Source organism: Chelon labrosus (assembly GCF_963514085.1).
Source record: "Chelon labrosus genome assembly, chromosome: 23".
NCBI classification, from domain to species: Eukaryota; Metazoa; Chordata; class Actinopteri; order Mugiliformes; family Mugilidae; genus Chelon; species Chelon labrosus.
The window spans coordinates 16,678,389-16,822,567 of NC_140356.1; the positions used below are offsets into that span (position 1 = coordinate 16,678,389).

General features: G+C 44.1%; 1 protein-coding gene across 1 annotated transcript; it reads left to right on the forward strand.

Moving 5' to 3' along the window:
- The first annotated feature begins 4,123 nt into the window (after window positions 1-4,123).
- On the forward strand, window positions 4,124-64,794 carry pawr (PRKC, apoptosis, WT1, regulator). Its single transcript, XM_084573214.1, has 7 exons — window positions 4,124-4,376; window positions 4,614-5,419; window positions 43,300-43,425; window positions 50,244-50,278; window positions 54,881-54,998; window positions 57,700-57,804; window positions 62,810-64,794. Exons 2-7 carry the CDS (start codon window positions 4,730-4,732, stop codon window positions 62,894-62,896), a joined length of 1,161 nt encoding a protein of 386 aa, XP_084429340.1. The 5' UTR covers window positions 4,124-4,376; window positions 4,614-4,729; the 3' UTR covers window positions 62,897-64,794.
- The last annotated feature ends 79,385 nt before the right edge of the window (window positions 64,795-144,179 follow it).

Genomic DNA, 144,179 nt, shown 5'->3' on the forward strand with positions numbered 1-144,179 from the left:
CTTGCTCCCAAGGGTACTCTGACTTTCGGGGAAGTTTATCACCCAAATACATCTGAAAAGAAGCTGTTTATATGTTAATGGGAATTTTTTTTTTGTCCTCTAGAAAGAGCTAAACATCCGAGACACACCGTTGAGTGTGAGGGAGGCCAGGCCATTACCTCTGCATGTGTCAGCCCTGTTACCGATAATGAGAAAACCAGGGTGGAGCGCAGGAGTGAGTGAGTGAGTGAGGCGCCTTTCCTAAAAATAAACAGTGATCTGTTTTGGGTCACGCGGCTGCATATTTCGCTTTCCTTCTTTAACAGCACGACACATTTATTTATTTATTTATTTATTTTGCTTTTATAGATGGAATCATGCTCAGTGTATTTGGGCTCTTTTGAAGCATGGAGGTGGCAGCATCATGCTGAGGAGGCGCTTCTCGGCGGCAGGCCCTGGGAGCATGTAAAGGTTAAAACGAATGCAGCAAAATAGAGGGAAATCCTGCGGGACAGTCTGATTTAGTCTGCAGGAGAACTAAGATTTGGGAGAAAATACGGCGAAATCTGTACAAGGCGAATGCAGAGTGGCCGACTCAAATACCAGACCTCAATCTCGTAGAAAATTTGTGCCTGGACTTGAAAATTTGGCGTTCGTCCTCCATTCATGTTCTACCCAGTGTGCAAAGAAGAATAGATGTGTCCAGATGTGCAAGCCTGATTGAGACCCATCCACACGGACTCAGTGCTGTGATTGCAACCAAATGTGCATCTGCTAAATACTGATTTGAAAGTAATGCATATCACTTATTTTACGTTATATATTTCTAATTATTGCTTTCCATAAATCTGTCTTCCACTCTCATAGTAAAGAGTTTTCCCTATAGCATGATGCTACCACCGCCATGCTTCACAAATTATATCGACTATAATTCCGCTCATAAAAGCAATAAAAGGGGAAATCCTCCAAAGTATAGTATGAATAGTATTTATAGGCTCTGTAGTTTAATGGACAAGCCCTGTTGTACCAAACAGAGCATGAGCAGTTTTGCAAAGATTAAAGTTGGTTGTTGTTGTTGCGTTTGTTTTCTTTTATCACTGTGTACTTGTTTGTCTTCTACGTTGTTGTTAGAAAACGTCAATAATAATAATAAAAAAAAGATTAAAGTTGCGGTGTCCAGATGTGCAAGCATGATTGAGACCCATCCGCACAGACTCAGTGCAACCAAATGTGCATCTACTAAATACTGTTTTGAAGGGAGTGAATATTTATTCAGTCACTTATTTTACATTATATGTTTGCAATGAATTGACATTGCTTTGTAGAAATCTGTCTGCCACTGTCACAGGAAAGAGTTTTCCCTACAGCATGATGCTATCACCACCGTGCTTCACTGTTTGTTTGTTTTTTTTTTACAATTGTTTTTTTTTTAAAATCTGTTGTTTTAAATCTTAAATTTGTCTATAATTCCATTCATTCATAAAAGAAATAAAAGGGGTATTTATAGGCTCTGTAGTTTAACATACAAGCCCCGTCACAGGAAAGAGTTTTCCCTGCAGCATGATGCTACCACCGCCATGCTTCACAGTTTTTCTTTTTTTTTTCAATCTCTTGTTTTAAATTCTAGTCCAAAAAATTATATCAACTATAATTTCATTCATAAAAGCAACAAAAGGGGAAAACATCCAAAGTAGTAAATGGTATTTATATTCTCTGTAGTTTAATGGACGATCCCCATTCTACCAAACATAGCTTTAGCGGTTTTGCAAAGAAGGATGGATGTGTCTTGATGTGAAGCTTGAGTGAGGCTTATCCACAAATGTGCATCTTTTAAATACTGATTTTACATTATATATTCCAAATTAAATGACATTGCTTTGTAGAAATGTATCTTCTGCTTTAATAGTAAAGAGCTATCCCCGCAGCATGATGCTGCCACCACCATGCTTCTCAGTGTTTTTTTTGTTTTGTTTGTTTTAAATTTTTGTTTTAAATTCTTGTCAATTCCATCCATAAGATCAATAAAAGGGGACATGATGTAATAGGGTCAATACTTTGTATAGACACTGTAATTTGAAGTGTTTGCACAGATGGAAAGCGACACTCTTCTGTAATAAAAAGTCATATCAGGTGTTTTATAACCCATAAAGCAGTTGTGGTATGGATGGGAAATGTTCACCGGGCTGGAAAATGAGCAACCTGAAATTTATATTAAACACAACAGTGATGGCCGCTCTAGCGTTCACACGTTTTCATTTATTTGACAGTAATGTTTCAGTCAGAAGCAATTAAGCGGGTAGCTCACTCCCCCATGAAAGCTGTTTAAACAGTGAGCGCTTAAAAGAAATGTCTCTCCCAGATGTTGGGCCTGCATACAGATGTTTGGTGCAGAGGCCGGTAGGTGGAAGGATTTGGCGACTTGTGGGAGAGCCAAATTGGGATTTCACACTGATTGCAGCTCTCGTGGGGTGATCCCTGTTCTTGGCTTTCAAATTCCCCCAGATCTCAATCCAATCGGGCGTCACACTGGGATGTGCTGGACAAATAAGTCAGACTGATAGAGGCCCCCACCTTGCAACTAGTGGAGTCCATGCCTCCATGGGTCAGGGCTGTTTTGGCTGCAAAAGAGATGGGGTCATAAACTACAGTATAATAGAAAGCACTTTTAAATACTGACACTGAATAAGGAGGAATTCTTTTATTAAATCCCCGCTGCCTCGTTGACTCTGCTCGCCGCCCAAGAGGAAGATGTGAGACAAAGTGAGATGAATCCAGGCCCAAGGTCTGTAAACTTAATCTGAAAGCAAACTTTGTTAGGTTTGTGTTGCTTTATTATGAAATAGGAGCTAAAACGACCTCATATCGCAATACTTTTCTACTTTATTGGTATGTCTCATTCACACACTCTCTCCAACGGCAGTAGACGCCAAGGGCACAGGTGTGCGTCATCTATTTAAGAGAATTTCTGAAGGGCCCAAACTCATAATGTTTCTGCATAAAGGCAGTGCCTATATCGTTCAGTATTCAGTGTGCGTTCATGTAAAAACCTGCATCAGATAGTGACAGACTCGTCAGTCCTCTTTCGCTGTCCCCAAGCCAAACTTCAGCTGGAATCAAGTGCACACATCAGCGTCTTTACAGACAAACAGGGTGGTTTCCTCTGATCAGAGTCGGCTGGGTGAGTCATCCTGTGCCTAGGGGAGTCTGTGGGATCTGTGTGGGAGAGAGAGCTCCATCCCAGACAAACGCTCCTCTGCTGAAATGTTGCACTCCGACTGTGCAATTATCAAAGAGCTACCGAAGACGAGATATCAGAGCCGAGGAGGTGCGCAGAGACTTACTGCTGAAGTTCAGCGTTCGCCGTCTTGAACTGTTGAACTTCTGCTCCACTTGTAGAGCAAAACATCCTCGGTCTCATTCGGGACGTTCAAATGATAAAATTTCTACTTCTTTTTAATATAGATAAGAAAGTTCACTGTCAATGCAGCACACTTTACAGAGACATTTATTTGTTAAGATGTTGAGAATAATCTCAAAATGATTCCATACACCCATTTGTGTCAACCCCACATTTAATCCAACTATAAGTACTAATATTTTCTACTTTTAATATATATTTTTCCAAAAGAAAAAACAGAAAATTAATAAAAGGTTTGAAACTAGGCTAATTTTGAATAATGTGAAGAAAAATAAATACTTTAGGGACCAGCAGAGAGAAAAAACAGCAACAAAAAGAAGTCTTGTCACATCTCACTTTTTAAAAAAAATAAAAAAAAATTAAAAATAAATAAATAAAATTATAGATTTTTTATGGGAAAAGCATACAGGACATATTTTTTAATTTGTCTATAATAATAATAAACTAATATATAAAAATAAAATAAACTACAACTAAAAATGTAAAAAAACAAATAAAAATAAAATAAAATAAAACTGAAACTAGCTATCCCTTTTGCAAACTGATACTAACTTGGAATTAAAAATAAAAACAAGAAAATGCACTAATATTATAATACTGTTAATCAGTCGATGATTTCATTGTTTTCTAGACGTAAAAAAAAAAAAAATTAAAAATATATATAAACGCACTAAAATAAAGAAATGTTATGAAAAAAATAATATGTATAAGTAAACGCCTAAATAAATGTGCTGCAAGTCTCTGTGGGTTAATCAAAGCACTATTTCTCCGACTCCATATCCGGAAGCGCTCCGTCTTTGCTTCGGCTCCACTCGGAGATGCTCGTGCCCCTTTCGGACTCGGCCGGTGCGTGCCAGAGGGCAGAACGTACGAGCAGCCACAGCGCGCTCCAGACGAGCACCATTCACCGGAGCGAACTGCAGGCGCACCTGGTCGGACCGAGAGGAGCGACTTCACCGACCTCCACACCTCCGCACAGGTGAGTTTCTTAACCTGAATCCACGTCTCTGCCGCGCTTTCATCAACTTTTACTCACTTTTTTTTTTTTTTGGGGGGGGGGGGGGTTCTTCTTCTGCACCAGAAAAAAAAGTAGCTTAAAAGGTAACCGTTGTAAGCCAACGTTCTTTTTTTTTCTTCTTCTCTCTTTTAAATAACTAAAAGTGAAGTTTAAAGTTAAAATGTCGTGACTTTATATTTTTCTTCTACCTGTCAACAGCTCCCTGGTTAATCACTTGAGGAATGCGGTGCCATTAATTCCCATTAACTTCAACTTTTCACCAGAACAAAACACACAAGAAGAAGAAGAAAAAAAAAAAGAGAGAGGGGGGGATCATGGCAACAGGAGGATTTAAGTCGAACAACACGACAGACTTTTTGGAGGAGTGGAAAGCAAGGCGGGAGAAAATGAGAGCTAAAATGCTGGGGGACATTGTCGCAGCGACTGGTGCTCCCTCGGGTGCCGGTAACACGAACAGCAGCACCGGCAGCACCGGCAGCGGCAGCGGCAGCCGCCACGCTGCTCCCACTCCTGGCACCGACTTCACCAACAGCGGTAACCCGGACCGAAGCGCCTCCGCTGGGAACTGCCACCCATCCTCCTCCTCCTCCTCTTCTCCTCCTCCTCCTCCTACTTCTTCTTCTTCTTCTTACCCAGTGGCTCGGTCTCCCTCGGGCACGGCTCTAAAGAGACCCGAGGAGGAAACGCAGCAGCAGCAGCAGCAGCTCCACCACCACCACCACCCCCCGTACCACCCCCACAACCTACCCGCAGCACCCTCAACCGCCCCGGTGAGCAACCTGAAGAAGGCCCCGCCTCAGACGGAGAAGGCTCAGACGTGCGCCTCCCCGGACTCCAGTCCCATGGCTTGCAACGACAGCGACAAGGAGAGTCCGTCGCCCGGCAAGGGGAAGGAGAAGAAGAGCTCCGGGCCCAGCGCCAGGAAGGGGAAGGGGCAGATCGAGAAGAGGAAGCTGAGGGAAAAGAGGAGATCGACAGGTGTTGTCAACATACCGTCCAATGAGGTGAGTCCCAGCTGATTTTGTGACACTTTTGAGTGGGATCCCCCCCACCACCATGCAGGGACAAGCACCTATTCCTCTTGGCTGGAACATCCACAAGAAAGAGGTCAGAGGTCAGCTTGATTATCATTTTAAGTCAGCGTCTCAAAAAAGCTTGTTTTGCCTCACAAATCATGCAAATTTAAATCTATCTATAGCCCCACGGATAGTTTGTATTCATGTCAAGTTAAGTAATAAATATAAAGCAGCAGAGCCCAACATCTTGTAGAGAGAAGTTAACCAACTTTCTATTAAATATCAGGACGTCCTGATACATGCAGGTCTTAGACGACTGTTGGGATGGTTTCTAGTTTCATTTTACACGTCTTTATTTGTAACTTTTCCCCGTTGACAGCGTGTTCTCGCTTAGGCACGTTTTTATTTCCTGGTTCCCATGTCGCAGCTCCGCAAATAAATTTGTTTTCAGAGGGCGCAAAACGAGCAGCGCTTGTTTTTTCCAGAAGTCCCTGAATTCCTCTCATACATGTGTCTGGTTTAATCGGCCCCTCTGTAGGGAGAGAAATGAAAGCCCTCAGACGGGGAGGGAGGGAGGGAGGGTGGGACGGTGGGAGGGGAGTTGTCAGCTGGAGGTGCGTGTTGGAAGGCGGCGGTGCACATTCATTGTTATTGAATTTTAAATCATGTCACACTCCTGCCTAATTCCCGGTGTTCACACACACACACACACCCACACACACACACACACACACGCAGGAACTCTGATATGAAACTGTGCAAGCCCGACGCTGTGAGAGCCAGCACTGTGATTATGCACACTCGCTCTGAAAGGCACTCAAATTAAACAAAAACGCTGGGAATACGTGTTTTTTTCCCATTAAGGTGATGGTAACCACCCCGTTTCCCCCCGTATCCCTTTCATTCTCTTATTTGACACCCACCCAGGACTCTGCGTTCCCCCTGGGGGGTGGGGGGGGGGGGGGGGGGGTGTGTGTGCTGCGCAACTTGGGAGTTTGACCAGTCCGTGTGTTGGCGCTCCACATCCTGTTATTATGTGCCGAGCAAGCAGAGCCGTTTGAAAAGCTGGTCGCAGCAGGCCAGGCTGTAATGCTGGGCTTTCGGGCCGGCGCTCTGGGCACGTCGAGCCCATAGGCACCTGATTGTGTGGTGAAAGTGGGTGTGCGGTATTGTTGGGGAGGTAATCTGATGAAGCTGGTTTGAAAAAAGAGAGAGGCACAAAGGAAGAAGTGCAGCTTGTGGAGCTGGTCCCTGAAGGTTGACGCAGCGTCCACGTGGTGACGGGAGGCCGTTAAATGTTAATGAAATGCAGAGAGGTGTAGCGATGAGAGATGAAACAAGCTTTGATGCGAAGAAGAGGGCTCCCGATCTTTCCAAGTCGATACTGATCTATTAATATTGAGTATCGGCCGATGTTAAACACACAAAGTTTCCTCCTCTGGAGATTCATAAAGACTTGTCTTCCCTGCATTCTCCTAGATCACGTGTGCACCGTGCGGCTGTGTTTGGAAACATTTGGGGTAGGATTACCTAGGCAACCAGAGCCTGTAACGTCCACTATCAACTAAAAAAGCGATGGGCAACGAGTGAATTCATAAATATATATTAAATAATGTTTAGGTGCTCAATGCTTTTCCCGATGTGATGAGAGTTTTGGAGTATCTTGACAAAGTTTTGGTTATTGGACGAATATATCAGCTATCTGCTTTTAGCTCTTGTGCTTCTCATTTTTATTTTGCTAATTAACTGCTCTACTAACCTGACAATGCAGACCAGCTTGGTGCTTCTCAAAACACGGCTGTCTTTTTCAAATAGTTAATCGGACAGCTGTTCAGCCTGTTTTTGCAGCTCATTGCATAACATTAAAGATCTTTGTGGATGTCGAAGAAGAAGAAAAGAGAGGTGAAGGAAAATTAATCAGAACTGAATCTGACGCACAAAAACGGGCAATCATACCGTCGGCTGTGGCTGAAATAAAAAACTATAAACAGTGACAGTGACAGTTAAAGGAACAGTATGTAAGATTGTGGCCAAAACTGGTTCTGCAATCACTTTCAAAATACTGTAGAACGGTGTATCCCCTCCAACCTCCCCCCTGACTCAAGGTTGCCAGGTTACCGAGGTAACGTTAGGCTGCTCAATACGTCTCAATTACGTTTCACATTGCCATAATCGACGTGCTAATGTTGTTTTCCTCTGCGTTTCAGCATAATGACAGAGAAACGGGCTCATAATGCTAATGTTAGCAATGACGACTCGCCATTTTTATTTCCCAAACAATTCCTTACCTTTTCAATTCGATGACCCACCTCCTCTGTATGCGCTAACGTAACGTTACTTTGCACCAACATGCATAACTTTGTTCGACTGTCGTGAATATTTGAAATGTCCATTTACATTATGTACAAGTAAGTTAGCCAGGAGAAAATTAGCAACGTTGGCGTCTGTCTTCAAATTCTTCTCCGTTTTCAGCCGTCTCCATCTTTCAAAGGCATCTCCTACAAATCCTTGTTTTATTTCGGACTTTGTCACGACGTATTTCGGATTCATAACGAGGTCTTTTAGGTTTCGTAACGTTATACATGTTTTATCCGACACGTTCGTAGCTGCAGCTGCGGTAACTAGAGCAGAGCTGGCAACCCGGAAGACGAAACTCTACTGACTTTGTGATTGGTCGATAGGTGGAGGGTGGCGCCTCAGACCAAAACACAACATGACAACATCAACATCAGTTGAGGGCTGCAACTCTCACTTTTAAATGACAATATCCTGGCCGGACCACTGTTGTCAGTGATATAAGTATTTGAAATGAACATGATTTCTTCATTCTAGTGACATATCAGGGCTATTTTATGATTAATTGAAATACACTTCTTACATACTGTTCCTTTAAGGGTCTGGCACACAAACCGTCACAAATATATCACCTATGTACAGTTTTCAGAAAGCAGGCAGAGGTTTTACTAGGTTTATGATCATGCTCCATGTTTGCAGGTGTCCTTTTTAGCTGGAGGTCCATAGTAGTAATAAAAAAAAATGGTATAGTTTGGCTCAGATGGAGAAGTAACATCAAGCAGCTTGATACCGATGTTTGATAACTCGACTTATTGAACGTTAAGTCAACCCGGCGCCGACCGTTAACCTGGATCTCCATGACTGGGACGTTTCCAATCACCTCTGATGCTTTGACAACGATTATTTGGGTTATTCAATAGTTCACCAAGTTCACACACAGTCACAGGCTAACGTGATCTTCCATTGTTTCATTTGGTAGCCACGTCACAGCCATATGCAAATTCCTAAATGGAAAGCCTTGTTCTTTTTCTATAGCGCTGAGGAATGTCAAGTATTCTGCCTCACGCTCAAACAGCTCTTTGGCAGCGGCATGTGCTTATGTAAGATGGTACGTTTGTTCCTCAACAAAGATACGCAGCTTTACATTTGTAGTACGTCTGGCAGAGACTATATTCTCATCGTGGATTAATCATCATTTAATACGTTTTTGATTGGATTTAATGGGTAATTAGTTATCTGTACTGTATTATTTTGACGATTGAGCTAATTGATTAATATTCTAAGCATTAATCTCTAATTTCCCCTTAGAGAACATTTACCGCTATATTTACACTCCCTCCTATTCCTGTTAATTTGATCTGTGGCGTCTCGAACTCTTGAGATGCTTCATTGTTTTGGCAGCACCATTTAAAAGTTTAGCCGGGTGTAGCGGCTAATCCCAACCCTGATAATGGAGGTTTTATCTCACGGCCCGAATCTCTCGAGTCTCGGAAATCCAACAAAAACACCAGATATAGTATTATTCCCTTTTGTCGAATGTTTCTCCTTCTCCTCCTGTTGCACGCAACGAGGACCAAAACTATGCAAATGAAGATTTTTCTGCACACAAGCTCCCCCTTTGTGATGTGAATATGAGCGGACAGGTGTGAACAGAGATGCCTGGGATTATCTTCCCCACAAGTTCTGTGCGGCATAATAGCTGCCGAGCGGGATTTCAGAGCATCCAGGGAACCCAATCTCCCGCCTGTCGAGGCCGTAATGGCCCCGACAAAAAAGCTCCCAGCTTTACGGGGGAGAATGGACACTTCTGCAGAGCATCAATCAATACCACCTCCCGCGATCCGGGGAAGTGTCTGCCTTTCTCTCGCCGGACTCGCCGCCTCAGACTGGTGGCTGTTGTTGGCGATTTAGACCTTTGACCCCCGCGCGTCAACGCTTATGCAACGCAGGAATGTGGAAACGAGCGTGCCGATTGCCGCGTTGCTCTCGTCTGAAAAATGTTTTGCTAGTGATGTCAGCATGTTTCCTGTCCGGTTTTTACGGCGCTCGCGGCCTCGATGGTGATTCATGTGTCTCATTTATGCTGTTTTTATGAGCCGTGAGTTACGACGTAGCGGTCGGGACGCTCAGAGTGTGAGCTTTGTTTCATTTAGAGGCTACTCCTGCTGAGCGAGGAGTTCGCCGAGCCTCGCCAGCCGGCTGTTCGTCTCTAAAGGGGTCAGCAGGTTTATCATGCGATACTGCGCTGAGTGCTCAGGCAGCTACAGCTCTGGTGATGGGTGGAGATAGACGCATGCAGTTTCTTACACTTACACCGATCAGCCACAACATTAAAACCTCTGATATTTACCATCTTGACACTGCTGGGAACATTTTGGACCTGGCTTCCGACATTTTGACTTTGTACACTCCGAAATAGGGATGTCATTAGAGTCGATGCCAAACCTCAGGACAAGCACTGTTTCTTATTTTTTTCTGTGGTGCCAGATGTGCCACAAAGGGTTGCAGGAGCCTGTCTGCAGTGACTAGTGGCAAAAAACAGACTCGCAGACCTTTGCAGCACCCTCTTCCAAGGTGGTCAAGAACGGCATTCCAGTGAATGTTCAGCTCAGAAACTCTGCTTAAAGTTTGAAGCCACAATAAACTAATAATCTGCATCAGTCTCTTTATATAGCACTCAATTTACAGCATATGTAAAAGAATGCACCAAAGTAAATTTGCATGAGGTGGAGCCAGTTTCGCCCCGCAGTTTAAAACCTTCTCCAAACAAGGTCACATCATCACAGTAAATACCACAGGGATTTTATCATGGGCTTAGGTAAGCAAGGAGCTATTTAGGCTGGGTGTTTTGTTTCCTCCTTTTCACTTGTTGGTTTGAACAACAGGAATGTTAAACTCTTTAATTAAAATTATGTGTTTCTCAAAGTGAAATTCAAAAGCGCCAGTTCCCAAGGAGAGCATTCTGTTTGGTTGACTCGCTGGCGTGACCTCTGAGTTGCTTACGAGGGCCGCCGCCACTGGAACGGCTTCAAAGAAAGCGACTGCAGAGCCGTCGTGTGGAATTGAAGGGGATTCCAAAGGAGGAGGAGGGAAGAAGGAAAAGAAAGAGGAAGTCTTCCCCGTCTGCTCCTAACGATGAAGTCTTTCCATGCAGGCAACCTGGGGGTCTTTCATCGCCTCATAAAACACACGTCACCCCTGTAATGGGTTGCGGCACGTGGGTTTGTTAAGTTTGCAGGGCTTTTACATAAACATTTGTTCCCATTAAGGTGACCCCTGAACCAGGTGAGCACCCATTATACTGTCAGATGGCATCAGATCAGACCAGAAGAGGCTACGAAAGGGGGAACTATCAAAGTCCATCCACCTCAGTGCCTTTCGTGGTGCAGATTAAAGTATGACCAGGGCACTGAACATTAACTTGTCAGGTAATGGAAGTTGACATCTTGGCCTGGTCACGCTCGTAGTCTTGTTTGATTTCTGATTACGTCAGTTTGTAAAGACAAAGTTCATATGCGGGTTCTTATAAGGAAGGAATTTAACACTTTCCAGATAAACGTGTTAACTTTATATTACTAAGTAGGTAGTAAAGTGACTCACTCATCGTCCACCCAAAAACAGCCTTCACTGTATACGTGCAGATTATAAGTGGACGGTATTAATAAAGGGAGGAATGCCTGGAAAAAGATGGAGAAAGGTGCAAACTAATCGTTAACGGCGGCTCAAACTAATAAAGCCCAAACCGTCTTGATCTGAACCTGAATCTAGAGATTACTGAAGATTTGTGGGAAGAGACGTCTCTCCTGGCATCACAGAAGTGTGTTCAGATTTTTTTCAAAAGACTACTTTTCTGTTTGAGTTTGCTTTTATTTGCACAAAAAAAGAAGTTCCAAAGTATCTTGTTGTCCAGGTCACTGCTCTTTAGTTCCGAACTTTGTGGAGCAGGCTGTAGATTATTACTGAACACATCTACACTCCAACGCCTCATCCGCGTATCTGTTTATTCACTCTCTCATAATGAAGCACAAAAATGAAGCGCTCAATGAACTTTTACACAAATCTCTGGTCAACTGAAGGTAATATGATTCAGCATGGATGATTACTGACACTCTTTGGAAAGGCCCTTTGCTAATACAGAAGTTGCTGGACTTGGCTTACTCACCTCGCTGCTACTGCTCGGGTGACGCAGTTGTTGCCTTTCTGGCTAAACTTTAACTCTTAGCTGTGTATGCACATCCAGGGCATAACATTCTGGCATTGACGGACTATCATTGCATTGGTGTCACACGGCAACGCAGTGTTTTTAGTGGGCGTTAGCTGGAGGCAAAACAATCCACAGGTATACGTTGGCTAACTCTGATTAGCAGTTTGTGTAGGCTTGTTTTGGCCAGAATCGGAGGAGTAGTGTTAAAGGGGAACTACTGTTTGTTACAACCTGGACCTTATTTCCGGCATAAAATACGATCATTTACTCACCCATATAACTTTTGTGTAATTTGTAGTCCTTCGGGAGATATTTAGATCTGCGTATATCCATATAGTGGGAGTGAATGGGGCACCGAAACACAGCTGCATAAATCCATATAGTGGAAGTGAATGGGGCACCGAAACGCAGCTGCGTAAATCCATATAGTGGGAGTGAATGGGGCACCGAAACGCAGCTGAGTAAATCCATATAGTGGAAGTGAATGGGGCACCGAAACGCAGCCTCTAAATAACGCATTATCTTCCGCAAAACTCGTTCATTCAGCACCAATATTTTGTTATCGTACGCTAGCGCTATTCCCCTTTGAGTCCGGTGCATTAGATAACTTATAGTTGTGTTTTTGCGTTTACAAAATAGCATTTTCTAGCGCCCACTAGAAAACTAGCTAACATTAGAATTAATACGCCACGTTGACACTTCAATAGGAAGCTTCATCTGCTACCTACATATTTTGCTAAACACAACACAGCTAATAACAAATTGCTATGTCATTAGCCTCTTAGCCGTTAGCCTGTGTAATAGCCTCCGATGGCACGCGACTATCGCACGTATAACGCGGGTCTGTGGAGCAGTAAGTGATTGTTTCTGTGGAATGTGCATTAGTCAAATGTTGAATAAACTGACTAAAGCGAGTGCTCAGCATTACCCATGTAAATATTTAACCAAGTGACCTCTGACTGTTTTCCCTGTAGACACTAAACAATGTCGGGGTGAATAGCTTCGTCCTCATCTGACCCCCAAGTTCAGGCCATTGTTGTACCATGAAACGTCCACTCAGTTTTGACTCTGTAATTTTACACCTTTTTTTTTTTTCATATAAAAAAATTTCACTGCCTCTGTCATAATTCCCTTTCTCTTCATTTTACTCTTCTTCACCAGTATTTGCGCTGAGAACACAAACACGATTGTGTATGTGTGTTGTTCTGCCTTCATTTAATAAAAATGCGCTGCTTTAAACTAATTAATAGTAACTCACAGCAGGAGGTGTTGAGTAACAAAGTCGTAGTTTTTGTGCATCTGCAACTTGTAACCTATTTGTCGGGACATTCCTGTGTGTTTTCTGACGACAGTGGGGAATTTGTGAGTCATCCCTAATCAGGCCACTCTGCATGATTAGGCATTTGGGAGCTCGTCTGTGTATATTCATTAAAGCAGAATTACTTGGAGACCGCCGTCTCCCCCTTTTCTCTTCTATTTTAGAGTCTGGTTCACATTTGGTATGCCTGGTGGTTCTCACTCTTCTGAACGCTGTCGCCTCCGCGTTAGTGGGACAATTAAAATTAGTTTTGACAGAAAAAAATCCTTCAAAACCAGACGTTGTGGATTAAAGAGCAACTTAATTGTTCTCCTGCAGACAAGAAGGGTGATTTCACAAGTAATAAAATTCATGGGCTTTGTTAGTACAGCTTTGTTTTGTAGTTAGCTCATTTATGCTAGTTTAAACAAGTTACTACCCGACATTATTGTCACAGATAATCGCAAAGACGTATTTAAAGCTACGATTGTCTTTTAAGTACCTTTGCGGCTCTTCAGTAGTTTTTTAAACTAAAGCCCGCAGGTGTCTTTGTACCTTGGTGTAGGTTTAAATACAGATTTGAATGGGGCTGCAAGAAAACAATCAAATCAAACAATGATAGACTAATCTTTTGCTTATTTTGACCTCTGATTAATAGCTAAACAATTAACTGGAAATCTATGAATGAAGAACCTGTTTCAAACTTAATGATTCTTCAGTAATTTGTGCTGAGTGTAGCACAAGACGCTGACAGTCGGTGCCGCCGTGCTAGCCTTTAGGATCGTCCAGAAGCTGAAGCTGCTTTCTCGTTTGGAGGTCAGGAAGCTGGCGGATCGTCTTTGTGGTGGTGATCATCAGCTTTACTACTATTAGGTGCATGATTGAAATGATTAATGAGCCAAAGAACCAAAACAATGCTTGATTCCACAGTTATCTAGATTTAATTGAGCACAAGTTGAGTTCAGGATGGATTTCTGACGTTTTAAAGTCTTTTTAGAGAAATATAAGTTCTAAAAATCTGAAATATCGTGTTAAATTTAAATAATTATCTTGTATAGTTTAATCAAAATGTGACCAGCTCCGTTTAAGATCCAGCCTCGATCGCAGTCCTGCTTACTCTGCCGTTTTATTGCATGCGGGACAATAAGCCTCAGTTATGTTTGTATGAGTGAATGCACACCAACAGACTGATTCTGTCTAACAGGTTTCACGCTCTGCCTCTGGCGTTACGTCACCGTGAAACTCTCTCGTGATAAACTTTCCTCTTATCAGACGAGGCGGTGCGACGCGTGTTATCTCACCTGCACTCGAGGCTCGGCGAAGACACTTTGTTTCCTCCTGTGTCAGTTCAGGGGGAAAGTGACTCAGACGGAGGAATGTTGGCAGAGCGGGATGATGTTTTTTTGAACCTCGCCAGTGTTTTGTTTGGCGTTTTCGCTTCTCATTTCTTACCACAGAGAGGACAAACTTAATTTTCACAAATATAAACAGAGGCTAAAAAAAAAAAAAAAACCCCTTCAGTGGGGCTCTTTGCACATGTGTTGAACTTGAATGAAAACAAAGAGGATTTATTAGAACACGACGTACGAAGATTGATGTGGTAATTTGGGCTGAAGTGAAAATATTTTCAGCACCGGTGGATTGATTTCATTTTCTACTCTACACACACTTGCATGGATATTGGAGAGATGTGAAGGGCTTTCCCCCCGTGGCTGTTTGAGAAATTGCACACGAGCCACGGAAAGTTACACTTCAAAAGGAGGCAGGATTGAAAACACAGCTCTGAGAAGCGGCCCAGGAATGCAGCTGAAACCCTTGGAATTGAATAAATATGTGGCTCAAAACTACCGAAGGCACCAAGCCTTGATCTTTAAGCCTTTCTACCCAACAAAAAAACCTGAACCCGGCCTCAGTGAAGACGAGGGCTACCTGCTATCATGCCTTGAAGCTTAAGTGTCTTTGTGCGTTTGCTCTTACATGTGTGTCTTGTGTGTGTGTGTTGAACTCTGTTTGCCATGGCAGTGTGCCACTTTGACACAAAACACTCGAGGGAGTGCTCTTATGCCGTACCACCCACAAAATGCTCTGCTTTCTGCTTTTAGCTCTCCTACTGGACGTGGAAAAATTACTTCTGGCGCTTTGTTTGAGCTCCTGTTGTATAATATAACTGGACCGCACATCAGACCACAAAGAAAAAAAAAATATGTGGCCAAGCCTGCAGGACAGGACCAGTTATTTAATCAGTGTTTGAATGATGAAACATGTGCTACAGGTTTACACAAACACAGCTCTGCTGCCATCAGAAAACATTAATAAACTTCACTAAAAGGAGGGAAAGCCTTACCACATGCGCCGATCTGGAATAACATTATGACCACTGACAGGAGGAGTAAATAACATTGATCTTCTTGTGACGATACAATGTTCTGCTGGGAAACATTTGGACCTGGCATTCATGTGGATGTTACTTAGACATGTAGCACCCACCTGGACCAGACCAGGCACCCCCACCCCATAGCACACAGACACACTGACACAGACACACACACAAAAACACTTCAGGAACAACTAAAAAAAAAAACATGAAGAACAGCACAAGGTGTTGACCTGACCTCCAAATTCAACATTGTTGTCATGTCGCAGCTGTTTTGGAGGCACAAGGGAGACCTACACAATATTAGGCAGCCAGGTGGTCATAATGTTATGCCTGATCGCTGTATCTGACAAGCTGAGCTGTCTGTTTAATTACAAAATGAAATGCAGTCATACCTGTCAGTCTACTGCTTCCAGTTAGAGGTAATCTTGATTTTTACGTCATTCCCCAGCTCTGCTCACCAGTTTATAGTATTTATAATATACAATATTAGTATTTTAAAACCATTACCGACACTTACACGTACTGTGCAGCCCGAAGGAAATATACTCAAGCACTTCCAACGCCTGACGCTGCAACCTGCTGTACTCACTCCTTCCAGTTCTTATCATGATTTTGACCGATGCTTTTAAAACGTCCAAACTAAATGCAGGTAAATCAAGAAAGCAAAGATGCATCATCTGCAGTTGAAGAGAAAAACCTAAGAAGGAAAAATTTTTTAAAGCATCGCTCTTTAATTGTGTATGACACATTGTTGTGTTAATGGAAAAACAACAGGATGAACGTGAATGTGACGTGTGGCGGCTCTGACTTCATCAGAGCTTCTTCTAGTGTTTCGTAAAATAAAAAACTAAAACAGCTTGCAAGAGGTGATTTAGTTCCAGCAGTGGCTGAGTAAATAAGGGTGGAATTTCTAGCTTATCAATGAACCGCAGTTTTTTCATTATGGGTGCCGTGAGAATGACATCTGGTGACTTAACTCGCGTCGAGATATGAGCGTGTAAAGTAAACACCGTTCTTTAGGAGCACGTAGGCGCCAATAACCGCACCCTGCTGAGTGACACTCGTATACAGTAGTTCAGTGCAAATGAAGCAGGAGCCACGCTTCCATAATGGATTACATTTTGCAGTATTGCATTTTGAAGAATTATTATTATTTTAACTGTGATTAAATGCGAGATTTTCTTCAAGTTTTTAACGCTCTGTAAATATACTCCATTATACTGCGGTAGTTTTAAAGCTGAACTTGCCTGTTACCAGAAAGAAACCAGTTTTTACCATTTAAGGTGCTGCTTATTAAAAACTTTGGACAATAATATCAACAAATCTTCTCTGGCTTGAGGATAGTAAATAAAATAAGTGACACCAACATGACTTAAAATGTAAGAAGGCAACTTGTTTCCAGATATCCAGTGAAGTGCAGACAGAGCGTGTAATCTCCTCCATGTTTGTTTCCCGAGGCTACAGTCTGTTCACTCGCCCCTTTAATTTCGCATCATCCACGCTCCTCATTGTAAACTGCCCACTGAGCTGATCACACTGCAGCGGCGTTATTTCAGTCCCCGGGGAGACATTTGATTTGTTATATTCTCTACTACTCACTCCGTCCAGGCCGTTTTATTTCTCATTTCGCGCCGCGGCCTTGATTGAAGAAAAGTTGCATAACTGATTCTTTAGCTAAGTGGTTTCCACCCGCTGCTGTCTGCCCGCATCACCGAGTCTAAACAGGCGAAGGCGTAGACGAATGCATGCGGCGAGAAAGTAAAGCAGAGCAGCCTGGTCCTCTCCTCCTGTGTGGGTATTAACCTTTGCCTGTAGCGCTGGCGTCCTTCTAAAAGATTCATAGCCGGCGAAACGTCTCGGTTCAGCGTGACAGATTGGATTTTCATCACAGGCCGCCCCGGTTGATATTGATGGTATACTTTCTGCCGTGAATCCGTCTTTTCCACCTTGTTTGTGTTGTTGCCTGGCCACCTTCTTTCTTTCTGTATTCTATCTTTGTTCTACGCTTCTAATAAAAACCCTGCTGTCATCTACTCAAGCAGCTCATTAGTGAATCAGTCCTCCAGCCGACATGCGTCCATAGTGATTTGTTTGCTTGCGAAGACCCCAGGCTTCAAGCTCATAAGTAAACATGAGGTGTAGCCGTGCGAGTGGCCCGTGTGCCCTCTCTTCTCCTCTTCATCTCTGTTTTTTTTTTCCCCCCTCCCCCCTCTGCCTATCACTTTTCACCACCGGTCCAGTAGCCAAACGCGGAGCTGTCCGGGGCTTCGATGAATGAACGGGCCGGTGTCAGCGGCTCTATCTGTCCACGGGGCCGGATTTATCTTCGTGTCAGCCCGAAAAGGTCACACAATCAAGTGCGAGCGGTTGTTGCTATAATGTTATCTAGAGGACGGAGAGAGGGGGTGTTGTATGTCACTGTAGGAATACTTTCCTGAATGTGAACTTTAAAGGACATGATGGTTGTCGCAATGTACAGGATGCCCGAGAGTTTAGTTTGACTTTGGAGTCGCAGTAGTTTACATCCGAGTACACCTGCCTTAACACAAAATGGAGCTATAGCTGCATTTACATCAATAATAGCCTAATTCTAAATAATAAGGCATTCAGTTTTCTTCAAACGTTCAGTTGTGGTCTGAATACCTGTCCTTATATACTATATATCTTGTTGCAAATAAAAAAGTAAAACATATTCGTATCAGCTCTGCAGGTGGTAATAAGGGAGTGGCCATTAAACGAGCATTTAACCTTGGTAATCAATAAAGAAACGACTGGTGAAACACCGCGAAGAAAGGTCGGGCCTGTAGCCTATATTATCTGAAAAGAGATGAGTGGAGTGTTGGAACCAGACGGAGAGACCGAGGCCGCTGGAGAGGAAACTCTCGTTCCAAAAAGAGGAGGCACCTCCGTTATTTGGAACTGGTTCGGTTTTAAATCATCCGACACGGAGCAAACTTCAATAATATGCAAGGTTTGCCGCCGTGTTGTGACAGCAAGAGGTGGAAACACAAGCAACCTGTTCCATCATTTAAAAAACACGCACGCCCGTGAATATGAAGAGGCAACCCGGACCAAAACGAGCGCAAGTGGGACCAGCAGCACCAGCGGAGCACGTCCCAAGGCTACACAGCTTTCACTGCAGGCATCGTTTACTGCTGCTACACCTTACGACAAGAGTAGTAAGAAATGGAAAGATATTACCAGGGCAATTGCGCTATATATCGCTGTTCTTGTGTTATTACACTGCAAATTTTTGTTTTGTTGTACACTGTTAAGTAAGATCTTTAGTTTTTTTGCAAAATAAATATGTTTAGAATGCATAATACTCTCCCATATCTCTTTTTGATAAGGATACCTACCATTTACTTATTATATTATAAAAATATTAACTTTATTCACATAAAGGGACAGGACAGGCTACTCCTCCCAAAACGTACCAAAAAAAAAGTAATACCGTGATATTATACCGTCACCGTTCAACAGATGAAAAATACTGTGATATGAATTTTAGGTCATATCGCCCACCCCTACAGTGTAGTATAATGGTGGCCTTACAACAGGAGTTTTGGGCCTGACTCCTCACAGTCTCTCCATCTGGCAGTCAGTGAGTCGTAGAGGCGCCACAGCTTGTTCCTACATTTACGCCACTCCCCCAAGTCTTCACGTCATGACGCGCGCATAACAAACAGCACTGTATGTGGTGATTCATTAAAGACCGACAGCTGTTTCAATACTCCACTGCGCCCTACACGACGTCGGTGTTTGTTTGCATGCAAAACCTCAAAACTGTGATCTCGGGATGTGTTGAAAATGTCGGGCGTGAACAAAGTACTTTCAGCTGGTTCCTTTGTAAATCAGACGGCACAGACAATGGCGTTCAGATAATCCTCTTTATTTAACAAACTGCTCTTTATTCATGGTTCCAAAAGAACCAGAAGATGGAGATGGAGAAGTTCTACTATAAGGTATAACCTCAAAATTCAGTCATTTCTTTCGTCTGGAAGAGAGCACCTATCTGATGTAGCTAGTGTCACATGTGAAATTGAATTTCTCATTTTGTTCTCTCTCTCACGGTAGCACAACGTTGCCAGAAACACTGTGTACATACCAAAACCAGTTTTTCATTTCCAGGCTCATGTACTCGTGTGAACGCCTCGTTCTTCCTGGTTCACGATAGCCGTGCGTTAAGGTGAACCAGAACTTTGAGCTCATTCAGAGTCCTTGTGGTGGTGAACGGACCGCGTAACCTTTCCCAGCGTGTGACATTCGCTGCTGGTGGGTTTTTCAGACCGCTTAACATGACTCACGGTCTGGTTTGCTGTCTGCCAGCGGTCCAGCACAATGGCCTCTATACACAATAGGGCTGCCTCTCTGCTGCTGGAATGCAAAACATGCTTTAACGGTTTCCCATACTGTGTGTCTGAGTATTTTGTTACAAGCAAGCACTACACAACAAACTCCTAACCTACAAACAGGCTGTATTTTAGGATCTACTTTGCTATTAAACCTCTTTCTGCTGGACACTTTTTAATTCAGACTGCTCTTATAGATGCTTTGACAGTCCGTTAATCAGTAGAGCTTGGTAGAAAATGCGTTTTTATTGTTTTCAATTAAAGGGGGAATGTTCTTTTAAACAGGAAGTGTTTACATGAGAAAATATTGCTTCTGGTGTCGGTGCCTGGAAGTCAGACTCCTCTGAGACTCCTTCTGACACATTCATGAACATTAGTGTTATTATCGAGGCGGCGCAGCCTTAAAAAAAATAAAAAATAAAAAAAGGCCGGTCACATGATGCCCTTCAGGCTTATTCCAGGTACTGGCTCTCCTGTCACATGCCGCTAAGTTTCCCTGCCACTCTTATGGGTTGTGTGCTCTCCTCCCACCAGCTCAGGGTTAAAAAGAAAGTGTCCACCCTCCACTTTCATGCTTCTCCTCCCTCGCAAACAGTCGTCTAAGTAGACATCCAGCATGTCCTTGCGTGCAGGAGGAAGGAGGATGAAACTATGAAGGGGAGTTTACGCAGCAGTTTGCTTCCCCCGTGGCGCTGCTGCATCTCAACGCCCACCGCGAACAATCCTGCTAAATCTCCGCTGCCTTAGCGCAGAAAGATTTATAGCTAACGTCGATTTTTTTATTTATTTATTTTTCCCCTGCAGATCAGTTGCGTAATGTTACGTGCCGTTATGCAACTAAATCCTCACTCAGGAGCCACCGTGATCTTCCTGTCTTTCATCGGGAAGACGATTTGGGATTTTGTGGTACGGGGCTAATTTTCGAGTTGCTGCTTGTCCAATTATTTCCAGCAGGAGTCTCAATCATTGCTGGACATGTCTGGATGTCTGAGTCTTGGAGGTGCTTTGCTTTAATTTTGGCCTCGTTTCTACTCGTTGGCATGCAAAGCTCTGCAACAGGTTTTCCTTTCAAACAATAAAACCTCAAGCGACACATCAAAGAACAAATGAAGAGCTTTGGTTTTGAAAAATTAAAGAGGTTTTTCGTGCAGGGCCGCATCGCATAACAGTGCTGTACTGTTACATGAAAATATATTTATTTCCTAAACGTATTAGTAATTAAGTTTAGGCTCAGTGAGCTTTCTTTTGGCCTGAATGCACATTAATTTGCTTTGCACTCTTTGTCTTCATCCCTTTCTCTTCCTCCCTGCATATTTTTCCCTCCCCATGCCCCAATGAGCAGTTGGTCTTCTTCCAAGGATATCTATTATCAAAATACTGAACTAATTCCCCCACTCAGTCTCTTGCTTTCTCTCTCTTTTCTCCCTGTTCCTCCTCCTCCTCCTCCTCCTCACATACCCACCAAATCCAACCCTCTTCTCCTTTTTTTTCTTCTCTTTACTCTGCTGAGCACGATAAGCCGCCGCCGCCGCCGCAGAGCGCAGGGTCGCGAAGGAACTGTGGACTGACGGCAGCCGTTTCTGTCCGGCAGTTCATTTGTCCGGGGCCCCGCGGTATAATTTTCCCAGAGTCTCACGAGGAGAGCCAGCGTTCTCATGAATAACAAACAGAAGAGCTTTTGCTCAGGGGAGGCTCTCTTGCCTCCCTGCTTTCTCACCTGAGGCCTGCAGGCTTCTTCTGAAAGCCCCCACAGTTTATTGCAAATATCTGGGGTGATCTTCTCTGTGGGCTGGACTTAAGCAGAGGGAGAAGCGGGATGAGGCTACGGTAAAATCTACCTTCCACAACAGAGCAACAAAAACAACAAAAACACAGTTTTTTTTGCCTAAGGGGCGCTGTAGATAAGTCCTAATTTATGCCTCTCACCAGAGGAAGCCGACTGGTCGATGTGGTGTACACAGACCTTTATTTAAAAGACCATTACCCCTCCTGCCGTTGTTAGGCACCTGTATGTTCCAAGGCAGTGCTGTTGGCAGATATTTAAAGTCGTATTTGTCATTCATATCCTCTTTGCGTCGCCTTATGCAGGTTAAGAGAGTCTCTGCAGCTCTGATAGCCCTCGGCAAAACGAGTGGCTTTTCTAATCTGACATTCCCACGGCTTTTTGAAGAACGGGTGGGGGGGAAAAGATCTGGCAAATAACCACAGACATGCATGCACACGGAGGAGGAGGGTGAGGAGGGTGGTGGTGGTGGTGGGGGCATGCAGAGATAACTATCCACATCCTCTCTCTTATTTGTATGTAAATACGTGGAAGCAGTGTTGCGTTGAATCAGGCTTTTAGAGAGCTAGGAGGCTAATGGAGAAGGGAAATTGTATTGTTGCCTCGAGCTCGTCCACAGAATGTGTGCTGCAGCACCGGGTGGGGTGGTATGGAGAGGAATGCACTAATCACACAATTGCTCTGCCCTGCCCTTGCCAGCCGCCCTGCCTTTTGTCTGCAACTAAAACAGAAAAAAAAAAAAAAAAAAAAGCCTCCAAGGTTGCACTCATTTCTCTTTTCCTATACAACACACAGTGACATAAAGATACAAAAGCAGCCGTCAGAGTGGGGAACGGTCGATCCGTCTTCCTCCAAACTCCCAATCCCGTTGTCTCCTTCTCTTGCTATGACGGGAATGTTGCGGCACAACAACCGGTAATCCGGGTCGAACTGTACCAGAGAGCACAAAAGCCGCACTCGCTCTCTCTCAGCCTTCGGAGCTCATCACCGGCCGTTCGTTTCGGAAAAAACATCTCAACAGCGTTTGCGTCAGGGTCGGCTCTTCCAGTGCGCCAACAAAAACAGTGTATTTCTGCAAGTCCTTGGTGTTTACTTAAAAAAACATTTATGAGACAATAAACTCCATAGCCAAAGACGCTTTGCACAGGAGCTGAGTGCTTTACATAGCAGAGAGATTTATTCTGCGCCGGAGCATAAAACTTATTGTTTCCTAGAACATGCTGTGCTCTGCTTTCCCATAGTAAAACTATACTGCAGCTCCAGCCTCCAGTCTTGTAACCGGTTACATTTCTACCAAAAATAAATGTCAGACTCCACACAGTGTGAAGGTTTGGCTTGAAACTCAGAACATATTTCATCGGGATTACCTTATTTCCCCTGCAGTGTCTTTTTCAGATCATGTTTCTTCTGGAAATGAACGATTGGCAGAGAGTTTTGACACATTGTGAAATTTCTGAATCTCTTGCTAAAGACACAGTCGTCGAATTGAGTTAATTATATTTGCTTTGTCAGCCACTGATAAACTTTACTTTCCAACGTTCGGTGAAGTGAAAGGAGTTTAGAAAGTGCACAGAGTTCAGGAAAATCAGACATTAAAGGTAGAATTTGTTCTTCATCTGCACACCGAAATGGTGCCCCGCTAAAAAAAAAAGATTTGGCAACTGCTGTCACTCCCAGATTGACTGACTGCTGATTCTGACGTCGCAATTAATACGCCGACTAACAATGGATAACAACAAAATTGGAAATTCGTTCAGGGCTTTTTGGCACCAGCATTGTGTGATAACAAAAACCATAATTGGACAATGTTTCCAATTGGGGGAAACTGTGACTTGTTTTCTCACTCATCAGCACCTGATTATGACTGATTGGACTCTTTGTCTCAGCTTGTGGAAGCTCACAAGATTTAGTTTTTTCCCCCCAACGCTGTGACACGGCGGCGGTCTCATTACTTTGCAGCAAACTTGCGGCGTGATCGATCAGTCGATTGCCTGACGAGCTGAATCTCGTCAGTGTCACGGGGTTGCTAGTTAAAGCAGCTGCTTTGTTTATCAACCCCTTAGCATCCACCTAAAAACAACTAAAAGCTCAGGAGCATTTTAAACGCTGGTGAGAACACACTAAGCTCATAGTCAGCCTAGTTTTTCCTGCAGTATGGGCGTTTAATAATACGTCTTCTTGACTGCATTTCTTTTCTCGTGGGCTGCCCAAGTACTCTTCCAATTCCAAATGTTTTGGGATGTTTGACGCTAGCCAACCGCCACCAAAACAGAAGAGGTTTTTCCTTTTTTGTCTTGGTAGCTTTGACACTAGCCAACGAAGAGGTGTTTTGATGTTAAAGGGACGTGATTTGGTTTATGGCAGACCTAAAATAAACAATACACAAGATCGTCTTTAGCTGAACCCCGATACAGAACTAATCCAATCAATGACTGCGTTTACATGGTCTTTAGTATCCCGATTTTGGGGCTTATCCCGGCTTTGAGCATATCTGGGATATGGTGTTTACATGGAACACAGAGAAACCCGGTTATTCATATCCCCGTATACATGATAAATACCAGAAACCCGTTTTCCGATCACTGTATCCTATCTGCGCATGCGTGTTTTACGTCTTTTTCAATGTTTTCCAACGCGACCTAACTTGTTCAACGGAGCGAGGTGGAAAACCAGCTTTTCCGCAACAGATTTGGATACATCAGCATGTCGGTGTTTTCTGCCATCTAAACACGTCGTTATGTTTAGTTCTTTCATTACTTTAAGGGAAAATTCTGTCTCTTCGTCGCTCCAAAAGTTCTCGTTGCCGCCTTGTTGTTTGTATATCTAGTGCGTCACTTGGCGTCACTCACGCCTGCGCAGACAGTGGGCAGCCGTCAGAGATCGGGATAAGGTGTATACATGCTTCAGTATCCCGGCTTCTATCGGAGTACTCCAGGTAGCAAAACCGGGTTTCTTGAAATCGGGAAATGGGCATATCCCGATTTCTGAATTCAGGATATGGTGTTTACATGGACAAACACGAAAACGGGATACTTCAAAAACCCGATCAAAACCGGGATGCTAAAGACCATGTAAACGCAGTCATTGTAGTAATGCCTGGACCGGCCCGACACCATTTGGGACAAATCCTACATTTTACCAGTTTACCAATCACGGTCATCTTTCTTTGCCGGTAGTTCTTTGATATGGATTTGGTTTGTTCGTACCTTTCGTACCTAACAGTGAAAACGGTGTGCATCAAGTATGTGCACCAATATAGAGTAAGAAAGTACTGTTTTGCTGTGAGCATACACATATTATAAAATATCAAACGATTTTTCAGCTGTGTCCTCCCATTCTTCCACTACTAAACCAACAACTCACATTGATCCAACAATCAATTATCTGCCTTTGAAAGAAGTCAGCCAGTGTGTCGAGTGGAAAAGGGGATGTCAGGGTTGGAGACACGAGCAGTCAAAACAAATTGACAACTGTCAAAGCAGACTGACGCCGTCTGATGATCAAAGCACCGTCTTTCATGACATGCAGCACCAGGTCCAGGTCTCTGTTCTCCTTCCAGCAGATCGTTAATGAGATGTATTAGGTTACAGCTCAGACAGTGTGTCGGGTAACCGAGGCTCACTTTTACCTGGACGCTCTGATCGGATACACTGACGTGATTAAACAGTGATAAATAATCAATTTAATAACCTGTTGGCGGCATCAAGTCTTTATTACATTATTTTCTCTGGTGTAAGATCAGCAGCTTGTTTGTTTTCTCTTCATCTCAGGTTATTACTTCTTCCTCTATCAGTGTATGCGGGGAGAGTGTGCGCACAATTTATTGTAATCAGTGTTGTCTTGCAGCACAATAACCCGTGATTATGTTGTAAATAAATTTGTGTTTTATGTCTGAAACAAAGGCCTCCACTAACTCGAAGCAAATGAAATACAAGAGTCGAATGCGGTTTATCCTACCGAAATGAATTTCAGCTGCCTGCATCTCACTGCAACTTTCAAATTACTCATCATTGGGTTTAACCAGCACCTTCGTTTCAGGCTTCAAATTAAAGCAGTTTTTTTTTAATTTTGGGTTAATGTGAGATCGGCGGTTTATGCAGCTGGAGAACAGCATGCAGTAAGATTAGAACAGCGGTGTCAAATTAAAGAAGGGCTTTACAGATTTTCGTGTTGGTGGTGTGTTGAGCGAACTCTCGAATCGCAACTCTTGCAGTGTTTACACGCCTGCCCACAGGCTTTCAGATCGAGGGAGGGGTGGTGGTAAAAGCAAAACATCCTGCCTGAAATCAGCTGGCTAGAACAACCACTGGAAGACCGTGGCAGGGGCAGTGTTCCTGTAGATATGGGAGAACATTTTAATAGCGTAATTCTGGACCAAATAGTAGTGGAGTAACTCTGCTGCATCGTATTTCATGAAGTTGAGGAAACTAAAGGCAAAGGAGCTCAATGACCTTTAAGGTTACTTGAAAGTTGTGGACAAGGAAGTGTCGGACATATACTTAAATACATACATCTGAGCATAAGAGGTGGACAAGGGAGGGTTAACAGGTACTTCAAGAGGAGTTCTCTATCGCTCACGTGTCCGAGAATGACTGTTTGTCTTTCCTCTCCGCCATCACTGCATCTTGCAGGGCCAGTTTAATCTCTTTTTTTTTTTTTTTTTTACAGCCTCTATAAAAACACGAAGCCAATTAAATTGTATAATTATGTAATAGAGAACACAGCCACATAAAACAGAAGCAAACAAAGTACAATATTATGTTGGTGAAGCTCCGTGTAGCTTACCAGACTTTGCCTGGCCTTTCCAGCTCCACATGTGCACACACAGACGACCACAAACTGTCTTTTGCATGACTCCTCTGATAACAAATCCTTCACTATTACAGAAGATTGTCGTTGATTGTGGCCGTTTATTTATCCTGACAATGTCTCACTGGTTAAGTGTTCAACCTGGAAAGTCCTGTTTTGCTCAATGTGATGGAAAACTATGAACTGATGATTATAAAGTGTGTTTGTCGGTGCACTTCACTCCGTGAGACTTCCCGGCTCCTCCGTGAGGACTTTAAGCCCGAGACGAGTGAACACCAATCAGAACGAACTCGCGTAACCAGTTCAGTTGGAGCCCTCATTAGAAAGTAATTCATTTGAAATTACCGTAATTTACCGTTACGCAAGTTATTCTGTCCTCGTTTGCCGATTTGTTTGCTTGTGTTTTCCCCGAGCATGCTGGGATATGTAGTTAGGTTAATGCTTGTTTTACTTCCACGGTCCAAATTCCAGTTTGTCCGCAGGGAAATCCATTTAACCACTGTTTTATGGTCGAAATTGCAGTGCTGATTGCTCCAGAGAGTTTGCCTTGAGGGCAGCAAATGCAGCTCGTAGTTCCCTCAGTTTGCTTTCGTATTTTAGGGATGAGAAAGGACGGCATATGCGGAGTCACCCTGCCTGGAAAAACACACCCCTGCCCCAAAAAGATAAGGACCCATTCTGACCCCATTAATGCCGGGAAGGATGTAATCGGTGCAGAGAAAGGGAGAGAGAGAGAGGGAGCTGCCGGCGTGCAACAGTAAGAGGCATACCATTGTTACCTCCAGTGGAAATTACATAACATAATCACAGGCTGCTGCGGCCACACACATATACACACATCCCTTTTCTTCTTCTTCTTCTGCCTTTATCAAATCCCCCCCACTCATTGTTGAAGAGCTTCCAGTAACGCTGCGCCACATGTTTATTTTGGGAGCCTTTTCTGCGTCCCAGTTCTAGACTACATACAAATTCCAGACAGGTTTTAAGTCGACAAAATTAGATTGACTCAAAGGCGCCACTGTGCTCGCTAAAGTCACTAAATGTTTATGCCTTAGGATGAAAAAATCCGACAGTTCATGGCACACACTGAGCTGTGCAGAACTTAATTTAGCAGCGACTGATAAGATGTGAGTCTAGAGCCACGGCTTTTACTTTGCACAATCTTTTTGAAATTCTCAACGACTAAATACTAAAGAGGAGAAACTCAAGTTTACTGAATGTCTTTGATGTACTGTGATGATCTGAGTACCAAGACGTGGTTCACACCTGGCATTAGCTGAAGGGTCCTATCACAAGTGACAAATTTAAAGTACAGGTCTGAACGCGGCAAAACGCTTGGAGCATGCATTTGGGATTCCGGTCCCACGGGGTTTGTTCGGGCTTGGTATTAACATGCGTCCTGAGTGATGTGATCACAGGGTCTGAACACATCCAGGACGCATCGAGGACACCTTTGACATCAGATCTCTCAGCCCACATTGGACGGTGGGCTGCTTGCGACCACATTTTTTCAGCGGTGTGAACACGTGTGTGCATCCTGGCCACGTTGACGGACTGCCAACCCAATTTATCCTCCTAACCTTTTTAGATTTTTTTTAATGACGTTGAAAACACCTGAAAGAACCTGTTGGGACCTAATCAGATGGTTTACCGTAAACATTATTACGAGGTACACATGTTATCAGCATGCACCTGTAGTCTGGATGTTTATGTCAAATGAAAACCCATCTGTTTCCCGTCAGGACCACTTTATAGTCCCGTTTTATTGGTCCTACAGCAAGAGCAGAAGAGGAACATCTCTGTTTTGTGTTCCTATCTGAAGTTGGGCAAATGCCAGTCTTGGTGAGCCGTGCTTTGTTTGTCTTCCGCTCGAGCGTACAGGATGCAGAGAAAGCAGCAAATGTACACGACAAGCAACTCGGTTTCATCTCCTCCGCTGTATCTTTGTCGTCTCGTGTTTTCATATGAGCCTGCTGAAGTCAGATAAGACTGTACCTGCCAGTGAAATGAGACTGGTGTCTAAGTCTGTTTATTGTGAGGCCTTAGATAGTATCTGCTCACTTATTGAACACTGGTTCTGTTCAGGGACTGGATGCCCGTCTTGTCACATTAATCTCACACCATTCCTTCCTCTCAGTGCAAAGTCAACACTATCTCCAAGGGTTAGATTTAATGCGTCGGCCTGGAAGCAGAACTTAATATTTTTACTCCACTTACACGGAAATCTGCAACGGGATAGCAAGTCTGGTTTGGCCCGAGCGGTCAGTGGCCACACAGGTTTGATCATTCCGCCAGATGTAATTTTCATGTTCAGCAGCTGCACAAAGGAATAAAAAAAAAAAAAAAAAAAGGGTTATTTTCCTAAGTGTCTGCTGCTCATCTCTGCTCTGCTCTGGAGAGAATGTGGCGCAACCTGCCAAAGCAAATCCACAGAAACTTGATGAGTGTCCCACCGCCGCGGCTCCGGGGATCAACTCACAGTTCATTGAAATTCCTCTGATATTGGAACCTGGCTCACCGCTCACTCTTTAGTCGCTTTTTTCAGACTGATTACCTTTTCTTCCAAAACTAGACTCGCATGCACATGCACCGCCGCTACTGTAGGGCTTCATTTTCACACTGAAGCATACTGTAAAATCCAACTTTGGTTTTCTCCTTTTTTGTAGCTTTTCTTCTGCAAGTAAGTGTTCTGAACTCACCCCGTCACAGTCCCGTGGCTCTTGGTTATTGAGCTGTCAAAGCTTATTCAGCTGCTTCAATAACGCTGTGAACTCATTTAACCTGGTTTTCATCAGCTTTCTATACTCGGCTTTGTCATGCAAATTTAAAAATACTATTTCTTTGTCAAGTAAGAAGAAATGGTTGACATTATGAGGCTGCTGTTGACAAAACCTGATGTCTAGGTGCTGTACAAGCATAACTGATCGTATCTCCAGCAAGGTGTTTATTCCCACTCTACAATTTTGATAAATGCTTCACTTTTATTTATACATAACGTACACTATTTTCTGTTTTTGTGGTTGTAACAGTATCTGTTCAGGGATCAAGAACACCTAATCTAATTGCAAAACATCTGCTGAACTACATCTGTTTATTGTCTCGTTTTCCCAATTGGCACTGTTCAGATGTAGCCACATGGCACCTGCCTCTAGCTCACCGCTCTTTTACAGACAGAGTGAATTAGTCAAGCCTTTGTGAGCAGTCTGTAATTGTCCTGGTTTACAAAGGAGAGAAAGACACGCACAAGTGTAAACAACGCATACTTGTGGTCTTAAACGGTACCAAAAGGTTTGACGTTTTTGCCTGCCTTGCGGACTCACAACACATGCTCAGCTATAAAACATGGCCGCTGACAGAAACCCCTCTCTAAAACCTCTAATTTCACCACTTAAGTCTTTCCTGAATAAGGAGCTCTGAGGGTGTCACCCACATTTAGTTTTGATTAGAAATCATTATTTTTTTATGTATCCAGCTTCCCTTTCTTTCATCTGGAATGGTCCCTCTCTCAACAGGAGCCATCGTGAATAGAAATGAAAAGAGGGAATGGTATTTAACGAAGAATAGGTTGGCAAGCGTGGGCTTTAAATAGAAGTGTTCCCTGCGTGTTCCACTCATTGTTTTTCCTTTCCAAGCTGTGTCAATCACAGCTACAGTAGTCCCAGAGGCAGCTCTCCTGCCGCGCTGTGCGGTAGGTAGATGGGACTCAGTCGGCTGTTTTGTTTGGAAGAGCTGCTCCTATGGGCTACGACCGGGCTCAGCTGTGGATTCCACATATGGGTTCAACCACACAGGTTGCGAAGCAATACGAGGCCCACATGGCATCTAAGAACCTCCTATTAAGAAGCACTTAAAATTGCGTATCATTTTTCATAGAATGTTTCTCGTGTTATTTAACAGCCTGGAAGCCAGACAAACATCCCTGCCCGTTTGTTTCAGTTGATCTGAAACACTCAGACACATTGGGAACTGATTATACTCCTACAACCAGGCCAATCAAATCATTTTGGCGGGTTTCATGGGAAGTCATATGTCATTTGTGTCACCTGAGGACTGTGAAGTTGAATTTTGTTCACATAAAGCTCTGATCTGGACTATCCAGTTTCATGCAGATGTGTTTTTTTTCCCCCTCCGTATTGGTTGAAACACCCTCCATAATCAAATTCAAATGGTGTGTTACAAGACTGATGTTCTGATAAGAACTGAGTATGGCTGCCAGGCTGGTCATTTAATATCCAAGCAGATTTGGGGGTTTGTGGCGCTGTAGTTGACCGGCTGCTTGTCAGACTCTTGTCCGACCAAACTCTCATTGGCCGGATGGTCCTTCATAAGGTGAAAAAGGGCTACATCAATACCTTCTAGGGCTAATCCATAGTTCTGAACATAGGAACGGACTGAAAACGTTGGCATTTTCATAACCCAGAACGTCTCCTACCCAACAGAGACCTCTACGTCTATCTCATGTAACATTTCGGTAACGTATATTCAGCATTACTTCCATACTAATCAAAGTACTTCTTTGATAAGAACTTGTGGTTAATATTTGGTTACTCTGACTGTGAACATACTTCAAATTCCAGCTTTTTATGTCAGTAGACCTAGACTCTTTGCTGGCTGGCCGTAGGGATCGGATGCACTTCTTGGGTTTGTTATTCGTACATACGCTACCAGAGATACAACTGCTAGTGATGAATATAAGGCTGATACATAAAAGCTCAACACCTTGGCTCAACAGCAACCATGACGTCGTCAAACATATCTAAGCACAATGAATTCTTTGCACCACGACAAGTATAATCCCAACCATCGTCGAGACAAACAGTTTGTTGACTTGTACTGGTGTCCGGTACACCCATTAAAATCACTGACAGATAGTTGAAACGGGACTTTCTGGTTTCATCTTCTCACCAGTAGCAACACGCAACAACAATCTTGAAGCTGCTGGGAATTGGTTCAAGTACTCAACGCTAATGAATTGAATGTTTATTCTGGGCAGATCTGGGTTAAGGCATTGAGGTCATGGTATATCCAAAAAAAGCATTTTAAAAAAAGGCAACTGGACTCTACAAGTTTTTTTTTTTTAATGCTTTTTTGGATATATACGCATGTAGCTCTCCGGTGCAATTTATTTTTGACAGATTTCGGCCACGCGAACCTCTACGAACATGGAACATTGTGTAATTTTTCAGTCAAAATCCTTTGACTACAAGGCAGAATGTGAGCTTCTCTTCTTGTTTTTGAAAAGGGAAACACACGTGGTGCAACATGCAGAATGATCCAGAGCTAACAAGACAAAGACAGCAATTTATTTTCTGCAAAGCAGCCTAATCCCTCTGCTAAATTTGATTTTTAAGAGACAGCCTTTCCCTAGCAAGACGCCCTGTCAGAAATAATTGAATAGTGACCTGCTTTGAAGCTGCAGGGTATGCTGGTTGCCAGATGTACTTGTTGTCTTTCTACAGGACATTATCTCCTTAATTAAGCTGTGAGGTTGACCTATAAAAAAAAAAAAAAAAAGGTTCCCATCCATCCAACAAGCCAAACCCTTTAAAACGACAAAAAATCTAATCTCAGGAGGAAATCTTCACTTTCTCAGTCATTCTTCACTAATGACTAGATCAAGGCTCGGCTCAAGCAACAATACTCCAATCTCTCTGGCATCTTGAGCAGACCACAGTGTTTTTATATGACGTTGATTGAATTCTAAATTTACTCAACCTCCGTTTTGTAAGAAACAAAATTCCCATCTGGCTCAATCATACGCGTCTATAGGAATGTTTTCCCTGGAAAATTTGTTTTAAATCGTTGCCAAATGTTTCCTGGAAATTTGATGCAACAAATTACTCAGAAATACTGGAAATGTTATCGCCCGTTTTATCACATCTGACAATTCTGCCTTATCTTGATTCTAATGCCATTTTGCTTTAGACCCTGCTAAGAGAAAGCTGCAGAGGGCCTTTTACCTGTTGACTGTTTTGAGCTACTCATTGTGTCTGATTGTCTGAACTAAATTAAACCAGATAATTAGCAAAAAATCAAGCTGAGCTCAACAAAAATTCATCAACTAGAGGAGTTTGTGTTAATTCAATTTTATTTATGTTGCACCAATAACAATCCAAATTGTTTCAAGACGGTTTATAGAACCCAGATCCTGGAACCCAAAAAGCAAGAGTACATGATGCAAGATACAAGCATCCAGCATTCAAAGTATTCACCGTAGGAAACCTTAGTCCATGAAATGTTTTAGCCACTTCACCAATGACCAAACTAAAAATAAAAAGCAACAAAAGAAATCAGACTATCTGACAATACCATTACATCTTCACAGCTGCACGCTCCGACTGACCGCTCAGCGTCACTGGCGTGTTTTCAGCACAAGTTTTGATCTTTCTCCCGTGACCTCCGTGACGGCAGCAGCTGTGTTTGCCAGCAGGTGTGACTCAACAACAATACCTTTTGTTGCCAGGTGCATTGTTCAGGTGGCGATCGGGAAAGAGGGTGGTTGAGCACTGCCATCAGGTGCCCTCGGGCTGCTACTGCTCTCCAGCCGCCCCGCAGCCGCTCGACAACCTCGCACGGGCTGACTCACTGCCTCTTGTTCCCCTCTTATTCAGTCGCTCGGCAGGTTCTTTCCATCTCAGTCATAGCCCTCTGTTTTGATCAATAGAGATTATCGTAGAATGTCCCATAAGCACAAACCAGAACAAAAGCGATCATAACTTAGCAGGAATGAGAAACATGACGGCCTATCTAAAAAATCTCTGCAGCAGAAAGCAGCAGCAGCTTGCTTTGGAATGAGAATGAAGAAAATCAGGAAGCAATTATTGTGCCTGTTTACCCTATTAAAACGCGCAGCCAGATTTAATCCCCTGGAATCGGTCTGACGTTGCTAAGATTGCTTTTCTGTTTTTGCGAAGGTGTTTATAGTGAAATCCATTTTGTGCATGAGTCTGAGACGGGAAGAGAGCAAACACTTGAAGTGTGTGTGTACTTGAACAAGAATGGCTTTCGTTTGAAAATAATCTTTCGAGCGCTGGATGTTTTAAATACTGTACGGGGCGTAGTTATTGTTAACAGCTGAAAACTAGAGGTTTATATCGTGAGGCCAGTTCTGGACTCTGAACATGATGGTGGATTTTATCATGCCGTATAAGGAGGAAGGTTATTTACTTGTAGGTCACGTTCTACATTTTAAAAGCCGTTTTTCAGTAGCGTCATTAAGCGGTTTTACAACGTGTGAAAGAAATATGCGCTCTGGTTGCTTGCTGCCACTTTTGCAGCTCCCTGGGTGCAGAGGACCTGGCTTTACTCCGGCCCAGCACGTCTGTGGTTCTTTTGATAGGTCTATGAAACCTGAATAGTCCCCGAGTTGTTAGAGCTCTGAATGAGCGCGAGCCCCGGGCCAAGAAAACCCGGCGCCGGCAGCCAAGAAACACGATGGCCTAGCAGAACGGCAGCGAGGACTGAATGGCGCTTGGCTCTCTGACCGGCTCCGTTCTCATTAGATAAACCCAGTCCGCAGAGAGGCAGGACCAGATTTATGCTGCTCAAGTGTCAGAGCTCCACACCGGCCCAGGACGTCTCATCTCTTTGTGAGGTGTCCGTTGCGAAAGGGGTCTGCCGTCACAATACCTCTCTGTCTGAAAGCTTGGTTCTCTCCTGCCAAATGGACGAGCTTAATCCATGCCAGGTTGCACGGTAGATCAGGGCCAACGCACTTAAGATGCTTTGTTGGTAAAATACGCAAACGGCCCGGGATACCAGATGTTAAACAACCCATTTGGCATCACGCTACGGGCCAGGGCAGTGATTAGTCGTACATGTGAGGAGATACCAGACATTCCGAGGAGGAAGTGTGCGGAGAAGTAGAGGCAGTCGGCCACAGCTCGGGGTCAGGGGTCACATAGCTGCCCGTGAGATAAGCCATTATTGACTCTTAAGATATCCTTCCTATCCATCTCTGTCACAAGGCACACATGCACAGTGTCAGATGTACAGTTTATGAACTGATTGTGTCTGCTGTGGCCGTACATCATCACTGATGAAGACTGTGAGAGTTCATTCTACTAACACAAATGTGCATTATCCTCCTTACTTGAATGTTTTTAGCTGTTTTGCTTCAGTTGCTGACAAAAAAAGGTCCTTAATCAGGATTATCAGGGGAATCCATTGTAATATTTTTAAAGACAAAGTGTAGGACATAGTGTAAAAGTCTGAAGGACACAATCTGAAAGCTGCAGAATGTCTGATGCCGTCTCCGTGCCCTTTTGTCCTCCGGCTTCTCTGTTCCTCCTTTGCACAATTTTTAGCAACTTGCGTGGTTTTCTAAACTTGCTTTTGAACAACTGGATTTAAAACAAAGAAAAATCTGGGTCTTCTGCCACCAGTTTTGCTAAAAACACCCGACCCACAGTAGATGTGTTGAAACGTGGCCGTAGCTGCTGCTGTTGCTGCTGCTGCTGCTGCTTTGTAGAACTGGTAGTTTTCTGCTTTGTCCGTGCAAAATAACATCAGCGCAGGAAGGAAGAGTTGTGCATGCCAGCACCGGGACGAAAACAAGATTAGGGTTTTAGACAAAACACAGGACCACGACTTCCCCCCCCCGCGGCCTCGGTGCGGCACACAGAGAGAGCACCCCGTTATTACCGCTGGTTTGTCAGGAACAGGGATTCATTACTGGGAAGCAGGACTCAGGAGAGGCTGCTGGGATAAACACTCTAGCAGCCGCCATCGCCTCCTCTTTCTGGCTTGAGTTACAACCATCCTGGACTGTGGTCGGGACATGCAGATGTTAAAACTATCTGCTAAAGAAGGAGAACACAGTTATTACTCACTGTCATGTATTAAGAAGATGAGTATCTGACTGGAATGGACGTTTCTTACCCTGCAGGAAACTGCCATAGTCATCAGTTTTCTCCTTCATAAACTATTTAATTGCAAATATTTAAACATTTTACGGTAAGGCCTTCTTCTTACAGGTTCCCCTAATTTATAAATATATATATATCACTTAACAGACCAGTTATGTTTTGGCACAGTTTCTACAAATGTCTATCCTTGAGATTTTGGCAGAATGTCCAAACTTTCTTGAGTGAATGCAGACTAGATGTTCAGTGTGATGCATTACACCGCTCGCAATTCAGCTGTCGGCTAATAGATTTTCATGCTGCATGAAATATAAACTGCAGGATAAATGCATCAAAAATCTTTAAAATACAGCATCATTTTTCAAGTTTGACGTAAAGTTCATGTGATTGTAGCTGATACGCTTTACGTGCAAAAGCTCTTGCATGGTCCTTTAAGAGTGTAACAGTATTATATACTAAATAGGTTATGCTTTTTTGCTGCAACTCAAAATAACAGTTGAGTTTTCTAGACTTTAATAGGTGAGGAAAACAAAATTGCCCCTTGCGCCGCCTGAGAAATCTGAGCCTTTGCGCTGGTCAGGTAACACGAACCAGTCGATCTCCTCCATTCAGGTCAGCGTCGTTAATGAGGCCGAGTCTTGAGCAAATACACAAAAAAAGATAAAGACCTCCCACGCAGCAGGACAGGCCTGCTCTCTATGTCCTGGGAGGACGCTGTTTATACCTGAAGGAAGCAGAGCGTGAAGCAGCAAAGGACAGGTACAGATCAGGTTTTATGAGACAAAGGAACCAAGATGTCACCTGTATGCACCCAGACGCCGCTAAATAGACCTGATTTAGAGCTTTATTTTGTATTTTATTACCTTCGTAAGTAAGAATGACATTTTCTCTGTTGTGTAAAGCTAATTAGTTATATAAAGATTCAACCCTTTGCATAATATTTACCATACGTCCTTGAGAATCTGTGTAATTATAGTTTTCTGTGCATATTCGGTGCTTTACAGTTTTACGCTGCCTGTCATGCTACCCTTTGTTTTTCTGTTCGACTCAAGACCCGCCACTTACTCTTAATTTCACCTGCCTCTTGATTTTAATGTTTACCAGGAGCACTTTGCTTTTCACCCACAGCTGGGTCGTGGTTTGACTTGATAATAATTGTTTTGCGCCAGAGGTTGACAAGTGGCTGGTTTGATATTCAGCTGGGTAGAGCTCGTACAGCGCCAGCTTGGTAAAATGCTGCTTACTCTAAAAAAGCCTGTCGGCATGTGCGTGCTGTGGGGTCAGAGTCGCGGGACTGTTACGGTCTATTGAGGTCCGGAGTTACTGCAGTAAGCCTGTTTAAAGCAGAGGAGAAGGTTATTTGAGGTCTTCCACTGACTTCATTTCCATTTTTCTTTGTTGTAATCCCTGTTGAAGGCATTGTGGAAAACTTTGTGGAAAACATCTCCTACATAGTTGCCACAGCAGCCACAGACACTATGTGGAAATTTTTTCTGTAAAAGTTTGGAGGCGTCAAACTACCAGCGACGAATTCCAACTGGTATGGCCTGACGTCTCCTGCACCTGGACCAAAAAGTTGCACTTGAACCCAAGACTGTAGAAAATATATGGACGACACGTTGACACTTCCTCCCGTTGGCCACAGTAAGAGTAGTATGCTGGGGGAGTTTGGAACCAGAGTGTGAGCAGTAGTGTTTGAAATGACCCGACCACACTTCCTCTAGACCAGGGGCGTCAAACTCATTTTAGTTCGAGGGCCACATACAGTCCCAGTTTGATCTCAAGCGGGCCGGACCAGTAAGATAATAACCTATAAGCAACCTATTAGTGCAAAAAAAGAACAAGTAAATTAGGAGAATGTTTACAGTTGATAAACTAGCCTTTAAAAAAAGGAAATTTCTTAAGTAAAATAAGTGCAGTTTGGGCACTTTGCTGTCTGTTGTTTAGTCCTGGGTGTCTGTGTTGTGTTCTGTCCACTTCTCTTACTAAAACAGTGGACAACTTAGGGCTGAGAGTTATTTTCATTGAAAAACTGCAGTCTTCTATGTAATTTTTGTACTTTGCAAATTCGCACTGTGGGCCAGATTAGACCATGTGGCGGGCTGCTTTTGGCCCGCGGGCCGTATGTTTGACACCTGTGCTCTAGACTTACAAACTGACGCATACTTTAGTGTTTTAGTTCGGCCCAAGTCCCATTCACTAACATGGAGGAGGCGGAGCTTATCACCTATACTGTCGACGGCCACCAGGGGGAGCTCCACATGTTTTAGCTTCACTTTTGAGGAGCTGTCATGGCGTCTACTTTTTATACAGTCTATGGGTGCATCCGAATACCCATACTAACTTACTGTTCAGTAGGCGAGACGCAGTACGTCACAGTAGTAGTACGTCCGAATTATTAGTAGACATCGACTAGTAGGCGAAAAATACCCGGATGGCCTACTACCTCCACAGTATACAACGGTAGCTCACTACGCTATCCCACAATTCAGCGGGAGCCCGCTAAGCGTAGAAGAAGACGAGCCGCCGGGAAAATCAAATCAGACAAAATGGCTGTGACCGTTGTGACAGCTACAGCTACGACAACCGAAGTTTATAAATGTAAGTATATTAGGATAAATGTTGAGTTTAAAATGTTGGTTGTTTCGAAAATACTTCTCCGAGGTGGCTTTAAAATTTCGCGGCATCCGTCGGTGTGCGTCATATGTGTCGGCGTCACATGTAAACATCCGGGGTCAAAGGACAGGGAAGATGGCTGCCCAGTACGTCCGAATTGTATGCCTACTACTCGCTCGCATACATAAATAACGTACTAAATTGACGTTTGAGTAGTACGTTCTAACCGACGTTAGTATGTATTGACTATTCGGATGCACCCTTTGACTTAAAAAGACTAGTACGCCCTGGTAAAAGAGACGATAACTCCCCTTTTACCAGCAGGTGGCAGTAGTCTGTATTCAACATTCATAGTGTGAAAATTAAAGAACTTATCGCTTGGAGGCCTGGAAGCTACTGAGAAGCCAACACGGTGAATCAGCTCTAAAAGCCATTAAGGCCACAAACGCTCGCTGACAGCCTGACACTGTCTGCTTGATGTCTCATGTCCTTAACACACTTGTAGCAAATATGTCTGCATTGCAAAACACTCCTGCCTCTCAGTCACTCTATCACAGTGAACAAAAGATAAACAATTTATAAGTGTGTGTGTGTGTGTTGCCTATCATAGCACAGCGCATAAATAATATCTGTAAGCTATAAAACCTTAAACAGCTCGCAGCGATGACAGAGCGGCCACGGTACCATTTATAAACCTGGTTTCAGAGTCTAACCAGCAGTGGATGTTTGAGGCCAATAATCATGCCAGGTCTTTGAGAATAATAAAGATTAAAACCAGACTCTGTAACACAATGCGGCTGGAAACTCTTACATTTTAAACTTGATTCAAAGAAGTTAAATATACATGCAGATGCTGCCAATAAAACATTTACTTCAGCTGTGCAGCTTCTTGTTTTTTTTTTTGCATATCATTTCCAACATAGCGTTCACGCAGACAGCAGCACTTCTAATCTGGTCCAGCTTTTTAGTTCCAGGCTTCATCACCGAGCAGAGGCCACGTGGTTGTCTGCGTGCGGAGGTCTGCGGTGTTGGAGGGTGAAGTCCTGTTTTTACGCTGTGACCCCCCTCCGAAGCTGCAAATGCTGCCCTGTCCTCTCCGCGCACACATAAACACGACCACAGCCATGCGCTTTACAAGTTGAAACCGCTGCTGTGGAGGTTACAGAGCACAAGAACAAGTTTGGAAAACATATTCAGAGCGAAGTTTCCCACAGATGTATAAAAGTTCCTGCCCTGCTCAGCCCGACTGGTCTGCCCTCAGGCCTTTAGCTCAGTCTGACACATCCACAGGGATCAGCAGTCACAGCCAGACCACTGATGCTTGTTTGCCTGAAAGCAGCTTTCTGTACCCCCCCATGTAAAAGGGGAACTCATTTTGAGGTCTGACTGAGTGCTGATTAAAATATTATAGTCTCACTTTGGAGCGAAAACGAGGTTCAAACAGACTACCAGTTCAAACTTAACAAACACGGACGGATTTCATTTGATAAACAGATCGGTTTAAAGAAAGCAGAAAGCAGCCGGGGGCTTCGGGGGCTTCGGGGGGGGGCAACACAAGCTTTGATTCTTGGGAACGTCTTGGACCCTGTTTGACTCGACAGTGTCCCCAAGCAAGGCGGCGATCACAATGAAACCCTGTTGTGCAATTTTGGAGTCAAACAAAGGCATTAGATTTTTTTTGCACACTGAGTTCTACAGTTGTGATTAATCTCAAATGAAGCAGCGGTAAATCTTTCAAACGTCGGCCTGACCTTGAAAATGGATATTTTGATCGCAAAAGCCAGCATTGGTTTCTTGAGAAAATAAGAAACACAGTATTAGCTAAAATAAAACAGCACTTCCTTAACTTTCCCCCCAGTCTTGATTATATTATAATTAATGAATATATTTTCTTTTTTGCCTCCGTTCTCCCCTGATGACACCTTTTTGAGGCTGCCTCTCTCTTGCTCTAACGTTGGCCAGACCTAGCACTGACCTTGGCGGGCGGCAGCGTCGCATTAATCAGCCGGCAGCTCCGGGGGTGGATGTCCTCACTTTGATCTCTGCCTCACCTGAGAGCGGCACCTGAGCTGGCTGCCTCTCTTTATTTAAAGACAGTGAGCTCCCCTCCCCCCTCCTCCTCCAATAGCTCATCTTAATGAAGTCTCCGTGCTGCGGCGGGCGGCAGGTGATTAATACACGCAAGTCATTATGTGTGCTGTATTGGAGCTGGGCCTCAGATGGAGGTGCCCTTTGCTTGTTTAGAGATAAATCTGAGACTAAGTGGACGGTGTTGCTGGCAGGGTGACAGACAGCACGCAAGGACGATGACTTTTGATGTTCTGCAGACAAAGCTCTAAAGTCTGCAATCATTTTCTGATAATATCCAGATTACTAGCTTCAGCCTACTTAAAACAAAGGAGATCTGTATCTGTTTTTCGTACACATGTCAGTATCGTCCGATCCGATCTGTAGATCCTTGAAGGCTTTTCTCATCTTACTTCTATTCTCCTAGATCACGCGTCCACCGTGCGATAAATACGGCTGTCAAAGTTAATTAAGTGTTGAGAGGGTAGCTCGTACCTTGGCTCCAGAAATGTGCTTTTCATTCAACGCCACAAACTCCCTAACCCTCTCTGTAATATTTTTTCTCGTCGACTTCGCGTCCAGGAACTTTTCTCTTCCTTTAAATGCAGCATTCGGCGCCTGTTGTTTCGGTGCAGCCTTTGACCGAGTGGACTCTTCATTTTTTTGGCGTTGAATCAAGTTGGTCGTATTCACCGAAACCTCAACTTGTGTTAAACCGTCGTCTTTCATTGTCCGGGCACAGAGCAGCACGTTCCAGTTTTTATTTATTTCAGACAAAAGATTTAAAAATAACAGAGAAGGAACCAAACTTTAATAAGAGTATAATCATGACCATAAATAAAAGTCTCTTGGAATTCCTTTGTAGATGAAAGAGCCTCTGCCTCTTAGTGAAAGCTGGCCTCTGCTAGTGAGATGATGGGATTATTAAACTATAATATAACATTAACATCTCCGTCTAGAACTAATAATACCACAATTTCAACAAATATAAGTATGCGTGTCTTTAATTCACTTATTTCTTTGTTCTCTTCCACATAGATGCTTTGAAAGGAAATTTTAAAGTGCCATTAAAAGACAAATGCTACCAAATTAAACGTTCTGCAGACAGAGACTCTGAATCCTTCGCATTCTTTCAGCCAGAGATGGGGCTTTTAGAATAGACGCCTGATCGTTTTCCTCCCAAAAGACGAGCGTTTCCAACCACAACAGACATTCCAAAAGACCGTTGAGCCTCGCTCCAGATGTAGCGTCTTCAGTTCCTCGTGTGCAGAGTGACAGACGTGGGTACCGAGGCCGGAGCGGGCCAGGATACGTGCTCCTCTTAAGTAAACACTCTTGTGAGGCCCCGACACTTGGCCCTGCTGTAAACAGGAAGCGGAGAGGATTCTGGAGATCTGGCCGCCCCTCTCTTCGGTTTACACTCCGCTTGGCGTTTATCACCAGGACGAGAATTGATGTCGGCGTAGTTATTTGCATCGACTTTTGGCTGCGTTTTGCTTCATTATCTAAATTTTGGCTCAGCTGTGAGACAGTTATTGTGGATGATCAGGATTTTCCAGAGGTAATAATCACACAACTATATTTTTAATCAATCACAAAGTCCTAGGGGATAAAAAAAGCGTCTCCAGCGTGCATAGATTTTCACAGCTGGGAACAATTCACCCAACTTTCCAAAACATATTTAGTCTGAAAAGTACACACAATGTGTTTTACTCTTTTTTGAGTTGGTGCTAAGTTTAAAACACAAGATAACTTCAACCCAAACAAACTGGCACAAAATCTTCCAGCAAAAAAAATATTACTACAAATTTGCTGCCAAATCTTAAACACCAGTTAAAGCGGCATTAAAACATCCAGTATTCCAGTACCGCTTTAATTTTGAACCCTTTGTAATGTTGAAATATAAATACCTACCAGACAAAGCATTGTTCCTTCTTAACTCGGCACCTTCGCTGCTCATTTCAGCCGTTCAACCGGCCAGAAAAACAAACACAGATTTTGATGATGTCAGGAGCAAAAACATCCCTTATATGGACGCACACAGTTTCCCCATTTCCCTTTATTTGGAATAGAAGAAAATGCGGAGCAATTTGGAATTCTGGGGCCGCGTCTCTGTCCAAAACAAACTCTGAGATTCCCAGTTCCACATTTCATGCGAGTTTGTGCATAGCAGAGCGGTTAGTCGGTGCACAGTCCGCTCCGTGTTGACACAGACAGACTTCTGTTTAATGTCAGTTTTTTAACCCCAAACCCTCTTGTTTCCCACATCTTGTTAGGTTTTAATCCCAACGTGACGCACGGATGCAATTACGGTTACGCAATCCGGCACGAGAACACCGCAAACTAGGAAAAAAATCAACTGTGGGGCTTGTGCACCTTCTGCACGAGACGGATGAGAATGCTAGCGTTCTCAGTCAAAGGGAAACGGAGCTGGCATTTTCCCCAAGGACCGCTGATAAACGTTTGGCAGGAAAGGCCTCGCAAATGACTGCATTCCTTGTTAACCTTGTAAGGCTATTTTTACCAGCGAAGGGTCCGTTGAGCGTCTTTTGTTCGGCCGGCAGCGTGAAACAGGAAGGACTGGTTTTGAGTCGTGCCCCCTCTGGGAGTTTGGCTCCAATCTCTGTATCTCTTCGCGATGCGGCCATCCATCCTAATGTCTAGCTGTGTTTATGCAACGCGCCTTCGCCACGCCGCCGACACACGAACCCGGTAACTCGAATAGGAAGCGGAGACCGAGCGCGTAGCTTAAGAAAAAGCCACAAGTTACGAGGAGGTTTTCCCTGCGTGAATAATGAGAGCTAACTCCCTTTGACTCCCTGTCAAAGGGATGTTTGTGCTTTGTGTGTTTATTCGTGTCTTTTATTGTGTTTTCGAGGGACATTCCAGTGAAAACAAAAATCCCCTCTGACTGTCCCCAGGAGGTGAAAGGCCCTTGTGCAGACGGTTTTCCTGTTGCCTCACTAGAGTCCCTCTGGTGTTGGGGTGGTGTTTGAGCTCAGGGATTCCTGGAAGTGAACGTGATCGTGTCCTAGGAGCATTAAGAGGACGCCCTGGTGGTTTAGAGCCCGAGGTCCATGTTGCTGTTACTGTGGGAATGACCTCAGCTGTCACCACGCATGTGTCAGCGTGTTCACATGAACTGACGTTGTGTGTGTGTGCGAGTAGCAGAGAATAAACGACCGTCTTTTTCTTCTCCTTCAGAGCCTGGATGAGCTGGATGATGACGACACAGGGGAGAAGAACAGGAAGGAGGAAGAGGAGCTGGTTCAGGCCAACACTTTCCAGAACGAGTCCATGACGGCAGACCCATCCACCGGCCACATCATGGTGAGGAGAGGAAAACCACGTATCCGTTCACATTCGATTTTATGAATCGGCGTTAGCGCGTGGCCTCCGCGGAGTGCAGCTTGTGTTTACCAGCTTGTCACGCCTGTTAAGCAGAATATTGTACAGATTGTTACACCGGTGCTGCCAAACAGAGGCACTGTTGCTCAGGGAGACGCCAGGAGAGCTCAGGAGCTGAGTGTGTGTGAAAAGCTGCAGCGACGCTAAGCCCGAAAGGTGTCTGTGTGTTTCATCATCACTGAGAAATCACATTAAAAGCAAGAAAATGCCGTCAAAGCAGCTCGGGAAAGGAGCTCTTCACAAGTCTGGGCTTTCAGGTTTTAGTTCAGTAACCAGCTTCTTTTGTTATAGCTGGTACATCCAGGACAGTAAGACCAAGAATCACTTTATAGGCACAGATCTAGTCAGATAACTGATAATGATTAGAATGATTAGCAGAAGCAGACACAAACCCCCGTCGTAGCTGTGAAGAGCCACATTAGTCAAACCTCATTTACGAGCCAGTGATGGGATCTGCTTTGTGTTTAAGGCGTCTGGTTCAGACGCGGTTTCTGTCTACAGAGCGAATCTTTTAATCTTGGCAAGTAATACCGTGTTTATTTAATAGAAGCGAACCCATGCGGAGTGAGTCTGCTCCTCCTCCGAATGAGTCCAGGAGGTGCTCTGCAAAACGAGGACGTAAACGAATTAATAAAAAAAAAAACGAAGCCGAAACGAGAGGCGGCGGGCTCGCGATCTGAGTCGGCCTCTTCGAGCTTCAAACGCACGCGGAGCGATTTTTAAATATGAATTCGGGGCGCAGAGAGGATGTGAAAAGCACCCAGCTGTGCGACAGTGACGGGAAAACCTCCGCTCCGCTCTCGTTCCTGTAAAGAAAAATCATCTGACTGACACGAAAATTGCCGTTTTTGAAAAGAAAAAATGCGAAATAAAAGTGTATATCAAACGGCTCGGGCCGCTGTGTGACAACTTCCACGGCTGTAAGCTGGGAGTCGTGTTCCAGATGGATTGGCTGCTATGCATCAGCGGGCTTATTTTGTTTTGGGCTGGAACTGTCTGAGGGTGTTTACGCGAGGCGATGAGATATGTACACAAACGCCACACTAACAGGAAGATTGTGGCAGCACCTGCTGAGACGTAGCCTTGATATAAAAAAATAAAAAAATAAAAGCTAAAAGGGCTATTTATAGAAAGTCGTACAAGTAAACAAACAACAACCGGCAGAATCTGCTTTCTGCAGCTTTCTCACGTTTTGTGGAAGCAGAGACAAGGATCCAATCACGCATCTTCTACATGTGCATTAACAGACCAGATTTTCTCTGCAGGAATTAACCGTTAAATGTCTCACTGTCACTCACGTAAAGCTGATATTTGTCTTCTCCTGTTAAACCCTCGCTCGTAAGAAGGAATAAAGAGCAGCATAGATACAGTTTGGTCAGTGGATTTACTACCGAGCTGTCAAGTTAGACATCTGTAAAGGGAGAGCATCTCAGAAATGTTCTGTTCCCCTCGGGCCCCATCTATCAAGGGGAGACGAGCAATCGCCACGTCGGGCCCGTTATGATATACAGCATCGGAGCAAGCCTCTTAGCCGGTATCAAGATATCAGAACAAAATGTTTTAAAAAGGAGCTCAGGTCAACTTCTGTTCAGGGCTGCGTGGCTGTCAAATACCTCCCCAGGTCTCTGAGCGTCTTCCAAACAAAACAAGCTGAAAGTCTTCCTGCGTTTTTCTGCTGAAGTCTTAATGGAAACTTCAGCAAAGGTCATGGAGTTTTAAATATTTAATCAGATGTTTTAAATTCTGCATCTTTGTTCCATCTCTTTCTGGGGACACGAGGAGCATTTAAATTAGTTTGTTGTGTGTTTTCTGTGTTCGTATTAGTGCATGGGCAAACAGTTCTTCTCCCCCGTGGTAGAACACATGTATCTGATAGACAGGGAGGCCCTCTCCTCTGCAGGCATGTGGTCCTGGTTATCAGGTCTTACCTCCCTCTGGAATGCGAGACTTACAAGGAAACCTGTTTCAGTGATCCAGCAGCCAGAACCATGTGGAACATTCCTCAGGATCATCTGCTTTTTGTTGTGGCGCCAGGTCCGTGGCAGACCAGTTCACATCTATCCTCTCTCTCTCTCTCTTCACCTGGAGAAGTGCTGACAACCTCCATCCAGCACTTTTCAACAAGCCTCATTTGCATTTTTAATTAGCACCTTTCGGTCCAGAAATGTTGCTGATGCAGAGCATCTTGTCTGAACAGCAGGGAAATGCTCGCCGGCCATCTCATCTCATGGCATTTTCAGCAAGAGCTGCCCCTGTGCTAGCGGCGAACGTTGGTTTTGTTGCCTGAAACAATATTTGATCACATTCACACCTCTGTTGGTTCAAGATTTTAAGGATTACAGATATATGAGCCAACTAAAACCACACTAATATTTATCTTTGGCAGGAATGCTTCCAGCAACTAAAAAAATAGATTGTCAATGGAGAAGTAGACAAAGCTTAAAGCATAGATATAAAATATAGGTTTTTGTGCCTTTGTTGGGTAGTTATAAGTGAAGAGAAACAGGAGGTAATGGGGCGAGAGTGAGAGGGGACGACATGCAGAAAAGGGTCCCAGTTAAAAGAGGCCCAGATCAGCCACAACATTAAAACCACCGACAAGAGAAGTAAATAACATCGACCATCTTGTGACACTTAAATGTTCTGCTGGGGAACTTTTGGACCTGGCATTCAATCATGTAGATGTTCCTTAGACATGTAGCACCCACCTAGACCAGATCAGGGTCCCCCACCCCATAGCAATGACACTCCTTGATGGCATCCCCAGCAGGATGCAGCTTCACACAAAAAACATGAAGAGCAGCAGAAGGTGTTGACCTGGCCTCCAAATTCGCTAGATCCCAAACTGATCAAGTATCTGTGGGATGATCCACAGAGGCCCCTCCCCTCAAAGGCCCCCCCCACTAACAACATCCTGTTCCCAGACACCACAGGACACCCTCAGAAGGCCCATGTCCATTCTCTGATGAGTCTGTTTTGCAGGACTTTATCCTTTACTTCTACTCACTACGTTTGCAAAGGTATATAGTATGTAAGTATATATTAAATACACAAAAGTATATTTAAACAATATCCAGTTTATATAAAATAAACTCCAAAAACATGAAGAACAGCACAAGGTGTTGACCTGGCCTCCAAATTCACTAGATCCCAAACTGATCAAGTATCTGTGGAATGATCCACAGAGGCCCCTCCCCTCAAAGGCCCATAGGAGCCAAAGGCCCCCCACGGGACATCCTCAGAAGGCCCATGTCCATTCTCTGATGAGTCTGTTTTGGAGGCACAAGGGAGACCTGCACAAAATTAGGAAGGCGGTCATAATATTATGCCTGATCGGTGTGTCTTTGGCTAATATGAATGCAGTAGCTGCACCAGTCACATGAAGGGCAAAAGTTGACTTTCAGCAGGTGTACAGGTTAGCCCCGTTTTCATCTCCAGCCTTCGATTTATGCTCCATGTTGGCATTTTGACGTCTAATTCTTCAGCCAGCATCAAAGACTCCGTCGGCTGCTGTTAGCGTCTTAATAGGAACGTGTGACTACTTCAGAACATCTGGTCTCTAATGCAATAGAACAGTCGAGTAAAATAGGTGCAATTATCATCAACAACATGTAGACGTCAAGACTTACAGCAGATGTTTTCAGTGAAATACACGCTGTACTTGCTGCTGCTGCTGCCTCCAGATCCTGTGATTATTTGGGAGATCTGCAGGTTCACATGTGCTTCTTTAAAATGCCAATCATGCATCTCATTCGAGCATCTCTCTCTCATGAATTTATTGAAAGCCTCCGGTAAAAATTGCGATCTTTATCGGGTCTGCACAGATAAACAAGCCGAGGAGAGTGCGACTCCTCATTGGTTTTTTCGAATGGAAGGCTCAAAGATAAGCTTTTTTATGGACAAACATGGCAATCCTTTAGAGATGTTTTAAATTCCATGACATAAATCACGGACCCAAGCATGACATTTGAATGTGTTTCATCACAAAGTGGTGTTGGAGTGCGTTGCAGATACACAGAAATGCACACCAAAGAATAATGCGCTTGGGTTCAGTGATGAAGCTTTACTGCACGTGTTTGTCTTTATTCTTAGTAGCTCTGCGCTGAGGCTTATGGGAGCTGTCACTGCAGCTCAAGCATGATGAATAAAGTTACACAGGCTCTTGTTGTGTGCACTGAAGTAGTTGTATATGAATTACACTAACCTTGTCTTACAGATTGATATCTCAGGAAGACACACTGTGGCTTGCTGCTAAAGCATTCGGCTGATGAGATGAGGTTGTTTTCATGTAGTTTCATGACTACTGGTTAGAAATCAGAGCTTCTCAACACAGTATTAAATGTCCTTATTGTCTTGTTCTGTAATTGGAACGAGTGTTTCTCGTTCTGCTATTTAATATGAATCACTGTGACACTTAAATGATAAGAAACAGAATAGACTGGACTGTTTCCTATTGTTTAGTTTCTTAGGTGTGGATGGCAGACTTAAAGAAAAGTACAAATTAATGTGGGCAGGACCGTGTTTGGACACATTTTCTGTTTATTAATTGACATTTAAGTTGGACATGCTGACTCTGATACTGACTGTGCTGCAAGATAAATGGATTAGCACACGATTCCTGGAGAGAGCAACTGACTGAAAACACATCAGACTTATTAATAACTTGTGTCTTTTATGCAAAAATGCTGCTCCAAGCGCTTTAGCTGTGATTAAATGAAGTTCATGAGTTTATAAATGTACATTTTGAGCTTCTGGGGTATATAGTGTATGCTCTGTCTCATATTGCTCTTTTATTGTAGTGTGTATCTCACACTAGTTTGCAAATGAGGTTTGGCACAGCGTCCACCAATCTTGTGACCTTCCTTCATATTGTTGTTGTGACTCGTATTTCAGCTTCACCTTCAAATTATCACCCCAGTTCATCGACCCTTGTCTGTCAGCCAGTGGGTTTAATAAATGAACCGTAGGCTCACGCAGCTTCCTACAAAATAGACGTGTCCGTGTTTTCTAGGGAAATGTAAAAGCAAATAATTGTTTCCTATATAGTTATGATCCTCTGGGTTCCCAGGTCAATAGTGTTTTCAAAGAATCCTCTTGGTTTAGTCAAGGTATTCTGACTCTGGAAGCAAGAGAGTAAACTCACATTTACATTTAGACAGCATTTTTTATTTGTATCCGCCTCATCGATGTAAAGTAAAGAGCTATTGTGGTTGTGGCTTCTCAAATATCAAACACCAGAAGCCGTTTTTTATATTCGTATGGACAGAACTGGCTCTCTTTGCCGCCACCGTTCTCAATAAAAGGAACCGTCAATGATGATGGGAATCCATCTGATTTCACCTGACACCCTAAGCCCACTATCTGGTGGTAGGATTTAAAGTTGTAGATAGTGTTTCCTTGCAGTAAACATTTGGGGAGCTCTGTATTTGCGCTATACTTCCATGAACTGTATCTCCAAAAAGTGTTTAAAAAAAAAAAAGGAGACTCTGTGGGAAACCCATCTGTCAGAGTCTCCAGTCTGACAAAGGGTCGTTAGAGCACCACTGACAGGGCAAGAGGACAGGGACAAACAGTCCCCCTCTCAATGACAGGTAAGTACCTAGCCGTTAATGGAGATCACCTGCACCAGTTTCTGGTTGTTAACAGAAAGAAGTCAAGCAAGTTTCTGACGGGCTTCCCACAGAGTCTCCTATTTAAACTACGTACTCAGATGAGTGGTGAAACGTATTCTCAAAAAAGCTCTACAAGTCCAGTTGCCTTTTTTTTTTTTTTTTTATAATAATCCCACTGTGCATTAATCTCATTAGGTCCAGACCCTGTGTGAACATAGAGAACAGTACACTTGAAGAGTAGCACCATCTGTTTGCCTTAGACCAAATTCCTGATAAGACAGTTTGTGGGAAAGATCAACCACTACTTGCTTTTCAAGTTTGTCTCTGTCTCCTCAGAACACACTAATTCCTACAAAATGCCACAAACTATGTTCACGAAATTGCTCTTAATCCCTTAAATGAACCAGGCCAAATGCTTTGAAAGGGGTAGATAAATGGATAGGCCTATTTTCCCCTCCATCTTTCTAAAGCTATCCTCGCCTGAACCAGGGAAGAGACGAGGGTCGTGATTTCATCCACTGGTAACAGATGACATGTCGGCGAGACACAGGGGGTATGGTGTGTGCCGAGCGTCGGGCTGAAGCCACGCTCTGACTGAAAGATTGCAGCGGAGCCGAGGTTCCTCAATCAAACTCGGGACCCTTCACTGCACAAGACCCGAGGAAAGAGGAGATGCGTATTCGTTTCACGGCGTCTGCGGCAGACTCTTCATTTTTCAAGGGACGCGCTATCTAACCAAAGGCGACTTTATTGGAGCGCCACTGCTGTGTATATATATATATATCTAAACAACCTTTAGATCGTACAGTAATGGAGAAAATAAGATAAACACGCACCTCCGTGTTGCAAACAAGATTGCCTCCCTCAACTTGAGGCTATAGGGTTCCTGCTGAACTATTAAATGCAACAACGCTCATCTGTGTCAGCTCAGCTGGTGCTGTTCGCAATACACAACCTAAAGGCTTTCTATGAATGCTGCCCCTGATAAATCCATCTTCTTTAGTGGTTTTCTTCTTTGGTGAACCAACACAACCCAAGGCTGGTGAACACAACATGATACCTCACACAGTTTGTCCTGAAATCACTGTTTCAAATTAGAAACTTAACAGCATTTTTCCTTTTTTCCAGGAGACCCCAAAATCTGGAATTGGCCGCCACAAAAGGTGAGTCTTGTATTTTTTCTCCTGACTGAGACTGGTGCTTATCTGCCTCGGTATCACCACTAATTTGTCAAGATGAGGAAACGGAGGCCAGGATGAGAAGCATCGGTTTCAGTCATTAATTACAAGAGCAGATTTCCTCTGAAATTATTCCTCGATGTCTCGCTGTTGCTGTTGGTATTTTACCTCAGTGCAGTTTCATTTCTTGCTATAAGGGTTCAAGAAGGATTGCTGGTTGATGGCTTTTTCGAACAGTACTTGACAGGACGCCATCTGGACCTTGGACACTTTGTTCAGACCATCACTTCCCCGCTGTGGCTGGCAGGGAGTGCAGACCCGTAAATGATTTGCTTTGAAAGGTTTTGAGTCTAAAACGAGTGGGTCAGTTAGCTTTGGCAGTTTAGACGAGCACCTTCAAAAGATATTTCTTACAAAAATAAAAATGTGTGAACGCAGACCTCCTGTAGGGCTGTTATTTATTTGGTGTATTGTAGAAGTTTTGGCAGAGATACGACTTGGTTCTTTTATCTGTTTGCTGCCTTTCCACTACACAACAATGCCTAAAATCAATATCACATAAAAATAGAGATTTTAAAAGAACCTCTACGTGCCTTTGGCGTGTATTTATTCTCCATCGTTTGCAACCATATTGAGAAGCTGTGGCCAAACCCGACAGCCAGGTTCACCAGCTGACATTCAGGCTGGCCGTGTAGTTATGGCTGCTGCTCTCATCAGCTGGCCTGGCTACACTTGGACGCTCTGCGCTTCTGCGAGGGGTAACCTGCCAGGTGGGCTGGGGTAGCACAAGACGGCTGAAAGCTTACACGAACACGTTCTTCTGATTTACTGCCCTTTGACATCGTTCCCCTGCACTAGAAGCCTGTGGTCGCTATAAAAAAACCCCTCTGTATTGTGGTTAGAGGACGCTCATTCACCAAATTCCATTCAAATAGTTTTCATTTTAACACTTCCCAAGTGGATAAATGCAGCATAAGAGGTCATGTTTGCTCACTCTGCTCAGTACTTCACTATCTTCCGTTCTAACATGACTAAAAAGCAAAAATTTCAGACAAGACAGGATGTTATGGCAGTGTTTTGGAAAGATGCTTTGGGGAAACTACAAAAAATGCTGGTGCATCTGCTATAGCCCTTGACGGAACAAATTCTTTATAGTTTCATTACTTAAACAAGACCTAAATCTTCATGTCTTGATTAGAATCTAACTTATATTTTCACTGGAAATGAGTAAAAATGCTCTTGAGCTAGCAGGAACTTAATAAGCCTTACATTAAAAGCTGTTACTCCCTTTCGAAAGAATAAACTAAACTACATGTAGCTCACCTCGGAGACCTCATGAGGGCCTGAAAGATTGAAGCATTCAAAACCGAAGCACAACCAACCGGCCTCTGCATGTTCCTGCTAGCTTGAAAATCCCAGCAGCCATTTAGATAGCAGGGACAGCATCCTTCAACTAGCTCCTCAAATCATCTCTGAATAGACGTGCCTGGATGTTTTCCTACTATCTGGAGTAAAATCATGCCCGGGCCGAGCAGCACAGTAATCAGATGGTTGAATACCGTGCGTCTCGGGTTGTAGTTTTGACCCATTCCACACCGACCGCTTGAAGAGAGAGACGTTGTTATTACCCGTGACTGCTGCTGTTATCGGCTCCCCCCTGTCTGCGCTCTCTCCTTCCCACCTGCTAAGGCTCCCAAGAGCGTGTGATTGGCTGAGCCTCTCTCTCCCCCAGACCTCACGCTGCAGGGTGCTAATGGGCCACGGTGTGATATTTAGTATCGAGGCCATGGATGTTTAGGCTCGGCTTCAACACCCGCTGTGCATCCTGGAGTACCTAAGTGTGTGTTTGTGTGTGTGGGTGCAACCAGGGACACATCTCTTGAAACTAGACACACACACGGGATGTCATCCTTTTAGTTTTTTGTTTCTTCTTTCTTCGGGGCGTCACGGTGCGGGGATGAATCCTCGTCACACTCTGTAATGAACACTTTGCATGCGTGCGCTCACGCTGACGGAGGACGTGTAGCCTTGAAGAGCCCACGACGAGAGAGACAAATGAAACGCACTTTATCTTAGTGTAGGCGAGCACCAAGGAGAGCCTTTCAAGGACTCCCTCTTGATCAAAAGCGATGGCCGCCGCAACGTTTGGTTCTCTGTGAGAATGAACGAAAATAAGCTGTCGGCTCTGTAAATGTCAAGGTGCCGAAAACTACCGCCTCTGCATATGTGTGAGAAATGGCACAATAGCCCCGGCGGAGAAAAGAAGACTTTCAACCATTTTACAACACGAAGCTTGTGATTTAGTCCCGACTGTCACTTTGGTCTCCTTCTGCAGATTAAAGCCTTGAGTTAGGTGATAAGAAAGTGGACATTTTGACATATTTGAAAAGCGTCCCGCCGAGACGTTGAGCCATTTCCCGTGCGCAGATTTTATTTTTTATTTTTTTCGGCCCTTTCACATCAGAGGAATCGGGAAAGCTGCGTGGCCTTTTCTGTGGCAATTCCAGATAATCCACAACGTGGTCGTTTGAGGGATTACCGAACAGACTTCCAATTAATATATTTCCAGGAATCTTTTCACTCCTAAGAGCAAGTTGTTTCTCTTCTAGTGTTTGTTCAGGGTTTATCTTTAAAACCCCAGAAAAGGGGTTTCGATTTTTCGTTTGCACATAACATTTCAAGACTAAAGATGCAACGGTGAAATCAGTTTTAACGAGCGTGCACACAGGAGGCGGCGTTGTAGCGGCAAGGCCATTGAATGTTGATGAAATTCTGCTAGTTGAAGCCATGATGGGTGTAAAAACCTTTGGCTATGAGAAGTTGGTGGATATCAAGTTGATCTAATCTCAATTGGAAGGCAGGTGGAGACTGATTGATGCAGCTTATTGACATTTGATGCACGACTTTGGTTCCAAGCACCAAATCCACCATGCTGGTTGATAGGGGGCTTGGAGCATCAGGTGAACCCAGATGGAGCATTAACAATGTTTTAGTTTGCAATAGAGAGCAGTGGCGGCAAGAAGTTTATGTTCAGCTTGTTCTACTTGGAAATATATTATAAATATTTGGGGTGGGACATATACAAGATGGGGCGGTGGTTAGCACTGATGCCTCACAGCAAGAAGGTCCCGGGTTCAAATCCATGGGCCGACTGGGCCTTTCTGTGTGGAGTTTGCATGTTCTCCCTTTGTCTGCATGGGTTCTCTCCGGGTACTCTGGCTTCCTCCCACCGTCCAAAGACATGCTCATTAGGTTCATTGGTGATTCTAGATTGGCCTTGGGTGTGGATGTGAGTGTGAATGGTTGTCTGTCTCTCTGTGTTAGCCCTGCGATAGACTGGAGACCTGTCCAGGGCGTACCCCGCCTCTCGCCCGATGACAGTTGGGATAGGCTCCAGCAGACCCCGCGACAACCGTCATCAGACTCTGATCCAGATGTTGTAAAATCCTAACTGGTGCTCGGTAGCAGCTGACTTTTATTTCCAAATGAGCTCTGCCTAAGTGAAACCAACAACCAAACGACAATGAGACAGAAGCAGACAGGAGAAAGAAGAACAGAGAACAATGGAGAGAAATAAAACAATCTGAAGGCTGTGCTAAACTGACTAAATTAGCCACAAATTTGAAATAACAACCCCCACCCTCAAAAAAAAAAGAAAGAAATCATTTTCTTTGTTGTGAAAGTTTATATCTGACTTCAGTCTCAGAGTTAAAAAGTACATGAAGTCATCTAATCATATCTGGCAGGTCTCTAAAAGAGTGCAGATGGTACAAAGGAGTTATATTTGTCCTTTGTCTTGCCAGCAGCTTTCCTGTCTGTTTCAGCTGTAGAAACATGCCAGCAGTCCCCTTCAGACAGCTCAGTAAAGTCTACAGTCTCCCCAATAATACGCTTCCCAGGGAGGTTTTATAAACCTGTCAGTCTGTTCCTACCGGGCAGTGGGAGTTGTCGCAGTCGTCGGGTGCACAGCCAACGATTCATTCCAAGTTTCCACGTCAATAATTATTGGAATAAGGTCAGAGAGAAAATAAACCGCGCATGAATATTCTTTCCCGGCTGCCCCAGACTCTGAGCAGCGGGGAAGTGAAAAAGGAGATAAGGTTAATGTTCTGCCGGAGCCGCATTCGAAAACCATTTCTCACCGGCTTAGGAACATCGACGCACGGGCTCCCGCTGCCCTTCCCCGAGCCTATTTGAAGTTGTAATATGTAAATTGTTTCTTAATCAGAATCCTTTTTGCACCGAAGTTGCAAATCCTTGACGGCCCCCTTTTTCCATTAAAGGAATAAAAAAAGGCGGAGGCGTGTTAATAATGCAGGCCTAATTGAAAGGGCAAATACGCAGAAGGTATTCCCACCTGTTCTTTTGATGATGGATGTGTCCTCCCCATTGAAGTTTAATAACGTGGGCGTGATTCGTGCCTTCAAACGGTCCTCAGCGTGAATACGGCACTGGACACTTTGAAAAGAGAAAATCAAACACAAAATGTCATTCTTTGTCCAACTTGTGAGTCTTTTAAAGGAATGAACACTTTTGTATTGTAGCCGTACTAGTGGCGTCTGTTTTGTTTTGTGTGTTGTGCAACAGCTCTACAGGACCGGGGTCTGAGGAGGAGGTGGGGGGAAACAGCAGACAGCGACACAACCGTCACGGCAGAGATGGAGGAGCTGGAAGTCTGGAGAAACGGCTGGAGGAGCTGGAGAAGGTACGAACACCGACCCTTCGTCATCGATCATATTAATCCTTTACCCTCCTCCACATAAACCCAAATAGATGATGATTTAAAGGGATGCTGCACACTCCTTTGTTTTACGGCCTTAAAACATAAACACGCTTTTATTTTTTTACGGCGTAAAAGGTGAGTAAATGGAGCCTTCTGGCCCCGTTCGTGGTCCTGGATGACTCAGAGTACACACGATGGCAGATTTTTATTGCTGCCCCGCTGTGAGAAGGTCAGCGCCCGTTGGTCTTGAGAGTTCTCCAAGTCTTTCCTTATCAGACGGATTTGATATTTACTGAACATCTGGCAACTGTGCCGCTGTGCTCAGTGGAGTTTAAGTGATTTATATTACCTTCCTTAGTGATGCGGAATTTTAACTGCTGTTTCTATTTTTTAAATTAGGCAGATTAAGGAAATAAGGAGCCAGCAGTTTCTAAATTTTAACCAGATACCAAGTGTTGTAACAGAACGATGTTGGTCAGATGTATAAGGATATAGAGACATGAGTCGAATCTAATCAAAGCCAAATTCATCCAGTGCCCCTCCCCCCCTCAAAACTTGTTCACGAACAATTTATAAACGTTGCAGAATTTAAATGCCGTTTCAAATCCTCCTCCAGACTGTCTGTAAAAATGTTCAGAAACCGTACTAACTGACCTCAGTGCCTCCAGTGACGACTACATGCAAGACTTTTCTTCTAATATGCAGTCTTGGAACTCGTCCTGGTCCATCAAGGTGTCAGTTGCACCGTGAAATCGTCCCCATAGCACCACAGAAGTAACATCAGCTTTATCATAGACATCTGCTATCACTACCAAATCCCACCAATGCACTCTGAGTAGCAGCAGACTCTTCTTGCCAACTAAAAGCATCTATCAGAGGAACTTTGTCTTTTGTGCTGCTGCCCAAGTTCTGAGTTGCAGCTCCGCGAAGGCAGAAACTCTCCTCGAGAGATGACCTTTCACAGTCCTGATATGTCTTTTCCGTCTACACGGCTCCTATCAGACACTCAACCCCTCGCCGCTCGCACTGTAGAAGCTCAACTCCGAATCAAATGTCACTCTGGTGGCTTTCAAAAAAAAAAAAAAAAAAGGTTTTTAAAGTAAGTACTGCTGTGACCTCGGTGACTTCAGTCTGAGCTGTTTCTCTGGGTCAAATGACCAGAAGCGCTTTTTGAAATCATATTTCACACATTTATTTTTGTGCATGTTCCTTTCACTTTCACACAGGAGGCAGTCGTGTATGACGCAGGGCCCGCTCATATGAGGGAGCTGTCGGCTAAAGCTCTTAAATTCCAGGCTGCAGCTTTACTTCAGGTCCTTAAAAATCTTAACAAGTCCAGAAGTGTTTGTCATAATTATGGAGCTCTCACAGAAAGAAACACCTGTTCTCCAAAGCTAAGTCATAGAGAGTTATAGAAAGAGAGTTATAGAGTCAGGTCAGACAGTAAAAAAGGTTCAGCCTGCGTTACTGTATGTCTCTTAACGGAGTAGAAGAGGTGCTTGTTCAGGTGTCATTCAGAGGAGATCATGTAAGAATCCAAAGCAGGATGGACGAACAGAGCTTCTTTGGTTCAGCATTTTTATATCGACTTCATTATATTTTGCCTTCTTCTTTCTGTACCTGCACGGTTGGTTTCTATGGAAACGATTTCGTGCTCCTGTGCAACAGCACAGAAGGTGAAGCTCAAAAGTGGAAAATCCTGCTCTGATCTTCGTTCCCGTCGTAACAAAACTGCAGTTTGCAAAAAAATTTGCACGCGTGTGTTAACTTTCTGTGTCTGCGGCGTGGATACGATCTCTCTCCCGCTTCTCCCTCACACCAAGAAACAATATTTATTTTCGCCGTGGCTGTTGAAGGAGGGCGGACAAGAGCGCATTTGAAACGCTGAAGTACTGTGTGAAAGGAACGGCTTTGTTCGCTGGAAGCAGGAAGCTGAAAATTACATACTTTATCAAAACTCTCATGTCTCAAAAAGGGAGCGCAGTCGACGGCCGCTTTTTAAACCCACGAGTGCTTTCAGTTAAGTCGTCCGTTGCGTTGGATTATTACAGAGGCCCGATGATTTTAAACTATTTAATACAGCTGTTAACATCCAAAGCTGTCTAATGCGAAACATTACTAAAGATAAATAACATTTAGAGCTTATATATTTAATAAATCTCTTAGTGGCAGATGTTTACGCCCAGACCAGCATTCAACAGTTTACTTTAATCCGTCTATTATATCTTTCTACCATCTGAGTCTTGGAGGGTCAAGAAGGAATATGACTGGTTTCAAATAGATTCTCAAGCTTAATGACAACCAGATTATAAAAAACACTGCTCCAGATTGAAATCGGTGGTGGAAACCTTATAACCATGGAGAGTCTTGATCTAATCGTGTCTCTCCGGTTGGAATAAATCCATTCTTTCTGCACATGTTTGGCCCACATGGGTTAAACATCATGTGACGTGACATTAAAGTGTTTGAAAAGATGAAGAAAGCCAGAACTGAAGCGTTCGGCAGCATTGAAAACACGGGTCCGTCTCGGCCGTCTTCTTCTTCTTCATCATCTTTCGGGTCTTGTAAACACATGTAACTAATCAGATCCTTTTATTTAGCTTCCACGTAAACAGTTAAGAACGATCTCTGAAGAAGTGCTGTCCGTGCAAAACCTAAACGTCGCCTTTGTGCGTGTCCTCAGGAGCTGGCCAGAGAGCGCCAGGACAACGCCAGGTTGCTGAAGGCCCACCAGGACAAAGACGACCTCATCGGGAAGCTGAAGGAGGAGATCGACTTGCTGAACAGAGTGAGTCCGGCCTCCGTCATTTTCTCCTCCGGTGTTTGATATTTTCAGCAGTCCTTTGTGTTTGCATGCGTGGGCGGCTCGTGTAAATCATCATGTGGCATTTTACCGGAATTGTGTATAATGTGTTGTTCCACAGTGATTATTTTTTTTTTCCCCCTCAGTCCATTAGCATTTGAATTTAAATGCTAGATACTAAATCACAATAAAAATGCTTTTGTAATTTGCCGTTTAAACCCTGGCACTTTGATGATAGTCGAGTCCTGAAAGTTACTGATTGCATGTTTCAAGAAAACTGAGAGAGACTATTCTTGACTTGTCATCTTAAATTTGACGGTGTCTCCGCTCACAATGGACAAACACTGAAGGATTAACAGTTTCTGCGGGAGAGTTTAGACAGCGGCTTTTAAAAAAAAAAAGAGAGAAAAAGATCAATGAGAAATTGTGCAGGAGCAGCTGAAGACATCACAAATACCACTGGGTTGAACTTTTAACACCCATTTTCTTTCTTTTTATCTGTCTCTCCCTTGATGTTAGGGTTAGCTTTTGATGGACGGTGTTGGAGACGGCAGCAGCAGTCCGAGTTCAAAAAAACCCCCGAAATTAAAACTTTAAAATGTGAGTTTTATCTTAGAGCCCTGAGCCAAACTAAATGATCACCAAATTACAACCCAGCCAACTTCAGCCAACTTTAGCCAATCAGCGAGCTATTGTCATTCTCCCCGTGGTCTCGAGTAAAGATTACAATCAGCCGCCATTTGGAATAATGACTTTATTTCACAGTTGGACTTCCCCCCCCTCCAAAAAGTGCTGTTAAATTTCAGAGCGGTTCACTTTGTCGATCACGGTTTCCCTTTTATTATTGAATTAAAACACAATCAAGCGTTTGTTTTTCTTCAATAGTGTACCGCAAAGGTCATATCTAATAATTTTCACACGTCGCGATTATAGAATTAGTTGTTACAGAGTTTTTAGAGCGTAAATAATGTGTGGGGTTCTCCCGGTGTAAATGCTGTTGATACAGTGTTGATTACAAGCCTGGCACTACGGGTAAAGGTCATGTTTGGTCTACCTGGCTTCTTCATAATTGAGATTTCTTGTTTGCCAGAGTTTCTTTCCTGAGCAAATTTCTGTGTGTGCGAGAGGGTAACCTTCCAACATTTGATGTAATTGGGTTTGGCAATCAGTCGGATTTAAAAATGACAACATTTTTAAATAATAATTATCTGAATCCAAGTATTCAAGTGCAAATACTCAACATAATACCTTTTAGAGGTTTTCTGCTCCTACTAGTCTGAAAACTGAGGCCTTTGAGTTGATTTTTCTTTTTATAATAGGGCTACTATAACCTCAAGAGTCTTATAATGTCAGATGGATCAGTATATAGGTTTTTAGCAGAGAGCAAGACAGAAGAGAAGCATGACAGGCTGTGAACTGTGCAAACCAAATCCTGTCTAACACTTAATATAGTCACATTTCCATCACAGGAACTTTCCCCAGGGACAAGGAACTTTTAGAGCATATGTGTCGAACATACGGCCCGGGGGCCAAAACCGGCCCGCCAGAGGGTCTAATCCGGCCCACGGGATGAATTTGCGAAGTGCAAAAATGTCACTGAAGACGTTGACTGCAATTTTTCCAATAAAAGACCTAAAACTAAACAGAAATTGCATTTCTTTTTCTTAATAAATGTGGGGTTTAGGGAAACATTTGGAGATGTCGTTATTTATAGGTAAATACGCTATCGTGTTACTTGTCCTCAAACTAGGCCCCTGAACTAAACTGTGGCCCCTGAACTAAAATGAGTTTGACACCCCTGTTTTAGAGGTACTCAGATAATTTACATAGAACACTTTTAAACAGTAAGAAACTTTGAAAACCACAGTGAAGTTGGGGTACTACTCATTTCTCTAATTTTTTTTTTTAATAGCCACATTTAGGATAATCCCATTTGCAAATCTCAATCAGCGTCAGCTCTGCTTGAATCTAGTTTGCTGTTACTGTTGTTGCAGTGTCAGGCTGACACTTGGCCGTCGCTCTAGATGTCGTAATCGTTGTTGGTATTCGTAGCATGTAAGACTGTGCTGAAAACCCAAACAACCACCAATCTTGAGTAATCATTTAGTTCCTTGGAAAAAAAGCTCCCTGGACTCAAAATTCCAGGTAGTTGCAGGACGCAAACGCTGCTTACGACTTTGTGGAGTAGTCATTTCATATGATAGCTCATGACCTAATTCGTTAAAACTCTTAAAGTTAAGTACAGTCAGTTCTCGTGGCTGCTATCTGACAGCAGACCATAATATTGTAAATCTAACAGGTTTGTCACGCAATAAAATCAGTCTGAATACACTGGAATTGGTTGAGGACAAAATGTGCTAAAGTAATTGTGTTGAATGTTTATAGACAAAAAAAAAAAATACCTCTGCTCTCTCCAAAGAAGAGAACTCCAAGTACTCCCTCAGGAAAATCTGTTAAGACGTGAGAACGCCAGGAAAAGTGATGATAAGTGCTGCCACGGCAATTATTGTCAGAAGTGCTTTTGACAGATCTTGTAGCAGTCTGATCACGCCACTCTGAGGTAAACCCACTAGCAGGGGCCGTGAGTGTTTTTAGATTGGGGTCTTGTTTCCTACTCACACTAAGGTCAGAGTTGAGAGGTCGGGTTATTCACATGTTAGCTGATCCCTGGGTGAAACCAGCCTGAACCCTTTGAACCCTTGCTTTTCCTACCAACCCCCAGACTCAACAATCACTCTTCGACTTGCAGCCTTCGCCTGTGTTTTCTGGATCACCGTCTCTGAAAGCAAACGCGGTGGGAGGGCATAGATCTGAGAGACTTTCATGCCTCAAATATTCAGAGAGAACAGATCTGAGTGCTCCCCTGTGGAGCCAATCAAATCTAAACAAGAGATCAAACTCTGCCCGCAAATGCAGCAAATGCAAGTCCAATGAACGTTGCACGGTTATTATGTGGACGCTTTTGTCATAATGATACACGTACAAGCACAATATTTCACTGATAGCATCACACAGACAGGATGCCGGTAAGAAGAGAAGTGCTTTATGTGAGTAGCCATCAGAAATGTCCCTGGGAGAAACTCCTGCAGGGCCTGACGCTAAAGCAAGAGATAACTGCTGATCCACTCTGTCTCTCTGCAGAGGGAGATTGAAGCCTCAGTCGCTGTAGAAGTTCAGTATTTGGGAGGGAAAGAAAGGATATAGCTCACTGCTGTATCCTCCCCCCCTTCAAAGGCTTTGAAGATAGAAATCCTGTCTTGCACAGAGTTCAGATCCCTGAAGGCTCACACAGTCATAGATTCTGAAGAGATCATCCATAAATGATGGAGTAAGAGTGCGTTTGTCAAAAGTTAAACTTGCATTAACTGTTAAGGGCAAGTTAAGTTGATGTGGCGACCTTCTTAGCTTCTACATTTAGCTCCATTAGCCGGCGCAGAAGTGTCTTCAATTGGCCACTTGAGGCTGACTCCAAAAGTGAGTCAGTCCTCTTAGACATCTAAATGTCCAACTTTACATAAGAAAAAAACATGTTTCCGCCTTCTGTAGCTTTTTTCTCCATTCATGACAACTGTCTTTAACAACCTGGACCTTATTTCTGGCATAAAATATCATTGTTTACTCACCCATATAACTTTTGTGTCATTTGCACTAATTCAGGAGATAATTAGATCAGCGTATATCCATATAGTGGGAGTGAATGGGGCACCGAGACACAGCTTCTAAATAACGCATTATCTGCCACGAGACTCGTTCATTTCACCAATATTTTGTTATGATATGCTAGTGCTATTCCCCGTTGAGTCCGGAGTTACCTGTTATCATCATCCAGGATCTGTAGATTGACCTACAGGGTATTGCAGCCCATTTGTTGTGTAGGTTCGGTGCCCCATTCACTCCCACTATATGGATATACGCAGATCTAAATATCTCTCAATTGACTACAAATGACAGAAAAGTTATATGGGTGACTAAACGACCGTATTTTCTGCCAGAAATAAGGTCCAGGTTGTCTTCTGACCTGGATGATGTCATCACCGAGCGCGGGGGGCACCTGCGACTGTCGGCTTGTTTACCTGTAATTTGCTACTGCTAGTTTTTTGCAACATGGCTGAATATTTTTCCGATTCTGAGGTTGTGGACAAACCATAGCATTAGCAAGTGACACCAAAGTTATATGGGTGAGTAAACGATCGTATTTTATGCTAGAAATAAGGTCCAGGTTGTAAAAAACAGTAGTTCCCCTTTAACAGTTAACCAGGCTTAAAGTTATGAATGATTAAGGGCATGGACGGTTTCATAAGCTGCTAGCAGTTTGCCTCAGATCTATCACGCTAGACCTCTTTTCCTATTTTTGAATTAACCAGGAATTATTCAGAGCCAAGATGGTGGTGGCCAGTGTCACTCACTCTAAGCTTCAAAACCAAATTAATTCTATGGATGAAGTCGGGGAAGGTCATCCACTTTTTTATACAAAGAATAAAATATATCGCTCCATAATGCGGAGCAGGGCTGCAGATTCTGGTGATAAGTCTTCTTATTGACAGCAGCCAAGAGCCAAGATGGCGGCAGCTGGTGTCACCCACACTGAGCTTCAAAACCACTCTACATTATAAGGATATCAACTTACATCAGTGTAGAGGAACAGCTTTACTCTTCAGGCTAGCAGAGACAACACGACCTCCTTTGTTTGCTTTTTTAAGCTCCTCCAAGTGTTCTTCAGCTCATTCCCAGCGTCCGAGCAATCATGATGGAAAAAGGCACGAAATGAGGAGCGTCTTGGAACGTGGAGCATCTCTCATTTACAACTAATTGAAGCTGTTAATGTCTCAGTTGTTACTATCAAGGCACGGCAGCTTGATGGAAGCACAGAATGAAGCTTGTTGACTCGACAACATGACCAAACCATTCAGAGCTGCAGAGTCTTGACTGTCCGTGTGGTTTAATCTCTCCTGAAGGTATAAACCTAAGAGATGTGTTTGTTGTTTTTCAGGACCTGGATGACATTGAAGATGAGAATGAGCAACTCAAACAGGAGAACAAGACTCTGCTGAAGGTGGTGGGTCAGCTGACGAGGTAGAACCAGCCAGCCTCCCTCCCTCCCTCCCCGACGAACGGAGCATCTGTCCTCTCCCAACCTCCCGCCCTGGGGTCAAGTCCAGCGGCGCCGCCTTTTTTTTTTTTTTTATCAGTTCGATTCTGCGTCTTTGTCGGTTAGAGGTGAGACTGTAACGTAGCGGCCTTAAAACACCCCCCCCCCCCCCGAGGAGGATTCAATCCGTTTTTTGTAAAAGCTGAGCTGAGAGATAGGGATCGTCTGTCACCTTATACATATTTAATGTAAATGTCTTGTACATAGGCCGATTATTGTTTTTTTTTTCTTTTGGTTTCTGATAAGGTCTTAAAAAGGCAAAAAAAAAAAACGATGAATGTACGTGCTGCAAAAAACAACCGCGCACAAAAGTCTTTCCAATCCTTTTTACAGGCTATATATAATAAAGAGTTTTAGACATTTCCACATCTCATGGGTAAAAAAGATCTGAGGCCGGTGCAGCGCTACTGTCCAGGAAACACCAAATTCAACACAATCAGTGCTACAAGTGTCAGCAGCCAAAGTGGGGGCAGAGTGCGTCGCCTGTGCATGTGGGATATTCTTTTTTTTGTATTTTTAAATAGCTGAAGCCTGGTGCTTTTTTTGTTAATTAACATTTATTTTTTTCCTCTCTTCCAATTGCTTCTTGGTACACTTTAATCCCACCGGTGCATCTTAAAATCTGGATAAAGGAATTTTAAAAATCTATCCGATATAAACAATGACGTCGAAGCGAGACTATATCATTTATATGCTTTGCGCGTTTCACTGTAAACATGAGTATTATGCCTGTCGATCTGTTGTCGTCTAGTATCTATCCTTTTCGCTCTCGTTTTACGCGTTGCGACTCCCGAAAGCGTCTCAAGAGCGAGTGAGCTTCTTCTTCTTCTTCTTTTTTTGTGTTTGTGTATAATAACCAAATGAACTGAAGGAAGACACTATTTCAGATGCGTCTCGTTGTTTACTCAAGGCTCGTCTGATAGCGGCGTTTTTACTTTCCTGCATTATTCCCGCGAGGAGCCGTTCGGTGAGCACCTGCGCCGAAGCCAATAATCTTTCCCTCAAATACCTGCTTCCGTTCACATACAGCATTTAGGGCTAAAGATCATCCCCTCACAGACGAGACATCACAGACCCAGCTCTCTTCCCATTACATTATGCATGTACAGAAGATTAAGTCATTTAATAAAAGTTTGATTATCTCTCTCCTCAGTCGACTCGCTTGTGTTCATTAAGACTAATTTGATGTGATGATACCATGCCACTGAGTCGGTAATGCAATGTGACGGTGGCGGGGGGTTCGCTTCCTCCGTCTAGCTCTCAGCACACACACACACGCACACACACACACACTCACACACACACAGCTTATGATGATGATTCAACATGCCAATCACCAACCTGACTGAGACAGGAAAAAACCTCCATCTACCCCTCACAACTTATCGTGCCGCTTGAAACGCATTAATTCCCTCAGCTAGTCGCAGAGCGAGGAGGGAGGACTCTATACATGAGCCGCATCGGGACTAAATGTCAACTAAATTTCCAGATAATGGCCTCTTTCAGCTGCTGGAAAGCGCCGGATGCTCTCGCCGTAATCCCTATTAGCATTTTTATGGAGACGTGTAGGGTTGGTCATTTGGAATAGTCGCGGAGGGCGCAGGCAATTCATATCCGACTTTGGTTTGTCACAATAAGCTGATGGTTCTCTCGGCGGCTCCCATCAGACCTGCACTAAAGTTCCATCAGAATCGTTTCTGTCTTTTCGCCTGCGCGGTAAATTACAGGTTTCACTGCGTGGGAACGTAGTTTATCATCAAGTCTTTGTACGGAGTGGATCTTGACATTACACCGTCCATGCTGTCAGATGGTGGAGTAGCAAAACAGGGAGTGTTGTGTGGTTGGCTCACCGTTACGTAGATATAATGTAGGGGAACATCTACACCACTGTCTGTCTTTAGTTTAGTGAACAAATCACTAGATATAGACCTGAGCTCCTGATTAGTTTGACATCTGATAGATAAAATCAAAGCTGGATTAAAAGATTTGTTTTAAGTTTTCTTTAAGATGTTTTAGAAATACCAAGACCTGGAAGAGGGCGACACAGTGGCCAGGTGGTTAGCACTGATGCCTCACAGCGACAAGGTCCTGGGTTTGTTCCTTTCTCTGTGGAGTTTGCATGTTCTCCCTGTGTCTGCATGGGTTCTCTTCAGGTTCTCCAGCTTTCATTGGTGTTTCTAAATTGGCCGTAGGTGTGAGTGTGAATGATTGTTTGTCTCTCTGGCCCCCGCCTCTCGCCCAATGACAGCTGGGATAGGCTCCAGCAGACCCCGCGACCCTTAACAGGAGCAAGTGGTTACAGAAGATGAATGAATGAGTTAATGAATGACCTGGAAGACTGAGAAGCTTCACAGACATCCTACAGCGGCTTTATGATGCTAAAGCTACGTCCGACCGTGAATGTTCTCAGTCATCCAGGTCAAGGTATACCGGAAAACATTTAAAAAAAAAAAAAAAGTTGCCTTTCTTTAACCAGCCTTTTTCGTTTTTGCATATGCTAAGGCTACGTACACACTACGAGCGACGACGTTACAAAACTGCCAAGCGTGGCCAACTGCATTGTCGGCAACGTCCCCCTTTGAGGTGTTTGTAGCTGAACAACAAATATCGTTGGTTTGTAGCCAAAAAAATAGTCGAAGCCAGCTCATCTTTTAATTTTTAGCACCATTGTCGTAAAGGGACTTGACAGTGTTGGTTTCCATTGAAAGAAAACCTTTTGTAGCCTTTTGTAGGGAAAGGTTCGGACCGGCTTCCTAGGCTACAAGTTTTCCGGGGAGACCTCGTAGTCCGAACATTTCCCGGCCACAAAATTTTTGCTGGGTAAAGTTGGGTCTGGAGTCGCCCCGTTGGGAACCAGTGATGCTCTGGCAAAGATCTGCCAGACCAATCAAGTGGTTTAGGCGCACGTTAAGCCATACAAGTCATCTGAGCGCCATGGAGTTTAATTTGTTTACAATAAAAAGCTCTGATTGGTTGTAGGCCTATCCACCTGAGTGCCATGGTATTTTTTTTTTTCTTCTGCTACGAATTTAATCTGGCTTTAATCTGGCTACACCAGGCTTAGAGTCAGGATGCTGATTTGTGGCCTGAACAACAGTTTCATGGAACATTTATGCACCATTTTGGTTTAAACTGTGACACTATCCCTTTCTCCTTTGGTCTGCAGCCTCCTGTTTTCTTAATCCAGCTCTTCACCGTACACGTTAAGCCGCGTTTGACTTCTTCCACGGCAAACAAACACCGATCAGCCTCCGCGATACCTCGCAGCACATGCACGGCCGCGAACAGAACGGCGTCTCCTTCCGCCGAGCGAATTAGATCCTGAGAGGCCGATAATCGGGACGGAGATGAGAAGCGGGCCTTATCTTGCTCTTGGAGGAACTCGGGCCGCATATTTCATTATCGGTTTTTCCTTCGTGCCCTCGGTTCATCTGGACAAATCTCCTCGATCTCCAGGGTCTCTGGCTCGAAGAAGCACTCATCCGCGTAGAGCAGAGCAGAGCAGAGCATAGCGGGGGTCAGGATGCCCGGGAGAGTGAGAACGGATGGGTAGGAGGATACTGGACATATTTTTTTGCAATTTCCTGTTCCTTCTGGTCGGCTTTATCGCGGCGGCAGCAGCAGCCTATTTTCTCAACCAGCCGCCTGAAAATGACCGGTGCCTACCCGTGCACCTTTCATACCTCATTATCTCCAAGCTAAGTGATAACTGAGGCATTCAAATCGAGGTGTCTAATGTCGTTCTGTACTTCCAGCAAAAAAGAGGCTTACTTTCTCTTTTTCGTTCAAGCTCCCTCCACTGCATCCGGTCCTTGGCGCCATGTTGGGCCTCTCCCCATGACAGGTTCATCTGATCCAGGTGTTGCGTCACAGTTCTGCACCAGGTGGTTTTGGGTCTCCCAGGTTCTCTCTTGCCTGGTGGTGTCCATCTTAAGGCGACCTTTGGGATATGGTTCTGCCCCATCCTCGGTGTTTGTCCTTGGTGATTGTCCAGCTCATTGTTGGAGATATTCTTTGGCCAAAAGATCTGACATATTCACCTGAGGCATGAGTTGTGCAACACTTCCAGTCTCCTAGTGTCTGTTTTGACCATTCGCCACCTCTCTGAACCAAACAGCAGGATAGACTTGACATTGCTGTTATATATGAGCATCTTTGTTTTAAGTCTGTACTGCGTGGACCTCCAGATGGGACGGCCTTGCAAGAAAAAGTATTACACAGCATTAAAATAATTCAGATTTCTTGAAGTCAGGAGAACTGACTGCCACTGCCGCCGCCTCAGACGCCTCGCGCTGCGCCCCCCCCCCCCTCGACGCCTGGACCGCATGCGGAGCTGCCCTTTGTTGAAATGCCCCGTAAAAGTCAATGGGATACTAACACAAACAGAAAGGAATCAACTGATGACGGTCCAAAGGCATGACATTTACCAAATGGCATAATTTAGCTCATCAGGGCCCTGGAACGTTACATCGCGTCGGATGTTTTACTTTAGTCTTTAAATGTCTTGCGGAAATGTTTTCCTAGAAGAAGACAAATTAGATTTTTTTTTTACAATAATGAAGGGGGAGCTGAATAAATGTAGTAATCAAAAATTTACCAAATCATTCGGCTTAAACCACAGTCCCTAGGCAGGTAACACAAAAACATGAGAAGACATAGGACAGGACAATAGATCACAGTAAGAGCACATCACAAGACACAAGACAGGACATTACTAAGAAGATGAAAGTCAATGGTTACAAGACTGGTTTGCTTTCAGCCACTGCTTGAGTTGAAGGTTTCTAATGTGGGACACTCCCGTATGGAGAGGGGAAGGCTGTTCCACATCTTACTGGCCTTTACGGAAAAGAGCATTTTGTCCAAAGGCTGTTTTTTTTTGACGTGTGATTACATTATCAGCCGCCGTAAAAGCACATCCTAACACCTTCTACTCAATCCATCTGGACACTTTTATCTCTGCAGCTGTCAACTAAACAACTCCCTGCTTGAAACTACCCCCTCATAACCCTTTATTCTAAAAAAAAACAAAACACAAACACACACATCTGTTTGATTCGTCTCTACAAACCAATACCCCGCTTGTGTTTCAGTCATTGTTTCATCTTCCGTCAAACGCGCCGTTCATTTCCTCCCGCTGCGCGGCCGATGAGCCGCCGCTCGTTGTTTTCTTTCGCGGAATTAACGCCGGAGGAGAAGAAAATTATTCACGCACCCGAAGCGTTTCCACAGTCTGAGTTGAACCCGGCCCTAAACATACTTTAATGCGGGCTTCAATATTCATGAGGTCTCTGCGGGCTGCAGGATGAAGTGGTGGTGCTGGACTTAACTGCTGCATTTTAAACATTTTCTCTGCAGACTTCAACTAAATGTCTTTGTTTTCACGCAGAGCCGTCGGGGGAGTGATATTTAAAAAATATCTTGGTCTGTTATGGGCTAGTAATATGTGACTAGATGAAATAAGTAGTGGTGAATGCAGCATTTCAACATTTACTCAAGTAGAACGACTGTTTATTAAAAGTATTATGTTGAAAATATAAGTACTCCACGCAGAAAAATGACACTTTATTCAATCCTCCCTGTGAGGAACCAACTGGACTGTGGTCATTGCTGATACTACTGTGTATTTTTTACACAGTTACCCATGCATTAATGCAAAAGCAGGATGTTAATGCCATAGTTGTTGGTTGAGGTGGATCTAAAGTATCTAGTATCCAAATGCTATGAGTTGATCTTCAACCTCCACCACCTTCTGCCCTGTGGAGGTTGGCTGCCGAGGCTTCATGGGACTGTCAACCACGCGACTTTTGAGGGACGCAGGAGCGACGGGAGGGAAGCCGAAGAAGGCCACAAAGGAACTTTCGGAGGAGGCTGGAAAAGGCAGCTTCTGGCTCTGGCTGAGGAGGAAGCACAGGAGCTGGAGGAAAGATCACCTAACCCCCAAAAACAGCTGCAGGGGGTGACGGGGAGACGTCCCTCTCGCTGCTTCGCCACCAGGAGACGTTCCAGGATTAAAGGGACGAAACACTGGCGAATTCCTGGCTGATGACCCTGCAGCTGACCCATGGGCACTGGAGGAGGTACGACAGGCAGCAGGAAGCTCCACCTACCTGTACATTAACTGTTTTGTGTGTAAAAAAATCTTCATCTTTAAAGTAATTATTTGGTAAAGCTGTCAGAGAAATGTAGAGAAATGGAAGAAGTCAAAGTAGAAAGTGTCGTACAAACAGAAGGACTAAATGAGTAGCTGTTGTGCATGTTACACCATATAACATCAGGCGTGCTAGCAGTGCTAAATAATAAGCTGATCTCGGATAATTATTTGACTTGGAAAGGATTCGTAGGCTTATTAATGCTGGTTCAGTTCCATTAAGCGGTTAAGACACGGCGGTTAACGTGACTCTACGTGGAATGCAGCCGTCGTTAATAAAATGTGTTCCTCTCCTGCTCCGACATGTCAAGACGCCTGCCACGCGTCACCTCTCCGTCCCGCGGCTCGACTCGCTGCTTCCTGATTGTTCTGTGTCTCGTTATGAACCTGTTAGTAGCTGAACGTGTTTCACCTTTTGACCTGAAAACTAAACTTCTGGATGTGGGTGGACGTCTTCCTCACACTGTTTGTGCTGTTTACTCCCCTCCTCGTCACCAGTCCTCCCCCTCCCCCTCCTCCTCCTCCTCCTCCTCCTCCTCCCGTGGGAATGAAAAGCCGCATAAATACCGCCGTCACCTTGAGACTCCAATCTGCCGAGGCAAACAACAAGAATCTGCATGCTCACCACATCCTGATTAGCATGAGGTTCATTCACACGGAATCTGCTGCTTTTATTAAATTTTATTTATTTGTTTTTTTATTTTTAAGCCTGGTAACCTGACCCCTGCACAAAAACACACGCCACGTGGAGAGAGTGTCAAGCTGCTCTCACGACACGGGCTGAGGATGACAGACTTGAGTGGCTTATTCCTCCTTTGGGAATTAAGTCATCTGCTCCAGAGACACAGGGCCCAAGAAGGAGGAGGAGGAGGAGGAGGAGGAGGAGGAGGTTGCCACAGCAACGGGGTACGACATGTGTATCCCAATCGATGTCTTAAATAAATTGCGCCACGTCGTCCGATCACATCCATCTCAGATCTATTCAGATACATCTCTCCTGCTCAAACACACACCTCCTCCTCCTCTTCCTCTTCCTCTTCCTCCTCCTCCTCTTCCTCCCCACAAAAACACTAAACCATCACACTGAGCACAAAATGCCAATGTATTGACTGCCACACAAGTGACTAAAGCTCACTATAAATTGCGATGACACAGCGCTGCTCTACATTCGCCGGCACCCACGGGCTCCTCGGTGGTCGCCGGAGACGCTATCGACGCCGTGTCCTTTTTTTATTTGAGCTCCCCAGAAGCTGAATCAGCCGGAGGAGTCATCCTGAAGAAGATGGGAGAGGTTCCCCCATCACTTCCTGCTCTCCTCCAGTGGGTGGCAGCGTCCCCAGCCTGGAGAGGCAGCCTATCACGGCTCTGATGGGAGAGTTTTTATTTATTTATTTATACATTTTTTCTTCTTCCTCAGTCTCATGTGCTCAGTGATCCTTGGCGACTGTCTCTTCTGGTGGAACACCCTGGTAATGTATTAGCTATGCAGGGGTCGGGGGGGGGGGGAATCCAGCTCCAAGTCCTTGTGAAGGAGTCATTTACACCTGCCGATCAGCCACAACATTAAAACCACTGACAGGAGAAGGTGAATAACGTTGACTCCAGGTTCTTGTGAGGATTCAGTGTTCTGCTGGGAAACTTTTGGACCTGGCATTCATTCATTCATGTGGATGTTACTTAGACATGTAGCACCCACCTAGACCAGACCAGGCACCCCCACCCCCACCACCCCAGAGCAATGACACTCCTTGATGGCAGCAGGTTTAGGAACAACTCAAAAAAACATGAAGAACAGCACAAGGTGTTGACCTGGCCTCCAAATTCACTAGATCCCAAACTGATCAAGTATCTGTGGGATGATCCACAGAGGCCCCTCCCCTCAAAGGCCCATGGGACACCCTCAGAAGGCCCATGTCCATTCTCTGATGAGTCAGTTTTGGAGGCACAAGGGAGACCTAGACAATATTAGTAAGGTGGTCATAATGTTATGCCCGCTCGGTGACGGATTAACGATCATAATCTCATTTAAACACGTTCCTCACTTGTTGATATTTCCATTCGTTTGCTCATCACTTCTAACAAGCGCTGAAAACCTCCGGAGAGGGAGCGTGTGAATCTGAATGTTGTCGGTGACTCACAAAGTCCGAGCCAAGCAGATTAGGGAGGCGGCTCTGGGGAGCGTCGACAGCCTCTGAAGGTCACTCTACGCTGTTACCATGACAGCGCCGGCATCCCTCTGAGAAGTTTTTATATTTGCTGCTGCTGCTGCTGCTCGTGTTTGCGTGATTTAAGAGGGAGATGTGTCACGAGGTGCGTGCGAGAGCAACAGTGGCACGTATGCAAACATGCCCCCTCCTCCTCTTCTTCCTCCTCCTCCTCCTCCTCCTCCTCCTCCTCCTCCTCCTCCTCATCAGCAGCACTATCGAGTCAGCAGGGGGGAGGCAGAGGTGCATGTTCAGCCCTGAGGAGAGCCTCACTCTGAGCTCTCCTCTGGGAAACACACACAAACACACACACACAAGCAAGCACTGTTAACTGTATGAGTACCAAAAATCTGAAGTGGCCGAAAGCTTCACCTGCGTGCCGTCCCTACAATATGTAAAGCAGAGCGTGAAGTGACTCCGTGCAGATGGACGGGACGGACACGTCCACTAATCACCCATCTGTCATCTGCACTTCCTCTGAACCGCTGAAATGCAGCCGCCCTCTTTTGTCCTCCCATTCATCCGTCAGCCATCGCCGCCCACGGCTACCCGCCACCCGTCTATGTGGGATGCGTGCGCTTCCAGACGGCTCACAGGTGGCCACTGGACGAGTGGGAGGCGTAGAGGGGGAGGGGGGCAATTAGAGGAGGCCCCCGACAAGGCAATTACCCCTGGTAGGTTTTTATCTGACTCCATGCAACAGGTCCCGTCTATCAGAGACATCTTTGGGCCCCTGCTACTGTAAAAAACGTGTATAGTTTAGTTTAGTATTTATATACACTATATTACCAAAAGTATTCGCTCACCTGCCTTTACTCATTCTATGAACTGAAGTGCCATCCCATTCCTAACTCATAGAATTCAATATGATGTCGGTCCACCTTTTGCAGCTATTACAGCTTCAACTCTTCTGGGAAGACTGTCCACAAGGTTGAGGAGAGTGTTTATAGGAATTTTTGACCATTCTTCCAAAAGCGCATTGGTGAGGTCACACACTGATGTTGGTCGAGAAGGCCTGGCTCTCAGTCTCCGCTCTAATTCATCCCAAAGGTGTTCTATCGGGTTCAGGTCAGGACTCTGTGCAGGCCAGTCAAGTTCATCCACACCAGACTCTGTCATCCACGTCTTTATGGACCTTGCTTTGTGCACTGGTGCACAGTCATGTTGGAAGAGGAAGGGGCCCGCTCCAAACTGTTCCCACAAGGTTGGGAGCATGGAATTGTCCAAAATGTTTTGGTATCCTGAAGCATTCAATGTTCCTTTCACTGGAACTAAGGGGCCAAGCCCAGCTCCTGAAAAACAACCCCATACCATAATTCCTCCTCCACCAAATTTCACAGTTGGCACAATGCAATCTGAAATGTACCGTTCTCCTGGCAACCTCCAAACCCAGACTCGTCCATCAGATTGCCAGATGGAAAAGCGTGATTCATCACTCCAGAGAACGCGTCTCCACTGCTCTAGAGGCCAGTGGCGGCGTGCTTTACACCATTGCATCCGACGCCTTGCATTGCACTTGGTGATGTGTGGCTTGGCTGCAGCTGCTCGGCCATGGAAACCCATTCCATGAAGCTCTCTGCGTACTGTACTTGGGCTAATCTGAAGGTCACATGAAGTTTGTAGCTCTGTAGCAATTGACTGTGCAGAAAGTCGGCGACCTCTTTGCACTATGCGCTTCAGCATCCGCTGACCCCTCTCCGTCACTTTACGTGGCCTACCACTTCGTGGCTGAGTTGCTGTTTTTCCCAAACGCTTCCATTTTGTTATAATAGAGCTGACAGTTGACTGTGGAATATTTAGGAGCGAGGAAATTTCACGACTGGATTTGTTGCACAAGTGGCATCCTATGACAGTTCCACGCTGGAATTCACTGAGCTCCTGAGAGCGGCCCATTCTTTCACAAATGTCTTGTTTCACAGTCTGCATGCCTGAGTGCTTGAATTTATACACCTGGGGCCAGGCCAAGTGATTAGAACACCTGATTCTGATCATTTGAATGGGTGAGCGAATACTTTTGGTAATATAGTGTATCTTGTATAGTTTTGCACATATACAGATCTGGCATAACATTATGACCACCTTTCCTAATATTGTGCAGGTCTCCCTTGTGCCTCCAAAACGGACTCATCAAAGAATGGACATGGGACTTCTGAGGGTGTCCCGTGGGGGGCCTTTGGCTCCTATGGGCCTTAGAGGGGAGGGGCCTCTGTGGATCATCCCACAGATACTTGATCAGTTTGAAATCTAGTGAATTTGGAGGCCAGGTCAACACCTTGTGCTGTTCTTCATGTTTTTGGAGTTTATTTTATATAAACTGGACATTGTTTAAATATACTTTTGTGTATTTAATATATACTTACATACTATATACCTTTGCAAACGTCGTGAGTAAAAGTAAAGGATAAAGTCCTACAAATCTTCATCCTAACGGCCTGTTGTGGGGTAACTCTAGGTCACAGAGGTGCCGCCTGCGTATGAGCAGACGTAAGAGTGACTCGAGCTCTCCTCCTCTTTGCTGTCAGCAGCTCGACGGCGAAGAGGAAACTTAATGGATCATAATTAATGAGTTATTTTTTATTTAATCATTTAAATTTAGCATGCATCCACCTTATGCAAGTTTTTTTTTTTCTCGCTAAACCAATTTATCTATTAGACTGTAATGCATTCATGCAATTAATGCAATTATGGCCTAATGATTGGAGTGTAATCTGTGAAGACAGAGCCCTGGTGTGGCTGCTGCAAGAGGTCTGAGCGTGGAAGCTGCCCAGAGGAAAACAAACAGCTGAGGTGCGTTAAAAACTGTTTCTCTCCTGTAAAATGTTTAAGTCTGATCCTCAGTAGCATCTGAAATACACAACAGGGAGAGGACGAGTGTCTTCTTTAAGCCTTAACGCTATGGTGAGCAAACTGTGTGCACCGCTTTTCGAAACTCTCGCTGCCGTACGCGCCGTCAGTGCCAGCCGCCCTCCTCTAATCTAAACACAAATTCTGCTGATCCAAATGTGCTGGACGCCACGCGTGCTCCGATTCCTCTTTCCTCTTTCCTGAGCTCCGGCTGCTTCACCGAGGCGTTACGGCGCTGACATTCAGACGCGCTAACGCCGAGAGGGCCACCCAGAGCATCGCGGGCAGGTGACACATGGCTGAAAAGGTCACTCTCCACGTGGCGCTACCCATAATGCTACACAAGCAGGAATCCTCCACTGGGCGCCACGACGGTATAGATCCAGGAAAAGCAAGTAACCGGCTGGTATGGAGCGGGCTTCAGGAAGACGTGTGAAATAGTGACCTTTAACTCGAAAAGAAACGAGAGACAGTAAGCTCAGCGCCCACACTGTTATACCTCCATTGTGTGTCTTATTGCATGCCAGTGTGCACATTCACATTGTTTTTTCCTAGATTTGGGGCGTCGTCTCGGCGTGCGCTGAATAACCTAGAAATCTGGCTGTCACATCAGATGTTAAAATCATCCTCAAGAGATCCCCGCAACTTTGGCATCCGTCACCGAATAAAGGTCACCCTGACTGCGGCATATGGGACCAAAAAAAAAAAAAAAAGACAAGAATAGACGGGAACAGCATAGTTTGTGTTTTAATTTCCATAATGGCCGGCTGTGAGGGCGCGTGTGGGGTTGGGAGGTGGATATTGCGGGAAACACTGTGAAACAGCGGTGTTGATGGTTCTGAAACTCCTCTCCAAAGCCATTAGTGATTAGATAAAGAGTGTAGATGGACTTGTAATGACGCTCTCTCGCACATGTTTCTCTCTCTCTCTCTCTCTCTCTCTTATCTCTCAGCCAGATAAAAGACAGCGAGAGCCCCACGAGGCTTTTGTTGTGGACATAATTCCACCGTTACAGGCGCTGTACAGCCGCTCTAACACCTGCGTTCGCACCTGTCTGCTTTGATCACTGGTTAGTGGTAAGAAATATGAAGATGAGTGATATGCAGCGGAAACAGAGTGAGGGATGAGCTGGCTCTGGCCCTTGCAGCGTTGCTAGATTTCACTTGAAATTGCTTAAAAAATCAGAAGATCTTAATGAAAGCCACTGTCTTTTATTATTAAAATACCAAAATCCATGGCTAGCTATTTTAGATCACAGAAAAAATAAATAAAAATCATAATACATTTATAAATAAATAAATAAATAATACAAAGGGGAAACCAAACTAGTTTTATCTGATTAATTAAAAGGTTAAATACAAGCTCAACATAGCCACACTGGGCACTTCCGCATCGTCTATATACCACACCCTCTCTTAATGAGGCAATTTTTTCACCGGCCAATCAGATATCACTTCCTCTCATGAATATTAATGAGCCTCAACAGCAATAAATCCCGCCCCTCAGCCGTTAGCTCCGTTATGTTCTCATTTTTTAAACTCTTTATTTGACGGTTAAGTTAGAAATATTTGTTGCCGGATATTTTCTGTATATACAATATGACTTTTTACTTTTTTTATTTTTTATTTTATATATTTATATGTATATATATATATATATATTTTTTTTAACAAATATCAGAAAAAGTTATTTGTGTATTTGTAAGGGTTAGCTTCAATGCTACGTTCGTTAGCTAGCTACAAAGCTAGCTGGGTAAACAAGGACTTTATGCCAGGAGTTGGAGTCTTGTGTTTGTTTTCTGGATTTACTGAGACGACAACACCTTCACACACCACCCAGGTAAGACCTTGCTGCGTGGGCTAACTTGTTTAATATAACACACAGTGAGCTAATTCGAGTCTGCCACTATGTGCTTGGTTAATATTAACAAGAAGGGTGGTCGTTACTGCTCGTCTTAATCCAAAAGTGGAATTACTTCCATACCTGTTAGCTAAAAATAAATAAATAAATGGTTAAAAAGAGTTGGTAATAAAGCTAGCATGAGTGTAAATTGTCAGATTAATTGCATTGCATAAAGCAATAATATAATATGTTTAAATATTTAATGAAAATGTCAGTTGAAGGAGTCACTCTCTCTTGGACTGGTGTTGCTGCAGTCTGCTCACTTGTTTAAGGAGGTTTCTCTTTGCTTATAGTAAGGATAAAGGCTGCTCTCTGGAAAACCATACGTCCAAGTGTGTTGAGAAGTGTTAAAAGTGGAGAGGATTGTTGCACAACTGCTCTTGACACTAGATGTTTAGCATCACATGAGTGTAGCTTCTGGCCTGTCTGGCTTTTATTGTCAAAACTCTCATTTGATTGAAAAGGACATGTTTTTTATTTATTTTTTTTGTCCTTTAAAAACGTCTGTTTATTCACTCTGTGTTGCTGTATGAGGTCTGTGTTCCTCTGATGAAAGTATTGCACAATTTTAAGATATTTTCATTGTTACATACTCGGTTTCTGTGGTGACTTTTATGGGGGGTCAAGCTCTTTTAAATGGCTGCTAATGTAATGTCTATAAACAGATATCTGGCCGTGAATGCAGCTAAATCATCAGACGATAGCTGACGGGTGCAGAGGTCACAGCTACTGCTGCGGCTTCAAAATAAAAGCATTGAACAGCTTTTAAATCTGAGTTGAAATCCTCTACATGGCTAAAACATCAACATTTCTGCCTCAAAATCAACTTAAATTTACAATACTGATACTGATTGATTTATTGTACAGAAAATTAAGTGTAAGTATATTTAAAATAGTTTGAAATGAAAGCCCTGCGTCTAACAAACAAGGTTGGGAGGCATGCTGTTGTTGCTACCAAGCATTTTACTGTTTATATATCCTTCTACATGTCCCACTATCCACCTCCAGGCTCCCACCTCTTCATGGTTTAGTTTTATTATCACTCTTCCGCTCTACATATCCTGCATTTGCCTAAAACATTCTGCCGACTTTGCTTTTGCAGTTTGTTAATCTAAAAACCTGACGTGCTGCACCGAGCATGTTCAACAGAGAGACAATGGAAACTGTTGATTTGACACGGCGCTTCTCTTTCTTTCTTTCTTCCTCGCCGCCGCCGCCGCACATTACCTTCTTTCTACAAACACGGGTGACCTTCGCCTCGCCTGTGCGCCTTCCCCTTTCTGCTCTCCAATTTCCCTTTTCCTCGACTTTCCCGGATTATTCAAAGCATTATTCTCCCAAACATTGTCCTAAAAAAATCGGCGCTGCTTTCAGAAATGTGTTTAAAGATGAGCCTGACTTGCGTGGGAGGTATCCCGATTGAGCCGCTGTGCTCTTTATTGAGACATGAGGAGAAATGAAAAAGAAAAAACATTTGGATTCGATGTGCATCTGCGCCTTCCCCAAGACACACTTTACCGTCCCCTTAATTAAAGCACACGTAACTGAGAGTCGTAATGTTGTATTTGCTGCTTACATGGTGCTTTATTTGCAGCTGGAGTAATTGACGTGTGAAAACGATTTTCTTGTCGTCAATGAAAATGCCTCTGGAGCCCTGAAAATAAAAGTATTTGCCAGATGAATGCTTGCACTGTAAGGCATATTACTAGAAAACCACTTTAGGCCTATCAGTCACCTTTAAAATGTGCTCACTGCTCAGAATAGCATCTTTTTTTATTTTTTTTTTTTTTTTCCGGAGCTGTTTGGTGTTATTAATGGTGGTTTGCAGGCTTTGGCAGCTCTTTGAATGTACTCCATCCTTTACAGCTGGTGCAGCCGGCATCAGCCAGCAGCAGGGGTGTTCATTTAACTCACACCGCCGCCTGGACAAAAAGATGGAGTGCTTCATTCTTGAAGTGTTTTGGAGGAGGCTGCAGGTTCACTCGGGAACTTCAGTTACTTTTAATCGCGTTAAGCAGACACAGGATTGCGGTGCTTTGCTTGCTGGGATGTATAGGAGTTAAATCTGTAGGATAAGGTGAGCTCGGAGCGTGTGTGAGGGGAAGAGGGTTTTGGCCAGCGCACAATGGCACCGGAACAGGATGGCGAGGAGAGCCGATGGTGACGTGCCACGGCGAGTCTGCACAGATCGCACACGCCTCGGCAGGTCTTCATCTGTCTTTTTAAAAAAAGATAAGCCTCTCTCAAGGCCTCTCTCTCTCTCTCTTCCCGCTTCCGTACGGAGGACATAAACAGACCGAGTTCGCGCTGAATAATCCCACCTTCCCTCATCCTTTCCAAAACTCCACTGATCTTAAAGCTGAAACAACAGCCGTTTGATTTGCAGTCAAGTGAGGAAAATGTGGCAGCGGGGGTAAAAAAAAAACCACTCGACCGTGGGCTCCGTTCAGCGTGCACTTCCAGCTGACAGGCTGATGAGCTGCAATCAGCCCTCCTACCCTGACTGGGCCATGCTGTGGCAATGATTGGTGACTTATGTTGCAGGAATAGTCAGACCGGGCCGCTCGTGGCTAAATGTAGGGATGCACAGTTTTTCACGTAGTTAGTTTAAAACACTGGAAATCCATTTGAGAAGGTTAAAAGTAGAGTAAAAGATGTTTAGCACCGCATGAGTATAGCGTCTGGCCTGGCTGGCGTTTATTGTGTCATTTGATTGAAATGGACGTGGATATTTAGCTGGTAGTAGTATAAAACAGAGCAAAATACACCAGGCATAACATTATGACCACCTTCCTAATATTGTGTAGGTCTCCCTTGTGTCTCCCAAACAGTTTTGACTCATCAGAGAATGGGGATGGGCCTTCTGGCCTTCATGGGGGCCTTTGAGGGGACGGGCCTCTGTGGATCATCCCACAGATTCTTGATCAGTTTGGGATCTAGTGAATTTGGAGGCCAGGTCAACACTAGGTGGGTGCTACATGTCTAAGTAACATCCACATGAATGAATGTCTAGAAGTTTCCCAGCAGAACATTGAATTGTCACAAGATGGTTTAAATGTTATTTACGTCTCCCGTCAGTAGTTTTAATGTTATGGCGGCTGGTTGGTGTACTTTTTTATAACCCAAGACCTTCAGAGTTTGCTATACCGCTGTTTCCCTTTCACCTTGTGCCTTTACTAAAGTCCAACTTCCTCTTTGTATCAGCGTTTATTTTTTGAAAATAATGGTCGACGGCCTTATCAGTCGATAATGGGCCTGAAATTAGACGTTTTATTTCAGCGGCAGACGACCACCAGAGCTGAGGCTGCTATTTTCCAAAAAGCCTGACGCACACGATGCCCGCCCAAAAATAAAATGTAATATCCCTCCTGATCCGAGGTACGAGGAGAGATGTGTTGTAGTAAAGAGAAAATGTATGTAATGGTGTCATTTGGACGTTTTAGTGAGACTGTTGATTATTTTAGGGGCTGTGTTTTACTCATTACTAGATGGTTTTGTTATTTTGTCCACCTACAGAGCCTACATGAGAAATGCAACAGAGGTGCAATTGACAATACTATGGAGGCTCGTTGGTTGCGCTCATCCCCAGTTGTGCCAACTTCTGCAGGCAGGGTTGTTGGAAAATGACCAAAAATCACTGATCCAGATCGTTAAAAGTTTAGGAAATCTTCTATTTGCTTCGGGAAAGTTTAACAACCTACAACAGCATACCGTCGTACCGCTAATCATCTCCGCAAAGAAGATCTGTGAGAGTCGGTGTCTCATTTAGTGCCTGCACGTCTTTGTTGCGTCCTCAGCTGTTGTGTTTCAGTGCAAAACACCAGAATGAACCCCTGGAGAAGATGCTAACGGCTAATACTGGTACGCTGCTTCCCAGTGCATTTGCAGGTGGTGAGCAGTTTAAATAGGGACGTAGGGTTTCCATCAATGCTCTAATTGGGTGTCTGCAGCCTTTTGTATTTAAATAATGTGTTAAAACAGCCATGTTTGCATTTATTATCAGCACAGTTGTTGAAAATACTGTAAATCCTACTCAACACAGTCTTTGCTAATTAATGTCAGAATATGGTAAACATCACGTTTCCTTATTGGTTGTAAACAGAATAAATCTGAACTTTAATAATGACTAGCATCACTGGGTCATTGGTTTTTCCACTGATAGATTTCCTGTTAAAATATGTTATGAAGAAATGTTTGAATAAAAGGTTTATGATGGAAGTTATACGATACGATACGATACAACTTTATTTGTCAGTTTGTGCTGAAATTCTTTTTGCATCCCTGGGCAGCTCATTTAAGGGTAAGAGGGCATAAACAATACATACATGTAAGACATATAGCATCACTAGACTGACACGTGGACATACATATAGGACATAAAACATCAACGGACAAACATGAGACTTAGCCACAAATGACAGTAACAAGCATGCCAGAAGACAAAGCATACATATAAGCTTATTACAAAGGGGTTACATCAATGCATCCAAAGCTTTCAACACTTGAAGATATTACATCCATGGATAGATATTGCACTAGGTCTTAATGTTGCTGGTTTAACAAAAGGATTGATTAATGTATGAAGGAGTGTCTAAGTCTGTTGCGGTTGAAAGAAGGAACTCTAAAGCGCCTGTTTGAGGGCAGTAGCTGATATTCTCTGTGTAGAACATGTGAGATGTCAGTGGAAATATATCTGGCCAGCCTGAGCATGTTCTTGTTGTGGGCTTCCTGGAAGAGGTGTGCTACAGGTAGCCCAATGATCTTTGAGCAAATTTTAATATGATGGTATAGTTTTGCCTTATCTTTGACTAAAAGGTTACTCAGCCAAACTGTGCTACAATAAAGCATTACACTCTGGATCACTGATGTGAAGAACAAAGAGATTATTTGGGTGCTAGATCCAAAGGATCTTAATCTCTTTAGGAAATAAGGAAATTAAGATCCTTTGGATCTAGCACCCAAATAATCTCTTTGGTTATCCAAATGATTAATTGACTGTTTAAAAAAATAATACGTAGGTTAAGTGATTTAAAAGAGTAATTGTTTGTAGCAACCCTACAAAATACCTATCTAGCCTACTTTCATTGGCCAGTTGTGAATTAAAATCATCACCAGGCGTGCAGTGAAACACACATTTCTACTTTTACTGATCGTAAAACGTTTTACTACATGAAGTTTCCCCGAGGTGACAAAACTGAAAGAGTATTAGAAGAAAACATCAATCTCTTAACACAACCAGTACTGCTCCTAAAATAATCTTTTTCCAGCTCTCCATACTCCAACGTCAAAGACCTCAACAAACCAGCCAGCTTAATTTGTCAGGTCGCCCACCCACTCCTGTCGACGAGCCGACAACTTCTGCTGAAATATCAGAGAAAAATCAGCCACTGTGTTAAAATGAGAGCTGCTCTCGAGGGTGAAGCTATTTCACGGTTTCGGTAAGGCGTCGAAGGAGAGAGCTGAAGTAATATGGTAAAAAAAGACAACAGGTCAGTGCATCTAAAGCTCTACTAAGACGTGTATAAATGCCAATACTTTATGCTATTGACATGTGTCTTTAAGAGTTTTTATAGCTCTAAAGGTAAGCTTGGGCTTTAAGAGACCTCTGACTGAGTGTTAAACGTCAACTTAAAGCCAATAACACGAACCGTTTGCAGAAGCTCACCGCTCACATGACCCCTGACCTTTCATTTTCTTTGCACCTGCTGCTGTTATGACATTTTACCAAAAAAAAAAACTTCCAAGAAAGAAAGTTTTTGATTACAGCCTTTCGCCAGAAACTTCCTCTTGAGTCTAACTCGTGTTGGCGGACCCTCCCTCCCCTATATTCTCTACGAAACCGTCGTGTCAAGCGATTTTTATCCGAAGGCGTGGGAGTTGGGACGAGCGAGTCTGTTGACCATGACTGATAACCGTGGATGATCGGAGAGGAAAATTACAGTGGAGGACAAGAACCTTCCCTTTCTCCAGAATGTGGGAAAAAAAGAACCCAAATGAGTGGATTTCAGTGATGATAGAAGTCTCTTTGTGTTATGCAATGAGCTAAATTATAGATAATACAGCCTAGGAAGATTATAGGTTGTCACTTGCTCCTGTCATTTCTACCTGATTAATTGTTCTGGCCTTGACATCAACTGTGATCCCTACAGGTGTGGATGACTCTGCCTCGAAACAAGTCTCTTTAATCGTCACGAGAACTTTGTTTTCTTTGTGAATACAGGTGGAAATCGTGACATTAATTACACTGCCTCCAAAATGTCTACCAAACAGCATGCCTTAACTTTGTGTGGAAAAAAAAAAAAGCGCTATTGAGAATAATTCCCATTAACTAAGTTGATTCAGGTTCCGTAGGACCTTCACCTGCCTCTCTGCGGCTCTTGCATACATTTAGTACTTAAACGGCGATATGCATAAATGAATTATTCAAACAAACTTCAAGTGATCCACATTCAAGCAGCACACAACCTGTACTAATTTATAATTTATAGGAGGGCTAATAGTTCTGAACCGTAAAATTTCCTTCATCCTCTGAGAATCTGTAATTACCTTTTTTTTTACTTCCTCAATCGAACGTGTGGGTTGCTCTCACATTAAAATCACAAAGCAGCGTGTGGACGCTAGCGACTGAATGAAACCGTGGTTGTTTTCTAACTGGACGCTGTAAATTGAAGTCATGTGTGGATTATTTTGGACAGGATGGAAGACGTTCGTCTCAAGCCGGAGCTGTGGATCTGTAACATGTTGTACCAGTAGCCTACAGCTGCGAGACTCCACTTGCGCCGACGTCACGTGACCGCCCGACTAAAAATAGACCCCTCTCTCCAACACACGACGAGGATGATACCGCGGACTAAGAATAGGCCCACTGGAGAGAAGCGGCGCGATAGTAAATCATGAGTGAAGCAACGGCTGTCGTGCAACAGGGAGGAGGATTTTAATCATCCGGCCTTGAAGCAATACAATATCAGAGAAGCTTGTGAATGAATAATTTGCTTGGTATCTGTCAGGTATGCATGCCGTTGTATCCGTGCTCCTACCTGCAGACGTGTCTGCTAATTGACGTGAGGAAGGACTGGTTGGAGATGAATCAACTGTAACCTTGGAGGACTGGGGAAACATTTCAACTAGAATAACACTGAACTACACCTCTCATACCTGTGATTAGCAAAACCTTGAATTGCTATAGAGATGAATACATATATGAGAGTGAATTCAAGATATTTCTGTTAAGGGATTGTGTTTATGAGAGCATTGCAGACTGTGGTAAACAAACTTAGGTAGCACAAACCTGGATGAATGAATCCGTGCATTCAGGGGAGAAAGAAAGGTTGAATATACCTTTGCAATGTTGACAACATTAGCACGAGGTCTCTGCAGTAGTAAGAGATCAATTCTTTTTCAACTACTCTTTATGTTAGAGTATTTTCCTTTTCCCTAGATTGTGTAGCCATTTATCGTCCTTGTATGACTCCTCATTACCTTTTCAAGAAGGTTGCTAGTTGGAGTTGACCACACTGAGTCAGGCCTCAACATTAACGTTTCGCCCGAGGCAAGTAAAACTTATGTTCAGGCGAGCGAAATGCCTCTTGTAAAAATACATTTAACGTCTTTATTTATTGTTCCGTGTTGAAAACAGTTGTTGTTGTTGTTAGCTAGCCATCCTCTGACTTTTGACCAGTCGGAGGCCGAGTTTCCGATTTGTCAACCAATCGGAGGCCAAGTTTCTGACATTTCAACCAATCAGAGACTGAGTTTCTGACTTATCAACCAATCGTGGGCCAAGTTTCTGACTTGTCAACCAATCAGAGACTGAGTTTCTGACTTGTCAACCAATCGTGGGCCAAGTTCCTGACTTGTCAACCAATTGGAGGCCGACTTTCAGACTTTTCAACCAATCAGAGACTGAGTTTCTGACTTATCGACCAATCGTGGGCCAAGTTTCTGACTTGTCAACCAATCGGAGACCGAGTTTCTGATTTGTCAACCAATCTGAAGCTGTGTTTTTGACTTGTCAACCAATTGGAGACCAACTTTCTGACATTTCAACCAATCAGAGACTGAGTTTCTGACTTATCAACCAATCGTGGGCCAAGTTTCTGACTTGTCAACCAATCAGAGACTGAGTTTCTGACTTATCAACCAATCGTGGGCCAAGTTCCTGACTTGTCAACCAATTGGAGGCCGACTTTCAGACTTTTCAACCAATCAGAGACTGAGTTTCTGACTTATCGACCAATCGTGGGCCAAGTTTCTGACTTGTCAACCAATCGGAGACCGAGTTTCTGATTTGTCAACCAATCTGAAGCTGTGTTTTTGACTTGTCAACCAATTGGAGGCTGACTTTCTGACTTTTCAACCAATCGTGGGCCAAGTTACTGACTTGTCAACCAATCAGACAGAGTTTCTGATTTGTCAACCAATCTGAAGCTGTGTTCCTGACTTGTCAACCAATTGAAGGCCGACTTTCTGACATTTCAACCAATCAGAGACTGAGTTTCTGACTTATCAACCAATCGTGGGCCAAGTTTCTGACTTTTCAACCAATCGTGGGCCAAGTTTCTGACTTGTCAACCAATCGGAGACCGAGTTTCTGATTTGTCAACCAATCTGAAGCTGTGTTTTTGACTTGTCAACCAATTGGAGGCCGACTTTCAGACTTTTCAACCAATCAGAGGCTGTGTTTACCTGAAGACAAAGACTAGAATCAAATATTGTAACTGATGAGCTGAAAATTAAAAATTATTATCATTAATCATTATTATTTTTCATTATTAATTTTCTGTCTTCATATTAATTACCAGGTTGTTGCATCCTAAGTTGCTATCAGTACCGTTGTAACTAAAGCTAACGCTGCCATCAGTATGTTTGTGCAGTGTACATCTGGATATTGATCGGGCGCTCGCATAAGGGCCAGTAGTGAGCATGGACTCCACGTCAGCATCGTTATTAATCTTCACCGGGTCCAAAGCTCTTCAACACATCCACAAAGTCCTCAAAAACGGTTCTGGAGACTGACAATGATTCAGTTTGAAGGGTTTTTCTTTAGCGAGCAGACAAAGACAAAAACAAGCAACCCTTCATGTGCTGCTCCCGGGAGACAACTGGGGAAAGAAACTGCTGCTCTGAGCATCCACCTTTTATGCTCAGTGTTTTCTTCTATCTGTGCAACTGGTTGGACCATCACAAGATTAAATATTAATGGTAATAAAAACGTCGAGGGTGTTTATGAGGTTGACCTTGTTTGACATATGTGTTTTCATCCTCTCAAGACCTTGTTCTCGTCTTCTTGAACGTGTCATACGATACCCACTCTGTGTACATTGACTTATTTCATGTGTGGACATGATTTGTCGCCCTTGGGGGGGAAGCAGAGATGCACCATGACTCATTTCACTCGGGACTGATCCACAGCTCAGCGTATCGGGTTATATATCACCTTTAAGACTCCATAAGTGGAGTCGACCACCCTGTCGCTGGAACGCCGGCGGGCAGCCATCTTGTCGTCTATAGGAAGACTATATGCTCTCGGGGCAGACACGTTCAGCCCCATTTATCAAGCGCCTTGAAAATGACCGGGCTGACAGACTTGGTCGATGTATGATCGCGCAATCACGGGTGTTATCGTGTGTTGGTGTGGAGCCGTTTATGCATGGCCAGGCCGAGCGTCTTCAGGGCAAGGTGTGCGATAAGGCTGCTCGGAGGTCTGGATGCGCTGATAAGAGGCGGTGGCTCACCTTCCACTTGGATGACCTCTGAGAGGACTAGGTCTGCTGTGGTGAACAACACCCACACTTGTTTAGATGTAGCTGATTCCTCCTAACACATTTCTGTATCCTTAAATGTTGATAACACGTTTAAAATGTGCAGATTTAAGTGTGCATGACTGTATGTTACAGAACCCGGTCTCCTCTGAGGATACGTGCTGCCTCGTGTTTACGTGACAGACTCGATGTTATCGCCGCTTCCCATTAAGTCAGTGATGCGCTCAGTGTATTTTGGAGAATTACCTCGCCGTGTCTGGGCTTTAAGCTGATCGCCTGAACTCAATTTTACCATAACAATAGAAACCATTAGCAGGTTCAGTGGTGGGGGGAAAAAAAAAAAACGGTACAGAAATTCTCCCTCACTCAGGTTCCTCGGATTAGTCTGAAAGCCTGAACTGCTGCCTTCGTCAGTTTACGAACATGATACACACAGATGAGGCATAAGATTATGACCGCCTTCCTGATATTGTGTAGGTCTCCCTTGTGCCTCCAAAACAGTTGGGGTGGGGTGCCTGGTCTGGTCTAGGTGGGTGCTACATGTCTAAGTAACATCCACACTAGGGCTGCAACTAACGATTATTTTAATAATCGATTAATCTGTCGATTATTTTTTCGATTAATCGATGAATCGGACAAAAAAAAAGCATTTAATTTCCAACCCTTTATTCAAAAACAGAGCTGACAGAGCAGAAAGTGCATAAACAGGTTGCTCCTTGAACATCTCTGAGCTGTTAAAGTAATCATTTAAAAAATTATTCATTCAATCATTTTAAAAAAATCGGTAGAGTCTGCAGTTCGCCTCATAAGGATTGTTCAGCACACGTTTCAGCTAATCAACGAAATGTTATTATATTTTGTAATATGCCGTGAGACGCCTAGCTACTTCATGTTGAAGCATACTACTAGCAAACGTGGCTAAGCTTCTCTCCAACTCCACGTTACAAAGCCAGCAATCATTAAACTTGCATCTTGCCCATTTCCCAAGTTGAAAACGAGGTTCATGTGACAGGAGAAGTCTCGAATCCAAAAGGCATAAATACATATCGCTAACAAACGCTACGTGACAAAAAAAATCTCCCCGCTTCGCCTGCGCCGTACGACCGTACCATACCCGGTGCAGCAACACATTACAAACCAGGCTGAACACTGGATTCCACTTCCAGGTCTCATTTGTAGTTTAATTTCGGCATACTGCACCTTGGATGACTTAGGTTGTACTGATTTCTCCGCCTCCGCCATGTTTCAAAACAACGGTCTCTCCGATGGTCTTTCCTCTACGTCCGCTCCGCGCTCAACTCAACTTTTTTTTATACAACAAACATCTCCGTGGCATAATAATCGTGCGACACAACGAATCGATAATGAAATTCGTTGCCAACTCTTTTAATAATGGAATTTTATTGATTTTATCGATTCGTTGTTGCAGCCCTAATCCACACCAATGAATGCCAGGTCCAAAGGTTTCCCAGCAGAACATTGTGTTGTCACAAGTTGGTCAATGTCCTCTGAGGCTTTTATCACTTTCTTCCTGTCAATAAGAAATTCCCAGTGTGGTGGCAAACAATGCAGTGCAGCCACAGATGGGGGGGGGGGGGTAAAAGAGGCTTGGGACGAGGTGGATTAGCAAATCAGCGAAGCCTCATCGACCTGTTAACACAGCAGAGAGAAGAGGGGGCAATTCCAGTGGGGCTGCTGCTGCTGAGCAACATCTGGTTGCCTTCACGAGCAACGCGAGCCTAATTCATTTGCAAACTGTCGACCTTTGACGGCGATCATTCACAGGAGAGTCACTGGACAGTTGTGCAGACACTTTTTCATGTATTTCATGCGTTTATGCAGCGAAGTAAGAATATTAACTTCAAAGCAGCAGGTTTGGCGTCATGCAGAGCTGCGGAGGAAAGCTATTGATTTCCTTTGCTGCTTTAAGCAACAAACACAGACGGTGTGTTTGTTGCTTAAAATAATCTTGTCATTCACTATTGAATGTTGAGCCCAGTGGTCCTCTAATTGACAAGCTTTTTGTTTTGTTTTTGTGAATGTGATATGTGATGACTGGGAAGGTGAAATCAATGGACAAAGATTAGTCCGTCCAGCAACATACAAAACATTACTTAGAGCTGTTTACACACTTTACAGATCCGGGGTAAATTGGACGACACGTCTGCGAGAGTTTAAGCTCTCAATTTGAATTTGAACAGGCTTGTTAGCCCGCCTGCCTGATCAAAGAGTACACTGATTATGTCCAGTTCAGGACAGAAGACAATTAAATATCGACCGTAACGTGGTTGGTTGGAAATATTTTTTATAATTTATTGTCTTCAAGTGGTTTCACCATGTGAGTCATCCTGCCGTTGATGGGACTTGTTATACAAGAGCTGTTGACGAGGACTTGGTGTTTTCTCTCGAGTATAGAGGCGTACGCGCAGAAGGAATCGAGCAGCAATGTGACGACAAGAGACAAAGGGACGTTCATGACATTCAGACAGTTGTAGCTAGGGCTGAACGATATGGACAAAATTTCATATCTCGATAATTATGCCAGATATCTCGATATCGATACAATTTTTTTTAAAAAGCCCTCTTTCGAGACTGTGTACACGGGTACCACGTCTTTTGCAATGTGGTATGTTATAGCGTCTGTAATGTGTTTATGTCTGGTGGACGTCGACCTGGTGGACGTCGTCTCATACGGTGTAACGCTACTTAACGCATCAGCAATCAAACTTTGATTGGGCTTCTTTTGGGATGACTGAGAAGTCCCCGGTGTTTCTCGCAATACACTCTTCGTGCAGCACGCGGTGTTGTTGTTTCATGCGGTGAAACATGTTTCTTGTGCTATCTTGCTTCGTCGCAATTTTCGCCAAGCGACCAGCCAGCGCAACACCTCGCTCTGGTTTACATCATCATTTTTAAATCCAAAATACCTCCAAATAATGGAAGATGATTTATGTTTTGGCACCAAATCAGATTTTGCACTAGTGACACGGGAATCGATTGTCGCTCCCATCCCAAGCCCACAAAAACACTCCCGTCATATCCGGATCACGTGACTGCCCCCCCAACACAAATCCTGTCCCGCAAAATCACGAGAGAAAGACTCCCAAATCCCGTCCAGCTCCCTATGTTGTTGTCTTAAGTTGGGCGCACTCACCACTCCGTCCCGCTCCCGTCCCTATCACGTTACCAACAGTGAAACTGACTCCCGTACTGCGAGACTCCCGAAAAGTTGTCACCCTCTATTCTGCACCGCCACCGGCCGCATTATCTTCCACGCTCACTTTCTTTCTTTTTAATTTCCCCGCTGTGTTTGTAGTGTGTGTGTGCGTCTCAGTCTCCGTCTCCCTCACTCCCGCCCTCATATGTTTGTCATTGGTCTATATCGTTTATATCGTTGCTTTTTCGATATTGATATCTTGAATGTTCATATCTAGATATAGATACGATAACGATATATCGTTCAGCCCTAGTTGTAGCCATGAAAAAATGGTACCAATTTGAACTAATCTCAGCTTTGAGGCGACGTGGTTGATCGAATTCAAGATTGTTGTCATATGCGCAGTAAAAACAGCAGTTTAGGCCGGCCATACGATGACATTCTCCCTCTGCAAGTCTCCCTTACTTTAAAGCAATAACGAAAAAGAAAGAAATGTAAAACCAGTAGGGTGCAGGAGGGAATGCAGAGGTTCCCACCACCAAATTCACCATGCACTTGGAAACATTTGGGCTGGGAATTATCCAAGAGATGCCCGGAGATACCCAGATAACCAGAGTCTGGAACGTCCACTAGCTATAAAGAGGTGGGCAGTGGACGGGCAAATCACTTTCTACGTCTTATCTCTCAGACAGGAGGTGTCCACAAGGTGACTGTGGCAATACTTTTCGCCGGCGCGGATAGACACCTCCATCTTTTCTTTGTAATGACATTTTGAGATGTGTAATTTCTGGGGGCGCTGGCTGATTTCCATGCAGATTCATTCGGTTGGCCCCTGCGTCCTGTCACCTCTGCTTCCCCGTCACCGCCGCTGTTAACAATCAGGCGAGCGCTGACAGCCGCCCACCTTTTACCCGTCCGCACATGCAAATGAAGGGGTTTGAAAGAAAGGTGCAACTTTCAGCCCTGCGATCTGCGTGCCTTTCACTTTCACCCCCCCAGTGCTGCTCCCCCGTCAGGCAGCGAGAGTGAGTGGGTGAAGGAGGTGGAAGTGGGGTGGGCGATGGCACAGCGGCGCACGAGTGTCACATCATCCATCAGTCTGTCACGGGCTGTCGCTCGGCGTCTCCCATAGATGCTGTCGATCTGTAAACAAGAGCGAAACGCCTGGGTTCCTGGGGCACCGTGAGTACAGAGCGTCAGGACGGACGGGGGCGAGCCTCGCTCCTCTGTGAATCACACACTGGATTTAACCAAAGCACGGCCAAGAACACAATCAATGGCCTTGTGACATTCTCTAATGAGGGAGTGACGCTGACTGGGAGAAGCAGGCGCCAGAAGTTTTCCTTCATTCGTTTGGAACGGACAGACTTGATTGTTGGACTGAATAATTAGGATAGGTTATGTTTTTAGTGAGTCCTTCAATTAGTTTATATTGATTTTGGATAGATGCTACTCGTGAGATGGATTTTATTGACGAACCTTTGCTCTAACTGTTGCTGGGTATCATGTTTCTGTGAAGTAATTAGCCGCTGAAGACCACATACAAAACCAGCCCGCTACCCTTTCATCACTCACTGAGCCAAGCAGTAATCAGTTCTCTGCTGTGTGTTGGAAGATGGGGTGGGTGGGGGAGGAAGGGACTCACTCAGTCCTTTATTGCCCCTCTAATTATTTTCCACATCACATGATTAATATTGTCACTTTGATTTTGCTCTGAGCCCATTAGATGAAAGACTCGGTGACAGAGGACACTGCTCGTACAGCGAGGGGGTCGGTAATGTTTGCTGCCCTTGTCGTTTCCGGGCCTCGGAGACACCTCTGTCCTCCAGGACGGGGGCAGACTCCGAGCCAGGCGGCTGGAGCGGTCGCTGGATTAATGTCGAGTGGGGGCATCTGGCTGGGATGGGGCCAAGGCCGCGACTGGGGCCGGGCTATTTCTGAAAAGGGACCAGGGAGGGTGCAGCTGGTGTTCCTGCTGTTGACGGTGTCAGTGTGCCAGTGGAGGCCCTCCAGAACCGACAAGCTCTTTCATATCAAGGCCAGTAATCGCTGGACGACTCACGGCTAAGGACACACGGGGACATCAAGTTTTAGCTGGATTTGTTTACTTCAAGTAAACTAATACAGTGTTTTTCAACCACTGTGCACTAGTGTGCCGCGAGAGATCGTCAGGTGTGCTGTGGGAAATTATCCAATTTCACCTAATGGTCTAAAAAACATTTTTTGAAAACGAATTAATTATTACCTGCAAATAATATGCCATTGTCAAGTGTCTGTGTATATATATATCTGTCTGTGTATCAGAGGTTACGCTAGACTTTTTCGTTGTCTCTCATTTTGACTGACAGGGTCATAAAAATCCCGTCATAATCTATTTTTACCCGTCACTTTAATTTTTTTTAAATGATAATAATCACATATTCAATAGCATTTAATTTTCATTAAAGTTTATTTAACTTTAAGTACTTTTTTTCAGAACAGTATTGACTTTAAATGGTAACAAAAACAACAACAACAAAAGTTTCGGCTGCCGACACGTCTTGTACCGTACTCGGAACGGGACTGCTAGCGTAAACAGCTCCTAGACGGTACCGTTGGGTTGAAATGCTTCGGTGGTATGCAAATTCCATTTTGGTAGCCGTTAGCTGCATAGACGTAGACCATTGACTGTATATACGTAGACATGGTTAGCTGACACACATAGGTATATATGTCTATGAGCTGACAGCCGAGCTCTGACGTGTGCATCAGTGTAATCGGTGTACCAGGAAATCGTGCACCGACAAAAGTTCCGCGATGTTAGGAACGCAAACTCTGATGAGCCAATTAATAAGGTCACTCGCCACGAAGTGGTCAGGGGTGTGAATTACAATCTGTCAAAATGACGGATGGCCTTCAGATTTTTCCGTCACATATAAAAAAAAAAAAAAAACGGTCAATAACGGAAAATATTCGGTTAACGCGACCCCTGGTGTGTATATATATAAGACTTTTTTCTTTATTTGATTTCTTTCCAAGACAATTTCACAAGAATGACTTTATATTGTTAATATTGGCTACAGAGTTTCATTTTTTTAACGTCTTCGGTTGGTGGTGTGCCTTGTGATTTTTTCAATGAAAAAAATGTACCTTGGCTCAAGAAAGGTTGAAAAACACTGAACTAATATATTGAGACAATGTCTGTCCGAAACCAAAGTCTCACCACAAGGTTAATTTAGTTGAATAGGTTGTACCTTAGGGACTTTGCACCAATACTAAGTATTTCCAGTTCAGACGTACTGTAGATGCTTTTGTGATGTGGATAAAAAAAAAGCAGCAACCTTAAAGAATGAACTGAGGAACTGAACAAACTTCAGTTCCTCAATGTCAACTTGAGGCTGACTCCAAAAGTGAGTCAATCCCGGTAGACAAGGGAATTAAAAGTCCAACTTTAAGCTTTGAGTGAAAGATGGGTGTCCTCACAGTTTGCTAGCTGTCAACATTAGCTTCCATAGACCTGGAGCTGGTAGGAGCCAGGTACTGCCAAGGTGGCGGCATCCAACGTCACCTCATTGAGCTTCAAAACAGCTCTTCAGGAACCTTTTGGTCATCTTTATCCTCCCATCTATCCAACTTTCCATTTTTAGGTAAAGTAAATGGGCTAAAATCTCAACCAGCAACTAATCAAGTAATTCATCTTCATCCTCTTTCACGTCTTGGATTAATACATGTCCTTGTGGTTTTTATTTTATCTCAGATATCTCAGACGCCCGAACAAAAATCCAAATATATTGAATTCATACTAATATGTATTGCAAGGACAAAAAAAAAAAACACAAAATCCTGCCATGTGAGAAGACGAATTGATTTTTCCGCCGGGTTCAGAATATGCTCACATTGTTGTGAATAAAAATGGTTCATTTTGGTGTCTATAAACGGCCCATGGATTATTGGATTCTGGTAATAAAAACCGAAGCCATACTTGAGAGGAGGATGACCTTTTAGCGCTGCATAAAGAGTGATCGCCGCAGGGTGCAACAGTATGTGATTCACCAGTGGAAACAGTCACACACTGCCTTTTCTGTTTTTTTTTTATTTATTTATTTATTTCAGGCTTCATCATCATGTCTGTGTAAAAACAATGACGTTAATTTTAGAAAAGTCCTGTTCAGTTACGGTGTTCCTTTTTAATTATGTGAAAAGAAGCAAAAAGATGATATATTTTTTACCTTCACTCTGAGGCTCAGACTGCAGTTTTAAAATCAGGTTTCAGGGGAAACTTCACAGATATTCCTCCCTCTCTGATCTCAAACCTGCACACGCTAGAAGATTTGAAAAAAAAAAATAGCCTGTAGGGTAGAGGATATGATTTAGATTATCGTGCCATATCAAGGAACGTTGAAAGCGCCACCTCATGTGATCTCAGGGGAAACGCTGCACAAAATGTGGAAGAAAAAGCTGAACGTTAAATGAGCGTCGATGAGAAAATATTTGGGGGAGTACGCTAGCTAGTATTAGCCTCAGGGGGCTTGAGTGTTTGCTGTTGCTTGCCGACACCGTTAGCTGCTGCGTTTCTATGTAGACTCGAGAATACTGACATAGATTTCACATCTTAAATATCGATCATGTTTGATGTTAATCGGGGCGACCCAGACGAGTCTGTGAGCAGTCTGGGGTGGTTTAAGATCTGGTCTGTAAAAACCTTAGCCTGACGAGCCAGACCCACATTAAATGTAGGGTCTGGGCACTCTCCATAGACAGGGCTCAACCGGACGGGTGGGATAAACGGTTGTCTTTCAAACTCCCTCTCCACGCAACAGGATAGCGCTACAACCAATCAGAGCAACGAAGAAGGTGACGTAGTCAGAGCGACGGAAAAAAGAGAGTTCCTTTCTCAGAGAAAAGCTTAACTTCAAGTCTTTCAGAGCGGCGGCCAAAGCCGATTCGAAAGAAAGCTGTTCGCTAGCAGCAGCCATCGCTCTGGTAGTTCTAGCAGGACGGGGAATTCACGCGTAATTCACGGAACTTATGGTCGCAGGTCAGTCGTCGTCATGTTAAGCCCGCCCACCGACTCGTGATTGGCCCGGTCCATCTTGGATTTTTCGAAATCTCAAGTCATAAAAACATAAAGTCATAAAAAAGTCTATAAAAACCTCACATTATCAAGATAATCTGGGATGTACCAAGTGAAGTCTGGGTTGGATTTTTCCACTGATTATCGAGCGGGGTTATTGTCCAGCATTAAAATTATTTTTTTTGCGTTTTTGATTCATTAAATAACCAGGAAAAAAAGTAAAAAAGCTAATTTTTTTCATGTTCACAAATGCTGGGAGCTCCATTTATATATTTAAATTTGATTTCTTATCCTAAACTGGACGTCTGAATTACAAAAGCATTATCCAGCTCTTATAAAAAACATTCTATAGCGTAATTGAACGAGTTCCTTTAACACCAACTGACAACAGTTTAATTCAAGTAGGGTCTGAGGTGTTTTTTTAATCACCTGACTCTCGTGACGGCAGTATATTATGAGCTTGAGGACACTTGACGCTCCCCCTGAGCAGCACCTCGCCTCACACATGTCACGTGGACTGTTTTATTTATTTATTTATTTATTTTTTTTATGGGGGAAACATACGACAGAGAGCTCTATTCATTCTGCAGCCTGCCAGTTTCTGCCTGACCTTTGAGTGCAGCCGGGCACTGCTTTTATTCATGCCACGCAGCGCACAGAAAGCCTCATCTGCTACCTGAGGCGGCTAAAAATAGGGTTATCAGCCACTCTGCATATTCATGAAGCCCGGGTCACGTGATCGCTTTTCTAATACGCGGCGTTCCAATTATGTTTTTCGGATTTGAATCCATTATTTAAGACCTTTTAATGGAAATACAGTTAAAAAAACGACATACTTGGGTTTGTTTTACAGAATTTAGATTTTACAGAAGGTGTTGCCGCTGCGGTAACCTCTCCGTTGAGGTCAGCCTGACAACATGTTCAATCACTCTAATGAAAGATTGCCCTTGCAGGTGTTTGTGAGGCTTTTTGCTGTTGACAGGCTCAGCCCTCCTCTGGGGAAATCATCCTCGCTTCATGGGCAAGTTCTCGTCGGATATTGTGTTTCTGTATTTGCTCATGCACGAGGGCAGGTCATGACTTACTGTGAACTGACACATGTGCACTCCGATGATCCCAACATCCTAAGGGGGGGGACGTATTTTTATTTATTTATTTATTTATTTATTTTTAGTGCCCTTGAATTTGACGTGTGCCCATAAGGGTGAGGATCATACACGGGGCATGTTAATATGTGTTGAGAGGGTCACCTTAGGTTACACAGCGTTGCCTACCATCCTTGGCGTCTCCCCAGAACTCAGCCAATCACAGCCAAGGACTCGGTGATGCAGTGCTCCTCTTACTGGAGGGATTCCTAGGAACTGCTGCGTGACGATGCTGGCTTAAACAGCTCTTCAGTCTCTCTCTCTCTCTCACCACCACCTCCTCCTCCTCCTCTTCCTCCTCCCGATCTCTGCCCCAAGATTTTTTAAAAAAAAATTTCTCCTCCCAAGCCGTGCATGAGGTGCGCTCGCCGTGTGTGTTTGAACAAACGATAATCTAGCGCCATCCACGCTGCTCCCACAAGACTGGCTATACAGACGGCAGACAGAGTCATCATCCAGCCCTCTTTCTCTCCTCTCATCTAGGCTCCACCTCTCACTTTCCCTCCCTCTCTCTCTCTCTCTCTCTCTCTCTCTCTCTCTCTCTCTCTCTCTCTCTCTCTCTCTCACTCTTTCGCTCCAAGCATCACACACACACACACACACAACACACACACTCTCTCCTAGACTCCCCGCTCCTACTCCAGATGAGCGTTGCATCCTCGTCAGGGCAAGCCGATTTGGAAGCTGAAGGTGTGCTGTCGTCTCCAGGTAAGCGAGCGCGTTTCCTCTTTCGGGGCGAGCCCAGAAGTTACAAAGAATTAGGGGCGTCTCTTGTTGCTGTTTGGTTGTGTTCTCGCGGTTGGGGGGTGGACGGTCTCTTATGTCTAGGTGACATAATCAGGAAGGGTGGGTGTCACGGAGGAAGTGCACTTTTTTGCTCCAACAACTCTCAACTCCCGTCTTCTTTTGGCGCCCGTTTCTTTTGCCGCGCCTTTCTTTCGCCGCCATGTGCACCGAGATGTGTTGTTTTTCTATTTTCTTTTTTTCTCGGAAGCTGCTGTAGGTGCAGGGTGGAGCGCAAGCTGGCGGCGGCAAGGCTGCAACGTATAGAGCGTGTGTCTCCATGTTGCGAGGGGAAACCACGGTGTGGATGTGTGGGCGGATGGAGAGACGAGGGAGGATGAGGAGGGGAGGGGAATGGAGACGGAAGGCGAGCAGCTGCTTTCATCCCATGGAGGCTAATCCCCTCCGTTTGTTCACCTCGCTCCATCAGATAAAACGGGCAGGCTGTGGCTCTGGTGTTTCTTTTTCCTCCACTCCTCCTTCTTCTTCTTCTTCTTCTTCTTCTTCTTCTTCTTCTCCATCCCTCAGTTGTGATGGGTTTATCTCGGGCAGGGGAGAGGAGGCGAAGCTATTGATTCGGGAAATGAGCTGTAATGCCATTTGAAAGGGGAGCATGACATCCTGCTCTGTCTGTCTGTGACTTTTTTCATCCCTGACCACTTCTGATAATCTATCCTGCAAAGTGCAAATGAATCATCTTTTTAAAATCTCACATAACAGCGAGCAGATACAGTTGGAAAAAAGCCACTTGAGTTCCTTATGTCACCCAATATCTGTGCTGTTCTGTTGTTGTGATTGGTGGGAACCCCCTTGCTGTAAAGGAGGCTTATCACCTCCCACAGGTTTTACTGATGGAGCGCTGATTGGCTGCTGCGCGGTGCACATGGAATGGACGGCTCCTGGCTCTCGGCAAACATGTCAAGCATATCCATGGTGATTGTAGCACGCCGTCCGTCGCTGGCGAGTCGTTTAAAAAAAGGGGAAAAACAGGCGGGCTATCACCTCTCGCCTGCACGCCTGGATTACCTAATATCTCAGGAGGCAGGATCAACCAATGCCGTGGGAGAGGAAGTAAAAGGGGAGGAGGGGTGGGTTGCTCAGGTGTTGCTGTTTAGCCCAGTGCTTTGAATGCATTAGCCAAGAGAGCTCCCGTGTGTCAAACTGTTACCAGGTGACGGAGCGAGAGCGAGAGCGAGAGCGAGGCGGCACTCCGTGGTTCCCCGCACCCAAATCTAAATGACCCCTCAGCTCATTTCCCAAGGCAGAGCTTATGTTTACATACTCTCTGGGAGCTTCTGCAGATGCTCCATTTCATAATCACTAACTGAATCAGACAGGGCTGAGGCTGTGCTCTGATGGATGCTGCGTGCCCTGTTGGCTGGGGATAGCTTTTTGAAAACACCTTGAGGGTATAATGCCTTCGATATCATCCTCCCCAAATGTGTAATCATGACCCAGAACTTCTCTTTCCGCCTCCTTTCGGCTGCAACAAATCTCTAAGAGGGCGGGGGGGGGCAGATGTTGGCTCCCGGTCTAAATCAAAGTCGCCCGAGGCGTCGCGGTGTTTTATCTGGCTTGTTAAAGAGCTATTAATGAGAGGTGCGGGGCCCCAAAGTCCCGAGCCTGATGTCCGAGCGGCGCTGATGAGTTATCCCGAGTGAACTTTTTAAAAAAAAAAAGCCAAAGGCCGTCAGGATAAAAGGGCGTCTGACACAGTTACTTTGCATTTGGCAAAGTAGACTTATAGGTTTATTAAAAGATGGAAGAAGATAACAATAAAGTAGGGTCTCTGTTCTGGAGAGAGCAACACAAAATGGAGGGTATAAATAGAATCTTCTCTTATGATTTGACCTTGTGTGGCCATTTGGTAGTGGGCGCCTGTGAGCGGATCAGTAACACCGTCACCACAGAGACGGGAGTCATCTCAGCTGAAGCCTCGTGACTGGTTGTCCCGCTCCTCCTGCTACGATTGTTCTCTATAAAACAAAAAATCACTTTAATACCGCTCTGTTGCTGGATTGACCGAATATTAATTCCAGTCCAGTCACGATCATCTGTGCCGACTGATTGAAGGCCGTTAAAAAATAAATAACTCTGCCTCTAATTTACAGTATTAAGATCTACTTATGTGCGTAATTAAGAAGTCCAGCTGAACAAACTTGCACAGCATTCTCCAGAAACAAACACGGCTCTCTTCTATTGACTTGCGTTTGTTTTCTTCGCGAAAATGAAATATTGAACGATGCTCGTTTGCGAGCCGGCGTGGCGCCTCTGTGCAAGATCACTTTCCACAGCGCTGTTTTTTTTTTTTTTGCAAATTAGCCATGCCTCCGGTTCAAGCACAAGAACATTAAACTCCACGTTTGTGTCGCGGCCTCATGCCTGTCTGCTTCGTAGCATGTCGGCCTACACCGTGTTGATTATTAGTTTGTTCACGTGCAGTAGATTATCTCCCAGGCCCCAAACAGGAGGGATAGTTGTCCCTATTTCACACTGGATTTATTCCTCTCACAAGAAGGGTGTAACAAAGATATTTAATCATTTTCTTGCAAATATTCTTGACAAAGCTGCCCGAGAACGCACTTTATAGAGAACTTAGCCACATTTTCACTGTGTTTTCCAGCTTTTAAACCCAAACACTTTGATGGAGGCTAATTAAAAATGATCTCTTAAGTTTGATATAAACGTCAAATCTCTTATCTTGACTTTTGAAGCAACATCAACCCTTAATTCTATCACGTGCACTGTAAAGAGGCGGTAAAGCATGTTGATGTAGCCTTCCCTTCCTGGCTAACTCCTATCAGCGTCGCCTTAAAGGCCCGACAGGCTCATTAGCTCGGTCTATATCCTCGTTCGGAGCTTTTGTGTTTGACAGGGCGTATAGAACTCGGGGGCTGCTTGATCTCTGCGGACCCACCGAGATAAGACTCAGATTACATGATCAATCCGCACACGCACACGCTCTCATGAATACGCACACGCTCGTACTGCGTATTCTGCTGACGGAGATAAACGCGGTTAAAGTAGGTTGGGTTCATTTTATGAGTCTTGAGAGGGCGTAGACGAAACGCACGCATGTTGACAAGCTGGGAAACTTGAGAAATGTACTTTAAAAAAAGCATCTTTTTGTGTTTTTAGCAATGAAAAGAAAGGCACACAGCTATTAAGGTTGTTAAGGCCGTCACAGTCATGACATTTGCAGCATTTCCTTGGACATCGTGTTACTATCGCTGTCTCGTAGCCAATTGCCAGGATTGAACTCCTGCTGCCTTTGCAGGTTTGGTGTGATGGATCTGTAGATGGTTTGATGTATTAGTGTCTTTGCTTGGGACCTTTCATCCAAGTTGTTGGCCTCTATTTTTGGAAATGACCAAAATACGGCCGCAGTGGCGCTGTCGTATCTGGCTTTGCACCTAAATCTGAGAGTTTACGTCAATAACTGAAACACAAGTGGTCAAACATTACAAGTTAAGCCCTGATTCCCCTCTCAGGTAGCCCAGAATCTAGACGCGCCCCTAGCGGCAGCAAATTACATTTGCTTCCAGGGGCAGTCTAGTTACTCTCCGTTGACTTGAGATTTCGAAAAATCCAAGATGGACCGGGCCAATCACGAGTCGGTGGGCGGGCTTAACATGATGACGACTGACCTGCGACCATAAGTTCCGTGAATTACGCGTGAATTCCCCATCCTGCTAGAACTACTAGAGCGATGGCTGCTGCTAGCGAACAACTTTCTTTCGAATCGGCTTTGGGCGCCACTCTGAAAGACTTGAAGTTAAGCTTTTCTCTGAGAAAGGAACAAGAAACTGCACTGAGGTCGTTCTTACAGAAGAAGGATGTATTTGGAGTTTTGCCAACCGGATACGGCAAAAGTTTGATCCACAGCTTAAAAATGATTAATGCTGTTAATCTGGCTCGTCAGGCTACCTCTCAGGTGTACTCCGTTACCGAATGATGTTATTGAAAGAGCACTAGTCAAACCTCAGCGGCTAGAAAACAATTAAAACAGACGTTTAATGTAGTTTCACCCAACGGTTTTAATGCAAGTAAATGGAACAAATTCAGGCAAGGATCAGGCAAAATTATCCCTATTGTGACAGTACACAAACATAACATAACAGCAACCATCTGGCATCACTATCACCAAACCCAAAGAAGCATCGCTTGGCGTATAGCCGTTGAATTTAAAGTGTATGGGTGTCCTCATTTGCGCGGAACAACCAAAGCATTGTTCAGCTCATGACAAAAGCTCAGGCTTCCAGCTGCGTGACTCCATTTTTGTTTCCGTTTATCAGCTGGAACGCAGTCAAAACAACTGGCGCCGAATGGCAGTAGGTCGGAAGGGACGAGCAACGTCACATGCATCCGTCAAGGAATAAGTCTGCGTTGGATATGTCCCCCCCTCCTCCTTCGTTTCCAGATTCAACAAGAGTCTGCTTAATTAAATACGCTAAGTGTCTTTGGAGTGGCTGAATTATCTACTTCTGGTTTGTAATTTTTCACAAAACAAAGAAATTAATTTTCGAGAATCGTCCGTGTGCGCCCATCACAATACTCTCAAGAGCGTTTTGAAAGTAAGGCTGGGCTTTGTCACGACAGCCCGTCAGAGAGGTGTTTATTGGCAGACGCTATCTTAGCCCTACATGTTCGGCGGCGTGGTGGTATTACTGTGACGGGTAACGGACGAGAAAATGATTTCATGGTAAGACTTACTTCCAGGCTGAGCACTGTAATTTGAAAATCACCTTTAGGAGGAAATTGCTTTTGCCCTCCTACAACTTTTTAATATCCTGATTCATACGTAGCGCTGGTAAAAACGCATCATCTACCCGTAGCATTTCTCCTGCCATTTGCCTGAAGGTGCTGCGAGGGGGAAGTTATTAGAGATTAATGCCATCTGGGGGTGTGGGACTGCTGAGGGACACGAGCCTTGGCCTCCCGAGCCCCCGGCCTCGCTTGTACATACCGGGCGAAACATTCCTTTTACCCAATGAAAGGGTAAATTAATAATTACTGAAGGGCACGCGACGCTTACCTAAAATGGTCACGCTCTCCTGTCCCTAAAGATACAAGAGGGTGTCCCGTGGAGTGCCACCCTACCTACCTAGGGTTATGTCAGCAATGGCCTAACCAACTCCTGTTCTTTGTGTAATTGTCTTTTTTTAAATTTTTTTTACTCACATTGTTCCTTTTTTTTTTAAAATTTTGTCTGAAATGATTAGATTAGACGTATTCCGCTCCGCTCCCCTGTTGATTTAGCCACTTTGTATGCACCTGTCAGCATGGAAATGAGCCTGGAATTCAAATTACTAGTGTCCATTCTTCAGTCCGTCTCCTCTTTCACGAGTTTATAAGAATAAAATAGCTGCAAATTGGTGGGGGTTGGGGGTAATCTCGAGTATGACAAAGGCATCAATTTGAGCGAAATGACAAATTTACAAATCGGGGCTGCGACGCGATCTCGAGTCGAAGGCACAAGAAAAAAAAAAAAAAAAAAAGGCCAATTGTGTTTTTTAAAAGCTTGTGTGAAAAGCTCGCAATCTTCCAGTGTGTGTGCACGGAGTATGTAGAGCAAAAGCAGATCTAAACTACATCAAAATAACTCGACTCTTGGACCTCGCTGCAGTTTTCTAACTCGCCCTGGTCCACAAATAAAGCAAATCCCTCGTCACCGCACCGCACCGCTTTGTAGCCGACAGTTGGTTGGTGGACACTGCAGGCTGCGGTTGCCTTGGTAACCGTCTTGTATATTCCCCCCACTCCAAATGTTTCTGAGTGAAACGAGCAGAACATAAAAGTATTACTAGTGTATGGACAGAGCTGGTTCTTTTTGCTGTATTTGTATTTAAACCGTGTTTTTCCTTGCCATCAATCGCCTTAGTGCTTGCTCTGGTGGTTTCAGCCTCCAGGTTCAGAGTTTTGTGAATTATTATTGCTGCTATATGTATAAAATTAAAGTCAAATTGAACCAAAAATAGCATCAACAACACCGCTTTTCCATCTGCCGCTCCGAGTTAGGTTCCAGATAGGAACCAGGTTGTGGACGGAGGTAAATATCTGGGGAACTGTTTGCATCTTACGTCAATTAACGGTATCAAACACTCTCAGTGGTTGCCACCTCAGTTGCCTCGCCTCAAAGATGACATCAGTTCAGCTTGGTACCCTCCCAGTTTTTTTTCTCGCCTACCATCGCTACAACTCTCTGAATTTCATTCAGCGTTTTCTATCTCTGCTCGTCTCTTCCTTGCATTTATAACCCTTAAATCACAGCTCCTGGGCGCCCTCGGAGGATGCATTAGTCACACGGCTAGAGCGGTGCGTGCAAAACACATGACGGGAACAAAGCAAGCAAGCAATTAAAATCAGTGCCACCCCCTTGCACCAACCGTGTTCATGAGACAAACGACCTTGGCGGAGTTTAAATGTGTCACAGTCATTTCGCCGCGCGTTCAGGAGCGTTGTTAAACATGTACAACTTATTGCCTCTGTCCCTTCGCCCCCGTCAGCTGAGTGCTTATTTGACTAAAGCCGGCAGCCTGCTCATCTGAGTCACATTGCTTGTATTGTTTTGCAACCAATCAAGGTCATTGCATGCTCATTAAATTCAGTGTGGATGGATTAAACGGACTTAATGCACAGGCGCGTAATCAGCGTTGCAGCCTTAATATTGTCAAGTGACCCTACTGTGAAGATGATTTCATTCTTCTCTGTGTCATTAGCTGTTGAACCGGTGACTCCCTGTTTTTTTTTTTTTTCTTCCCCTGCTGGAGAGGAACCCCCTCCTACAGCGTGGCTCGGCCCCGCTGTGGAAGAGAAACAGTGAGGGAACACCGAGCGATAAGGGGAAGGCATTCCTCCCGTTCACCCCAACCTATTCTCATCTCCGGCCCGGACGATTCTGATTTACCGTCAGCCGTAAATGGCATGTGTGTGTGTGTGTGTGTGTGTGTGTGTGTGCGCGCCCTCGGCTTGCAGGACTGCCGAGATTCGCCTCTGATGCAAACATCCTTGTTCGTCGCCATGGCAACCAAGTCTCCTGCCTGCTGTAGGTTGTCATGCCAGCCGCCTCCCCCATGCTCTTCCTCAGCCATTAGCGCCGTACTGTAGCTGACACGTGTGTGCCCGTTCTCAGCGAATTCGTCTCCGTAAGCTGCTCTCGTCGCCCTCTCCCTCGTGAACCCGTCCTCCTTTTTTAGCAGCTGCTCGCGCGCAGAATTACACCCTCAACTACTGGAATGTTTTCACTTGAGAGTGCCGCCAGCACAGCACAGCACAGCACAGCACAGCCAGAGTCAATTGCTGGAATAATAGCATGACCAGCAAAAAGCCCAGCTCCAAAGACTGACGGATATAACAGCAAGCGGTCTCAATTTCCAACCCCTCTTGTTTGCCGTACCGTCTACCAAATCATTCATCCTTGAAAAAAAACGGAGCAGCCCGCGATGTGTGGGGCTCCCGCGAAAGGCTGATGCAAATGCGGAGGTCCTCCGAGGTCCGTTCTGCGCAGGGTTCACTCTCGGAGCCAAGCTTCTTGGGGGGGGCCAGACAGAGGCCTTTCTTCCAAAACATGTCCACCCAGTCAGACGAAAAAACACTCATTAACACAGCGCCATGGGGCCAATCCGGCCCACTTTGGGGATAATAACTAGGCATCTGCTTAAATTTGATATAATGCTGTCGTACTGGGTAGTCTGGGGTCTGTGATAGGGGCAGAAATTATTGTGCTCTCTTAAGCTGTTTGACTCCTTTGCACTTTGCTGCTTCAGCTAAAGCATCTGAAACAAGCTGCGTTATTCACACCAGAGGGTTTAATGGGATCTTTACGAGAAAATCCTCAGGCTGAATTTTTTTTTTTTTTTTTTGGAGAGGATGATTATCCTTATTTACAGTTCTGCAGAGAACCCTGAGCTAAGACTATCAAGATAATGAGTAACGTTGGGCTTGAGGCCTGAGGAGCCATTTTGCTGCTGGTGAAATTTCAGAGATTACATTTGCTGTTCCTTATCTCCTAAATTAACTCATTACCTTGACATCCTGCTTTCCCCTCGCCGGGAACAGATCGGCCTCGGAATTTATAATGAAACACGGCCGTCCCCTCATGTCCCATGTGCGCGGTGAGGGAGTAGCGCAAACCGGCTAACTCTCAGCCACGTTCTTGCCATTGATTTTGACTCCACAGCCAGATGAATAACCTTGAAGAGGGCGGATAAAAAAAATAAAAAATAAGAAAGACAGTAAGATGGGAGCTGGGGCAAAAATAGAACGCCTCCACTGTCTGCCTGCCTGCCTGCCTGCCTCCTCTGAAATGAAATTCTATCAAACTGGCAGCAGGATTTTTTTTTTTTAGTTTTTTGGGAATGGCGAAAAAATCTTTAAAGCTTTTCTTGAAGAAAATAGGCCAGCAGTTGAAGAATGTTCTCGATCGTCGTCATTGTGTGCACCAGAAAAATGGAAGTAGTGTGTCAGAGTAGCACAGATATTGGTCAACGTAGTCCGTTTCCCGTGAGCCTGGAGGTCAAGCTGAAGCAGAAGGCGCAGTGACCCCTCTATCTTCTGCTGTAGCATCTCAACACGTCCTCAGAGACACAAAGACTTCCTATAGAGTCGACCGTGGTTACTTCGTAAATTGGGTTCAATCAGACCAACTCGGCAAAACATTTCAGCACTGTCAATCACATCCTTTCCTTGAAGCTTACACTAATTGCGTATGCAAATTGCCCAAGATTAGGAGTTTGCACCCGCTGTAGGGTTTGGTGATTGCGAGTTGCGATAATGATGGATTTCCTCACATTCATTTCATTTAAGCGACGTTAATGAAGAGGCAGCCACTTACAAATGTGGATTATGCATGCATTGTGCATTGCAAAACAAACTGCGCAAGGCTGCCGCCATTAACGACAAGTATTCCCATTAGAGGGCGAATCAGCGGAGGGGGATTTTTCTCGGGCCAGATGCGAGGTAGATGATGCACAAGTGCCCCCGCTTAATATTATTATTCAGCCTAAATGCTGCTAAATTACAAAGAAAGAAATAAAGACTTCACATCAAGATCTGTTGATTAACTGAGTAACTGGCATGTTTTCAACGGAGAAACATGTTAATATTGTTTTAAAATATCAGGATTTGATGCTTGGAACGGCACAAAGGAAATTTGATCCACCACATGGAAGAAAATATGTAACTCTCTTACTTTTCCACTATGTGATGTCTTCGGATTATTTCCGATTGATGTGCCGTAAACCTTTTCTGCAGATATACTCAGTCCAGGACAAAAGTAATTACACACTCGGCTGTGTTTCGTTTTAAGAAAGTGCTCCCATGGGGTTGGAGAGAAGTAAAGACGTGAACATGCAACTCATTTAAAAAAATCAAGCTACAATTAACACGTTTATCAAAAACAATAGTGGGCTACGTTTTAAAGTTGGTCAACAGTAAGTGACAAACACCGCAGTTCCACAAATGGCCACTCGAGGGCTGTAAAACTGAAGGCATGCATGAATTTGCATTCATGGCAACTGTATTGTGATGACTTTTTATATACCTCAGCTGTTTCATTTTATTTTTTTTTTCAAATCAAATCTTAATATAATGCATAATTGAGGGCGTGGCTGCTTTAATTCACCTAGGTTTGTCTACCTCTATCCACCCTCCACCTAGCCTGACGAGCCAGACCCACATTAAATGTAGGGTCTGGGCCCTCTCCATAGACAGGGCTCAACCGGAGGGGTGGGATAAACGGTTGTCTTTCAAACTCCCTCTCCACGCAATAGGATAGCGCTACAACCAATCAGAGCAACGAAGAAGGTGACGTAGTCAGAGCGACGGAAAAAAGAGAGTTCCTTTCTCAGAGAAAAGCTTAACTTCAAGTCTTTCAGAGCGGCGGCCAAAGCCGATTCGAAAGAAAGTTGCTCGCTAGCAGCAGCCATCGCTCTGGTAGTTCTAGCAGGACGGGGAATTCACGCGTAATTCACGGAATTTATGGTCGCAGGTTGAGTCGTCATCATGTTAAGCCCGCCCACCGACTCGTGATTGGCCCGGTCCATCTTGGATTTTTCGAAATCTCAAGTCAACGGAGAGTAACTAGACTGCCCCTGAAAGCAAATGTAATTTGCTCCCGCTAGGGGCGCGTCTAGATTCTAGGCTACCCTCCACCCCTTTGCCGGTATTTTAAATTAGCATTAGCCTGAGTCACCCCTACTGAGCTCCAAAACTGCTCTTTGGGAATCCTGTGGGTTACATCATGGAGGGTTCGACCATCTTTCTAAACAATCTGTGCTTATGTTGTGTCTTTACAGTGACGTTTCTAGGCTTATTGACTGCATGGAGTATTTTAGCATCAAGTCCATATACATTTTCACTGAAACAAAGCTCTACCTGGCTCATACAATTTGTGTGGAAGGTTTCCTTTTTTAACCTGTGCTAAGCTAAGCTAAGCTAAGCTAATCAAGTCACAGAAGGGTCAAAGAGAGGTATTAAGTGGTCCAACCCCTGGCTTTGCAGTCTGTCTAGGTGTCTCCTGCCCAACTCAACCATCTTTGAATTAGCCAAGAGTTTGGCAAAGTCAAGATGGCGGCGGCCAGAGACGCCACACTGAGCTTCAAAACTGCTGTCTGTGAATCTTATGGGTGAGATCACGGTACAGGGTTGGAACATACCGTATATATAAACTGTAAATTACAATCAGCTTATCAGAACAAAGGAAAGTGTTGAGAGAAGAAAGGAACTTGTGACCCAGAGCTTACCGCGTCTTCTGCTCTGGCTTTGTATGGCATAAGTGTGGTTTATTTCCCTGATTTTACATGCGTATCAGTCACGGTGTATTGGACTGCGAGTGCTTCTACAAAGCAGGTTACCAGCAAGGTTTCCTAACACGCATCTTATTCTGTCATCTTCTCATAGAGCTATGGTCCGGATTGTATACTCCGTTCCGGTGTGGACGTAGGAAGATTAAAGCAGTAACTGTAGCCCAGGAAAACACAACACAAGTAGGAGTAAAGCAACAGCTGTGTGTGCAGGGGAACAAGGGTAAAGAAAACCGGGAGGATTTAGAAGCCGAGTGATCAGTCATGGAGTCGTGCGGTGATCTTCTAACGAGCTCAACAAGCTGACTTTGAGCTTCTGCAGGAGACCACCCAAACAATTATTTGGTATTTTACTCCAGCACCAACAACCAGCAAGACTAGTCTCTGTTCTTTTTTAAAATTAATGAAGGCCTTTAGTTCTTTTCACACTTTCTCCTTTTATATTTGTTGTTAAAACCTCAAGAGTGTCTCTGCAGCGAAGATACAGGGGCCTCGGCGGAGTTGTAGTCGGCCTCTGTCAGTTAAAATGATGGGAGTATTTTTATGACAGAATGAGAGCACTACGTTCCGAACGCTAAATGAAGGTTTTTCCAGGTTTCTCACGACGTCAACACACCTTGGCTCCTCAGCAAAGGTAGCAGGAAGGGCAACTTCAATGTCAGAGCAGCACAGCAGCGCACACACAAACATCCTCGTCGACCTCAGCCCCGCAGCACCTCTGGACCTGCTCACAGATTATGAGAAGCTTCAATCAATAACTCTGTAGCCCGTCATCCTGCTGTGGCTTCACCAACCTCGCACCAGACATATTTTTCTTTCTCGAACATTTGAAGCTGTTATTTGCGGGTTTTTAATTAATAGAAAACTTGAGATTCGGGTGCAGCGAGCGCAGTGAGGCAGCACCGCCACTAGATACCGCTGCAACCTGAAGTCTCGCCGTCCTTTTTGGGGAGAATCGGACACGTTTGGCGGCCGTCTTGCACGCCAAAAACACTACCTCATCTGTTCATGTGTAATGCACCAAACACTCCGACAGACAAGCAAGAGAGATTTTGAGCTTCCATCTTTTACCACTTTCAAAAAAGGGAGAAAACTTGTCGTCGATCATCGGCGCTAATTAAATATCTCACCGCTTGGTTTTCTTCCAACTTGTGGACAAGCCGCTGAGTAGCAAAACGCGTTTATTTCTGAAGACCTGTTAACATCTCTTAATTGGCCTCCGTTCCACATTGCCGCGCACAGATTTAAATTTTTGCTAACACAAATTGCGTTATAATTTGAAAAGCCTAAATCAAGATGCCGCAGTTCCCCCCCGTAACCAGTCAAGCAGTGAAAATTTAATTAGAAATGTTGGGAATCTTATTTGGGGAAGCTTAAAAAAAATCCCGACTCCCATCAGGCTGTTAAGTTACTGTAGTCGGCCTCGTCGTTCGCTTCTCTCTCAGCGGTTCACTACTGAACCCCGCAGTTAATGTGATCCTGGGAAGCTGTTTGCTCAGCTCGCAGGAAAATACATCCTCTCTCTTTTTCCGATGTCCTCAGTGCAAATCACCAGTTGCTGATTGACCTCGGTATCAGAGGGGTGCCGGTAAATGATGTTGTCCCTGTGTGTTGTCTCGCCGCCTCTCTTTGTGTACAGTAAACAGTCAGTGACTCATGACTCCATCTCAAGCTTTGGGGTCACCGCACACTAACTGGCTCTCTGTTTACCCTCTGTCCACCTCCTATCTTCCCTCTTCTTATCTCTTTGTGCTCCATCTATCGGCCTTTCTCTCTCTCTCTGGGTGTAATCCTGTCTCTCGATGCATACATAAAGAGGGTAGCGCCTGCAGGATAGCGCCTGGTTCATTGAAATTTACGGGATGAGCTTCAAAGGAATATTTCTACAGTAGGAAAAGAAGGAACCACCTCTCCCTAAAGTGCGAAATTATTAATTTTAGTCTTAAAATTGTCCTACCGAGGCTCAACTATTATATTCTGTATTGATCCACTTCACCGACCACCCTTTCATGTTCATTTTGTTTGCGTAGATTTCTTTCAAGGACTAAAAATTCAAAATTCTGCATTCAGTTCCTTCACATTCCTCCTGCTACGTTATTTAAATCAGGATTTAGTGGTGCTCAGTGGCTTAAAGGGGGGGCCAGCGGCTCCGCGTAATCTGATACAGCCAGTCAACTAGTCTTTTAAATGTCGAATCGATGTGCGGCTAAACACGCCGGGTCTTTGGTGGCGTGCCAGCGCGAGGATCAGAACGACTCCCAGACTGTCGGTAAAAATAGCTCGACGCTCGCTCCGTCCGCGCGTCGCCGCGTTTGGTTCTATTTTTAAAGGAACCTCCGCAGGACCGTCTGTCACTAGGAGGAAGAGCGCACGTTAGAAGTACGCACTGCTGGGATGATGTTAATGGGGATAAAAAAAGAGCCTCGCTTTTGAAATTACATCGACTAATTCCCCCCCTAGCTGATGATATAATGCCTCCAGGTGAATTAAAAACATGCGTACGAATGGGACACAAATGAAGGAAAAACCCTGAATAAATGAACATGAGGGGTCAGTTAATGGTTTAATGATGTGACTCTTCCTCCTCCTCCTCCTCTATCATCAAAACCCAGTCAGGGAATGCTTCAAATGTTCAGCAGCCTCAGAGATTTGAATCTTACATGTTAGCATATTTGATTTAATCACACCTGTAACTATGGGTCACGAGCCAAACACAAAAATGGACTCTGGTGGTTTGCTAGTCGTTCGTTTTCTCTTCATTCATTTACCACAAATCATGTTAACACTACACGAGGAACTAGCAACTCGTATTCACTCTGTTAGGCTATAGATATGATTTGTAACCATAATGACAAAGCAAAGACATGTTGCTTTTTATTTTATTTTTAGCGCTCCAGGTATTAGTCGAGTGAGTTGCCACAGTATCTGCTTGAATCATCCTTGAGATGAGTCTGGACCCTGGCCGTGGCAAAGTGGCCAACCGAACTGATTGGACATTGTTGAGAAAAACCAAGCCATGGTGTCTAAGAAACACTCTGCAATCAAAATCTAAAAAAGATTAGGAGTGTAAAAAGACTTTAAGGATGATTGCATCCAAAGTTATTTTGGATCCACCGGGCGTTTGATCGGGAACGTGACCAAGAGCCCAAGGGTCACTCGGCGAAGAAGAAGTTCAGGAATCTTGCGGCAACCTGAGACATTAGTTCAACCTCAATTGCTGCCAATGGCCTACTGTCAGGATTGTCTGTGAGTGTCCCATCCAGAGTCCGTGGAGGGATCTGAACATGACACTTCCTAGTCCGTCTTCAAACCTTAAAGTGTTCGAAATCTGTTCCGCACTATGAATGTATTCCCCTGAATGAGTCTCTGAGCCTTGTATGCCACGTCTGAGCAGCTGTGCCACATGTTTGTGCCCTCTAGCAAACACACTTTCTTTTTATAGAGCCAAACGCCTGATTCTCCTGGTAGTTAGCAGCCAGATTCAGCACCAAATCCTACAGGACAGCTCCCTCTCTTTAACGCTCTGCCCCGTCACAGCAGCCGACTTCACGGAAACTTTCTCGTTAACTCGCGTAATGAGTCGAGTGCGATGCCCGGCTTCTCCGTCCCCGGGGTCGGTCCTTCTGTCCCGCCATCAGTCAGGGAGTCAGTGTGTCAGATGTTTTATTCAACACAGCTGTGTGTGTATTCCTGGCACCTGGCTGCTTCATCAGAAAGGAAGGTGGAGGCAGGCGGACCGTCTTGTGTGGGCCTCCAGAACGGGGTCACGATTGCGTCGTGTTTCCGAAACCAGCCGGACGACCGCGGGCGGACATCAAACAGCCAGAACACCTGTTTCCAGAGAGCGCTCCTCGTTCAGCCTCCGCTCAGATGAAAGGACCAGAAAGTTTTAGACCGGGGGGGAAATTGCACCGAGATCAAAGACGTGGCGTTGTTTAAATGGCGGAACAGAATGGTTTTCAATTGATGAATGTTTCGGGGTCTGTGTGTGTGTGTGTGTGTGTGTGTGTGTGTGTGTGTGTGTGTGTGTGATGCTAAGTTTAATCCAAAGTAACACAGCTCGGTTTGTGATGTTGGGGGACGCGAGGACCTCACGAAGCAACAAAACCAACATAATCTAGAAAACAAAGGATCTGATATCGTCGGTGAATCAAATGGTCGCTGTAGCTTAGCATCTCTTTGATCTCGTGGGCGCAAAGGGACGAAGCAAAGGTTTCACGAAACAAACAGTTATTCTCATTATCGAATAATCCGCAGAATATGCTCCCGGTCGATTGTTTTGTCGATGAGATGTCGGGGCGGCGCATTTTTAATGGGATGCAGAACACATATAAACCAATAACATACAGTGTTATTGGTTTATAAGCAGTTCAATTATTGTTATTAATCCATTAATGGAATTTCAGCCTCGCTCACGTGGAGCCGAGGACATGGCTCACAGAGTGAAATGGACTTTTGAAAGCTCAAGACATTACAGTCGACCAGCCGCTCCCTTTTCACCCGCAGATGGTTTTGATTTTCACACAAATATAACGCCTCTTATGCTAAATCGCTAGTGCTCATGAGTAAGCTACACACGTTTGCTAATAATTTAGATTAATTAAGAAAGATTCTTGTAGACTTTGAGACTGAGCTCGACGAGTATGTATTTAAATACACAACCCAAATGCTGAGTTTACTTACGTATAACACAGAGAAGTGACCAAAACTAACAATTTAGAAGCTGGAAGTTGTGTTTTCTTGGGTGATTTTTGTTTGAAAAATGATCAAATATCTGAATAATTAACATAGATTTTGTTAACTGAACAACCTTGCTCGATTTAGCAAATGAATCAGTTAGCATGGTATGCTTTTATAATGAGAACAGGCAGTAATACGCAGGAATTCTCTGAAATCACAGGTTTTCGAGGCCGACCAGGAGGAAAATCAAATGTGTTTTGTTTTTTTTCAAAGCACTTTCTTGTCCTAAATGTCCCTGACATTCATATGATGACTCTAGCCTCCAGCCACAGCGATATAATACTGCCTTCAAATGGAGCTTGAGGTTACAACATGGGAAGCCGCCTCTAGAAAATGTGTTTACATCAGCCAAGTTGCGAGAACGTCGCTGCAACGCATCTGTCGGCATCTACAAACCAACAGTTTAGCAAGCTAACGAGCTGATGTCTTAATGTAGGAAAGGCAAATGCATGTTCTCCAGATGTATTATACACTCATGAAGGCTGCATGTCTAAATAACAATATATCAAGTTACCATGAGGCTCCAACGTTTCAATTTCACGTTTGAAATTGAACCTCTACGTGAAAAATCATGGAAAACTCTTATAAAATCATAATTGTTTACTCGCTGTGGCCGTGAATGTCATGCTGCAGGTATAATTTGACAAAAGATATCTCCTCCGTGGTCTCTATGAATAGGCAGAAAAAAATAAATAAAGATTACTTCTCCTCCACAGAAGACCGGCCTCAGAGCCTCAGAGCCCCACAGCCTAACGATGAATTCTGAGCCGGCAGAAATGTCAAAATTTCCATCTTGTCACACACAGAGAGACGGACATTGGCTGAATTTCAGGGGCATGTGTTTGAAGTTTATCCCCCCCCCCAGAGAATGACAGACCTCACACTATCTTTTCACTGCCTTTCCCACTTTGTGAAGATGTCAGCAGAGTGAGGAGAAGCCAGCGAGGCAAAGAAAACAATATACAAACTGGATTATCGCCGCACGGGTGGATATCCTGCGTTCGGGACCGCAAAAAAATTGAAAAAACACTGCTGAATTTTGCATCGCATTCGCCCAAATGAAAGATGAAAGGGGGGAAGTGACATGCATAAATGAGTGGGTACGCACAAAAGTCTTGCATATGAATGCCTCTGCATGCTTACCTGTGAATAAAAGGTTCACGTAAGGTGCTTGGGAAGCCACTGCATGTCTTGCTCCATCCACAAAGGATGAATCACACCTTTCAACAGAAGGACATCCTGCAGCGTGAACATTAATTAAACTTCTAAAACAGAACGAGACCAAAGAGAGAGCTTCTCAGTTCCTTTAAATGAATTGTGAGCATTTCCATAAAGGGGCCTGCAGATAAAAGTCATAAAATCCAGGAGACGATCTCGACAAACAAAAGATGATGAGTTCTTCGGAGGGCGTTAAAAAGGAATTGAAAAAATTGAGCAAAGACAACACGCCATGAAATGCCATCGCGTCAGGCAAGCACTCGCCAATGACCAAAACATAAAATGTCCCGTCTTCCTTTAACTCACCATAAAATGATTTCCCTCCCCCGGCCTTTATACAGTCTCCACGAGGTTAGCAGCCGTGGTTCCGCAAATATTCATTAGGCGTAAATACAAAATCAGAGTGATTCTCTGGCGTCAGCCACCTTTTGCCCTGTCAATTTGAATGCATGGCATATCGGTAATTCATTCAGCTGCCGTAATGGGATTGCACCACCACTCTTGTAGTGGCAACCTTCAATAACGTCAACTGCAGTAATAGACTGGGCCCTTTTATCCTCCACGTGCCCCGCACCTACATCAAAAGTAATGATTCCTCCTTCATCAAAGAGTGGAAAAAGAACTGCAGGTTTTTAGCTTCGCATTCATTAAGGTTGCCTTTAAACAACCTGAAAATGAGGAAGGCTGTACTGTGTGAGAAGCATCTAAATGCAGCCAGAGTGTGCAACTCGGTTAGCAGATAAGAGAGAAAAATCTCCCTCAGACGCTTTTTTAGATTCAGACGGTGTATTTTTTTATATTCTATGACTCCCTGTATCCCTGAACTGCTTAATCCCAGTTATCAATTTTCGCCACAGAGAACGTCCTAAAGGTTTTCACTTCCTGATAATGGAACAGTGTTTTGATTTTCATTTTAATGCAAAATACGTACTTCCTTGTAAAGTTGCTTGGTTAATCAAGTGGCCATTAAACGGAAATCTAATCATCCACGGACAGAACCAGCAATTTAAAGACTTCACCTTGGGTTATAAGACGTTTTATTCACATTTGGTTATTCTCGTTAGTAACCACCCAAGCTATGGAAAACAAGAACCTGGATGATAAATTGCCCAGAGCAGAGCATCAGCTGGTATTTGCTTAGCAGGTATTGGCAAACTGATAACAAGAGACTAAAAGCGAAGGGATTTGGAGACACTGCTGCCACATGGTGAGAAAAGAGAACCCTAAAAATCCCTAAAATAAAATGTTTAGTTATATAACGGCAGGAGTGAAAACTGCTTTACATATCTATATAGTATTTCCAAAGGTACAAGGCAGAACATTTATGTCTTTTACGTCAACACTGTTCACGTACGCCTACAGTTTTCAGTCCCTTGCATCTTGTAATTCCTGTAATTCTTCCTCTGAATGCTGAATTTATTTTTGATCTAAAGATTCAGAAAGTTTTTATTGTGGATGCTTATTGATCCTTAGTTGCCGTTTCATTCTTCCTTACGCAAGTGGCATTAAATTCATAGAACCCACGTTACATTAGTAACTGCCATTTTTTCCGCCATACTCCCAGCTGCTTCAATCTACTTCCTCTCTCCCCTTCAACTCTGGCAAGCAATGATTGCTGGTTGACCGTTGCACCAATGGTCAACCAGCAATCATTGCTTGCCGGTGAGCCAAAGTGCAGATGGTACAGCAGACCTAGCCTGGTCGTCACCATCCTACGTTCCCGCCCAAAATTTGATTTCGGTCTGGCACGGAGTCTGGCCCAATTGCACTTCCGCGGTTCGCGTGTAACCGCGCCAATCAGCGAACAGTTGAGTGATGACGCGGAACTCGCCTGCCGAGTTGCTTGTAGTCCAGCGAAGCTTGTAGTTCAACAGCATAGCAACAATGGCGACGGAGGAAGAGACGCTAGAAGCCATCCGCGAAGTTGTCTCAACTCTCGAGAGCATCACGGAATTAAAACCAGAACAAGAGGCTTGTCTTGTCAATTTTATAAATGGCAAGGACGTCGTAGCTCTCCTTCCAACTGGCTTTGGGAAAAGTTTGATTTATTTAACTGGAAGCGGAAGTGGTAAGCGTAAGAGCCTGAACTCCGGCGCACAATATACGTCATTACCAAACGTTGCTGATTGGTTAAGGGAACTCCAATGATTTTAAACCTCAAAATAAGCATCCGCCCATTACGGAGACAGATTCCTATTACATTGGGCCAGACTAACGTGCAGAGCGAAATCAAATTTTGGGCGGAAGTACGTAGGATGGTAACGACCAGGCTACAGCAGACCAACAGACCTTGAGAAATTTTCTTGGCGCTCAGTTGCTAAATCATAATTTGGTGAACTTGTTTGACAATGGACGTTCATTTACGCTTGAAAGTTCTGAAATCTAGCCTTATGTCTTCACATATATATAATGGTATGGGTGTTAAAAATGCAGAATAGATTGGAGTCAAGTAAAAGGAAGTTGCATTCTTGCTAAAGTTATCCGTCATATGAGATTCCCATTATTTTCATGTACAGTAGAAGGGGCTCTCAGAGATAATTTCCATGGTTCTGTCTTAAAACTTGAGGATTTTTGCAGAATGTTGTATAGTTTAGGACATCTACTTACCTCGTTCACTTTTCATCCAGCCTCTACTCACACTTTTTATTCCCCTAAATGTAAATTTCCGCTTTACTAACCCATTTCAAATCACCTTACGTGATCCTTCAGGGGTTCTCCAGAGAAGATGGAGGCGAAAAAGACATATTTGGCAGATTGTTGACAGACTCACTGAAGTGGGACAGCGGCTCGCCAGGGAGCAAGTGATTTTCATCACGTCTCCCTGCAGTTTCTCCTCATTTAGGGACCGCAGCACTGTGAACGCGGGCGCCTAAAGATGGAGTACTCTGAATAAACAGTCCTTTATATTAACTTTAAAAATAATAATAATAATAATCATAAAAAAAAATGATTGATATCATAATGGGGACAATAATAACAATATAGAGATAAATGTGATTTCTTAGCTTGTCACCGCCATTATGCCTCAGTTGTCAGAGAAATGGAGTTGCTGCCGAAAAGAGACAAAGGGGGGAAGAATGGAAGACGGCAGCCGGTGATGAATTACACATCGGAGGGTTTGATTAGCTTTTTATCTGCTCACGGGACTCTTGGGGGATGGAAAGAGATTGATGGGCCGCAGAGAGCTGACGTGGCGTTGTTTATTTCGACCTTGCATATTTGGACCGGAGAGACGAGCCGGCTCCTCAGCGTGCGTCCAACATCCGTCTTGTCCCTTCAATCATGAGTTATTTTAAGAAACCTGTCCGGCCACAGAATGCCAACACAGCCGGTTATTTAACTGTTTGTTTTTGCTTTTAAAATGAAACATCCCTGCATTATTTCTGACTCTACACATTCAAATTGTAGAGGGCATCGGGCCGTCTTAGTGGCGTACGCTCATGATGTAATAATTCCAAAATCAATACACAAGGACAATATTGATCTTCTTCATTTAGTCCCACCGTGTACAAGTGTTATCTTTGCCGTCATGGAGGGAAGCACTCAGAAACCTGCGATATAGATTTACCTCGAGGTTCAAGGTCACCTTGAAGGACGCCGCCTTCGTGGAGAAAACCTAGCGACGACTAAAAGCAGGTCAGAGGATGTGTGGTGTATACTGTAGGGAGAACGTATTGGAACACCTGGAGCTTATTTACAGCGCGCCAGAAATAACTCGGAGATAATCACACGTGAATAACAAGCTTAGAAAAAGAGAATCCTGGTCCCTTTAGATTTGAAAACCTTAGTGTGATTAATTATTAATAAGTCTTATAGTCATTAATCTTAAGAGTGAATACAAAAAGGTAATTGCAGATGTAAATGATCACCTTTTAAAACTTAACTCATGATGCGAAGATTTAGTGGAACAAATAACGACGCAAACACTTGATGATTAAAATAAACAGCAGCTGCACAAATTAATGAAGTTTTACAGACACAAGAAAACACCTTTTAATTTGTTAAAAGAGGTGTTTCATTAGACAGTAGGGTTGCAGTAACCCTACAACACCCAGATCAGCCACAACATTAAAACCACTGACGGGAGAAGTAAATAACAATGACCTCTTTGTGACAATACAATGTTCTGCTGGGAAACTTTTGAACCTGGCATTCATTCATTGGTGTGGATGTTACTTAGACATGTAGCACCCACCTAGACCAGACCAGGCACCCCCACCCCATAGCAATGACACTCCTTGATGGAAGTAGCCACCCCCAGGAGGAACAACTCAAAAAAACATGAAGAACAGCACAAGGTGTTGACCTGGCCTCCAAATTCACTAGATCCCAAACTGATCAAGTACACTATATTACCAAAAGTATTCGCTCACCTGCCTTTACTCATTCTATGAACTGAAGTGCCATCCCATTCCTAACTCATAGAATTCAATATGATGTCGGTCCACCTTTTGCAGCTATTACAGCTTCAACTCTTCTGGGAAGACTGTCCACAAGGTTGAGGAGAGTGTTTATAGGAATTTTTGACCATTCTTCCAAAAGCGCATTGGTGAGGTCACACACTGATGTTGGTCGAGAAGGCCTGGCTCTCAGTCTCCGCTCTAATTCATCCCAAAGGTGTTCTATCGGGTTCAGGTCAGGACTCTGTGCAGGCCAGTCAAGTTCATCCACACCAGACTCTGTCATCCACGTCTTTATGGACCTTGCTTTGTGCACTGGTGCACAGTCATGTTGGAAGAGGAAGGGGCCCGCTCCAAACTGTTCCCACAAGGTTGGGAGCATGGAATTGTCCAAAATGTTTTGGTATCCTGAAGCATTCAATGTTCCTTTCACTGGAACTAAGGGGCCAAGCCCAGCTCCTGAAAAACAACCCCATACCATAATTCCTCCTCCACCAAATTTCACAGTTGGCACAATGCAATCTGAAATGTACCGTTCTCCTGGCAACCTCCAAACCCAGACTCGTCCATCAGATTGCCAGATGGAAAAGCGTGATTCATCACTCCAGAGAACGCGTCTCCACTGCTCTAGAGGCCAGTGGCGGCGTGCTTTACACCATTGCATCCGACGCCTTGCATTGCACTTGGTGATGTGTGGCTTGGCTGCAGCTGCTCGGCCATGGAAACCCATTCCATGAAGCTCTCTGCGTACTGTACTTGGGCTAATCTGAAGGTCACATGAAGTTTGTAGCTCTGTAGCAATTGACTGTGCAGAAAGTCGGCGACCTCTTTGCACTATGCGCTTCAGCATCCGCTGACCCCTCTCCGTCACTTTACGTGGCCTACCACTTCGTGGCTGAGTTGCTGTTTTTCCCAAACGCTTCCATTTTGTTATAATAGAGCTGACAGTTGACTGTGGAATATTTAGGAGCGAGGAAATTTCACGACTGGATTTGTTGCACAAGTGGCATCCTATGACAGTTCCACGCTGGAATTCACTGAGCTCCTGAGAGCGGCCCATTCTTTCACAAATGTCTTGTTTCACAGTCTGCATGCCTGAGTGCTTGAATTTATACACCTGGGGCCAGGCCAAGTGATTAGAACACCTGATTCTGATCATTTGAATGGGTGAGCGAATACTTTTGGTAATATAGTGTATCTGTGGGATGATCCACGGAGGCCCCTCCCCTCAAAGGCGAGACAATCTGTTGCCAGACACCACAGGACACCCTCAGAAGGCCCATGTCCATTCTCTCATGGAGACCTACACAATATTAGGAAGGTGGTCATAATGTTATGCCTGATCTCTGTACGTTGTATCGTGTGCCAGCGTCAGTATTTATTACAGTGAGTTTGTTGGTTGGTGTCGTAGTCGTTATCTGTTGTGATGCAGACAAGAACCCAACAAAGACTCTTTAGATCAGTTGTGTGGCAGCGTGCTTTCTAGTGCATTTTAAAAGTTGTACGCTCTTTGTTTCTTCACACATTAGAATATAAAAGTCAACATAGATTTGCATAACATTATGCTCTTTTGCAGATACATAATACAGGTGAACTTCCAATTAACATTAGCGCCAGTCACTGAACTTTAATCATACTCATCACTATGTATGCTAGTTAATGATGGAGTCTAGTAAAGAACATCATCTTTAATCAGGTTTACTCTTAATGAATTTTAACTTTTGTGATAAATGGCATCATAGGTTTCAAGATTCAAATGGTTTCATTAATCATAGATTGTTGTGTGATGTTAAAACCAACAGTTTAACCGACTACTCTGTTCTAGGGGACTGGTGGGAAGTTTGAGGTTTAAATAGGAAACTTCTACTGAAACTTGCTGTTGTGCGAACAACCAGAAACCAGTGCAGCTAATTTCCGTTAACGGTTAGATACTTACCTGTCCGTCAGAGTCTCAAGGTGTGAATGGGGTTGAAACTTCTTGGGGACAGATGTTAAAACTATTGTAAATAGATGGCAGATCAAATCTCAGTCCACCTCCTCGGTTTAGAGAAGGTTTTTCCAGTCTGACATAGATGTCTTCCTTTACTCCTCTTTCAAACCGTCGATCTTCTCTGGCTAAGATTTGGACGTTGTTATCTTCAAAGGAGTCTCATTTGTCCCTCAAGTGTAGGTGGACCGCTGAATCGTCTCCTGATGAGCTGGCCGTCCCGTGTCGGTACATGCGTTAGTGGATGGGTTGTTTGGTTTGCCGACTAAATATTTGCCGTACATCTTGCAGATTTGCACGTCTTTAAGAGAAAAGTGAAGCATAACTTTAGAGTTGTAGTGAAGCCGGAGTGGACTTGGTTCGATTCCCTGCTTTTGCTGCAGGTGACGACCAAAAATATTTGTGCTTTTGTTTCCCTGTGTGCTCACCTCTTAAGAGCTCAAATCACAGTGGACAGCGAAACTGTGTGGTTTTTTGAAAAATTTGGCAATATGGCAGAACCGCACTCCACCCCGTGAGCGTGTGTGTGTGTGCAGTCTGTCAACATCCATTTCCTTCACTTAGAGCTAATACCCTGTATTGAGCAACAAGCAGGCGTGCTCCAAACAGAAGCCAGAGCTAAATAACCATGCCTAATATAGCCTAGTATTTCCAAAATGGGAATCAGTGCATCCAGAGTGTCTGAAACCGTTGGGCTAATCGGCCTTGATGAAAGTCAACGTGCAGACCTCATCTCTGCTCATGGATTTATGGGATGGGGAAACCAAAGGCCTCATATGCTGTTAAAGTGGATATGGATTGATGCTATTTACAAAGCTGGAGGCACAGACGCACACGTGGAGGGGGAGTATTAACCACCGATCGCTTTAGCAACGAACAGACGTTTTAAGGTGAATCTTTGCTGTGTGCCCTGCAACCCTCGGCGCTAGCTATAGCTGGAGCCCCGTCAGCAGCTCAGATACTGGCTCTGATTCATCTGAGCAAATCAATGCACGAGGAGAAAAACAGAATCGACCAAATGTAAGCGAAACAATAAAGTTGGAAGGGCGAACAGAAGGGACTTGATTGCAATCTTCTCCTCATCTTAACACTGAAATATTCTCAGTTTCAAGTAGGGTTGGGTATCGTTTGAATTTGAACGATTCCGATTCCGATTCCTTGTTTCGATTCCGGTTCCTAACGATTCTCGATTCCGATTCTTTTAAGAGGCAGGGTAAAAAAAAGTTTAGGATATTTTAAATGAGCTAGCTAGCCAACGGTCTTTCTGAAGGAAATAGTCTGACCTTCTCCATCAATTTTAATTCTATGAACTTTTTCCTTTTTATGAACTCTATACGTGGGCTAATTTGTTAGCTGCCTCAATGTTGGCGCAAGACATATTATTTAATGTATATGTATTGTTTTATAAGACGTATTATTTAATGTATATGTATTGTTTTATAAGACGTATTATTTAATGTATATGTATTGTTTTACTAACCGGAGCCAGCGGAGGACGGTCGGCGTCTGACACATTTATTTCTACTCCATGAATTCGGAGGTGCTTTATCATGTTCGACGTGCACCCTCCTATGCACGAAACAATCTTGTCGCAAATGTTGCATTTTTCCGAGATTTCGTTCTATTTAGAAAAGTGAAGCCACACTTTCGACCTCCGACGCACGCTATCCATGTTCGACCACAGACATTCGGTTAAGCCAACACTTCCGGTGGACGCTTCTTCGTTGGTGTTCAGCGGTTTCTTCTTCCGGTCGGCGGACTGGGAATCGAAACTAGGAATCGAAAATTAAACTTTTGAACGATTCCTCGGGAAAATCGCAAAGCTAGTCCCGGTTCCAATCGATTCTCGATACTCAATACCCAAGCCTAGTTTCAAGAGACGCCGGCTGTGTGTGATGGTTTGTAGCTTTTCCTAGCTTGCTAGCCTCCCAGCTACTAGCAACCTGCTAGCAATAAGAGTTATTTGCTCTCAAGCAGCTGCTGAACGTATGTACCAGCTGACCGTTGGCTGTAGTCTTTGATTTTCATCCAGACCACAGACATGCAGTTATTTGATACCTATTTTTTGTGTCCGTCTTTTTAAAGCAAAGGATTAAGACATCTGAAAACCACGACCGACCGCAGTAATTGCAGTTTCAAGCACCTCTCTAATGGAAAAGGTCATTTTTTTTTGGACAAAGGGTCACTGCTGAGAGCTTTTGAGACTTTTCCCATCTAAATTGGCAGCAGTCCTCTCCAGGGGCTATGAGCATGTTCCTACATTTATTGAAGCAGTGAATTCGGATGCGCACGTTGCCGCTTGTTAATCAGTCGCGTGTAACATCTTGTCGCTTGTGCTGTGGCTTTCACACACGCCTGCTTCATCGCGGATGACTTTCAGCCTCGTTGTACGCCTTCCCAGCTGATAGATGGTCAAACTAGTAATCATTTTTCACTCGGACAAAAGATTTCTAGGCTTCCCCCCCTGACTCACTCATCACTATCGGTGCGATAGTTTCTTACGTAAGTCAACCATTGTCGTGAGCCAGCTTTTTTTCCCCAGCTTCTTGTCTGTTCGGCTTCAGAAAACGGCTCCTACTGTTTCACACTTAGTGTTTACCGTGTCCGTCTAGACGGCAGCTGTGTTTGGCTAGCTGAACTTTATGGGGAACATCTAAGCTCCGGGATCTACTGTACACACAGGAAACCTATCAACAACTCCACAAAAACCGCGCAGAGTCTCTCTTTCATAGCGTCTCATGTTGCCGTCTTGTATTTATGCTGCTAATGAGGTTCTACATAAAATAATCCTGTGCTTTCTAATCTCTTCTTCCTTATGCGTGGCTTTTTTTCTTCTAAATGAGAAGATGCGTTGACTCTTCCTCATCAAAGCTTATCAGAAATCTAATGTTTGTATCAGATTACACTGAAATGCTGCAGCTGAGCCATCGCTGCTAAATGTATGCCCAAATCTGCAGAGATAATCCCCGGATAAGAAAGCTATACAGTCTATTAACGCAGCCTTTAAAGGAGGAAGGAAATCATAATTCCTCTCGTTTCAACGTCTGTTTAATGGCCGTTCTTGTGACGTTAATGAGCGCCAAAGAGATTATTCCTCATTGTAACAGTTCAGGGACAGAAAACACGTTTTTTAAGAAGGTTAGCATCAAACACGACGCCATCCTCAAAGACCTGAGTGGCTGGATTTGACGTCGAACCCATTTTCCAATCAGCAAAAGGTGCTTTCACGGTTTGTTTATTGTGTTACAACTGAACCTTTTGACACGTAACACAATAACATAATGTAATATTTACCAGAAGGCACGCTGTCGACCGACTCTTGGATAACCACGCTATTAATAATTGAAAAGGGCACAAGCTTCAATGCAAACATAAGGGCAGGGATGGATGCGTTGTAGTAATGAGGCATTGGCGTTTTCTCTCCTGTAGAAATAAAAAAAAATAGGTTATATTGTCACGTTTGTGTTCGCTTTAATAAGCAGTCAGCTGTTATTTTCATGCTGGCTGCCCAGACCTGAGAGGAGGGGGAAGAAGACAGATGTTTGGCGAAGACGACGCAGATCTCAGGTGCTTCCAGCTCACCACGGGCGAGGGCTTCCTCCACACCTGCCCCTCCACCTCCCCGTCGCTCTTCTTTTGGCTCCAAAGTATAAAAAAAAACAGGCGGTAAAAGGTCAAAGCATCCTCTGCAGACCTCCACGTTGTTTGCCGTTTCTGCTCGCCGGCATCCGTCCATTGACCTCCGCTCAGGTTCCTCCCACTCAGCTCAACTTGATCGCACAAATGAAAAGTAAATTTAAACTGCGCCTGTGCATCGTTCGCTACCTTTTACCTTTTTTTTTCTCGATTGAGTCCCTCTGGCTGCAATTGAGATTATAAACTCAATTGCCGAGCCCCAGAAAATAGATGAATCACCTCTCGTGTAGTTTTGTTATTGTGTCCTGTTTTCATTAGCGGCGTCATCCTGCCCTCTTGAGCCACCACCTCTCATCCATTCTCTCATACCCTTATCATCGAGGGTTTGATATTTATTACCGTGGTGTGAAAAAAAATACTAATGTTGCACACATTCGGCGTGTTCCCGAATGTTTTATTTGACTTTAGAAGCTGGATATTCGTCTGATTCAACTCCGCAAGTTAAAAAAAATGAATTCGGAAGGTGTGTTGTGAGAGAAACTGTGCAAAAGAGACAAAATCTCCACAGTAATTACCTTTTCTTTTTGGATATATTCAGTGCACACACTCTGCTAATGTTTTCAAATAAGCAAAGCTACATCCTAAAAGAAGACAGGCTGCATCCTGTTAATAAGAAACCACTATCAGATCGCTGTGACTGATCATAAACCGTGTGTCGTCAGCATTTAGCCTCTGAAAACACCTTATCTGCAGCCGTAACCTAAACCAGGAAGATATCATCTTATACCCTCCATCCAGCAGCAGTCACAGCTCAGTATGTGTTGAATGATGACCAAGATACTGTAGCCCCACCTGCTGTACAGGAGCACACAATGTCCAGGGCATATTAAAGACATAGGCAGGAGAAAGAGAGAGAGAGAGGAACAACACATTATAGCTTATTATTTTTAGGCTGCATGCTTCTGCTTCGCTGCTTTGTAATTACGCATGCAACTGGCACACGGCAAGTTATTTATACTGTGGAGTGTGTTGCCCAACTGCCATGAATCTTCTGATTGGTGCAACAGCTTTTTCTAGGTCAGACAGTGGATCTCACACACACACACACAGAGATATACACACAGACAAATATTCCCTTTCTCTCTCTCCCACACAGCCAAATGCTTCCACCGGGGGAAGGTGATGTGCATTATTCGCCCGGTTGCTCCTCTTCCTCCCCAATCTAAATATAAGCATGAGTCATCACAGCGAGCACTTGCGCCGACTCAAGATGGCGGCATACCTTCGGTGGTTCTTCACTAAGTCTGAGCCCTCTTTTTTTTTTGTTTGTTTACCTTTCTTCCTGAGCTTTACAGTATTTTACCGCCCGCCGAGGAACGGATGAGGATTGCGTGATCGGGAATACTCTTTAAGTAATAAACGCAGCGTCGCCAGCTGTTGTGCGCTGCTCGGTTGCCCCCCCCCCCCCCCCCCCCCGGGGGGTGGTGATCAGGTGGGTGCTCATCTGGCGGCTGGAGAAGGAGGATGAATCTTGGCTCTGCCCCATCGCCTCTCTCTCTCTCTCTCTCTCTCTCTCTCCATCTCCGTCTTTCTGGGTTGCTTGAGCAGGAGTTGGCGCAAAAAGTTGCACCTCAGAAATTTATCATTTCAGTTGCTCGGCATCATCCAGGATTGTTTTCTGGGACAGAGATTAAATCAAATGGATGCAGGAAGCTTCTATGTGGCTTACACCTATCTGCCACAACATTATGACCACTTACAGGAGAGGTAAATATGACAAACAGTGCCAGATGCAGCTTTCTCAGATGGTTTGCAGACTAAATATACATTAAACGGTGCCGTCTTACAAATTGAGGTCTCCATTCTTCTCCTGCATATAGTAATCGAGTATTTCCACTTCAGCTTGGTGCGAGTGAAGCTCACGCCAGCCACCCTGTTTGAACTCATTTCAGTCTAGCCTGTTGGTCCGACTGCCAGCTCTGCCACGTTATCGATCATCCTCCCAACTAAGCCTCATTGGTCATTGTTTCAGCCTTGGACAATTTATTATTTTTTTTTCTGCTCTTTTATCACCGCCATCTATCACACTTCTGTGCAACACCCCCCCCCCCCCTCCCCTTCCACCAGAAAGTAGATAAAAAAAATAGTTTTTGAACTTCATTTTGTCCACTTCCAGGATTGGTCAGAAGTCTGGCAGGCTGTTATCGATGTCGATGGCGCTGTCCAAATTTCCCAGAATACAAAGTGGAAATCAAGCTTTTTTTTTTTTTTTTTGCTTCCGCTCCTGGTTGCTTTGTCCTCTCCTCTGTGGGTGAGGCGAGCTTGTTTCCAGCTCAGGCAGCCTGGACGCTGAAAGCCGGGGCCCGCCTGAAGGAACAAAACCTTCAAAGTGCTCTCTGTCACTTTACATTTCCAGACTTATAATAACATCGCAGGCCGCAGAGCAAAGAGAACATTAGATGCTGCTTAAAGCAGACGGCCCCGGGGCTACGTTTCAAAATGTTGACCACCGACTCGACAACCAGAAAAAGTTTTGAAGCTGATCGATTTACACAACCCTTCCGGTTTTAGTTTCTCCCGTTCCTTACGTCGAAATGGATTCTGTTTTATTAGTCATGCCTCTTGTTTATTTGCTCAGTCTCATATCGGCCCCCGTCCCAGATCTCTTCTTGTTTTTGCTTGTTACATTTTGAAGCGGCTCCTTTCTTTCTTTCTTTCTTTTTTTAAGCCAATTTTGTGCTTGGCGAGACATGCCCTTTGGTTTTTCCACGTCCAATCGATGGGTCTTGGGTCAAATAGTTGACGTGCACTCTGTCTCAAACCATCAAGCATAATGGTTGGAGAATATTCTGAAGCGGAAACGAAGCTGTACGTCATGTTCAAGAAGCCCCACCAGCAATGAAGCCTGAACATCTACATCTAAAATGTCTAAAACCTTCGTAGATATTGTAGTTATCAGTGTGTTTATGCTTATATCATTTAATCAGCACCGTATGTGACATGTGCATGAGCCGACGAGCTGCTGATAGCTACTCTCCGGTTTGCAGAGCGCTGCGAGATTCCAAGAACAAACTGATGAATATGAATTTCTTTTCGGGTACACGCCGCTCCTTCACAGTCTCAGCCCGCCCCCCTCTCAAACAGTCGCCTCCTCGCATCTCTCCCCTCCACCTTCTCACTACTGGAGCCGTGCAATCTTCACATGCAAATATCCTGGGAGGTGGGTGGGCAGTTGATGTGGCCAACTTGGGAACATAAATTACATTTGCATGTGATTTGAAGGTGGTGGTGGTGGTGGTGGTGGTGGGGGGAGGGGGAGCAGGGGCTCAGTGGGAGCTGCTGTGCAGGGATAACGAGTCGGGAGCAAGGCTTGATTGCAATCCTCTCTTGACTCTTCAAAAATACTTATTGTTCGTCCTCAGGAGACTCGTTTTTGGGGTTTACTGTTACCGTCCTCTTGTTTGGAGCTGAATAGTCACTTAAAAACCATGAGGATCGGTGTTACGCTGTGTGTTAACTTATCAGACTCACGCCCAGCTGAAACTAATCCAGGTCATAAAGGTTATAAAGTTTTTGTTGGGAGGTTTTCATTTAGCTTGATGGTCAGGTCTGAGTCACGTAGAGGCGTTTCTAACACTTCAATCCTTATTATTATACAAATTGAAGATTATAACCTTCAGCAAATAGGATTTATTTCACGGTTGTTTCATTCAGTAGCGTTGTAGGGCTGAGCGAAAGGGCCACAAAATAGAATTTCAAGGTTACTTTTATTCATTTATTTATTAAAACTACATAGCAGACAAGAACAATACCGTCAAGGTAGCTCTTACAAGGTTGTCAGTGTGCTTTACGGGTAAATAGTTTAGCTAATGCTTGTGTAACTTCCATCAGTTGCTGTCCTGTCTTGTGATACAGGGTGATGTAGGAAAATAAGCTAAGGTTAAGCTAAGGTTTCCTGCTTTTAAGTTTGGATTTTGAAGCGTGGTCGGGAACTTGCATCAGAATCTCTCGGAGACGCATTTATTCCGTTCACTGCATGATTTTGCAACTGGTGCTGCAACAGGCTGCTACTTTTCCTCTTGGGGTTAGTAGGGCCCTATAAAATCCGTTTTATTTTTTTCCCAAATTCCATTTTTTCCATTTTAATTTTTGGTAGTTTTGTTTTTTCCATTATAGTTTTTGCGAATCCCATTTTTTTTTTTACCTTTTACTCTTATTTTACTATCAAAAACAGTGTGTTTTTAATGTAAATGACTACAATGTACACAAATTAAATAGAAATGAACTTTACTGAGGTGACAGACAACACGTTTCGTCAATATGGCAAAATTAAAGTGCATCAAAAACAAGCAGCAAAGTTTTAAGTAACAAAACTATACCGCTGTATTAATTAAAAATGAATGAAAATTAAATGCTATTGAATATGTCATTATTATCATTTAAAAAAAAAATTAAAGTGACGGGTAAAAATAGATTAAGACGGGATTTTTATGACAACGAAAAAGTCTAGCGCAACCTCTGCCTGACACATATAAGTCGTTCGGGAACTGCTCGGCTCTGTACTGGGGGGGTTAGCGTCGAGTTTCGCAGTTTTTTTCGCCGACGAAGATGGAGCCACAGGCAGCTGCTTCGCCATGCTTACAATGTTTTGAAGGGGGAGGGGCTCAGTCTTTGGAAGGGGCTTGTTGTGCCACCCAGATTTGCTTCCCTCCGTGCAGTTTTCCCCAGACATACGTTCCTCTCCCACATGAAAACAGCTAATTACGTCAAATTCCGCGATATTCCGTGCTAAAAAATAGATTCCGTTTTTATCGGCCAATTCTGCGATTCCGTCCGCAATTCCGTGATAGCGGAAATCATAGGGCCCTAGGTTAGGGTTAGGGTTAGGGTTAGACCGAGACCTAACCATTTCCATATCTCCACATTAACCAGACTAGATTTATTCTTATTTCATTGTTCTTCAACCAACCTATGTCATTACAGAGAACTGGCCGCCGTTGGTGTGACAACAGAAGAAGAGACTATCTCTATTTTTAGCTAGAAGGAAATGTCTTAAATACCTCTGATAAACACATGTGGAATATTTTAAGTTGCTGCCTTTCTTGTAGAACTTTATCAATCAGAAAATTTAAGGTAGTACAAATAGACTGTTGCTCAGTTGCTTAATCGTAACAGGAAGGAAGACTTTTACCAGAAGTCTCTGTAAATGCGTTAAATTAGGAATTTACGCAATTTCCACCACATACATGTACAGACGTGCCACAGCAATCAGCAGCAGCAGTTCTGTTCTGTCCACCACTGACTGGTTCACACGAATCAACAGACCACCTTATATAACACGCATCTCCGCTGGAAGTGGAGCAGAAAAACCAGGAAGGCCAATCACGAAACTCCCCCCCGCCGCCCGTCCCCTCGGAGTTCACCGCCCTTTAAAATAAGACGGTCTTTACACATAACGCTGAAAGCATAATCAGAAGAGTAATTTAGCTTCCCCTGACAATGGCTGGTTGCTTTTTCATTAGGCGCTAATTGGTAATCAATACACGGTTTTTCCTAGAGAGGGGTTCGTCGTAGAACTGGTAATTGCTTCTTCTATGATATGCCGAAACGCAAATGGAACAGGATCAGTTCTCAAGTCGTGGGCCGAGACCGAGCGTGGCAACAATGGAAGCCTTTGTTTACCGAGCATTGATAATGAATGTAGTGTGGAGCTGGGAAATTACAGTCCTCATTTTGGCATTTCCTATGGACATTAAGTTCCAATTAAAAGGGGAGATTGGGCATTCTGAAATGAAAGGACTGACCGACATTGATTATATGCCCGATATAATGCCAGAGCTGAACCAATCGAATCTCCCACTTCCAAATTAGCGTCCAGCTATACACGATGACAAAAATTGAACAGTTTTGCCTGCTAATCCCTTAAGAAAGATCTGTTAGTGTTTATCCGGGTATATCTGTTCTCGTAGAGCAGGGAGCTGCTGCTGATTAATTGCCATCACGTGCAGGCTTACGTTGAAATCTTATCTTAAACAGAGTTGCAGCTCGGAGTCACTTACCTGCTTTCTTAATGGGTTTTGTAATCTGAACAAACAAAAGGGAAGACAGAGGATGGAGTTGTGCTGCTGCTGCTGCTGCTGTTGTTTGTTTGTTTGTAGTTCCTCACAAATTGCTAAATAATAAAAAAAGTAACAGAGGAACAAGAAGCAGGAGGTTGGAATTAGAATTTATTAAGAACCCTGACACATACTTCTACTTGGCACAGAATAGACAATAACTGCTTCTAGGATAACGTTACAGTCTACAATAACACATAACACACTTAAGAATATCAATGGAAGAATATATAGTGTTGGTTTACAATTGTATAGGATTACTGCAAGTGGAAAATGGTATAAAGAATGTACGCTGTTGTGCAAAGGCGCCAATGTAATACGTATGATCTGGAATTGGTTTACCAAAAACACAAAAACTGTAGTTGGCTTCATTCTAAACAGAACAGTGGTGGACTGGAAAACCAACGGCAAACATCCTCGTTGACAGAGGCAGTAGCTTAAGCTGCAGTTCCTTTAATGACCACTCGAGTCCAAATAGACCTCCATGTTAAAGTATCCAACTGTACAGTAGAACTAAACACGTTTACAGCCTTGTACAAAGGCAGTTCGGGTCTCTAAAACTTTGTACTAGCTGGAAGTTTGGCAGAGTCGGGCACAAGCCAAGATGGCGACGGCCAGAGCCAACACGTCGAGCTTCAAAACCACCCTTCAGGTTTCAGGTTTTGTCCTTGTTGCATCATGCAGTTTTATTCCATTTTAACCAGCAGTCAGCTGACTTAGCTTATTGAGTTCACACAGCATCTTAATTCTTATATTTTCAAACGTGAAACAAAGCGGTATTGGACCCAGTTGGGTTATGTGCAGGGTTACTTTTTAGCTACCTTAGACTTACTTAGTTACTAAGGCCTTTGTAATCCTTTCGGAACATAGGCCATTGATGAAAAGCCTCCACCCTCGTCTGTCTTGGGCCATCTTCTCCAGCTGTTGCCACGTCAGCCTCTCCTTCTTGATCTCTTGTTCTGTGCTTCTTCTCCAGGTGTTCTTGGGACGACCTCTCCCTCGTTTGCCTTGTGGGTTCTATGTCAGTGCCTGTTTGGTTATTGCTGTTTTGTTTCTTCTCATTGTGTGACCAGTCCAGATCCACTTTCTCCTTTTCATCTGTATTTCTATTGGTTCCTGGTTGGTGCGTTCCCACAGCTTGAGGCTACGCTAGGCTAATCATGTCAACAAAAGGTAGTCGGAACAGACCAGTTAGTCTACTCAAGTCACATAGTTCGATCTTGGGCAGTAGTAACTGAATAAACCCATCAAATGTCAATGCAAAGAAATCATCCTCTTACACTCAGAGTCCCACTTTGACAAAATACATTGTAAACTGTTGCTGGTGCCTGAAGTTTCAGATTCTTTATGATTCAGGTTTTCCAGAGTCCATTCTTGAGTGGAAAATGTTTAAGCCGTTAAACGAAAGAAGAGAACGAAAGAAGTGATTTAAAGTCCCCAGACTTCACTGTTTGCAGTATACTATAAATGTTGTTTAACGGTACTTTTCGCCAGTGAATAGGCAGCTGATTAGAACGTCGATGGAGGTTGCACTTAACCACGCTGGATACTTAATTTCTTCATTCTGCCAGGTTTGATTAAACGTGGTGTTTTTTTTTTTTGCAAACTTCTGAATTAGTTGCATTCAACGAGGGCAACGTGAGGATACATTTTGGAGAAAAAAAACACATCCATACGTCGGTTTTTGCAAAGAAAAACAGCATGGTGCTCTTTGTTCACAAAGCTGAAGGATTGTTTCCTAACACATAAAAAAATCCTTATTTGAACCAGCTCAAATCATGTCAGAGAGGCTCCACTAATGCAACCCACACTTCTGTCTCCACACTGAGTCTCTCTGCCTCATCTGCAGCCCTCTGATCTGTTAATTATGGATAATGGACATGAGCTGGGGAGGTAGAGTCCCTTCTGCCAGAACAAAAACAACTGATTAAGCAGAGCAAGCTGCGTCACAACGATGGTTTGGCCATCAATCAGAGAGGCTGCGCTTTTCTCTTTGGATCGGATATCACCGCTAAACCCACCTCAGAGTCCTAAGCTAACCTGCATCGGTTTTAATCCATCAGAATTGTGACTCACATGTTCTTCTAGATCAAAAACATATTCACAGAGACTATGCTAACTTTGATTGTGTCCCATTAACCTGTAACTACCCGCCGCCCCCGCAAGCTTCCTGATTTGAAAGCTCTTTTCTTCTCCGAGTTTCAAAAGAAGTATATGGGCAGAGATGTCAGGGACCTTGCCCGTTTTAGTTCTGCTTGACGTGCCCAACATTGTGCTCTGACTTCTTAATGAAACATTAAAGGTCAGAAAAGGTTCAAGTGGCTCGACTCGTGGAATACTGAACATGCCGCAGCCGGATTCTGCGTGCAGCACCCCGCTGGCCTCGCCGCTGCCGTCAAAATAGAAGTGGAAATAGCCTTGTCACTTGGCTTGGCTGCTGTTGTGCTCGAGCAAATACTGTAAATAATTCAGAATATAATCACATCAAGGTGCCTTTTTCGCCGTTTCAGTGTCCCCGCTGTGGCCATCTCCACACCTCTCACATTGCATTTATCAGTAAAACCATCCGTCCTGTGTTTGTGTCCAAATGTAGACTTTCTGTTATTGAATGCACACAAAAAAAATATTGTTTGGAGGTTTGTTTTCCTAAGGTTTTTGTCTTGAACATGAATATTTTGGTACTTTTTAATGGAGAACATTCAGAACATTCATTTTACTCCTCATCCACGACTGTTATATTTCCCTTAACACTACAGAAAATGGACAGTGCTCCATCTCAGGAACCAATCTCTGCAGAGCCTTACTGTACTGTCCACAGCGGGACTAATTCAATTCTTCCGTCCTTTGCTGCCAGCTGCATGTCCCAGTCAAACCATGCTCTCATCAAACAAACCTGATTAAAACAGTCTAATCTATGTGGCTGCTCGATGATGCGCGCGTGGGTGTGTGTGTGTGTTCGTGCGTGTCCTGCTGTCCTGACGTACAAGAGGACCTTTGTTCATCCATTTAAATGCTGACAGCGGGCCAGAAGTAAGCATGTAGGTGACGCAGGGTCACAGACAGCGACCTCGGTGACAATACCCTGTTAGTCTGCGACTTGGAAAACATGTTTCTTTTTTAGTATGAAAAAAAAGTGTCTTGCATTATGTCCTCCCGACAGGTCAGTTGGGATTTCAGGGTGGCACACTGCGGCAAAATGTGTATTACCTTGACCATGTTCTGCTGGGAAACTGTTAGACCTGGCATTCCTTAGTGTGGATGTTACTTAGACATGTAGCACCCACCTAGACCAGACCAGGCACCCCCACCCCATAGCACCCCATACTACCCCTTGATGGTAGCAGAAACACAAAAAAAACGGTTTAGGAACAACTCAAAAAAACATGAGGAACATCACAAGGTGTTGACCTGGCCTCCAAATTCACTAGATCCCAAACTGATCAAGTATCCGTGGGACGATCCACAGAGGCCCCTCCCCTCAACCCATAGGACCCAAAGGCCCCCCACTAACAACATTGCTAGACATCGTAAGACACCCTCAGAAGGCCCATGTCCATTTTCTGATGAGTCACAACTGTTTTAGAGGCACAAGGATGACCTACACAATATTAGGAAGGTGGTCATAATGTTATGCCTGATCGATGTATATGTACTAGAGTAGAGGAGAGAAAAAAATACAACACCAATAATATCTCTTTAAAGGGTACGTTAGCGTACGTTCACTGACAGGAATGATAGCTAGCTATGAACTGTGTTGTATTCCAGAGATTTCTACTGAAGCTAGCTAAACAGCTAGCACCAGTTTATCAAATCTTGTTGTACTAATTTGTACCACATGCTAGGATAGTGGGTCTGTTTGGCATCTAGTCTGGCTTCAGTCCAGCATGAGAAGAAGAACATTGAATCACATAGAAGGATCGGTACTCAATATAACTGTAAACGCAACCTTGGCTGAATTTGTTGGCAAGCAACCTTTTACCCCACTGGGGTTTGTTTATAGCTTAGCACAAAAGCCTGCCCTCCTCTGCCAGACTAGCATCAGGCTACTTCCAGTCCCTGAGGCCTGGTCCCTGCAGCAAGTCGAGATCAGGTTCCTTATCCAGAAGATCATCAAGCATGGTGGTTGTTGGACGGTTGCTGTAGCAGTGTAAGATGATGATAGCTACAAGCACTAGTTGCTCTGATGTCTGCATACCCAAAGGGCAAACAACTTTTGGCGTCCCACCAATTTTACATGTTCTTGCCCTGTTTTTATTTAGCAGTTGCTAGTTATGTATGCGGTTATTCTTTGCTCTACTTCTACACTGGTTCATCATGATGAGAAAAGTGGAGAAGAAAGCTACTACACCTGTACTTTACTCTGTAAAAACAACCTCCAAATTGTATTTTATAAAACATAAATCTCCCCTAAATGACCTTTTTCCTCATCTATATAATATTAAAACGGGAATTTAGCCAAATGACCGAAGACGCCCCACGCAAATTCAAATTACCTAACGTCTTTAGCTTTTTGCATGCAGGCACCAGCATGCAGGGAAGATGTAGCGGAGAGGAGAAAATAAATGTTGGCCCGGACACAATGAGCTATGTTGTCTGGTGTGGAAACCAAATTTCATGGGAGCTCATTAGATGGGCCACCTGAAAGATTCCCCAAGAAAGAATTGGCGAGTAAGATGAGCGCAAAATTGGATTTTGTCTTCTCTCTTAACTGCAAAATACCCACCACTCAGTCTGAGACTAATGAACTGGTTCTGCATGTATTAAATATATGCTCCGATACGAACGCACCCTTTAAGAGGAATTAATAATTTTTCTCCGGTCCTGTTTCGATATGAGAAGAATAGCTAAGCATCACTGAAAGGGCAGAGTATTTAAATATAGTCTAGTGTGTGCATGTATTCCAGGGGTGATTTGTGCTTATCGTTATTTCAGAGTTGCCCATTTCTGTCAGTAATGAAATGAGTAAAACACAAGTAGTTGTTATCGAAAAACTTAATAAAGCAAGCTTAGAGCGAGCTCAGAATCCTCCCAGTCTGGTTCCTCTTATTGACCTTACCAGGGGTTTATTTTCTTGGATGTCTTCCCTCCCATCTTTTGGATATTGTCACATCGCATCAAGCCATTTCCAGCAGCTGTAATGGAGCCTGATAGCAGAAAATGTCGAAGCAATCTGAGGCGTAGGCCGCGAGGCTCCAGATCTTGGTTGTCGGTGGAGTAAACGTCTTCTTTTGAACCCTGGAATTTCCTCTGATGTCGAGCAACATAATGGTGGAGATTCATCAAATGATCAGGCAGGCATTCTTCCACTTCCTCCTCCGAAGCAAGCAAAGAGCAGAATACAATGCTGCTAAAAGACACCGTGAGGTTTCAGTCAGAGGTTCGACTGCTTTTTCTTGAGTCTTCTGCTTCTCATGCCCGGTATCTGTAAGGGAAAGTTCCTAAAGTATTGAGATTGATTGCTCTCTAACACATTCCCAAAGAATTTAATTGTCAACTAAATGTATAATTTATCCAACCTGATTTAGGTTTGTCAGAGCTTCATATCAGGTGCTAGAGTTTATTCCCAAACCGTCCCCCAAACCGAGATAATTGCCTGTGAGCGCAAGTCTAACTTTTGGGTTCATACATCCCGTCTCTCTTTGACTCTGATCAGCGGAGCACACTAATGAGTGTTTCCTAGCAACCGTTAAAACAGGGCTGGTAAAGTCAGCGCTGGCAAAAAAAAAAAAAAAAAAAAGACTCCCGCTCGGGGAGATCTTTTCTCTTTTCTTCTCCAACTTGCTATTCATGTGCCATCTGCATGCGGCGGCAACAATGCCCGTTTTTTTCGCACTAACATCAGAGAGGGTTGTCCTCCTCTGCCAGGACTTAATTACGTGTCTTAATTAGCAGCCATCTTGAGGCCTTAATGCCACGGCTTTGATGCAGCAAAAATGGATGATGGGGAGAAATCATACTGGACGTGAAGCTGACGCAGAGATTGATCATGGCACGGTGTGTATGTCTAGCCTGGATACCAGACTCTCTGACTTCGCAGAGAGTCTGGCCTAGATCCACTGGCAAACGTTTATTTCCTGGTGGGAGGGCACAGTTTGAGGTTTTAAATCATCGGAGTTCCTTTAACCAATCACTAACGTTTGGTAATGACGTATGTTATGCGCCGGAGCCTTCAGGCTCTGCTGCCTCGTACTTTCTCGTACTTACCGCTTTCAAGAACGCAACAAGTAAACAAATCGCTACTCTACCATCCCCCATTGCAATTAAGGACGCGAAATTGGAATAAAAGTGCTGTAATGCCAGGAAGCATATCCACAACGGAGCGAATGGCTTCGAGTATATCCGTCTCCGTTCGTGTAAACATTTCAAACTCGGCGCGCAACTGAAACGTAATCGCTCTCAGACCCGCCCTCTGTTCGCTGATTGGTTCGCCAACCAGTTGGCCGGAGTAAACGTTAGCGGATCAAGCTATTCCAGACGGAGTACTGTAGGGAATGCAAATGAGCGGAAGTACGTAGGCAGGCGGAGCCAGGCTAGTGTATGTCCAGTATACACCCATCAGCTAATGTTGTGTAGGTCTCCAAAACAGGACCTTCTGAGGTTGTCCTGAGGGACCGAGGGGGGGGGCGGCCTCTGTGGATCATCCCACAGATACTTGATCAGTTTAGGATCTAGTGAATTTGGAGGCCAGGTCAAGAACTTGTGCTGTTCTTCATGTTTTTTTAGTTGTTCCTGTTGTTTTGGGGTATGGCTGCTGTCATCAAGGACTGTCATTGCTATGGGGTGGGGGTGTATGGTCTGGTCTAGGTGGGTGCTACATATCTAAGTAACATCTACATGAATGAATGCCAGGTCTAAAAGTTTCCAAGCAGAACCCTGAATTGTCTCAAGATGTTATTTACTTCTCCCGTCATAATGTCCGGTCATAATGTTATGCCTGATCTGTGTATTTACAATATTTGTATTTTAAAAACATGCAGGTTTGACAGAAATGAGTGATTATGACCTGAGCTTAGTCAGAATAGCTCCCTGTTTGTGTTTATGAATTAATACCACAACGTGACCCTAAAGTCCTCTACAGAATTGTTGCCTCTCAAAAAAAAAAAAAAAAAGCGATACCCTGAAACATCCCATTACCAAACATCCGAACACGAAGAACACCCTCTCATCCCAGAGTGATGATTTCCTCAGAGATCTGTCGCGGCGGGGCGAATGAGCCAAACACGAGTCAAATTAGCATCATTGGCAAATAATCCGCATCTGCTTTGCACCTGTAGGAGCCAAATAAGGCAATTTTGATTGCAGTATTATCTGGAGTGCGCGGCACCGTGAGTGCTGTCGTTCAGTGTGATTGTGTTACATGAGAGGATTGAGTCCTGATCAGCCCACGGGGCGGAGAGGAGCTCGACGAGTATCCGATTCACTTCCTGGATTGGCTCGTCTTCTGTGAAAAGAGCTCACTGGCAAATAGCTCGCTGTCTTGTGGCCCAGAAGGTACAGTGATGTATGAGTTAAACAAACACAGATGGCATCGCGTTGTGCATGTATGTTTAATCCTAAGAGCATTGCCTTAAACGGCTTATTTCAGACTGGCTTGTAGGCTTAAGGTGCTCTACTTCAAATTAAAACAGTGTTTGATTGATGTTCGGCTCAATCTGGGCCATCCCGGCAACAGTGGTGACCGGTTAGACTCGAAGTTTGCCACAAATGGTCATGGTTGTCTCCTCCAATAAAACATGCCACGCTTCAAGTTATGCAAAGTCCCCGCTTTTCTGTAGGAGGGAGGCAGGTGTCTCAGGTGAATGCAGCAATAATGGAGGTATTTTCTCCGTTTTTTCACTTAAGATGTCGAGTAAAAAAAGGAACGGTGACGCAGGTTGAGCTTTGCAAAACGTACAAAAACAGGCTTTATCATTCAAGGGCGAAGCGCAGGAGAGGCCGGGCTCGCGAACGCTGTGTCATCATCACGCAGGGAGACCATCTGAATGTTATTACGCCGTCTGATTTGAGTGCCAGCTTCAAGGGCATTCTACTCCACTCAGACGTTTATTGGAGTTCTTCGTGGCACTCGAGCGGACCCAAACAACATTTCATTAATGCAAGAAAAAGGGGAAAAAGAAACATTCATTTTATTTACTCAATCCTTAATCGGTTTACTTCATTTAGCTGATACTGAGTGCTCACATTTGCTCCACTCAGCCGGGTTTGTAGTAATGTTCGTGATGCGGCTCCAAGGTAACAGCTATTTGCCGGCTCCATCACAGCGTTGCATCTATAAACTGGGTACTTTAGTGTTGTTAAGTAAATCTGGGCCCTTCGATAAAAAAAAAAGGGGTCGGATGTAATTTGAGGTTGCCTACTTTTAGTTTTGTTTATTAGTTCCGACTACACCTAGGGCCGGTAAAGCTTTTATGCGGCACGAGGAGTAAACGTATGTGTAACTCATCTCCATAATACTGGATACGCCTGTTTCATATATTCCTGTCGCATATTCATTATTCGTTTGCACGCTCTCAGTTTTTTATTGTTACTCTTGTACATTCAGCTAAGTAAACCGGCAAAAAAATGCAATTTATTGTTGAATGTCAAGCAGTTTAGTGTGATGACAAAGAAACATCTCAGGCAGCTTAATTAGTAGTCACGGCATACCATTTATTTATTTATTTTTTCTCCAGCATCTGTAGCGGCGTGATTATCAAACGTTTTGATGTCAAGAGAGAGAGAGAACTGTTGACTGACAGGCCCCGGCCAGACGAGAGCACCGGATCATACAGTAACTGACAGCGGAGGCCCATCCTTTCTCTTTAGCACACACAAAAAAAAAAAAAAAAACTGAGCAAACAAAACATTTAATTATTCCTCCAGCCTCGGCAGACATAGTGGAATTGATGTGCAGGAGTGAGCTCGGCTGGGCTATTCATGTTAACGTCTCACTGGTAATGGTCAAAAGAAATGGGGCTTGAACGCTAATACCGTCAGAGCAGAGGCGCAGCTTGTCAACAGGCGAGGCAGGAAAAATGCTCGGGCCCCGAGGCTAATAGAGGGCTGACAAAACTTGAAGCTACAGCAGTGACAGTACGGCTAGTGTAGCCCAAACTTTGGGAGAGAGACATTTGAATTAAACTATTTCAATTAGCATTATAGCACTTATATTTGTTTGTTCTTTCTTTAATTGACCAAGTCCAAGGGATTGGCACCACTTGACTTGTTTGCTTTGCTTGGAGGCTGAATGTATGGTATTATTATCTAGAGCCCCCATAGATTCTTAAATTGCCTCTACCGCCGACAGAAAAAAGCATTCACAGTCTGAAGAAGACGTCCAGTTTAGCTGTAAATGTATAAAGCTATTAATTACCCACTATTTAAACACACAAGGATCTCCTGTAGAGATTATTCAGAAGTTGCACAAGTTATGTGTTGTCAATTTAATTCCGTAAATAATCTGTAAACTTTCTGTGTTAGTCGTTACCAATCGGCAAACCTCTGATGCTAAACAATTAAGCTAATATGAACTGCAGTACCACAAATGGCCATTTGAGGGTGACTCCAAAAGCAACCCAATCTCCATAGCACTCCATGTTAAAGGGGAACCACTGTTTTTTACAACCTGGACCTTATTTCTAGCTTAAAATACGGTTGTTTACTCACCCATATAACTTCTGTGTCATTTGCACTCGTTTAGGAAATAATTAGATCAGTGTATATCCATATAGCGGGAGCGACAGGGCACCGAGATGCAGTCTCTAAATAACGCATTATCTGCTGTGAAACTCATTATTTTATGCTAAAACTAAGGTCCAGTTTGTAAAAAACAGTAGTTCCCCTTTAAAGTGTCCAACTTTACAGCAGAAATAAACATGTTTACAGCCTGTAGCTGATTTCTCCATGACGCAAATACAAACACACACTGTTTAAATTGTACACAGCTATGCAGAATTTAGGGCGGGGCAGCTTTCTGGAGCTAATGCTAGTAACGGACGCTAGCTGGAGCCTTAGCCTTACCTCTACCCTTCCTCCACGTCTTTGCCCGTTTTTGAATTAGCTGGTTAGCTAAGTTAGTCAGAGACAAGATGGCGACGTCCGGAGGTGACCACACTGAGCTTCAAAACAGCTCCACAGATAAGCTTTGTGTACAGTCAAGCGTCTTACCTCTTTCATTAACACTAGGTAACTCCTCAGGACTGCAGATTTTACAATAATTTTCACTTAATTTGGTCAGATGGCGTATGAAATATAAAGGAAACATGCGTGTTTCAGAGCGTCTCTTGGCTCGAACTGCATCCTTTTCCATCGTATGTCATTGGTTTGTCGTTGCAATAAGCAACCGTGGACATACAACATTTTTTTTCAGTAAACTACATAAGAATTTGAGAGATTCTTTGCACTGAATTGTTGCGTTGGAGCCTTGTTGTCAGGTTGTTTCAGGTTGTGGGCCTTATCAGCGTCAGTAAAAATTTTTCTGCAACTGTTGTCAGAGCTTCGGTTTGTTAAGATTCCTTCCCGGATTCCTTCTCACTGGAAGTTGCTGAAGTTTGGTTTTTCCCTCTGTATCCATAACAACTACATACAAACAAAACATCATCTCCTAGTCTGCATAATTAGTTTTTTTCTGGAGAAGAGAGACTCCAGATGTCACTCTAAAATACAAAACAGCCTAAAAAAAAAAAACCCAAGGACATACCAGACAGAGTCATACGGCAGTCTCATTACATCCCACAAAAACACAAGTGCCCCTGATGCAAAGGTTTGGCAGGCCGGAGGTGTGTTCGTCTTTTTGCTGTTTGCTAACAGCCTCACTGCTGTGTCCCTGCCAAATTCTTTGAGCCAGATTCAAGTGGGCCTCAAATCTGGCTGTTGTCAAGGCTGCCCGTCTGGTGGGAAGGAAGCAACCGGCTTCAGGAAAACTATGGAAACGGCTCCATCCGGCCTTCAGAACTGCACAGAGAGGTTGATATAAGATTTGGAGAGCGATGAAAGCTCCTGCTTCTCGGGAGTAATATCTCCATCCAGGATATTGGCTTTGAGTCCGCGCCGCTAAACAAAGACGTCACCATTGTTCCTTAAGCATTGGTCCCACCCGGCTTCTTATTAAATAGATGTTGAGATCTAAACACCAATATGAGGCTAAACTTAATATTATGGGTTTTTTTTTTTATGAGACAGCCTTTTGTATTGCATGTGAATGTTGCAGCGTTGTTGCTTACAGGATAAAAATAAATGGACAGATGGACAGCAGGTTAGTCAGCTGTACGTCTCAGGTGTCCTGGCCAACATACACATTATTAAAATGTACACCGATCAGCCACAATATTAAAACCACTGACAGGAGAAGTAAACATTAACCATCTTCTGACAATTCAATGTTCTGCTGGGAATGTTTTGGACCTGGCATTCATTCATTTGGCCTCCAAATTCACTAGATCCCAAACTGATGAAGTATCTGTGGGATGATCCACAGAGGCCCCCCCACTCCCCTCAATACATACTACCCAAAGCCCCTCACTATCAACACCACAGGACAACCTAAGAAGGCCCATGTCCATTCTCTCATGAGTCACAGCTGTTTTAGAGGTATATTTTCATATCTAATATTTGTGCGATTTCTACTAAAGTGTGTCAACCAAATTTCAAATTAGGTAACATTTTAAAACTCCTTTATTCTATGCCCAACCTAAGCCCTCATTTTAAAAAAAGGCATTCATAACTTCTCACTAGGATCAAACAAAAAAAAAACTCAAAGCACCTTGCCAGTGAACTCTAGATGCTGCTCCTCAGGTGGCTCATACCGTCAGTACCGTCGAACCTTTCATCACGACATCGACTCAAAGCGCTTTGAGATGAGTCTCTGACTGTCCTTGAACATTCTCCACCTTATAGGACATCTGGAGATTGTGAAGATGGCATTAACAGACACTTCACATCCAATCTTACAGAGCTCGACAGGCTCTGCTACGAAGAATGCAATAAACTGACCAAATCTAGGTGTGCAAAGCCCGTAGACTACACGAAATCAAAGCTACTAGGGTCAGCTCAGATTTCATGATGTGTCGGAGATATCAAACATACTCTACGTGTTGCCTCAACCGGCTGCTACACTTTTTACATCGCAAAGAAAACACATTGCTGCTTTATCTGCCGCTCCGGTCTAGCTCGATCACTCTGCTGTTGCTTGATGGTCCACAGACGAGCAGTGAAACGGTCATGATAATAATGTTTGAGCTCATCTCCAGCCTAGACTCCCAGGACGAATGTTTGCTGTTGATATTAGTGTGAAGGCAGGCCGGCGTAAGATGGCTCCTTAGAATACGAGAGCACAGAACGAAACATGGGCTAAGCTGTTATGGTGCAATAGCTCTGAAAGCAATGAAATAGAGTAGAATACACTGATTTCTTTCTTTTCTTTTTTTTTTTTGTGTTTGGAGGCAGTATTTCCTGAGCAGGCGTAACATTATGACCGCCTTCCTAATATTGTGTCCCTTGTGTCTCCAAAACTGACTCATCAGAGAATGGACATGGGCCTTCTGAGGGTGTCCTGTGGTGTCTGGCAGCAGGATGTTGTTAATGGGGGGGCCTTTGAGGGGAGGGGCCTCTGTGGATCGTCCCACAGATACTTGATCAGTTTGGGATCTAGTGAATTTGGAGGCCAGGTCAACACCTTGTGCTGTTCTTCATGTTTTTTTGAGTTGTTCCTGCTGGGGATTAGCCTGGTCGTTACCATCCGAAGTACTTCCGCCCAAAATTTGATTTCGGTTCTCGCACGTTAGTCTGGCACAATGTAATAGGAATCTGTCTCCGTAATGGGCGGATGCTTATTTTGAGGTTTAAAATCATTGGAGTTCCCTTAACCAATCAGCAACGTTTGGTAATGACGTATATTGTGCGCCGGAGTTCAGGCTCTTACGCTTACCACTTCCGCTTCCAGTTAAATAAATCAAACTTTTCCCAAAGCCAGTTGGAAGGAGAGCTACGACGTCCTTGCCATTTATAAAGCTGACAAGACAAGCCTCTTGTTCTGGTTTTAATTCCGTGATGCTCTCGAGAGTCGAGACAACTTCGCGGATGGCTTCTAGCGTCTCTTCCTCCGTCGCCATTGTTGCTATGCTGTTGAACTACAAGCTTCGCTGGACTACAAGCAACTCGGCATGCGAGTTCCGCATCATCACTCAACTGTTCACTGATTGGCGCGGTTACACGCGAACCACGGAAGTGCAATTGGGCCAGACTCCGTGCCAGACCGAAATCTAATTTTGGGCGGAAACATAGGATGGTAACGACCAGGCTAGGTCTGCTGCCATCAAGGAGTGTCATTGCTATGGGGTGGGGGTGTCTGGTCTGGTCTAGGTGGGTGCTACATGTCTAAGTTTCGACCACACCAATGAATGCCAGGTCCAAAAGTTTCCCAGCAGAACACTGAATCGTCACAAGATGCTCAATGTTATTTACTTCTCCTGCCAGTGGTTTTAATGTTGTGGCTTATCGTTGTATCACCTTTTACTTCTCAAACTATTATTTACATTTTTATTCTTTACTACGTGGGTAATTGTTTTGACAGTTTTGGTTTATTTCTGTCCGTTCTCAGCATGAATGGTATTTTCAGGCGTTCTGTGGTGACATTTAGCTGCAGGAACCTCCGTCACCATCACTCAAGGTAAAGGTCTTTACTTGACCCCACCTCTTTAAAAATAGACACGTCCTTAGGCCCTCTTCACTAAGCTTATTGGGTTCCAATGACTGTCGGTGAGCCCGACTGGTATCCCCAGGCATTTGAAGTCTATTTTGGACCCATATACGTCCCAGCGGGTAGACGGTGAGGTGTCTGTTTTTCAAGCCCACATGGCTGTTACACATTCATGAAACACCTTTTCAGTTAAAGCAAAGAGTTGGCTTTCAAAGCCCTCCTGCTGTCTACTGGTAAATATCAGCTGCTAATTAGTGACTGTTTATATCTTTCACCGCATCATCTTTTGGAAGGTAGCCGGCCAGTTCTGGTGCTGATTTTCTGCCTTTTACCAATCAATGAACAAAATCTTCCACTATCCTCTCTCTCTCTCTCTCTCTCTCCGTCTCTCTCTCTCTCTCTCTTTCCATCTGTAGGTTTCTATCTAGAGAAGAAGTGATACATTGGGAAATATCGGAAACTGTTGCTTTCATCCACATTTTGGCAAGAAAATTGCGTTTTATTTCGGGGGAATAGACTTGGATGTTTTCTGGAAAGGAAACTTCAAAAACTTTTACTTGCACTTGAAGTTTGCTTCAAGTCCTCAGTCCTTCTAATGGCATGCAGATTTCACCACCCCGGGCTTGGTGTAATATTGGCCGCCGCCACTTAGATCTCGGAAAATAGAAGTGTTTTTCCTTAGGAGGGCAACATTTCACCTTTCTGAAGGCGCCCCTTCGCTCCCTTATCCCTATTAATACCCCCTGATTTCTCTTTAACAGCAGCAGTCCGGCAAAAGCCAATTAAGAAACAATGTGAGGCCAGTGTACAGCGCGGGTCGGCCATGTCAGTGTTGGGCTTCTGAAGGTTCCTGAGACTAAATTAAAAGGATTGCAATGTGACCACCTACCTAACCAAATGCTCGGAGAACAATTGCAAGCACTTCTCACGGTCTAAAGTTCGCCTTTTCTTTCACACTCAGCAGTGGTTCGATTGCAGATTGTTTCAAATCAAAGGTATACATGTAAGCTTTATTATTTCTGAAGGTAGTGTAAGCCAAATGGGCAATTGGGATTATAAGGGGACTGTAACATACAATGTGAGGTATTCTATATTCTTTCCATATCTGCATGAAGTACAAGATATATTTTCAAAAATCATCATTGTACTGAGTTATAGAAACCTGATACGCCATCACAATATCCATATTAACAATGGAAATCTTGCCGCTACTCTATTAATTAGTCGTTAACTAACCATCAAACCTCTGCCTTCGGGCGCAAGTAGTTTTTATTTAAAACTATAGCTAATAGTCTGTGGCTAATACCGGACATGTTAGTTAAAAAACCCACAGTGACCCACTAATTTCATTTCCATTCGTACAGTACGTCTTCACGGACTCATTTGACACATTTTACTACTGAGTCGTGCTCTGCTCTGTGGGAGGAACGGTCTTGTAGTGTGTATTTCTCAATTTGTCTTCGGATGTTTTTTTACGCTCATGGAGACTTGACACTGATGTTTCTTTTCCAGTGAACTGCCATTTGGTAAAGGAAGACGGGAAGAAGCCTCTCTGACTGGATATTGTAAGTAGCATGCCGCTTCCCCTTATCTATCATATGACCTGCGTATATAATGGACAGTTTAATGAAGGCCATTTA

Excerpts from the sequence above, each read along its gene's own strand:
- pawr (XM_084573214.1), top strand. The coding sequence starts at position 4,730 with ATGGCAACAGGAGGATTTAAGTCGAACAACACGACAGACTTTTTGGAG. Across the intron at positions 5,420-43,299 it reads TCAACATACCGTCCAATGAG|AGCCTGGATGAGCTGGATGA; the intron begins GTGAGTCCCAGC and ends CTTCTCCTTCAG. Across the intron at positions 50,279-54,880 it reads GGAATTGGCCGCCACAAAAG|CTCTACAGGACCGGGGTCTG; the intron begins GTGAGTCTTGTA and ends GTTGTGCAACAG.